Source organism: Carassius auratus, chromosome 3, assembly GCF_003368295.1.
Source record: "Carassius auratus strain Wakin chromosome 3, ASM336829v1, whole genome shotgun sequence".
NCBI lineage: Eukaryota > Metazoa > Chordata > Actinopteri > Cypriniformes > Cyprinidae > Carassius > Carassius auratus.
This window is the reverse complement of record NC_039245.1, coordinates 20,670,670-20,814,848: the sequence shown is the minus strand read 5'-3', so window position 1 is coordinate 20,814,848 and position 144,179 is coordinate 20,670,670. Positions and strand designations below refer to the sequence as shown.

The following is a 144,179-nucleotide window of genomic DNA, read 5'->3' as shown; positions in this document are numbered from 1 at the left end:
AATAAGGGATGCCTTTCACTATAGCATCCCTTCTGGTGACCAAGGTCATCGTGTCATTGTTGAATGTGCTTTCTGCTGCTGCCAGACAGACCGGTTTGATATATTTACTGAAACTGCTTACCAAGAGTGATTGACATTCACAAGAACAAAAACTATATCTCAACATTCAGTCACAGAGTCACACCCTGGACGAAGTGAGACTAGATCATTTTAATAGCCATACCACTTAAGGGACAGTAGGTATCATTCTATGGACACTAAATGAACAGTTTACAGCTTGGTGTGTTTCCATCAACAAAATCATCATAAACATAATATAACATAATAAGATTATTTGACATTATTTATTTATTACACATTTTAAACAACTTGTCAGATAAATCTGTCACTTACATTATCTGTTCCACATTATTTGACTGGATTTTGCAGAAAGAACAAGGCTTAAGCATTGATTGTCATACATTCATTCAGTATGAGATTCTTCCTTTTATTTGGCCTTATTCACATTAATTCATGATCTGATACACACACTATGACAAAAATGCCATCCAACAGGTTCAAACCGTAACTCCTTATATAACTTTATTATTTTATATGACAATGCATCATCTGATAATCAACAAAAAGCACAATGCACCTGTCTCTTAGGAACTTTAGAAAAGTGTGATTACACTGCTAAATTGATTACGTGTAATCTGGATTGTGTAATTAGATTCCAAAAATTTGACCTAAAATATTTACTTGAAGACTTTTAATTCGGATTTCAATGATTTATCAACACATTTGCATATTCACGATTCATGATGTTTATAACAAAGAACAAAATATATTTTCTTTCTTTCTGTTTTTTTTATCCACTGGTGCAGCATAATCCCATTCAAATATATGTGATAAATGAGTTCTGTCAAAAGTAATCTCAAAATGATAAATTATTTGTATAGTAATTTGAATATATACACACATATACACTCACATTAGATAGATAGACAGACAGACAGACAGACAGACAGACAGACAGACAGACAGAAAGATAGATAGATAGATAGATAGATAGATAGATAGATAGATAGATAGATAGATAGATAGATAGATAGATAGATAGATAGATAGATAGACTTGAATGTCTTGACACTAGTCATTGAATGTTTGAGATTTTTGAATTACTTTTCTTTTGCTATAAATAGTTCAGTTAATCCAACCACTATAGAGCAGAGCCTGTTTGAGCTGATAAAAGAAGGTCAGAAACCACTGAGGAGAATGTCATAGGCCACAAAGTATAACAACAAACAACAAACCACCCAATATTCTATTTTTGATACATGATAATGTTTTGTACATTCTCCTCAGGCTCTGATGGTGACCTAGGCAAGATTTTAGATTTCCACCCCCACACACACTTAAAAAATTCTGACAATGCTGATTTTTTTTCTTACTAAAATATAACATAACAAAAAATACTGATAAGTATTAACATACATTGGTAAATAAATTGTGATAATAAATAAATAGTAATGTTGAAGAGCTTTTTAGGAATTTTATGAATAAATCTGTTAAAATAGCCTATTGAAGAGACCAGACATGAGCTATTCCTATAATTATGTGTAACGGGTGCTTCGACTCTGAGTGGATCTCAAACCCAGGTCTCCAGTGTGGGAGGCAACCGAATGAACAAGGAGGCTGAAGTCACTTGTGCTTCATTTGAGATTGTTATATGCCTAAAGTGACAAGTACTTATCACAGCAAAGAAAAATATGAGCAATATGAAATGCCTAAAATACAGACAACAAAGGAAACAAAATAAAGGCAACATTTATTTGTAAAATTACATAAGCAGTTAGCTCAAGCAAAAACGTCCCATGGTGTCAGGATTGCCAGTTGAGATGTTCTAAAAGGCTATTCCAAAATACTATATAAACATCACAGACTAATACACAGTAGTTAACTTGTGATTTTTACCTCTATATTGATATTTTTCCTGCTCCTTTTCTTCGCGTCGCTTACTGGCATGTGCACCTGATAATTTTATTTTTTTCACTCCTTTTTTTTTTAATGATACTTTAAAGAGAACATAAATGGCAAAACTATTTTTACCACGTGCGCCATTTTTCATTGATATCAATTTTATTTTATTCTAACATTATTTTAATCAGTCAGCTGATCGATCAGTACTAAAATCATGTTAACTGTCAGAAGTTATTTTGCTTAATATATGGATGTAGGAGCACACGATGGTCATTTCCGACCAAAAAAAAAAACAACAACAAAAAAATATTTCCTGCGCCCCCCCCCCCCCCCCAGTCATTTTGCGCCCTATGCAACTGCCTACAGTATGTCACATATGCTACGGGCTGGCCCTGTAGGTACATCTTCGTATTTTGTAGCTGTTCTTCTGAATTCCTTCAGACTTAGCAACTGAGCTGACTTACCTCACTGATTCACAAGTTAATATGGAGGAACATTTTAGTCAAAATTCCTATTTATTGTTCCTCAGATGAAAATAGTTCCAAATGCATTTTCAAGCAATGAGTGAATCTGTATGTTTGAACAAACCAGTTGAGTAAATGATTCAATGAATCAATCATTAAGATGCTAACTTGTTGCCACCTACTGGTGTAATGATATAACTTGCAGTAACTCTTGTATGGAACTTAAAATATGACTAAACTATTTACATTTGAATTGTGTAAATTAAAAGTGTCATTAAACAAAACAGAATGTTATGTGGTTTTTAAAAGTTTTGAATTTGATTTTTTTTTTTACTTGAATATTGACCATTTGAAATTTAACACAATAATGTTAACATATTTTTTTTTTCTGAATTCGTAGACTACAAATATCCAGTTTTTAAAAAAAAAAATACAACTTAAAAATGAAGATGAAATTCAGATCATCAAATACAATATTCTAAAATCCAAAATGCAGAAATTCAGATCGCACAGAAAGTAGGTCAGAGATCATTCACAGAGAAGATTAGATGATCTCCGAAAAGTCGAACAAAGTATTTTAGCCAATTACTATGGTGACCAGGAGGAGTCATGTTCGGTTCACTTAGTTTTGTCATAACTACTACATATTAAAGGGGCGGTTCATTGCTATTTCACTTTTTTTAACATAAGTTAGTGTGTAACATATAATGTGTATAGCATAAACAATATTTACAAAGTTACAAAGCTGAAAGTAAACTGCAATGTCTTTGTCTTTTAAAATTCTGAAAGCGTAATGTCTACAAAAACGTCTGGTAAGGACTACAACAAGTTACTTCCTGGGTTTGTGACATCATAAAAGTGAAAAGGCAGCAAAGGGGGCGAGGCTATGCTGCTCTGCTTAAGGGGAAGATACACATATAAAGTTTGCATATATTGTTTGATGTTTCAGGAAACTTTTTTTTTTTTATCTCATAATATGGTATAATATGGTGGACAGCAATGACTATGCAGAATCCAAGCCACATTAATAAATGCCTTTTTGGGATCAATTGAAAAAAATAAGTTTTAAATTAAATTAATTTGTCATTTTAATATGCATTTCAATATACATATTACATTTTTTTACATACATATTTTGCTTTTCACATTCTAACAGTGTGTTGAAAAGAGTTACTTCATTCACAAGAAATCACATGATAACAACTTTTCCATAAACATATGAACATAGAAAAGAGATCAAAGATAGTACAAAATATATATTTATAATAATCTAGAAAATATAGTTTCATATTATGAAACACTCTCCCAAAAATATTGTGGCAACAATATTTTTCCAAGTATTAATAAAATAGTTATATTTTACTCTTTAATTTATTTAACTTACAGTAATGTCCCAAATGTGGTACAGCTTGAAGTACTTGTTAGTTAAGCTACGGTATAGTCAGTATTAGAACTGAACCACTCAAAGGACATTTTCATAAAATGTCAAGCTGCATAATAACTAAATGCTGCATCTGCTACAATCATGTTGTAATGTCCAGTTACAAACATTATCAGCTCTGCACCTGTAAAATCATACAGTGTAATTGTACAGTGTAAGAACAACAGGCAGCAACTTCATGGTCTGAGATAACAATAGAGATTGTAAATTTTCACATTTGTGTAGTAAAAGTGAATTATGTGCCCCACAAACTATTTTTATATTGTATGATTATGTAATCAGTCACATGAGGAAAATTGAAGACATCTATTATGTGTCTGAATACTTACAGTAACATTCATCTCAAAAGTTGAGGCCTAGAAAGATTTTAAGAACTGTCAGAACTGACAAAAGGACTGAAACGGTAAAACAGAAGGAAGAAGATGCTTGTGGTCCACTAGAGGCAGCTGGGATGGCTTGTTGGGATGGCTTGTTGGCCGCTGCACTTGTAGTTGAACTTGTGGAGTTTGTGGTTTTTGCAGGGAAGGAACCCACAACAGATGTCAGGAATGAGGCAAAGTTGGATGTTTTAGTGAAGACCTGGACATCTTGAGCGCGAGCAGAGCGGGATGCTCGAGTGCTGTTGCTGGAGCTTGTGTTAGAGCTGCTGCTGTTTGAAATGCTGCTCTGTAATGTCAAAACTGCAGCATGGATCCATGACTGACCCAGTTTACACATCAGCGGACCACCCTGATCACCCTGAGAGAGAATGAGAGAACTCTTTACTGAATGGTACAATCTTTTTTATTTATTTACTTTTATATTTACTTTTATTAAACTAGGATGCATCAAAAAAAAAGTTTTTTTTTTTCTTACATAATTGCTGTTGAAATCCTTCAAAAAGTACTGTCGTGTAACATAATAAGAAATGTTTATTGAGCAGCAAATCTGCATATTAGAAATTAGAATGATTTCTGGAGGATCATGTGACACTGAAGACTGACTGAAGTAATGATGCTTAAAAATGCAGCTTTACATAATAGGAATAAATTACAATTATTTATTGTAAAAAATATTCCACAATATGACCTGTATTTTCTGTATTTTGATTAAAAAAAGTGAGCATAAGAGACTACTTTCAAAAACATGAAGGAAATAAAAATCTTAAAATCCCTCCAAATTTGTGTTAAGTTCCATTTGTTGAAATTAGTTAATTCAGTAGGTATCATGAACAATTTTAGTTTCAGCATTTATTAATGTTTGTTGTTAATTCATATCTGTTCCTAACTGTTAATACAAACTCAAATGTATTAGTAGTATATGTAGAAATTAACATTAACATAGCTTGATAAATGCTTTCAAAGTATTGCTCATATTAGTTCATGCTACCTAATGCATTAATAATAATGAATTAAACCTTACTGTAAACTGTAAATATACTTCCTTCCAAGAAGCCCCAGTTTACTGGTATTTAACTACTCCTTTTATTATACCTAAGTACTTATATCAAAAAATTATACGAAATGTTGTTCTATTTTTAAACAGACTTAACTTACCTCCTGTAAGTTCAAGGAACTTGTACAAATACTGTTGTTTGAGGATGAGTTTCCACAACTCACAACAGAGGTCTGGTATTCCTGAAGAGTCTGATTCACTACAAAAGGAAGAAAACAAATTAAGGAACATAAAAAAATATTAAAAACTCAGTTTAGCAATGAGCATAGTGTTTCAAAGCATTCACACCTCCTCCTGCTCCTGCGCCCCATCCCGCCGCCCAGCACTGAGTGTCAGCGCTGAAGGTATTGTCTCCCATGTCCACACATATAGGCTGAATGAAATTTGTGAGCTTTGGTGCGACAGCCAACTGCAAGACTGCAACGTTGTCACCCGTACTGTTGCTGAGTGTGATATTCGCCACTTTTATAGAGACCTCATTGGGGTTAGAGCTGTTCTGATTCAGACGGCCCAGGATCACGGTCCAGTCAGAGGCATTGGTGGATCTATAAAAAGGTAACTCTGTTGAACAAAATCACTTTGGTTTCTCATCAAATATTTTTGTTTCAGGTGTTTAAGTGGTATTACCTGGTTAAGCAGCTGGCAGAGCTCATGACAAACCGTTCAGCAATCAGCGTTCCTCCACAAACGTGACTGCCGTTAAACTGCAGGCTGGCCATCCATGGCCAAACACCAGGAGATACGAGGGAGATGTTTCCTCCAACACGGGTGTTCAGTTTGGCACTTCCACACACTACAGCTACAGTAACAAAGAGAAAGGGAATGAATGGCCAATTTAATCAGTGAAACACTTACTTAATTTGTTTTCTTTAATTCTTTCATACACTGACATTTTTTTCAGTCGGAAATTGCTAGTGAATTTCACAACTAATTACAATCTATCTATCTATCTATCCTGATCTATACAACAGTCTCAACTCTTCTTCTTAAGTTAAATTCAATAATTTTGTCTAATTTTTACAGTTTCTTTTGTTACAGTTGATAGCTGAACACAGTTAATAGATCAAAGAGCTAATAAATAAATAAATAAATAAAATGACTGCATTTGGTATACTTAGGCTACACAGTCACGCTCCATTAGTATAGAAAGGAGAGAAAGGTTTGTCGCAGAACAGGCATTCTGGCCATTGATCGAATAAGCACGATTTTCAAGTTCTGTTTCTGCTTTTACTGTAACTCATTAATGATAAGATGACAAATAATGAACTTCAGAACAAGAAGGACTCCATGACTAGGAATAACGAATACAGTTTTCGGGTCCAAACCTCCACTCCACTCCTTTTAAAGTAAGAATAGAATTTCAACAGTTGTTTATGAACACTGTGTTTATGAGTTGTTCATGTACAACTTTAACCTTTTAAAGGTCCTAGGACATGTAACTAAATGGACAATATGTATCCATGGCTTATTGGGAATGTACAGTAATCTGACTTGATAGAATCTTACGTGCAACGGTTGTAGTTGTAGTTGTGGTTGTTGTTGTTGTAGTTGTAGTTGTAGCTTTAGTGGTGGCAGTGGTTGTTGTGATTTCAGGCACACCTTTACAGAATATTGCCAGGTCACCGTCGGTACCATTGGAGGTGAACGTAACAAAGCCTGGCTGGTTGGTGGAGATCTGCTCATTGATCCAGTTCTGGTACTGAGACACTCGGGCATACACACCGGGCAAGTTAGCTAAAGCACAGCTATCGCCGAAGCTCACAACTCCAGACTGGACCCAGACTGAGCCCTGTTTGCTGACCAAAGGACCACCAGAATCACCCTGTATGATGAAGAACAGGTAAGTGACATGTCCTGACTTGTAACATATTCTGCACATTCCAATTTTGTAAACAACATATTGCCTTTATATCATACTGCTTCTCACACACAATATGGATGGGTATTTTATGAAAACATAAAGATATATAACTGCCTTTATATTTTGAGAAGGGGATCTTTCATATTTGGGATCCCGTGTCATTAAAAAGATAGAAAACCCCTGATCTATACAACAGTCTCAACTCTTCTTCTTAAGTTAACTGATGTATACAATATAATAAACTGACTGTGCAGGCAAGATCGCAGATATTTAAGTTTTGCAAAGAACCGGACAGTGTTATGAAAGTGACTCACTAAGTTGAATTCAAAGTTTAAGAGACACCCATTTTTTACTATTCATATTTTCACACTGACGAATGATTTCAACCCATCAAAACTATGAAATAACCAACATGGATAGAAGATGTTACCTGACAGGAGTCTTTCCCTCCTTCTAGTGCTCCGGCACATATCATGTTGTCTGTGATTGTTGAGACTCCATTAAGACACTTACACTGCCTGTTTCCAACAACAGGCACTTCAACTTCCTGTAGAGTTTGCGGTGAGGGCAGGGAAGCTGTGAAAGACATTCAATGATCAAATCTGTAATAATACAGTATGTTGTGTATGATCAAGGTTAGTAAAATTAAAACCTACTGCTTGCCCCTATTCTCCCCCATCCGGTGACCCAGCTTACAGTGCGGCTGAAGAATGTACTGTTTGCTGAAGCCAGACAGACTGGTCTGATATAGTTTGTAAATGTCACCGGTGAAGACAGATGCAGAAGAGTGATGTCGTTGTCATTAGTGTTGCTACTGTAGCCTGGATGTTTTATGATTTGAGAGACACTTCTGGACACTTCGTTTTCATTTGTTCCTTCCTGTGTCTGTCGCCCCAGGTACACAGTTAGGTCACTGGCTGAAGTAATTCTAGAATTTGGTGGGAGAACAAGTGTAAAGCATTCACCACATCCATTGAATGATAAGTATTTTTATTTTTTTATGCAATGGCAAGGGTTTCTCTATGATAGTTACTTTTGAAAGCAGTGGGCTGCAGTCAGAACCCATTCACTGTTGATGAGTGATCCACCACAAAAATGGCTACCGCCCGTGTGAAGACTGGCCTGCCACGGCCAAGCACCAGCTGGTGCATTCTGTCCTCCAACTATCCTTGTGTTGAGAGGTGTTCTGCCACACTCTGAAAGTGACAAAAGCAAATTAAACACAGTTTAGACAAACAATTGGTCACACAAATATTTTGAACATGATTTGGCTATTTAAATTATGTGGTGAAAAACTGGTTACCATTCAGTTGTGCATCACATCCTAGAAAACAAGAAACATGTTCAGTTAACTATGACTTCAGGTCAAAAAACACTGTATATGCAAAATATAATACTATAATATAAAACTTTTTTTTTCTATAAAAGAAAGCAAGTGTGTTAGTCAAACTGAAATTAGCTATATAATAAAGGCTAAAAGTTTGGAAAGATTTTTAACGTTTTTTTTTAAAGAAGTTTTAGCAAGGCTGCATTCATTAGATAAAAAATTCAGTAAAAACAGTAATATTACTAAATCTTATTAAAATGTAAAATAATTGTTTTCTACTTTAATATGATATAAAATATAATTTATTCCTGTGATTGCAAAGCTAAACTTTCAGCTTCATTACTCCAGTCTTCAGTGTCACACGATCCTTCAGAAATCATGCTGATATACCGATTTGCTGCTCAATTAACATTCATCTTCTACTTATTAATGTTCAAAACAATCGTGCTGCTTAATATTTTTGTGGAAACACTACCATTCAAAAGTTGTGGTGTAAAATAAATAAATAAACAAATAAATAATAAGGGACAGTAAAGACATTTAAACTATTATACAATATTTACATTTCAAATAAACACTGTTCCTTTATATTAATAATGGTTCTTATCATTATCACTGTTGAAAACAGTTTTTGCTGCTTGATATAGAAACGGCCATACATTTTTCAGGATTCTTCAGTCTATAGAAAGACATAGACCACAAATATGCCACAAAAATATCAAGCAGAAAAAACTGTGTTTTTAACAGTGATAATAATAAGAACCATTATTAATAATTGATTATAAATAATAACTAAGCAGCAAATCAGTATATCAGAATAATTTCTGAAGGATCAAGTAACACTGAAGACTGGAGTAATGATGCTGTACTTTAAAAAAATATTTTTTTAATGTAGTGCATTTTAAAATACATTCAAATATAAAAATAGTTGTTTAAATTGTAATATTTCATAATATACTGCTATTTTTACTGTTATTTCAAATACTTCAAACATTTGACTTGTAGAGTACATAGTATTATAGTTCATAAAAGTTATACAGTTCTTTATCTTTAAGTAATAATATCTAATAGAAGAGTTTACCTCTCGTTAGGAGAGCGATGGAAAATGCTACACTGAGTATGTCGATCATCTTCATCACTGCAGTCGCAGCACAGCTCTGATATCTGCTCTTAAATATCCCTGTTAACCTGTTTCTACACACCCACATGCTCTCTCATCACATTTAAACAAGGAATGCCTCCGTCACATTCAGTCTGTAAACCCTTTCATTGTTCATGCGTGTTACTCATTAAGCAACCTGTGTCTTAAAGTGAGAAAAGGGACAGGCTGGTGACTCTCAAGCAGAGTTCTCACCTGTGCAAACTCTGAAATCTGAAACTTGTTAAACATGTTAAAATAAGGTTAACATTAAAATGTTCGTTTATTGGTAATAGTTTTTATAACCTTGAGTAGATTGACTAAAGGTGCTCAAGGTGCTTTTCAATCAGATTTTAAAGCATGGTTAAAACATTTTTTTTGGAATTTGTGCAACATCATTCATATGGAAACAAACACTTTTAGGACCAAAAAAGCACGAAGTTCCATCCTTAGCCACTTTTCCTAAATCTAACCATACCAATATCACCAGTTAATCACCAGTTCATCAAAATGTAAACTAGTTCCTAACTGCCAAGAGAATGTGTTGCATTTTCCTGAAAACCTGTAATTGTGTTATTTTTATATAATAGCCTATTTAACTGTATACTGTGAAATTGTAGAGATGAGTTACAGTAGCTTAAAATTAAATTAGTTCATGCAGTGACCTACAAATGTCAGGCATAAAAGATCATTTGACTGTTACAAAAAAAAAAAAAATCATCCCTCATTCTTCCGTGAAGGAATTTGTTTTTTAACTGTGTGATCTAATTACAATAGTATTTTGCCAACAAAAGCGTGAGTCACATACAGCAGAAATCACCTGCTCATAGCCGGAGGAAACAAGTTGCCTCTGGTAAAACGAAATAGCCAAAAGCTAACACTGCTGTAATAAAGTAATACATTTGTTTTTTAATTTTGCATTGTTTGTTTCACATTTTTAATTCAAACTAAATTAAAAACACAGCCTAACGATTCCAGAAAAGAATTACAATAATAGAGTGACAGTATAATGTCAGAGTTCCCACCTAAATCTAAAAAAGTATATTTCCTTGTTTCTACTTATTATAATGACACATTTTCAATAGTCAGTCATGATTAAGTCATTAATGAGTCATTTAGTTGAGATGATTAATGCTCACTATGCCGTTGCAAAAGGTGAGGTTAGATTATGGATGGTAGAATACTGTGAGAGCACAACTGCTGTTCAATATTACAATGCTATTATGCTCAATGGCAGGTTAATTCCAGATGTATAAAAACCCAGCTAGAGGTGTAAACCCAGAATGAGATGTTTTTTAAATTACAATACTTTGCTTATATAATAATTAATTAGGCAATGAATCAGTGCAAGAAGGATGTTTAAATCACGTGCACAGTACACCAAGATCAAACAACTGAATCTGTAAATATCTAGTCAAACTGGATCTTTCTAACCTCAAACTATGTTTGTTTTTAAATGAGTTTAATTGCTTGTTTGCAATGCAATTATGGAATGTAGTGCTTTGCAGAGCTGCTCTTGAGCCTTTTTACGGTAGGTGCTGCGGCCGCCCCATTGAGTTATTGACTAAAGAATGAATAAGGGTGTGTTATCAGGAAGGCTTTCGAAATGTTGGAGGACTGAGAAACACCTTGTATCTTAATTCCAGTCATTAAATAAAAAAAACAACATGTAACGTGTGTGTCATTTCCCAAAAAAACTAAATCCAATTAATAACTACTCTCTCTCTCTCTATCTCTCTCTCTCTCTCTCTCTCTCTCTCTCTCTCTCTCTCTCTCTCTCTCTCCCTGTCTCTCTTGTAACACTCCAAAGAGAAAAAAAAGCTTGAAATTGCATCACATGACCCCTTTAAATCATGCTAAGGGCTAGGGTTGGCTAATGATATGTAGCCAGGCAACAACTAGTTTTGTTCATGTAACGGAGGCCAGCGAGTAGTGCTGTGCAGGTAAACCTCACTCCCCGATCTCAAGAGACGCACTAGCGACAGATGCTAGTGGCTGTAGGCATTTAGCCTCCTTGTTAGTGCGTCCGCCTCCCATGCCGGAGACCGGGGTTCGAGCCCCGCTCGGAGCGAGTGCGAGGAGCATCAAAGAGGACCTGGGTGAGAGGGGTTACATTGGTGCCGTGACCCGGATGGGAGTGAGGTTTAGGGGGGTGAGTGTAACGGAGGCCAGTGAGTAGTGCTGTGCAGGTAAACCTCACTCCACGATCTCAAGAGACGCACTAGCGACAGCCCCGCTTGGAGCGAGTGCGAGGAGCATCAGAGAGGACCCGGGTGAGAGGGGTTACATTCATCTATAAGTATTGTTACTTACCAGTAACAGAAACTAATAAGTGTTGATCAGGCACGTCACACTCGTTAATATCCTGAAACTATGGTTACGTTATATATTGTTTTTTTATCACCGCAGGAGAGATAAACACATTTTTGTTTCATTATTTGTTGGGAATGTGAGGTCATGGTCACAGCTGAGGAAAGTCAGTGCCGCAGGGAGTTAGATGCATACAGGGTTTTTTTCTGGAAAAAAAAAAGAGTTTGGTTCTAATTATTCATACAATTATCTATATCGTAACATTTTCTCAACAAAAGGGCGAGGTATGCACAGCAGGCATCAAATGACTAACAGCTGAGTAAAATTAGTCATAAATTCGGTAGCAAATGTTGAAGATGTGGCTTTATGTAGGCTAACTTTAAAAATAACTTTTGCTCGTAGTATTTTATGATCAAGCAAACAACCAAAAATACCACCAAGCACTGTTTTCCAGGTTTTTTCATCAGATATCTCCTAGGTTAGTCATGCACAACAAATGAAATGCCATTAAGGAAACTGTTCACTATGAATAAAAGAGATCATCTGTGAAAATCCAATGCAAAGAAACAATAACAACCCGAGAGAAAGACTGAGAGGAGGAAGATGACGAAGAAGAAGAAGAGAAAGAAGATGAAGTACAGAAGGTGTTAAAGAAAGAAAGCTCATGTAAGAAGAGAGGAAGAGGACAGCAAGGTGGAGGAGGAGAGAAAGAAGACCCAGGATCTTAAATGAGATAGACAGATTCAGTTCAGTCAAACTGACTGTGTTATGAATCATGATGGGTCTATTACTGCAACCCCAGCCCCGAACAGTTTTTTCTTAGTGTGAAGTATACTTCAATAAAAAAAAGCATTTTCTAAAAATACATTTTAAGCTCCAATTCTTGCTATCAACAGATTTAAATGATAATTACAAAATATTATCATATTTCTATAAGAGTGTCACTAAATTCATTTCAGACATTTTTGAAGACAAAGGAGAGGGAGTGGTCATGGTGAAACATCTCTGAAAAGCCCTGAATGTGCTCTGTACAGGACATCCAGACTGTGGCATGTACAGTCTCAGAGAAATTCACAAAAATATAATTTCCTCATATGAGGCCGCAGGGTCTTAAGAAATTAAGGATTAAGGATACTAAGAAACTAGTTAATAGACAGAATTGGTCCCTATACTAAAGAGTTACCAAAACCTTTTCTATTATAAAGAAGCTTTTGTGGCTCTCTGGTGGTGGATCTTCATGGAACAATCACTGATAATAAAGAAACTGTATTTTTCTTTTTCTTTCAAGGGATCTTATGCTTATTTTAAATCATAGAAAAATATGTTTATGAGTTTCAAAGTTCAGTTTAACATCTTTTGATTGCTAGAAGCTATTTAATTATAAGTCTTAAGGATCATATGTTCAAAAATGTCAAACAACTGTAAAAAATGGTAACTCTAGCTGGAAATACTCTGGTATTTTCTGTTCAGTTTGACATCTGTACCTTTGATAGGTTTCTTTATAAAGTTTTTGCAGCAAAATTACGAAAATCTCGATTGTCTCTTGTTTTAAAATTTTCAAGCTAAAAAGGTGTTTACTTTTTACTTTTGAATACTCATTTTCAATTAAATATGGATAAATTTTTGGCTAGGTACTTAATTTAAATAAAAGCTTATTTTACAGTCCTGTTCCTCATCACATAGTTATTGTAATTACTATAATAAGTACATAGTATATGTATACTATGTACTTATTATAGTAATTACAATAACTATGTGATAACTAGGTACTAACCCTGAACCTACCCCTAAACCTAACCCTACCCTATAGTTACCTTGTATTACAGGAACTTTCTTAGATAAATACACTGTAAGTACACTATAAGTACATGTTAGTACACATACTGTAAAATAAAGTGCAACCAAAAGTTTTGACGTGTACTAAATTATGAAACAATTTCTATGTCTGTGAGCTGTATAGTGACATGACATGAAAAGATTGACAGCTAAATGATTTTAGGTGAACTATGCCATGGGCGACAAGGTTACATACATACAAAAAAACAATCCACAGCTTGATTGCAAACCCGAGTGGGTCAAAGTGTGTTTATTTCATCAGATTGTAAAGCTTTTTAAAACCTAAAACACTGTCTTTTGTTACAATGCAATGTAGATGCACTCGCAGGTAGACACTAAACCTGTTCGTCCTGTCAAACACACATCCACAAAATACTGTATTCAAAACAAACAAATGCCAGTGTTTCTTTGGAATTACGTCATTAGGTCTTGACAGTGACTGCTTGTGTAAAAAACACTCACTCTCTCATCTTTTTTTCTCAGGTAAGTGTTCTAAGTATGTCTGGAAGCAAGTTTTTTTGCCTTGTATATTGGTTGGTAAGTTGTTGTTGTTGTTTTTTTTTTAATCTCAAATCAAAGAACATTTACATATGGTTCATTATCATTATTTTATTATATCAATCCAGTCACATCCCTAAAAGACTTCATGTGAATTATCACTTTTTATTAGAGAGACAGTGACATACAACCTACATTGACAATCCATTACAGTAATGTATTCAGAACATTATTTTTCACATATTTCTCATGATAAAAATTTCTCACTGAAGAAGTCCTCTAGTTGTACAAGTAGAACGAGGAAGAAATATTGTATTTCAAAAGCAATAGAAACAAGAAAATCATGTGGAGAATCAAGTTTGAGTATCATTTGATGAAATTTTGATTATACATACTAGGTAGTTTGTTTAAGGGTGTGAGCGAATCTTTAAAAGAAAAAGTTGTCAGGTCTACTCTACTTCCATCTAGAGGACAAACATTTAATCTGCATCTAGTACAAACTCACTCTCAGTAGTTACATCTACCAAGCATTCCTCTGACACTGAGCTTTTAGATATTTGCATCTCAATGATTCATTTATTTATAAAACAGGTGAGATAAAGAGAGAATTTGTTGAATGTTTCAGAGAACAAAAAAATACAAATATCCAGAAGCAAGGAAGGAAGGAGTGACAACAGATGAGTGAGGCAGAGGGGAAGTGTGACAGATCATGCTTCCCAGACTTGGCTCAGTTCCTGTTGTGGTGGGGTGGATCACGGATTTTCTCCATGTAGGATGAGGGAAATGACCAAGGATTTCTTTTTCCTGATTAAACAAGCATGCCTGCGCCTTCCAAGCCTTTCCTGTCTGTACAAAGGAATTTGTGTGTGTGTGTGTGTGTGTGTGTATGTGTATACATATTTATTTAACTATATGGGAAAAATACTAGCCCCTAAATGTGAACTAAATCTGACAAAACCTTCCGTTGGGAGCATCCAAGTGTGTATTTTTTAAGAAAAGTAAATACTGTTTTGTATCTAATAAAGTTTTTGATATTAGTATTACTGCTTTGTATACTAATATCATATAATATGTTTTGGTGTACTTTACAATTTCAAAGTTGTTTTTAGATTTTTTTTTAGATTTTAAAATGTAATTTGTTTCCTTTTTTTAAAGGCAAAGCTGAATTTTCAGCAGGCGTTACAAGTCTCTCATGATCCTTCAGAAAACATTATAATTCACTGATTTGTTGCTCAAAAAAACATTTATTAATATAAATGCTATTTTATTGTTATTAAGTTACTTATGTACTAATTTTTGTTTATTAAACTGTTGTATAAAAGCAATATCACATTCACGATCATGCTGTTGGTCAGAATATCTATGTGATTGCCTGCAGTCTAGTGTTAACATTATTATTCAGAACATCAGGATATTCAGAGCAGCACTATTGATTGTATGATATTGCTCAATTATATACTGATATGAGATACATAGAGATGCATATAACAAAATATCATTGCTTGTTGACGAAATACAGAGAATAAAAAATGTTTTGCATCCCATTTTATAAATTTTTCACAGACCTATAAATAACATTTAAGACTGATATTTATACTCTTAAAGGGGGGGGGGGGGTGAAATGCTATTTCATGCATAATGAGTTTTTTACACTGTTAAAGAGTTGGATTCCCATGCTAAACATGGACAAAGTAGTATGGCTCTGTGTGACGTTAGATGGAGCGGAATTTCCTTATCCTGAGGCACTTCTGCCGGAAGAGCGCGCGCTCCCATATAACAGAGCACTGAGAGGCTGAGCACACTGATCAGAGCCAGAGCGTCGCGAAATGTCACAAAAGGAGTGTGTTTTTGGTTGCCAGGGCAAGACAACCCTGCACAGATTACCAAAGAAAAAACAGCATTAAGGGACCAGTGGATGGAGTTTATTTTTACAGAGCATCAACGGAGTTGTGCAAGTGTTTGTGTTTGTTCCCTGCATTTCAAAGATGCTTGTTTTACAAACAAGGCCCAGTTTGACGCCGGATTTGCATATCGTTTATTTCTTAAGGATAATGCAGTCCCAACGAAAAAGGGTCACGATCGTGTGTTGGAACCACAGGCAGCGAGTAAAACTGCTTAAAATACCTCTGCCTCCTTGTTAGTGCATCCGCCTCCCATCGGAGACCTGGGTTCGAGCCCCGCTCAGAGCGAGTCGTTGCTGCTGCTGCTCTCGTTCAGTTTCAGCCTCTGGATCTGATTCTGGATCATAAATAAACGGCTGAATCTCACTGTAAGCCATGGTTTGTTTTGGATGATGGGTTTTCCCTCACGGTAATGTCACAGCTTCCACATGCTCTCAACGCAAAAGCCTATTCGCGCTCGTGATTCTTTAGCTCCGCCCACACGTCACGCCTCCAGTCGGTCGTGTTTTTCCAGGAAAAATCGGTACAGATTATCTTTCTCTTATGAATATAATAAAACTAAAGACTTTTTGGAGTTATGAAGGATGCAGTACTACTCTATAGGTACTCATGATTAACAGGATATTGAGTGAAACCGAGCATTTCAGAATTCATACATACAAATGAATTCTGAATAATAAAGGTTTCCCAAGCTTGCACAGTGATGCCAAGATTTATTCTGGTTTCCCAAACGAACCTTTCAATGAACAGACCATTTCTTTCTTAGAACAAATAACACTTTAATAATCTAAAGAACATTATTCTGATATAAAGAATCTTTTTTGCAATGGAAAGGTTCCATGAATGGAACCATCAATGCTAATAAAGAACCTTTATGCTTAAGAGTATACAGGTTTTCCAGGACTGTGGGAATATGACATCTATATCTCATCTCTAAGAATATGAAAAACATGCATGCCTCACAGAGATGAGTATAACTCAAAATCATTCACATTTCTCTCTCTCTCTCTCTCACACACACACACAGACACACACACAGCCAAAGCAGCCATTTCATTTATACACAAACTGCATGTAGCTGCATGTTCTCAGCACAGCATATTGCTGCAGAATCTCACATGAGCATGTCACACTCACATTATGGCTGCTCTGCTCTATGGTTGCCAATGGTGACAGAAGCTTCCTCTCAGGCATGAGCGGGGCTAGGCATCAGGGGGTCATACCATAGAAACAGAATAAGCTTCAGATCATTGGGTCCCATGGCCCAGTGCTGGGAGTCACATGGTACCACTGTGACCAACCCCCTCCTTCCTCTCCCTCAGAATCCATACGAGTGGGGGAAGGGACGGAGAGGAGGGAAGTTGGGAGAGAACGAGGGAGGGTTGAGTTGGAAGCATGAAGGCAAGGTGAAAAGTGTGAAGCAAACAAGCGAGTGAGAGGGAGTCCCATATCCTCCGGAGTAACAGAGAAGAGGAAATCATAGCCATAGCCCTGACCCTGTGCACATAACCTGGAGAAAAGGATCACAGTGTAACTAGAGAGACAGAGACAGAAAGTGACATAGATAATAGGAACAGTCCGGAGCACTGGACTGGATATAAAAGGCTGTCAGAGAGGGAATGTATCTTGGTGGCTCATCTTCAGGAAACCTCCCGGCTATGTAAGGAGGTCTGTGGATTTTTGTAAGGATTGCATAATTAGGGAAGATTCTTTGGGAATATTACACTTGGAAGCCGGGATAGTGTGCCATGAGTGGGAACAGGAGGCGGAAGAGGGATTGCTGAAGCATGGAGCAGGTGAGTAATACAGCATGTGTACAATTAATTACACAGAACAAACATGTTTCCTATTTCATGACGGTGATGCTTCGGGCAAAAGCAAATAGCACAGCTGGATGCTTGCGACAGTTTCTAACAGCTAAAAAATCCTTAACACTACTGTGTGAATTACTTTTTATGTTTTTAGCTTATTCTGTTCATGATTTTTTTCTTTGTGATGATGATGTAATTCAAAGAACATAATTTCATATATAAAGGGTGTTGGTATCAGAATCACTATTTGATTTGAATATAGCCTTTTTTATTTGCCATATCCCTGCTTAAAATCAGATATGAGTAACCTTATACTCTGCTTTGCATGACAACAATGCATCTAAAAAACTAGCATGCAGATACCAGTCCAGACAAGTACATCATATTTGATAACTGCAGATTTAGGGAAGCATTATACTGAAGTTTAGGGGATGGCGCTTGAATAAGATGACAGATTTTTTTTAAAGTTTAGTCAAACTTGATTAATCCCTATGGGGAAATTACTAGTAGGGTTACACAGCTGCTTCTGTAATCACACACACACACACACACACACACAAAACCCTGCTAAAATATTGGGAGACAATAAACAAGTAATATTTCTCAAACTCAAAGAGCTCAAAATATTCATAATGTTTGATTCACATACACAAAAATTTTTTTAGACACCACTAATATATGTTCTTATTTACACAAACTGTATAAATACACAATTGAAATGTATGACAAGCAGCTGCATTTCTTTCCAGCTGTTGCTTTCTATACAGTGACACTAAAGAGAAACAAGGATGCTGATTCTCTGGGCTGAATTTGCTGCCTGAGCATTACGTCACAGTCTCAATAGTCTTGCTCCTTTGGGACAGGGATGGGTGTGAGAGAGACACCGTGACACTGCATTTTGCTTTTGTTTGCATTTCAGCCACGTCTGAATGCCATTTAGCCAAATATTTATTTCCTGAACAATCTTCCCCTCTCTTTAAGCGGGTTGCATGCTGTTTTTCCCGCTCTCCTGAGATGAATTATTCATGCACTCATTCAGAGGGGGACACGGCACGTCCTCAGCCACGTCTTGCACGGGCCTAACGTCACTAACCAGGTGATGTCCTCCCCATGCAATAGCAAGGATGTCACTGAGTAGGACAGTTGTTTTATTACATTGTGTGAATATGTGTGAGAATATAAATACTGTATGAGGACGTGTGAATTCACAACACATCAAAAATAGCAGCACCACTTGAATATAACATGTTTGTCATTATATTCATTTTAAGGCTATTTAAAACAACATTTAATATTAGCTTTATATCGGTGGGGCATTTAATGTATATAAAATCAATCATCCGTTTTTTGAGTTTGAGAAAGCGATTCATGTCTGTTTCAAGACATATTTATTTGTAACATGCCTCCTTAGTTTGATTTGTGCTAATGTTTTGGTGCGGATGTTTCCCATAATATCTCAGATTCCTATTTCCCCTGTAGATTGACAGTGTTTGACATTCAGAAGTGTCTGGATGGCCACTCACATGTAATTGAGTGTTTACGAGAGGAATAGGAAGAGACTTTATGGGCAGAGCAGATCAGTGCTGAACAGGGACCCGATCTTATCTCCAAATGTCTGTTTATTTGTGTAAATGCATTGTCATGGAAAAATGCCAACAGACACTAATGACAAACTAGCCAAACAACAGACCACCACGGACTGAGAGTAGCAGTAAGTCGATACTATAGGGAACAAAAGTCAGTAATAACACATCTTTGCTCTTATTGGTGCAGGGAAGCATAAGGTAAAATATGCTTCAAATACTTAACATTCCCACTATGATACAGTCCAGTGTTTGTGTGTGTGTGTGTGTGTGTGTGTGTGTGAAGGTCGTTTCATCGATCAGGTGTATGGATGGAATGACAGTAAGAGCAGCTGGCTCTTTGAGCACAAGTGCAAACCAACTAAAAATAACAACTGAGTTCAGCCTGATGGTTTACTCTGATCTGTTTGGAGCTCATTCTTCTCTTGTCAAAAAAAACTGTAAGTTATTTTATGGTGTGTATTAAACAGGCCCATGAGCCAAAACACAGCTGCAACTGTAGTCAGTAATGCAGAAGCAAAAAGCTACGCATTTGTAAGAAACAAATACATAAGGTGGTATAACTTTAAACTGTTGCTTCTGGCTAAATCCAAGTCCATAATCCATATTGATTCTTCCTCAGCACCAAAGCTGATATATTTGTTTACAACTATTTTGGACTGTTTTTGCTTGTAAATTGTGCCTGATCTGTGCATATTTCTCTCCTGATTCAGACAAGATGACTTTTTATATAAAGGACTAGATCGAGGACTCACATTTTAGACACAAATAAATAAATAAATAATTGAAGTTAAATAGTAAAAAAAATCCATTACAAATCCATCTTGTTTGAAATCTCATTCTGGTGGCACCCATTCACTGCAGATGATCCATTGGTGAGCAAGTCAAGTAATGCAAATACTTCCCTAAATATTTTCATTCAATATTACATGAATTACACCAACTACTGGTGTTATTGATGTAAGTTGCAAAAGGAGTCACTGTAAAAATCCAAACAGGTTGATAGCCTTGTCTGGAATGAGAGAAACACAGACAAGGGGAGTGATACAAACAGTGACAAGTCCTAGTGCTGTTGGACTGACACATTACCAGTCTAATAAAATAATGGAAATCAGGAGGCCTGTCACATTACAGAAGTGAACGGCTTGTAAAAAGATCCTTTTATATACAAACTAACAAAAAAAAAAAATCTCTACCAGTAAATTTTTTTTATTTCTTCCCTTGCTTTGACTTGGAATCAAGTTTTGGTTTCATCTTACATGAGATTCGTTTTCACCAAACTGTCTACGGGCCATTTTTGATGGGTCTAAGGAATGCCTACAAATGTACACAGAATCTCTGAATTACTGCACTGCAGTGTATTGAAAGAAAAACTGCAGATGCTCCACCAATATCAGCATTCAATCCTTCCAGATCAGCAGTCAGGCAGCAGCTGTGCATTTGATATTCTATATCTAGAAGACACTTTAGAAAACAAGCTTCCATTTGAAGTTGACAATAAATTCACTACAATGTTCTTAAAGGGACAAACTTTAGGCAATAAAGGCTCACCACAAGACAAAAGAGAACACATGTTGTCTGGATGGACCTGTTTTATCTGCTAATGTCTCAGTAGTTGATGTTACAGCTGGAGCTAATGATCTGTTACTTCATCACTGTCCACCATCCCGGAATTACTTATATGGGAGAGAGAAAGAGAGAGAGAGATTGAGAGTTTGTCTTGCACTCGTTTATCTCATTCACCTTTTTTTTTTTATCTTGTCCCTTTCTTCTCATCCCTTTCACATCCAGAAGCTCATCTGTTCTGCCTCTGCCATTTATTTGATCCCTCTCGTGGCCATATTGTGACATTTTAGGTTTCCATATCATGTTGGTTAGATTACATGGATTATGGATTATATTTGGAGGGAGATTCATCCCACTCTTCTGTTAGTGGGCAGATGGCTGAGGGTTTGTGTTCACAGAGAAAATGGCCTCATATAAGCAAACTATCTAAAATCACTGCTAGATTTATAATGTGTTTTTTGTAGTTGCAGTAAATTATAAGGGAGGTTATGGGGCAAAACTATTGCTCTTAAATGGAGCATGGGTTGTCTGGCTTTGAAGAAACTGGCATGTACTTCTGAGATATGCTTTACAGATGATGCTCTTTCCAGATCTTAATGTATTTAACAGAGTCAGCTCACTGTAAAGCAATGCCTGGGACCTTTCTCATTTGCAAATGGCTGAACAGGATATATTTTTGTGAATGTTGGTGATGGCTCGAAGGAGATCATTCAATGAACTTTAACCCAAAAGTAGAGACAATAATGTTTCTTCTAATATTTGATATCTACTTTTGCTGTGCTGAAATAGCACATAATATTTTCAAAAAACACTGTATTCATATGGCTGTGCATGTGTGGATGTTTTTGAACATGTAGAGGTCAGACAGAAGCATCAGCCCTTTGGTGTCTGACCTTTATCCCTGAGGATGCGATGTAAAGAGAAAGGAAACAGTGGTATATATGCTATACCACATGTGAATTATGAGGAAACAGGACGTCAGTGCTCCAAGCACCAAGAAATGGTCTCAGTGACCAAAAACAGTCTCAGTATCCTCATCACAGCTCATAAATAGAGAAAATGATAGTTTGTGTAACACAATACAGTACCATTCAGAGCATTTCCTCTCACTCCAGTTATTTTTACCTTTTAGTGCTTTCTTTTTTCCTCCAGGGATAATTTAGCATAGGTTCACAGATGTTTCTGCTGCATAATCATATACACATACTATATTTAAACACTGCTTTCTAAGGGCCTCCAAATACATTAAATATTTATAGCACATAGTCACTCTTGTATAATTAGGTTTTTATCTTATTTTAGCTAAGTCAGATTTGAGTAAGGTTTAGCATGTTTCTTTCTTTCTTTTGCCTGGTAATTTGTAAAACACAACAAAGCATGGCTTCTCTTCATGATTGAAGAAACTGAACATCGTAGATTTACGACAGGTTGTAGGGACCACAGAAGACATGGGGTCGAGAACCCTGTTACCCCTCCCTCCTTCTGTCCGAGACACATACTATGGGGTTCAAACTATATAGGAGTATATATATATATTAATCTGGGATTTAAAATTGTTTAATTTAAACTTGGAAATACACAAAAGGCATTGGGATGATTTTTAGAAAGTATGAACAAAGAAACATTACATAACATGAAAAGGTCATTTAAATTAAATGAAATTCAATTAAGATCAAGTGACTCTTTGTACAGATGATCAGATGTTCTTCTTAAAAAAAAAAAACTTCAAGATGCTCTTTGGATAATTTCAAATCATGCTGTTTCATATGACCGTTAAATTCAAATTTAAACAATGAACTTGTGGACCTACAGCTCAAGTGCTGCTCTATATCAAAGCAAGTACAGACACATTCACAAACTCATGTAACTGTTATGCGGTTAATATAAATTCCAATGTAATTTTTTTACTTAATTAGAAATATACAACATCTAGGCATTTTCATTATGGGACTCTATTTGAACTCTACTGCACATCTTCATAAAAGAATGGGAAAGAGCTACACAGCTTGAAATTATAGTATAACATTAGATCATTACATAAAAACACACTAGTACACTGAAGTAAGTGTAGCTCCCGGGCTTTTTTACGAGCACTGCTTGGATGATGATGATTATGATGATGAGAGAAGCAGAGGACGAAGGACTCTGCGCAGCACTGGAGCCATATACAAGGTTCATTAAACAAATGTTTTGGTACAATGCATAACAGTGACTTTAACAATGGTACAATGCATAACAGTGACTTTAAGCCACATGAACATTTTGAGGCCAAACGGGCTTAATACGCAAAAGGGCAGCAGAATGGAAATAACCTACATGTGGCTGTGTTTTGGCAGAGAGCTACAGTCTCCCAATCGCTCTATCTCCTCTTATCTTGTGGCTTGCAGGGGTTATTGGGATAATTTAATCTGGTTTGGTGGTAAGAGAGGATAATGAGCACTGGAGGGGATTCTGAGTTAAACACACTCACTCACAAAAGCACGGACACATACACACCACGCATTAAAGTTACAAGTCAGAGGTTGGAAAGATTATTATTATATATTTTTTACAATGTTTTTGAAAGAGGTCTCTTATGCTCACCGAGGCTGCATTTATTTGACCAAAAATACACTAAAAACTGCAATCTTGTATTTTAAAATAACAGCTTAATATTTTATAAATTTTAAAATTGAATTATGTTTCTTAGATGGCAAAGCTGATATTTTTTTGCATCCATTACTCTTCACGGTCATACAATCCTTCAGAAACATTATAATATGCTGATTTGATGCTCAAAAAACATGTATATATATATGCTACATAATTAGTTTTCAGTCTATACCACATATTGTGTCTTTAATAGGACCACTGTGCTCAAAACTTGAAGAAACACACAAAAAAGGAGCTTGCAAAAGCCTGTCTCTTTTTCTTTCTGTCTCTCTAATGACAGCCACATGGGCTGCTGAGGCACTGAGTCAGTGGAAGGGCCCGGTGCCACGTTCTCTGTGATTTCTGCAGCACCAGCAGTGTGTTTCTCAGTGCCCTGAGGACGTGAAACTTTAAGGTGCTGGCTGATGGTCTGCAGCTTTCCAGAGCTCCCAAACTCTTCAATTCAATACAGTTCGGTTTAATCAACAAGACAGCGTACAAAAGAAAGCTTGTTTTGAGTTGCTTAACTTAATCTAAATGAGCAAAGAAGTGAGGTCACTGTTTGCCATGTCTCCAGGCAGCTTTGTCAATGTGCTGCCGGTCGGCCAATAACAATGAGCCAGCTTGAGTCGACTTCCTATATTTACTTGACAGTCAATTCACACCCAAGTCTTCCCGCTAATCAAACAACAAACAAACCAAAAACAGTCAGCTTCAGTTCTTTAGGGAAGTCAAGACTGAGAAACACAAACATGAACGCTTTTGTGAGCTATTTTTATTCACCGTTTCTGAGTAAGACTCCAGCATTGTATTTTTTTTCTGTGGTAAAAGGGCAAGTCTAAAGCAGTTGCCTTTATATCAGTACTACATTTCTGTTTGCTTGCGTCTCGTTGATTGATCTGTTATGACCACAGCGTGACCAGAGCTCTAGAATGAAGCACCGGTGTGTTTATTGGTCATATTCTGCAGGTTGCACTGGCTTTACTTCCCAATCTGTAACATTTAACCGAAGCTCACATTTCCCTCCCTGTTCATGATTCATAACCATCCCGTGAGGTGTCACTTGTTCAGAGAAACTCATTTTTGCCATGATTTCTTCTTTAGTAAACAGTTATTTAGTACCACTGAAACACAGTATGAGTCAGAATATATACGCTAACAAATTTTCCATGCTAATACCATGTTTTTTGTTTCGTTACCATGGTTTTACTGCAAGCCTGTCAATCACTGCACATGTCAACTACTAACTAAAAAAATCACGTTTTCAGTGTTCATGTGTTGTATGTTTTCTGTGCATATCTCGAAATATATCTTTACAATATTTTAATGGCAAACATTAAAAAAATAATTTATATATAAAAATGTACTATTATTACTGAAAAGGGTAATTTTTATCTTTGATATGTAGACCTGATTTTTAGTTATTATAATGTAATACATTTTTGTTTAAGTCATTTACATTTTAAAACATTGTTTTCTAAATTGTGTCTTTGTAGACCAAGGATATCATAGTTCATTGGCTAAAAAACACATGTAAAAACAACTGTAGGTCTAAACGTGTAATACCATGGTATTATCATCTGATTCCATCACTTTACTAAGGATCTACGTCATTTTTGTCAAGGTATCTCGCTACTAGAGCTGTTTTAGTCGTTTCATCTCTCTCTACACACTCATACTTTACTCATCTTCCAGTTTTCTGTTATGTCTTTTTGTTCCCGTCTATCTTTTTATCTGGGTACAAAGAGGGCTTTGTTTTCATGGCCTTGAACGCACCGCGCTCTGGCGCACGTCACGCGTCCTGCTGCTGCTTCATAGTTTCCGAACGCAAACGCAAAGCTGCGTAACACGTAATGACCGCGTGCTGCCGCCAGAGGGAGCGCCGCGCATCTCGCGTTGCAACACACCGATTAATCCAGCGCGTTGTGCTGTAGTGGGACAGGCCGGTGGAAGAACGGAACGGATTTGCATCGGGGCAAGGGAAGAGGCAGGGCATCGCGGGCAGCCCAAACAACGGGAAAGAGGCGAGGGGACGGAAGAAAACTGGATAGGCGAAAGCCACGGTCCAATATAAATCGCGTACAGCAGACTTATTTTACGCACATCTTAATCGCGACCCCCTCGAAACCCCCTGCTACCCCCTTGCAAAACAAGTTAAGCTGTCCAATGAATGGAGTTGCATTCTGCCTTGTTGGAATACCTCCGTATCCAGAAAACGAAGTAAGTGCAAGACTTTTCTTCACTAAAGCACAGCGCGCTGAGCATCGGGTGCTCCGCAAGTGTTTGTGTAAAGTCGAGTTGAACATCAGTGTGTGTTAAACAGTGTAGCATTAGAGAGCATGATTTCCTAAGAGGATTTAGTGGCGTGGCGTGGCTACAGTGTGTACAAACAGATGACACCGCTTTTCCTATTGAAACTCTTCTTAACCGCCCGCTTGGGTCACTTATCGCATTTTACCCTTCAGTAGTTTATGAAGCGTGTATTAACGACTGAAATGGTCGTACTGTAACATAAAAAAGCACATTGTTGTTGTTGTCAACGCTGCTGTGAGCTCGGGATTCGACTGCACAGCCTGTCAATCAATCACTACACGTAATTCACTTATTTATCAATGATTCAACTACAAAATCACAGTCTTGTTTTTCTCTTCATGTGCTGTCATTTTTTAAAATGATTTTAATTTAATTTAATTTAATTTAATTTAATTTTTATGTGTAGCTACTAAGCCTAAACGATAAAGTTTAAGTTATAATGCTCATCAGAATTAGAAACAGGCTGGTTGTTGTCTTTATATTTGATACAGATAATTGTTTATGTCTGATGTGCAGAATCGACTTTTATAATGATTAATAAATGTAACTGTCATAAAATTGGTATTATTAAATTTTTTATTTTTTTTTTGCTTGTAAAACGGCTGTTACATAGAAAGTTGTGTTATTTATACCAACAATACATTATTATAATTATAATTATATATATATATAAAAATCCTTTAGAAACCATATGAATGCATTTACAGATAAATGCATTTAACTGTAGATCTGATATTACAGAACTGATGCTGGCGAAACTGATTACTGATTTAACCCATGATATCACATAATGTATCCTTCTGTTGTTTTTAGTGTAGATATTATATGAATTGAGATTCAGAATTATTTTGCAAACGAGTTCTTTGCAGTTTCATGCTGTTTGATCTGCTTGACTACTGACAGCTTGCTTTAGAAATCAATGGTCTATTTTATTTCGGGAGGTTTCTTTTTCCAAGCAGGCTAGTCTCCTTTTTCATCTGTGTGTCTGTTTTTATTTATGAGGAGGGAAAGAGGAACCGTTTATTTGTAAACCACTGTATATTTGAGTGAGAGAGTGTATGTGTGTGTTGTCCATGAGTGTATGGGTGTGTAACCGCACATTACAACATCACCCAGGGCGATAGCTTTACTTTTTCTCAGATCTTTTCATCATCATAATTCTTGTTTTACAGTCAGAGGTTTTCCTCTGCTCTTTTATTGGAACGTTTGATGTGAAATGAGGAAGGAAAGAGTGTTTATGCGTATAGCAATCAGGACTAAATGGTTTTTCGTGCATCGTTAGCAATAGATTATATTCTATAATTTATTTTATTATGTCTGTTTAGTTATTTGTGTTTTAACTAAAGATTTTACCACACTGTTTAGTGACATACGTAAAGGGATCTTGATTTGCACCAAATTTATTTAGACACTTAAAATGTCTGAATTATCAAATCTGGAAGCTTCTTTTGTCATGAGACAAATTCCAAGTTTGTGTAAACATAATTGCCAATAGGTTCAATTAGATTCTTTTTTGGCCATTTTGGTGTCAAAAGGATTTTTAGTGCATGTTTGATGTCGGTTCTTCTCAAGTTAACCCCAGATGTAGTTCATCTAGCTCTTTGTGCCCTATGATGGAGATGGAAATATGTTTGATATTAGTCCTGAAAACATGAATGATACACAAATTGCTGTTTTATAATATAGACACTACAATGTTATATATCCATAATCTATATTTAGAGTTCAGGGAGCAAAAGGCAAGTCTGTAGTGAATGCTGTGAATTGAATCACTCAAATTTAATGGTTTGCTTTAACAAAAAAAGCTTATTGTCTACCATTTATAAATAAATGATAATGTCTAATTATTTTGAATTTATGTGTAGCTATTCGGGTCAACCGTATAATTCTTTTCTTTTGTTTAGACTACTTCCATGTTATGTTTCTGATTTGAATGCATGGCATGTGTTGATAATGAATGCACATCAGAGGTACAAGCTTTCCATGTGCAGTAGAAAGCACAGTAAGAACACGATTCATTAATGTTTGAGAACCATTCCAGATTTTGATCAGTATATCAACTTTTTAGCATTTGAAATCATAAAATATGATAGACCTCTGTGAAGCAGTTTTTCTTTTAAAAAATCTGTATGTTAATAGACCTATTAGGCCTAAACTCACTTCAGCATCCTTTACATGACAATGTAAAAGGTTTAATATTATTTACAGTGGTGGTGGAATAATAATCTTTTAGAGTGTGACAGTTAAGTAATTTATTTAAGGAATTGAGTCTGTCTGTGAATATGACATAAATCTAGCCCCTGTCCCCAACCCACACAGTGAAAGACAGAGGGAAGTTATTTACAGAGGACAAGAAAAGACCAGGGAGGGAGATTAGAAAGAAAGATGCTATTTTCTCATTAAGGACCCAAATACACTTGATAAATATAGCCTGGTGTTGTTTTCTCAGAGGGTGTGGTACGAGTGAATGTGCTGCTCTCTCTCAGTCATGCCCAACTGAACCCTGATTCAATTATCACGAAGCGGTTAGGCAGAGAGGAGGGGAGGAAAGATGGAGAGAGAAGAGAACACCAGAACACACTTCATTTAAAGAGATCAGCAGACTGCATTTAGTGACTCAAATGAACACATTCAAATTATTTTTTTCAGTCTGTTACTTAATAATTTTATTGCATGATCTATTAATCATTCAAAGATTCTCCACTGCTTTAAAAAAGCCATTGATTGGTGCTTCATTAGAAGACTTCAGCCTAGATCTGACCACATGAGTGGTTTGTGCTTCTCGACCTACAGTGTCTTGGCTTGTATACTGACTGTCCCATCAGGTAGTAAACTACAAACTCAAAGCTTAGGTCTATGAGAGAGGAGAGGGTGAATGTGTGAAAGTAGAGGTTCATTAGCGCACACACAGGCCTCCAGAGCTGCTTTACACACTCAACTCTCTCTTTTTGTTTCATTCTTTATTCACTACTTTTGGTTTAGTATGATTTTTTTTTTTTTTGGTTTGATGCAAATAGAAGGATGGATGGGTAGATGGAAAAACAGACAAGGAAAGATGATAGATGGTTAGATGAATAGATGAAAGGAATGCAAAGATAGCCTGATGGATCTCCTTGAAGATTCCCAAAACCATAATGAGGGATGTTCATTAAGAATGAGGATTTCAAGTGGTCAGACTGACACCGAGGGGAGTGTTTTAGATCCTCTCTCATCTCATATCAGCTCAATGCTTCTGTGAGTTCAGGAAATTGTGCAGTGAATCAGGAATTGATGTACACCGATCCATGATGACACAAACCCTAATTTAGAGAGGCTTCTTTTCTGAGAAGCTTGATTGTCTTGGTGGGGCGACATGACATACACCATTGATTTACAAAAACAAAATTTTACAGTTGATAACTGAATTAATTGAACATTTCTCATCAATAGCATAACAGTGGCTCCCTGTGACATACATTAAGACAGTGCTGAGCTACAGTTATGAATCTGCTTCAGTAATGCTCCACCCTTCAGATATCGTTGACTCACTGTATTGAAATGCAGCGGCACAGTATAAAACATGTGTGAGCAGTATGCTGTTATTCACTGCAGCAGCCTATTATTGGGCCTGTATCTGAAGAATGATCGCTGTAGGGTTTAGATGTTGAATGCAGAGTCCCAGATGGGCGTTGGCCTCCACCGCTGTTCCCAGTGGATGACAGCACTCACATAATGGCTGCTTATTGATCTCTTTTTCTCTCGCGCTCTCCTTCTACCCCTGTGTCTCTCTCTATAACCTAAAGTGAACCTGATGAACCATTCCAGAAGTGCTCTTGTTAGTCATTTGACTGTCTCAGTAGCCTGCAGTCGATCCAGTGACCTGTGTTTGACGGGAATAGCCATGACAGTGACTCTGTGACCCTGACCAACCATCTCTATCAGCAGCTCATCTGACTGATAAACCCATGAGTTTACAAGTTTTATTCATCACAGTTGGTATATTTTAATGAGCTTTGCTACACTGTAAAAACAAGTTGCCAGAAATTCACCCCAAAAAAATACAGTGACATTGTTTCTGGCAATAGGCTACAAAATGGCATATATACTTGAAGTACCAAAATATGCTTTGTGACTTAAAAAGCACTTATAACCTCCGTGATAAATTACTGGTAGTAAAATAAAAAGTTAATCATAAGTGGCCTGTAGAAATGTAAAAAATATACATACAAAGACACAACACTGAAATAATGCAATAAACATTTACTACATAACAGAAAATGCACTGTAGCATTTTTTCCATAAAACTTTATTTTACAGTGCATGGTTTCCACTAGAATACCAGCTTGTTACACTTCTTGGTGCATATATATATATATATATATATATATATATATGTATGTGTGTGTGTGTGTGTGTGTGTGTGTGTGTGTGTGAGTGTGTGTGTTTAAGCTTTCTACAATTTTGAAAATTTCGGTCCATAAAATGTCTGATTGTAACAACAGAGCAAAAGCCAAAACTTTCCATTTCTGTCAGTACAGAGTGGGAAGTAGGGCAATTTTTGCAAGTATGATGAAAATGCCTCTCTTCCCACTGAAGTACATTCCTGTGTGCCCTCCTGAAAGAGAGACTGGGAGGCGAGAGCAGAATTAAAGGAATAGTTGGGCAGGGCACGGGACTGTTGTGCTGTGAAGAGATTCACACAATGACTCTCTCTTTCAGCAGAACACAGCAGCTAATGCAGATCAGCTTGTTGATGGTACACAGCTGGTGTGTGTGGAAGAGAGAGAGGAAGGAAGAGAAGACAGATCAGACTATGTATTTAGCTATCACTCTTTGGGCATGAGGTCACTGTCCACAGTTTATTCATTCTGGTGATTTGAATCTGAAAAAGATTTAAAGATTTAAAAGATTTGTTCAGTAATCCTTTCTGTAGGTCATATCAGTAGATGGCAACCAGTCTGTCTTATAAGGGACTGATTCACTTAACAGATTAGTTCAAACAGATTCATTTGTTAAAAAGTTATTGAAAAAAAAAAAAATATTTCATGACAAAAACAGGTTTTACTACCCTTTATTAAAGGGGTCATATGATGCAATTTCAAATTTTCCTTTCTCTTTGGAGTGTTACAAGCTCTTGGTGCATAATATATATCTGTAAAGTTGCAAAGACTTAAGTCTCAAATTCACAGTAATATTCTTCATCAAAGACTTACTCCTTAAAATGGCTCATTCAGACACGCCCCCACATATCTATGTCACTATGTGGAAATATTTGCGTAATGCCACCCAAATGTTCACGCAATAAAAAGATGTGGTCACATAGATTAATTCACATACTGAGCTTTGATTTAGTCAGTAGGGAAATCCTTGGTCTTCAACAAGGTGCCTCAGTTTGCTTTGTTTATTCACGAATGAGGTACTTTGTTCATTCAGATGGTTCACGAGATTTATTAAGTGTTGCTTTTTGATTCATTCATTAGGTCCAACCAGTGATATTCTTCTTTAAATATGGCACTCAAGTGCTCTTTGCTTGCACCACAGCAGGCATATGCTTGATGTACATAGTTAATGAAAGAATGTCAAAATGAAAACAATTTATTTACATAAACTATCTGTCCAAAAACACATTTTTTTCACGACAGAGATAAAACTAGTGCCATTTTTTTTCTTCCGGAAAGATGGTGGAACAAGGCCTGTTAGTCCCAATCACAGTCCATGTGCTGTCACTATTTTTGGCATGTCTTTGTGTTTGGACATTATGAGATAATTGGTTTTTACAGATTGCGAACTTGTTTATCATTAATTAATAAACAGTTTAACAGGCTCACATTCTGTATATGAGTGAACATGCAACCCTTGCCCTGTAGGAACAAACATCCCTCTCTCTGAGTCTGCTAAAGGATAAGATGTTTTTCCCCAGGGAAACGTGTCCAGGCAGGCCGGGATTGGAGCCTGGGACTTGCCTAGCTGGAGCGGCTGATGAAGAGATAAATCGAGCGTAGGGTAACACAGCAGCAGCCTGAGGGCAGGGAGGACAAGTCTCCTAACACAACTCATTTATCTCATTTTCTCACGTCTACCCACTCCTGTCATATTCTTCAATAGTTATCCATCAGAATTCATGTTTCAGTTTTAAAAGGATTTAATTAAGGGCATAATAACAAACATAGTGTACAAAATTTAGTTGAAATGTTTTTCTACCTTTTCTTGGACTTTTAGAATTTTGTTGTTTTTAAGACATATGTTAATGAACCCTGGTTAGATTTTCCAGTGTCCTGCTTGAAAACATGCAATAATACAGCATTGAAGTTGAACAAAATTGGAAACTCAAGTGGAAGTCAGAGTTCAAGTAGAATTTATTTTTATTATTACTAGTTTTATTAATCAAGAATGCATTCAATTGACTAAAATTGTAACATACTATTTTGCTAAACTCTGTTTTTACTGTATTTTTGATCACATAAATGTAGCCTTGGTGAGCCTCTCTTTTGATAATCTGACCTCTAAAGACAAATGTTAGCATCGGACTGCATCATTTATCCTGCACAGATTGTTCTTCTTTGTTGACCTGCAATGTTAACAGTAGTGTTTCTTTAAACATCTTGTTCCAAGCATTGGGCAGTGGAACTAATTTATGGACGTAAATAGGAAATATATCCCAATTTAAAATCCCTATTTAAACTTAATTTTAAAAGGAGTGCAGGATAACTTCCACATACGTGTTGTTCATCAGTCTGGGCCAAACGTGGGTGGCCATATGTTAAAGTGCTCATGGATTGTGACGTCAATGTCATCATGATTTCTGAATGACCCATTTTTTGCAGCTTAGTTTCTATAAAGACTGAGTGGACTGGTTAAGGAGCTTTGCTTCGTGAACATTAAAATATGTCAATGCACTACAACATCAAACTCTTATTTTTAAAGACCAAAGAAATGTCATCTTTCCGTGATATGGCCCCTTTAGCAAATCTCAGCGATTTGTGACCTTTCTTTATCAGCCTATCATCTCTGTTGTTTGTTATTTCCACCACTAGCATTCCACCATCCCTCTGTCTCTTCTGTCTATCTTTTCAGCTACTTTCTTTCTCAAGATCAGTCGCTTCTTTAAGCTGTTGCCTTATTTGGTTATCTCTCGGCTGAAATCTATGAATACACGTCTCTGCCTCCCTCTTTCTCCTTCCAGTCATCCCTCCTCTCTCTCTCTCTGCTGCTTGTGTGGGTCTGACAGTTTTTTAACACAGGAGTGTAGCTGAGAGGTCACAGGAGGTCCACAACCTAGAGAGCTGCCTACTTAGCACATATTTTTGTTTATAGAGCATAGGTATGATTATGACGCAAAGGTGGATTCAAAAAACATATACAATATTAGCAAAATTAGTTGATTGCATTACATATCTGTCAGACGGTCTAAGTGGGCAGTTTTTGGAAAAAGAATAAACTACAAAGAATATCAGAATGTATTTGTGCCAATGACATTGCTTTTTATCTGTGATAATAATAATAATAATAAAATAAATAAATAAATAATGGAAATTATATTATAGAGAGGCCCTCAGGATTGGGTGCCAAGGTCAGTAAGTCAGATAATTTTACTTTTTATGACAAGGCAAGCTTAGTTCAGGTAATTTATTCCTCTAATGCAAAACTGAATTTTCTGCATAATTACTCCAGCTTTCAGTGTCTCATGATCCTTTAGAAATCATTCAGATATAATTTTGATCTGATTTGATGATGATCTGATTTGCAGGAATTAATCTTTGCTCAATAAAAGTATTAATTTCTTTAAAAAGCTTTTGAACGAGTATGTTCAGTATGGGCCCTCTTCCATGTGATTGACCCTGAGTTGATAGTGAGAAGCATGGTTGTAACAATGTCTGGAGCTTTGTAAGTGTTTATGTGAGACTGTGTGTCATTGGGACAGAAAACCAAAATGATCCTTACGTGAATGTGTGTGTTTAAGAGAGTATGCTCAGTCAGTATCATTGAAAAACCCGCGGAAGGTTGATATCTGTTTCAAATTAGCTGTTATCTGCTCAGTGCCGGGCTGGCTTTCTGTAATGGTTGAGTGCCATCGTCTGGATGTTTTTGGGGGGAACTATTGGAATATTTCCAAGTCCCAGCTTAGTATTTCAATTCAGGGTCCAGAATTAACACTTGGGCGAGTTGCTAATGTGAGAAAATGGACATTGGCAAGTGAATAAAACTTCCTACCAGTTGGCTGAATACTTTATTGGGAACATAACACATGAAAACATCCAGGACACCTAAAGGTTTTTTTTTTTCTCCAAAACTGTATATGCAGAAGATTAATGGAATTACAATCACAGCTACTACAATTAATCACAACATGATTAATATTCATGAACCCAGAAGCTAATCAATCCTTAGTGTGTTTTATATTGTTGGTATATTATTAAAATTAGTAGTAGCAACATAATTTGTTTTTCTTACCTTTCTGGACAGTATACCGTTCACACAGTTTCAATGGAGGGACTGAGAACTCTCAGGCCCCGTCCACACGGAGACGGAGCTTACCCCAATCTGATCTTTTTTTTCCTCGTCTCAAGAAATATCCGCGTCCACACGAAACCACAAAATGATGTAGTATACATGCCAGACCAGTATGTGGCGCTGTAATTCTGCCACAGAGATACACTAAAAACAGAGAAGAAGACTTGGACTATGCTCATAAACCTTGCGCGTGATACACAAACGAACATGAAACAATACATTTATTAATCAGTGTTAATGTTAGTTAATAAAAAGACAATCGTTCAGTGTTTGTTCATGTTTTTGTTGCTGTTACGTGACGTAGAGGTGTCTGACTAGGGGGGAGACGTGGGCTGATGACGTCATCGTTTCAGAAAATATACGGATTACCTGTCCAGACGAAAACGCAAAGACGGCATTTTGGGCACTTTGGGACCCGGTTTCAAAAAATAGCGGTTTCACCTTGCGAAAACGCCAGATCCATGTGGACGAAACGCCTATCCAATAAAAAATGTGTGCTTATTCACAGAAATGCATCTCCGTGTGGACGGGGCCTCAGACTAAATCTAAAATATCTTAAACTGTGTTCTGAAGATGAACGGAGGTCTTATGGGTTTGGAACGACATGAGGATGAGTCATTAATGACATCAATTTCATTTTTGGGTGAACTAACCCTTTAAGCACCACCACAAGTCCTAAGTTCACCTAAAATGATAAATATGCATTCATACAAGTTTTAATTCTAATCACTAAAGTTATATCATTAAATAGCACTAAATTATAATAATATCACAATATAATGCTTGATTGACTGATTAAGAAGCTAAGATTTGAGAAGCTATTTACCATCTTACAAATATAAGCTTTTGTGTAATCATATATATATATATATATATATATATATATATATATATATATATATATATATATATATATATATAGTCTGATGATTTAAAAATAAATAAATAAATTGCTAGCCAGTGGTGATTATATTGCAAAGGTGTGCTTACAGGGTTGGTTGACCACTTCAGCCACATCTTAATCATCTTATGTAAGGCTATCAAAATCTCTCCTCTCCTCATTACTTTCATCCCAGTGGAGGTATGAGTCTCAACTGCTGAGGTCCACACTACAGTTCTACAGATGGGAACCCACACACACACACACACACACACACACAGACAGATGGAAGAAACACGTCATCCTTGCAGTCCAACATTATAATTTACATCTGCTAATTACACAGGGGTTGAGTGAACTGAAGGGGCCCAGCAGATGCAGAGAGTCAGTCCTGTGAGGGAGGGTGCTGGGCCTCTTCTGACCACAACAAGCCCCTCTCTCTGCAGCTCTCCACCAGCCAGAGAGACTCACAGCGTAATGGAGAGCATGAGATGACGAAAGAGAAGTGGAAATTTATTGTAAAGTCAATTGGAAAGAGAGTGAACTTCATATTGGTGTTACTTTTAAAAAATTGGTTTACCTTTTAATAGGGAATATCTCAGAGATCTCTTAATGAGAATTTTTTGTTTTTAATTAATTAATTAATTTATTTATTTATTTATTATTTTGTCTTCAATATAAACACGGCTTTCAAATATATTCAATATTTGAGTGTATTTTTTTGCAAAATATCTTAGTGGGTGTTGGGCACTGATCACTATATAAAAATTCCTATAGAAACCTATGCAAATCTTATGATAATAAGTAATTTGCTGACTGGTTACTAACGTTTAATGAAGCGTTCATGCTGAAACACTCAGATATAGCAGCATAAAAATAAATACCATCATTACACATGATCAAGCAAGCTGCCCAAAGCTTTTCTACAAACGGTTGTCTACTTAAAGGCCAGTTGTCTTTAAATAGGGATGCACTTAATTTTGTCTGACATGGCAAGGCTATAATTAGTTTCATTCATATATTGTACTATGAAATTGTTAGTGTTTTTAATAATTTTAAGTGGGTAACTTTGATTTTTTTTTTTTTTTTTTTTTTTTTATGAATGCAGTCAAACACAAATGAGTAAAGATGAATGATCTCAGCATTAAGAAAAAAGTGTCCGAGAATCTAATTCATAAGTTATGAATCATAACACTCCGACACGGAAATCTATCTAGATATTGTTTTAATAAACAAGAACACAAACTCCACCCCATTGATAAATCATTGGGTTGTGGTTACAGGAACATCCAGTTTAAGATGATTAGCTCCCCATAACCCACTGGACTGTGGAAACATTGATCGCCGCGGTGGTGGGGTGTGGTTGTTAAAGCAGCTGCACTGATGTGGAATTCAGCAATGCAGAAGGTAAACCACACACACTAAAACACACCATCACAGAGACGTTAACCTTCAGAGCCACAGAGGATGTATTTTTAGAGCAGAACAATTTCACAGTTGACTTAAAAGGGGTCAGTGTTGAGCTGACTGCTGGTGAGGAGAATGTCTTCAGGTATCTGACACATACACAACACATCTCAACCCATTCAGCCCCCTCTAAAGCTCCACATGTCAGGTTATGTCCCTTAGTTGTATTAAGTAGTATACTGTTGCAAACATTTGTGAATTTTTTAATTGATGTATTGAAGTTGCATTTCCACTTGTATGAAGATTTAATTCTGTAGAAAATTTTAGGGTTGGAAACATTTTTAAAAAGTTTTTAAAGAAGTCTCTTATGCTCACCAAGACTACCTTTTCAGCATAATTACTCCAGTCTTCAGTGTCACATAATCCTTCAGAAATAATTCTAATATGCTGATTTGCTGCTTAAAGGGGGTGAAATGCTCGTTTTCACTCAATATCCTGTTAATCTTGAGTACCTATAGAGTAGTACTGCATCCTTCATAACTCCAAAAAGTCTTTAGTTTTATTATATTCATAAGAGAAAGATAGTCTGTACCGATTTTTCCCGGAAAAACACGACCGACTGGAGGCGTGACTTGTGGGCGGAGCTAAAGAATCACGAGCGCGAATAGGCTTTTGCGTTGAGAGCGTTTGGAAGCTGTGACATTACCGTGAGGGAAAAACCATCATCCAAAACAAACCATGGCTAACAGTCAGATTCAGCCGTTTATTTATGATCCAGAATCAGATCCAGAGGCTGAAACTGAACGAGAGCAGCAGCAGCAACGACTCGCTCCGAGCGGGGCTCGAACCCGGGTCTCCGATGGGAGGCGGACGCACTAACAAGGAGGCAGAGATATTTTAAGCAGTTTTACTCACCGCCTGCGGTTCCAACACACGATCATGACCCTTTTTCCTTGGGATTGCATCATCCTTAAGAAATAAACGATACGCAAATCCGTCGTCAAACTGGGCCTTATTTGTAAAACAAGCATCTTCGAAATGCAGGGAACAAACACAAACACTAGCACAACTCCGTTGATGCTCTGTAAAAATAAAGTCCATCCACTGGTCCCTTAATGCTGTTTTTTGGTAATCTGTGCAGGGTCGTCTTGCCCTGGCAACCAAGAACGCACTCCTTTTGTGACATTTCGCGACGCTCTCGCTCTGATCAGTGATTGTCTGTGCTCAGCCTCTCAGTGCTCTGCTATAAGGGAGCGCGCGCTCTTCCGGCAGACGTGCCCTCAGGACCCATATAAGGAAATTCCGCTCCATCTAACGTCACACAGAGCCATACTCGAAAAAAACTTTCCGAAACTTGTGACAAACCGGGAAGGAGTATTTTTGGAACAGAAATACTCCTTCAAACGTACAACTTAATTTTTGAAACTTTGTCCATGTTTAGCATGGGAATCCAACTCTTTAACAGTGTAAAAACTCAGTATGCATGAAATAGCATTTCACCCCCCCTTTAAGAAACATTGTGTTTAGGGTTCTATGATGAATACAAAGTTCAAAAGAACTCTAACATTCTAAATGCCTTTACTGACACTTTTTGAACATTTAATGCATCCTTGCTGAATAAGAGTATTAGTTTATTTAATAAAAGAAAAATAATCATGCCTACCCCAAACCTTTGAGTGGTGGTGGTGGTGGTGTGTGTGTGTGTGTGTGTGTGTGTGTGTGTGTGTGTTCGCGTCGGCACATCTGCTCTGTGTTCAGTTGCTGCTCTAATCTCTCTGGTCTTCATGTAGAACAGGTGTGATGGGCCTTACACCCCTTTTTGACTGTACATCAAAAGATGTACATAATTCAGGTCCAGCCATACACATGCATACCAGTTGTGCAGATACTGGACAGTCTTATACTTGATAAATATACCTCGTGTGAATCTCGAGTTTCTTTCTGGCTGTGTCATAAACCTAAAGCAGCTGCCTTTCTGCCAAAACTTTTACAATGAACTGGTTTCAGACTTCCTTCCAAGGAAACCATAATGCCATATCTGGTGACCTTGAACAAATTCAAGTGAGCTTTAGACATAACCTACTAGTGACTATTTCATGACTTTGAAGAACATGAGCATTTTGCATGATTGTTCATGTTCGAACAATTTGCTATTAACTATTAACTGGAAACTGAATTCAGTTGTATCGTAATGAAAGTTGTCAGTGTCAGTGTTTTTTTTTTCATTCAGTGGAAGTCAATAGTAATGACCAAAACTGTTAATTACATTCTTCAAAATCTCTTCTTTAATATTCTTTTAGATATTTTATGAAGAAAGAAAGTTATACATGTTTGAGCTGACATGAGGGTTAGTCAGACTCAGTGATAACAGTATTTTATTTTAATTTATGGCTGAGCTATCCCTATATAAAGGTTTTCTTTTTTCTTTTTTTTCTTGCTGCATTCACCTCTGGCCTGCCCATCAGGTGTTTTTTTTTATTCAATGTATAACTGATTTGAAACAATATGTATTGTGAAGATACAATACAGGTTAATCTGATTTAAGAAATCATCCAGACAAAAACTTGGAGGTATCTTAGTAAATAGGTTTTGATTTAAATGTGCCTCTGTATAGGTTTTAGGCACAGCCTATATGTAAACACTTAAACTCTCAAACACTGTTGTGCTCTAGTGCTGCCATCTGTTGTTAGTTTCATCACACTACAACCCATTGGTTTTACTTCAATTCTGCAGCCTATAGTCTATGGCCTTGCAGATTACAGCTAAAATTAACCATCATAAAGTCGTTTTTTATTCACACACACAAAAACTCGCACACACATAAACACACACTCAGGAAAGTCAGATTAAAGTGGCGTCTAGACTGTGTTCTGCTATCTAATGCTCTTGAGACCAAATGGTGTTGACAGATCTCCTATTATCTCCTGTCTCTGTATCGCCATATGCTCTCTGAGGCCTCATTTAAACAGCTGAAACTCAATTTGAACTGATCTTTGCTCGGCACTTGTTATTGCAGCTCTCATATACTGTAGTTCCAGTGTGTATTCATGTGTTTATTCGCGTGCGACCAGCAGGGGACAGACTACGTCATTTTTTAAGAGTCCACGATTGAGCGTGAGTGTGTACTTTTATGAAGATAAAACCGTGTGTTATATGGTTGTTTTTGCATAAAGCATTTTTTTGTTGTTGAGAGACCCGTGACCCATGAGCTGAGTTCTTCTGGTTTAGAGTATCTGTTCCATCTGTATATGTTGATGAATGAATCAGCCATGTTTGTATGAGGATGAAAGGGATTAGTTCATATCAGAGCACGTGCAAATCAGACATCTGCCGCTCACGTAGCTTTCACTGCTCGATGAGGGCTTTACACTGCTCTCTGTTTTTATAGATAAAGTGGCTGAGAAGATGTACAATATAGGCTATTTCTCAGAAATGACTCTATAGATTTCCATTTTATGGATTCAATAAGTTGCCACCGTATTGGTGTTTTTGTTTATTTGTTTTAGTGCTATCGGACTTCAATGGATATTTATCTGCCAACGTTATATGCTTCTACTTGTTTTAAGACGTAGATCATCACTAATTAAAAGAGATGGTGATGGATTATGACAAAGGTTTAACTCTTTAAGCGCACATATTGGAGGGATGTAGCAACGTACAAATCGGTATGAAATTATATTGTGTGTCATTTATCAGTTATGCTTATTGGTGTTATTAAATGAAATGAAATGGAGATTAAATGTAGGCTACACTTCTACTAGTGTTGTCAACTGTCTGGTTTGTTTCTGTTTTTATTTTTATTTAGGAAAGTTATCCCTCACTTAGGGGTCATACTTGTGATCCTCAGGGTCAAAACAGGCTAAAAACAAGTTTAGTATTCAGAATTCAGAGAATGCACTGATGAATGTATGTTTGTTTCTATTTCTATTTGAAATAATACAGTTATTAAGAAAAAATAAATAAATTATTATCAGTTAATACAGTTTTTAACTTGAAAATGTATTTGAAATCCAGTGCTTGGAAGGCAGATTTGTTAGTGCCAGAAAATCAGATGTCATAACATACCATACAAGTTACCACTAAAAGAGTGTGTTCCCTAGTTGGTTATTTTTAGACATAATTTTATAAATCGACTTCATCTGTAGATTGAACCAAAAAAGGTTGCTCTGTATTTTTTTTACTTATTATTATTTCCCATTAATTTCCTATGGAACTGTATCTTAAGTATACTTTTTATATTATTTTTGTCTGAGTATTTAAATAGCAAGTGCAGCAAAAGTAATCTAGTTTTGTAGCATTTTTATGAAGTAAAAATTAAATAACTAAAACAAAACAAAATCTGTCTAAAATAACTGAAGACCACCAGAGGGTTAAGAGATTTTTTTTGTCTTCTGGGCTTTAAAAAGACCAACCCTCAGAGCAATAAAAATGTTCCTCTGGAATTGCTGACCTTTTATTTTATGTGGATTGCATAGTTCAAAAAAGCTCTTATGGGGGGGAAAATTAATGGAAGTAAGTTCATACTGACTTTAAATGCAGACTTTTGTGTCTTGGCAAATCTGAAAGTGAGATATCTCTCTCTATCTCTCGTGCTCTCTCTCCTTTTTTTTTTTTTTTTTTCTTCTTATTGTTATTGTGCTGTTTAGTTTATACAGGGGTAAGGAATAGGAGGATGTGCTTCAGATTAGACTGCAGGAAGTCTTGACACTCATATTTAATTACTAGAGATTATGTGTCTTCATCCCCAACACGCCTCAAGCATTTTTCTTAAAGAGGAAACAGACACAGGAAGTGCTGTAATACCAAGTTTTAGACATTGTTCAAATAAGTACAAGCTAGAAAGAGAAGAAATAAATAAAGAGAATGTTTTTTGTTTGTTACGATAAAGTGTGTTTGCTCAATTAAAGCTTTCTATTAGAGATTCACCGATTGATCAGCCATGGATTGGAATCGGTTGATTTTCTCATCGGCCCGGATCGGTGACAGGTGTTGTGCTGAATCCTGCATCCTTCCAGATTATGCACCCCCTAGTATTGGTAGGTTTAGGAGTAGGTGTGGGGGAGGGGTTAGGATTGGGGTACAGAATTCGGCACAACACTGGCCGATGAGTCACACTTTTTTCCGATTTCGAGCCAATTCATTTAGTTAGCAACGGCACAGGCAATAATGTCACATTTTACTGTGAAGACTACAGAAATTAAATTTGATAAAAATTTACATTTGATTACTTTCAGTAGTATTTCTTACCTAAATAAAAAATTAATTAACCTGAAAGGATTTATTTGTTGCGGTTGTTACATTTTTTTTACGTTTGTCACATTTTACATGTATTTTGTTTTATAAAATAAAATAAATAATACTTTGCAGTGAAGAAAAGTAGATTTTTTTTTGTTTATGCTGCAATTATAGGTCTTAAAAAAAAATAGGTATCGGCAGATCACACTGACAAAAAAAAATCGGAAATCAGAATCGGCCAAGAAAATTGCAATCGGTGCATCTCTACTTTCTATGCATGCTTTCATAATAACACGAGGATATTTAATGTCATAAGCATCTTTTGTGTGTTTAGGCATATATTGTATGGCATTTATGTGATTGGAAGTCACTTATTGTTCAGTCTATTCATGACACTTTAACCTGGCCTGATGTGTTGTGTTTCATGTATTGTGTACATGTTCTGGCTGTATGTTGTCATGCAGGTACACGTCTAACAGTGCGTTAAGTGAAACCAGTCCATCCTCATTTGTAACGGATCTCAGGTGTGTGTGTTTTGTGCAGTTGAATTAGAGGGAAATGTCTCATTAATGGCCTGCTGCCTTCTCCTCTGACACACACCAGAGACCTGCCTGTTGGGTGAGATTTTCAATGGATGTGTGTGTGTTAGTGTCAGTATGTGACCTGATAAATGATATGTTACTGTGCGTGTCGTGGTGTGATTGTGTGTATGTCTGTTGTTTTATAGCAGCTGTTTTAGTCCAGCCTTAGAGAGCAGCTGCAGTGAGGTGTCTGGCACCCTCTGTTTTTGTCTGGGTTCTGGGGTTTTTCTCTCATTGTGGTCAATCCTCTATTTGTGCAGTTTTTCAATTTTTTTGTACACTTTTTTTTTTTGGGCTCATTGTGTTTGCTAGGGGAGCCATTATTTTGCTCTTTCTCTGAAGGGACTTTTAAAGAGCGGGGGGTTTTACATTGCTCTGTTGATTCCTGTTTTGCACTCAGTAGAGTGGTCTTTCAGAGCCGCTGGGGGCTCCGGCAGGTTTCAGCAAGGCTACAGCATGGACTACATGGACATTTTGTTTGTACTGTCTGATGGTTTTAGATTTTTTCATATCTTTTTCTTGATTGAACAAAAGATTGAGTGAAAAAGATGAAAATGAAATGGAAAGATTAGATAATACAGAAATCGGAGAGCTCCAAGGGGCAAAAGGCAAAACAGACTGAAGAGATGACAGTGATAAAGAAAGAGAAGGAGCCAGAGGGATAGAGATGGCAAAAAGAAAGCGGAGTTTACAGTTTTGGGTTTGAGTAAGTTTAGTTACATATTGAAGGGATTTTTTTAACCATTAGATATAAGCTTTGCAGTCATTTCTGGCTGATTTCATTTAAACTTGGTGACCATTTTAAATATGCAATCTGAAACAACAACAACAAAAAAATGACTCAATGAATTAAAGTCTTAATGAAAAAAGTCATACCTTGTACATTTTTTACAAAAATTTAGGAGGGCTGAAAAATTTGCTTAAAATGAGTTGTAGTTTTTATTATTAGAGGCTTGAGCATTCCCATTCTAAAGAGCGTCTGATTGGATGGAATTCTGTGCAGTGCAGGATGAGTCATCAGGATTAATAGTGAGTGTTCCGGAAGAAAAGACTGGCTTGAAAACTGACTTGAACATGACCTCAAAGCTAACAGACATGGACAAAAAGCAACAAAACACTTATTTTTATTTTGTAGGTCATTAGAAATATTAGATATTGCATGTGGAGTAAAGAATAGTGAGCAGCAAGCAGATACAGATAGGAAAGAGTGATAAACACAAAGATACCTGAATGAATGAGAGAGAGAGAGAGAGAGAGAGAGAGAAGGAAACAGCAAGCAAAAGAAAAGCAGGAGCGCAAACAGTTTAGAGTTCGTCAGGAGATGACAGAGTAGAGAGAGACAGAGAGGGAGCTGAATGGTTTAGAAAGTTAAAGAATAGATGAAAAAAAAGACTGAGAAAGACAAAAGTAAGAGAAGGAAAACTGATGCATAAAAAAACTTGGATTAAATGTATTTTTTTCCATCCTGCAGCCGGCTGCCCTGGATCTACTTCTTGCTAGCACTGCCACGTGCTCGCCACACACACACACACACATTTCTGGGTCTGCCAGACAGGGGTATGTGGCTACATCCCGGATCACTCTCATCTCTGGATATGCCTCTGTGGTCGTAACACTTATCTGGGTGTGTGTGCGTGAGCATGGGAGGTGCAGAGTTCACCGGTGTGATATGGAACTATCAGTTTAACTCTGGAATCCTTGAAAACATTTCACCAGCATGGATTAACGAAATATGAGGAGATTTGGGCATGTTCAACAGAAACCACATCTGGAATTTCTCCTCTCTTTGGGAGAGAACGGGGCACATCTTTAAGTTGACTTGTAGATCTGAACTTTTTCCTATTTCTGGTTGTCAGATTCTTATTTTTTTCCCCCTGTGATTGCGACTCGTCCTTTTGTGAGCCCTTGCACACTCCCGTGCGTGTTGATGTGTGATGTGGTCAGTGGGTCAGGTGCCGTTGGCGATGCCTGCTGTGTGCCCACGTGTAGGGGGTAAGGAGTGGTGTTTTCAGGATGTGGTAGGGGTAGACTGCAGCTCTCCAGAACCTTGCTGTATCTGGGTGGCAGTTTTACACGGGGATGCACCACAAATCAATGCTTTCAACCTCCAAAATGACACTATTGAAAGCACAAATGGCATCAGTGCTGGCAGAGCACTACCGAGACCCTCACAGACCTGCAGGGTAAGCTGTTTCTATATACGTGTGTGTGTGTGTGTGTGTGTGTGTATGGAGGAAAAGAGAGACATAATGTAGAATTATATTTATCCTACTAAGGGTAGAAATGGAACTGGGTCTTGAGCAAAAATGCCACTGAAAGTCTCAAAAATGCGCAAAATATAAAAAAAATATATAAAAGCCCAAAATGGAAAAAAAAAAGAATTATAATTACATGATACTGTTAAGGTTTATATACATATTTACATTTGATATTTCATTATATTAAATTCCTTTCTTATTAAATTTAGTATGGTTATTAAAGTGTTTATATTAAATTAATTGTATATATTATAATATTTTATGTTATATTAAGTGTTTCATAAATATTAAGTATTTGTATTGTGTTTGTCTTTAAAAGTTTTGGGAAAAACGGCCTCATAAAGGTAAAAGGTCAATTTGTGGAACAAATATTTAATGTCGGCGACTGTGCCTTTCATGCATTTACATCCTATCTGAGACTTTTCTGAGAGATAGTTGTGGGAGGTCAGAAACACTAATTAGAAAGTAAAGGTAGCAGATAAGGGGTTATAAAAGCCCTGTGCTTGATATAGTTAGGGAATGTCTAGGTCTGTTGTGTATATAAGAGTCTGTTTGTGTCCGTGATTGTACTGTCATGTGATCACACACTTTAAGATATGCGTAAGACCTATTCCCATGTCAAGATGGAATAGTGTGGAAAGGGATGGCATATTCTTCAAAATTTTACATGCAGACAGCTGTCGGCCAGACACATGCTCATATCAGACTCTAACCCAAACCAAACCCAACCACTTTCAACTATGACTACTCCTTCAGTTGGGTTAACTGCTCCATGCTCTCCTAAAAAAGCATATTGTGCACCACACCATGTTTGTACAACCATCATAATCCATTTAGAAGTGAACCCTTCCATTTTTTTTTCCCATCACAGAAAAGGAAAATGTCTCTAGAATGACAGACTCATGATCGGCCAATGAAGGCAAGAAGCCATGTTGTTTCAGTGATGTTGTTGGGTTATTAGGCTGACAGAAGGTTTCCATGTGGTGTCCTTTAGCAAGGCTGTGTTAAGATATACAAGTGCTGGAGGTGCACTGTATGGTTACAGAACATTTTGTCAGGATGGACTCTACACACCATATTATATGTGAATCAAACCAACGACTGGGGACAAATAATAAAATAGGTTTTTTATTCAAAATGGCACGCAGGAATTTTAATTATATGTTTGTTATCATTTGTGTGAACATACCAATTATAGTACCAACTTGTGGCTAGTAGTCTTACAATTTGGTACATAGCCTTGTTAAGGCTCTCTGCACACATGTACCAAATTTCATAATGATTAACCATTTGCAATTGAAATAATTGAATTCTGGATTTTGATTGGCCGTTGGCTGCCAATTTTTGTTTTTCGATTTAAGAAAATTATGATATTTTAGTTCGAATTTGTTCGAATTTGCAGAAAAGGAACACCAAACTAAATTTTAAATCCTCGATCGAACAGTCGCAGAGCTATAAGCATTTTTCTGTTATAGACACCGCTATTGGTAAAATTTGGCTACATTGAACTAAATAGACTGAATAATAAGAATGTCCGTTCAAATAGATTTGCTGCTTGGGCCCTTAATAAGTAAGCAGTCAATCAGCAGACATGACCCAAAGTGACATTAGTGACAATGTGCCAGATCAGCCTGGGTTTAGATGACTTGCTTGAGGGCACAATAGTGAAAGCTCATGTTCACGTTTGAACCTACAACCTTTCAGTCACCAATTCATATCTTTTACCACTATACCATACCACTCCAATAATATAAAATTAGCTTATTTTAAACAGTAATATCAAAAACTTACAGTAAAGCTGCTATTTTCTGAAACTATTCATTGCCTTGGCAACTGATGGAAATAGATTGAAGTTGAAGTAAGTTTAAGCTGAAATGCTAAAACTGATCCCCACCCCCCAAATCATAAAAACTGTAAGGCTATAAAACTATAAATATTACTAAAATAACTAAAGGTTAATGCTCATGGTAAATGACACAGTGGTCCAATACATCCATTCAGTGCATTAGGCTATATGGTCATCATGCTGACAATTATGTAGAGTGAAAGCAATGTCTATTTAAAATTATAAAGATGTTGGTATTGAAGTCAGTCGTACTTGATACAAGTATATTCATTTATGTTCCCTACAGTTCTGTTTATTTTTTTTTTTACTTCTTAATTCAAAGAATGCTGTAAAGGTGGAAAACCCTGTTTAACAGAGCTTCAGCGGAACTGAAAGAGCTGACAGACAGGTTTATACACACACACACACCTCTTCTCAGTTATGTGTGTGTTGCAGTCATAGTGAAGGGTGTCAGGGATTAAACACTCAACATTAATTACGCTCAACTTTTCAGCAGGATCACATACTCTGTTTGGACTGTATTGTTTCTGGCGACTGTTTGTGAACATGTGTGCATAAGCATAGCCTGCCAGCTTAATAAAACACTCATCAAATGAGGTATTTTGAGGGCATTAAGCTATATACAGTAGATTCATAAGTCAATGTCCATGTTTAGTTTCTAATTCTTTCCCTGATTTATGACCAAATTACTCTGGATCAACACTAGAAACATGTCAACCCCAAAGAAAAATGTGTGTTAACCCATCATCAGCTGGTCATTAACTATGTCATCAACCCAACTGTTTGGCTGAATGAATTTTGGATGTTGAGCAGAAATTATCAGGCTGTATTTCTAGTGTTTGCCAGACAAACGCATATATGAAAAAAAAAATTAAATCACAATATTTTTATTGTTTTTCGGAAAGAAAAAAAAAAATACTTGAATAAATGTTTTTTTTTATTTTTATTTAATTTATTTTAAATGGGAGAAACATTTTTGCATACTGTGTTTCAGCATAAATCTATGAAATATATTTTTTTAAGCATAATGAAAGAAAACAAATAACTGTGGTGCATGAAAATAAATTATTCAAGATGCATTCTCTGAAAAGAAATTTCAATAATATTTTCAATAATTTTGCTTCTCATGTCCATGTTCACCCTTTTTTTTTTTTTTTTTGCTGGAAACTGAGACTCTCTCTCTCTATATAAGATGTGATATTGTTGTGTACCATTAGTTCTTTGGACATCTTCTGGCTTGCTGCATTTCAGCAAATTTCTCCAAAGCTTGGTGACCTAATGGGAATGTACTAAGAGTTCTTGGAGATCATTGGATGAGGTCTCTCTCTCTGATGTCAAACAGATGACTTGTTTGAGCTTAGTGCTTGGTTTCCTTGGAGAGTCACGTTTACAATCCATTCAAATAGTAGTGATGGAGAAAACATAGATGAACAGAACGGAAGGAAAAGTTTAATGCTTTAAATGGATGGACATTGCTGGACCATAAGGAGACTAACATGTGTTTTTGGTGGGTAATAACAGGGTTTGGTATTCTCAGTGCCAGGAGGAGCCTTGTGGTGGAAACCTGCATGTTGGAGCCTGTTGACTGAGCTCTCCCTCTCTATCTCTTTCTAAAGCTAGCCTGTCCGTCTCTGCCTGAACATGTCCTGGCTTAACGGTAAATGTTAAGGAATTCACACATGGCCAGTACATTTGTCCTGTCACTTACACAGTCTTATTATGCGTTTTACTTTTATTTGTCTGTGTAATCCATTGAGCAGGCCCACGCGCGCATGAACTCTGCAGAACTTAAGTGGAGAAAGACAAGAATTTCAATTCAAATACATTCTCTCAAAACGAGCCCTAATATCTTTGCAATATCTATGCAAATTAGCTTCTCAGGAAGTATCTTATTTTAAGAAACCCTTAAAACCTTTTGTGTTTCTTAAATATTTTAGCTTTTTTTTTTCAGCCTCCGATAAGAAATCTCAGCTCTGTTTAATGTGGAGTGTTCAGATACATTCCACAGATTTAAAAAAAAATATATCTTTTAGGGGTGCTCCGATCACAATCGGCCGATCGTTAATGCGCATTTCGTCAGCAAAGCCGTTTTTTCTAAGCAGCAGTTAATTCCATCAGGTGCGTGATTTCACATAGAGCAGCTGTTACTACACAGAGCCGTTGTTAACTGAGAAGATGCGCCAATAAACGCTTAAAATGAAGTGGATTTGCGCATCTTCTCTATTAACAATGGCTCTGTGTAGTAACAGCTGCTCTATGTGAAATCACGCACCTGATGGAATTAACCGCTGATTAGAGAACCGGCTTTACTGAGGAGATACGCATAACGATCGGCCGATCGTGATCGGAGCACCCCTAATATCTTTAATCTGTTTTTTAATCCAAAATACTGGGATAATTCACCCAATAAAATGTTGTTCCAAAACCTGTATAACTTTCTTCCAGACAAGAGCGGCAGAGTGACCATTTTTAGGTGAACTATCCCTTTAACAGAAGAATGGGAAATTAAATAAAACATATTACATCATTCCACACGACATGCAAGGCGGTTTAAAAAGAAGCATTTGTCTATATGTGTGTGATCATGCGTGCAAGTTGGTAGGATTGCAAGCGCAAGAAAGAAGGTTCAGACATAAGCACAGCCAAATGAAAACAGCGTGTGAGACAGAAATAGAGTGAGAAGCAGAGAGGGGGTGAGGCTGCGGTCAGAGTCAGGACCGCTGGATTACAGAGTATGACTTCTGCTGAGTTCAGAGAGATGTGAGGAGAAACGGGGTGAAGAGGAGACATTTGAGAACTAAATGTTTGCTTTATATAAAATGAGTTGGCAAAAATAAAAAAAATAAAAACTTGTTTATGTATATGGCGACTGGCACCATTCTTGGGGAACTTCTTGCCCTCACTAGATACTTCCTGTTATAGTGAAACCACAGGGCTGGTGAGGTTGTTGATTTTAGGTTGGAGAGGAAAGAGGTATTTTAATGCAAAATGAGGGGAATGATGATGTCACCTTTCAAATAAAACGGCACTATACGCCTGTGGCCTTTTTTGGCCCAATACTCTTGATGGGTTACATACTTATTTGGAGAACCAAAGCAAAGAAAATATAGATTAAAGATATATATATATATATATATATATATATATATATATATATATATATATATATATATATATATATATTAATTATTATTCTATATATATTTTTTTTTTAGCAATCCCTGGTCTTTATTCCTACTAATCTAATAAGAAACATTTCTGAGAATTCCTCAGAGAATGTTGGCATCTCAAAAATGGTTTCCCAATGTGTAGAGATGTTTCCCGTTCCCTCCCCTTTCAGTTAATTTTCCTCACATGTCCACGTCTTGTTTGCACAGGTGGCGTAAGTACCCTGACAGATCCAAAACAGTTGGGATGGTTATTTAGAACAACAAGGTGTTATTTCTAGCAATTATCTGGCAAGAACATTCTCCAATTATCACATTAAATGTGACGTGTTCGTCAACACCGATGCATTTCATTTGCATTCGATTCAGTGTTCTCTGTGACATGTTATCCCATTGGAATAATAGTTTTGGACGAAATGACTGAATGAATGAATGTCTAATTACAGTTGTCTCTCTGTGTCTCCCCCGGGCAAAGGGGCGGAGAGATGGGATCTCTTCATCCAGTGAGAACCCTCGGCCGGTGGTCAGGAGTGGAGCAGATGGTTTTGGCGTGTCCTGGCAGGGTCCACGTACACTGGTGCTCTATAAGAACTCTCAGGGATTTGGCTTCACTCTCCGTCACTTCATCGTTTACCCGCCAGAGTCTGCCCTGCACACCAGTCTCAAGGTGAGGATGTCTGCCAGCTATCACAAAATCGAGCTACAAAAGTTTCAGTCAGAATAAGAGATTTCCAAAAAAAAAAATCCTGCCAGTGTATCTTATTCCCATATTTTATTAAGAATGGGTTACAGATGTGTTTGCACATGATGTAAGAGAAACAAAGCCCCATTATGATAAGGCATCTCTTCTCTGAGAAGCTGCTGTTTGCTTTCTTGCTCAAAGGGCCTATTATGTGTTTGACTGGTACCACACATGCTCTGGGCTGGTCAGGGCCGTACCAGGGCTGCTGGGACAGTATGTTCAGGTCCATTCACTGTGCCCAGTGCCCACGTGGTCACATGACTTGTGTGGCACTCTCCATCTGTCACCCCATCAGCTCCATGTTAATGCACACGTGGACATTCATTTTGATCTGTGAGTTGGATGTTGAATACAAATCTTAAAGTTGTGGTCACTGTCCGTCACTCTACCCATCTGTTTCCCCTCTGTCTGTCTTTCTCTCTCCTGGGACGGCAAAGCCTCAGTATTGTGTGAGTCTGTTAGGAATGAGCTCAGTCAGCGCAGACTAAACACTGGGCTGCCCACATTAAACTGCCTGATCAGCGTTGCGTGTGTGTGATTTGAGCCTCTGGTTTGCAGTCTGGTTATTTTGTGAAAGCTGCGCATGTGTTATCTAAACACATGTGTCTGTTGTAAATAAAGATGCAGAGTGAATATTATAAAGACTATGTCATTTCCTGCAGAGATGGAAAAATGAATGTTGTTCTTGCAGAGGTGTGTTTAGATGTACATTCATTGCTAAAGTTCTCCATTTTTCTCAGTGCTGACCTCTATTGCTGGGACAGAGTCAGTGCTGATATCACTGCCATCCATCATGGAGATCAAACCCATTTATTGAGACCTAAAATAATAATAATAATGAAAAGTTATTTCCTGTTTTTGTAACGATTGACTTCTGGTTCATGTTGTGCACCATAGACATAATAGGTATAATTTATCTATTATTATATTGTTCCAAACCTTTCTTCTCAAGCATCCCAAAAGGATCCTTAATTTCTTGGCCACTTTTTTTCAATGTTAATGAATAAAATGACTCAAATATAATAAATTGGCCCATATGACATGTGCAGAATAATAATAAAATATAGTTTTTAAAAGTGACATAATGGTGAGTAAAAATGACATCCCTGAAGTATTTAGTAAATTACTAAATCATTAAGTTTAAGACCATATTGTAATTTTTCTAGGATCTAACTATCTTCTTATTATTTTCTGTTAGGATGAAGAGAACGGGAATGGAAAGGGTGAGTCTATCTTTTATATTTCTTCTATCTTCTCGTCATGTGAATTAGTGTCATTAAAGCAAATTTGGAAAATTTCTTATTAATTGAAAACGCTTCATCGCTCATCTGAGTTGACTGAAAATCTTATGACTTGATGAGCACTGTTTCTTCCTCTTTCTTACTTATATTATCATCCTCTGGACTTCATTTATTTCTCAGTGACTGATGATCCTAGATGAATTAGTAGCATAAGCAATGTCATTGATCAGGGAAGCTGATGTTGGTTGCATGGCGCCCCCTAGAGCAAGTTTCAGTTCATGCACATTCAAGGTGGCCATCTGCATTCAAATCAATCCAAGCAGGATTACTGGAAGGCACATGATTGAAATGAGATATATGCCATGTAATTTGCAAGTTCTGACATATGAAAATGTTTCCTTATATCTATTAAAAAAAAAAAAAAGATATTGCCCCAGTTGAATAATGATTTTTGGGGCAGTCGTGGCCTAATTAAAAGAGAGTCAGATTTGTAACCTGAAGGTTGTGGGTTCGAGTCTCAGGTCTGGCAGGGATTGTTGGTAGGGGGAGTGAATGACCAGTGCTCTCCGGGTGTATGTGTGTGTGTGTTCATTACTGTGTGTGTGCACTTGGATGGGTTAAATGCAAAGCACAAATTCTGAGAATGGGTCCCCATACTTGGCCGTATGTAACTACACTTCTACTTCTTCACTGTATATCATTGTACTTGTAAATGAAAATAGATGTAAATCCAGATGTACAGATCTTAAGTGAGAATTTACTGTTGAGCCCTAATGTCTTATTTTCATAAGTCCATACTAATAAATCCCAGGCAATTAAATCCAGTATGATACAGAGGTGCACTAGAATACACACACATCCACACATCTAAACAAAGCTCTACAGTTCCCAGATCAGTTTGTGCATTACTACCTCAGCCTGTTTGTTGACTATTACAATCTGTCCTCATCTTATCATGCCATCATGAGACACTGGCATCAGTATGAGCAAAACACATTCCACAGTGCCAGCCCAAACAACTGTGAATGTGTGTGTCTCTGTACATTGAGGTCCAAAAGTCCACTAGTGAAATTTTTCTAATTTAATACAGATTATTTTTTTCCATTTGCAAATTATATAAGCAGCATGATGAAATATTAACATGAATGTCAAGACTTTCTTATTATACAATATTCCATGTATGCTTTAATGACAGCTGCACAAGTTTGTAGAACCTGATGATCTTTATGTTTTTTTATTTGTTTGTCTGATGAATAAAATCATATATATGTATATATATATATATATATTAGGGCTGTCAAATAATTACATTTTTTAATCAAATTAATCAGAATTTTCAGTGGATTAATCAGGATTAATCACTATTTGCAATTACACCTGAATCGTAACCATTTTTTTTTACTGAAATGCATACCAAAAGATAAATAACAGGACACAGATACATAATTTTCATGTATTGATTCATCAATATGTGGTTCTTTTTTTCAGAATTTCAAAAGTTTAACATTTACTTAATCAAATTTACCTGAGCACTATATCAAACCATGCCATTTAACTACAGATAGTGTAAGAGTTTTAGGTGTAACAGTGGTTAAATATAGCCACATATCTATGAAATTATGCATAGAGAAACTCGAAAGAATGAACTCAGAAACACAAACATGTGCCCTCTGCACTCTGGGCACTCTTGTTTTTGGGAGGTGTTCATTTGCTCTGCCTCAGTACTTTAGGATCGATATTTTCACGTTCTGAAGGCTGTAAGCGCCAGTAAAACCAAGTAAAAATGCATATGCTTTTCCAAACAGCTGTAATTTTCGCTGCATTGCATGTAGGCGTTCTGCGCATGCGCAGTGTGAAACACAGGACGCTAGAACAGGAAGAAGCTCCAGTGTATCAACTACCAAAGTCGTCTCTGTTTATCGAGCTTGGCATTAATGTATTTGAGAGTAACTGGGCTAAAACCTTAAGCTTCTTCTGTGTTTTCGTCGCGGCGCTCGCTGCTGTTTTTTTACTATCTTGAGAATTCAGAGATCGACGAGACTTTCCTAACCTGAATAATACGTCACACTGCACATGCGTGAAATGCGTTAAAAAATTTGACGTAATTAACGACAAACAACTAATTAACGTCGTTAACGCGCTATTTTTGACGGCCCTAATATATAAATATATATATATATATATATATATATATATATATATATATATATATAGATAGATAGATAGATAGATAGATAGATCTACAGCATGACTTGAGATTATCAAAATAGCATATTGAGCAGAAGTGGAAGAGAAACATAAAATATTTCATATATCATTTTAAAAAAAATCTAGAAAACTTTATTACATGCAAGGTTAAATTGGATTTTGAATTCCAGATTTTCCCCACTGTATTTGCATTCTGTACTAACTATGAAGTATATTGTTTTGTGTGTGTGTGTGTGTGTGTGTTTCATGCAGGGCTCCATGGGAGTTGTCTGGAGCCCATGGACACCATCTTCGTTAAGAATGTGAGGGACAAAGGCCCCGCCCACCAGGCCGGCTTGTGTACAGGTAAAAGAGTTTTTCTGTTCAGACCGATACAAACATTAGTGTGAGGGAAGGATTTCCATCACACTTCAAAGAAAACTGGCCATCTAATAGGTTTAGCATTTTTGGTCACATGCCCAGAGCCGCTGCTATTATATAAATCTACGGCTTGGTGGTGTTCACAGATGGACTCACTGCAATGATAAATAATTGTAATGCAGTAAATATCCATCTCTGTATTTACTGTTGTTTGATAAACGTCATGCAAATCCCAAAATCTGAAGAAAATGTGTGTAGATATGTTCATGCTAAACAATATTACACCCGGACCAGAGCACTCATGTGAATACATATGTGATCTCTTGTTATGACATGCTTACTCAGAGACAGATTTGCAGAAAATGTGTCTCTGTACTAAGACATATTTAAAGTGCAGGTAATGTCCTGCTTCCTGTGACTAGTCATGTCACCTGACTGCCATGGATGGTCCACTGTGCTCTCACTGCATACAGAGTCTTATTCCTGATGATATCTATGAACAGAATAAACTTGAACCAGGGAGAGAAACTGATAAAAACCTGGATCTATTATGGAATATTTTGCTCGTGAATTGTGGTTTGTTATTTACACACTACACTTTCAGCTTGACAGGAGGTGACTCATTATCTCTCACTATACACAAGGCTGCTTCCTGGTCAGGAAAAGGTGCTTGAATTCAATGAGTGCATGTTCTTACTTCCTTTTCTTAAACCGTACTAAACCATATAGGATTACAGGATGTTTACCATATTTTTGTTGCTAGTAACTATGCTACCATACACACATGATCTCTCGCTGACAGATTAAAATAATCTTTTTAATTTAAGCCACATTGAATAAGAATATGACAGACTTTTTTATATTTTATGCGAACATCTTGATGCAAAGTCAATGGAATGTATAAAATTTGTTACGTGGAGCTGAGAGCCAAAATATTTCATAAACAAATATGCAAGGTGACGTGTTGAACTATGATAAGTGATCCAGTTCTGCGGAAATAGTCTGAGTTTTCTTAGGAACCTGGTGCAACAGATCATGAATGTATTTTAATATGATTGGTAATGACTGGATAGGAGTCGCAGCCTTCACTGACTCCTCTGACAAACTGCCGCTGGCTGAGATGATCTGATAATGTAACCCTGAAATGAACCAAAACACAGCAGAGATCTAAGGAAAACAGAGTGAACACATGGAATGAGTCGATTTAAGGCTGGTTCACACGGCAGGATAATTAGGCCGATTTTAGCCCCGATTCACCCCTTCCGACAATCTTAGGATGCTCCGATTATCGTAAAATAATCTGATCAAATATTCCTGCCGTGTGTGGTGTGTTAAGACTGCTCTCCTCTGCTCGGAAGAATGTCGGGACCGCTCCGATCTCAAATCGGGGATATCCAACATGTTGGATTTATTTGGCCCGATTTCTTCTCGTGTGTGGTGTCCCCCGAGGACAAACAATCACGCAGCCTGTGGACTGTGGCGTGTAGCCAATCAGAAAGCGAGGTGACGAGGCAAGTTAGTTAGTACCGGGAAACAAAATCAAAACAGCCGGCGTATATAATATAACAAATACAAATAAAGTCGATGGGCATAACTACATCCACAACTGCAGTCCACCAGAGTACACGGAAACGAATATATGAACGTGTAGTACGTAACAACATTTATATGAGATAAAACAACAACTTATCTCCATATTATGATATAGCAAGTATAGTCCATGCTCGCGTTGTCTCCACCTCTTTGACCATCGCCTTTTCTTGTTTTTCTTATGTTTTTTTTTTTCAGTTAAAAACCAAGAACAAACTATGGCCACTGCATCCTCTTCGTCCGCCATGATTGTTTACTCTAAAGTCACGTTTGATCTCGAGGGATTTTGCGAGATTTCCCGTCTGACCTGGGAATGCTCGGGAGTCAAATCGGTTCGTGTGTGATGTGTTGATATTGCCGTGTGGCTGCACACCACACACGGAACGACCAAAACTGTTAGACCCGTGATTTTTTATCGCTGTGTGTGGGGTCTCTCATATTTGGAAAATCGGCCGACAATTTTAAAATCGTCCCGTGTGAACCAGGCCTTAATCTTTATTATTTGAACAGAATGCACATGCTCGCTCTCTCCCACTATGTAAAGAATGTTAATTGTGAAGACTTCTAATAAATGAAAAAAATACATGTAACTGTAATATTATATTTTAAAGTATATTACAAACCATTATTATATATATATAATAATAAAAGTATATATAAAAAATTTAAATTGCAATTTTTCTGTATTTCTGATCAAATAAATTCATCCTTGATAAGCAGGAGAATCATCTTTAAAAAACATTACAAATCATACTGATCCAAAACTATTGAATTGCAATTTATGATTTTTCTTTTTTTTTGGTATTATTATTTTCAATTATATGTTAAAAACTGTATTAAAAACAGTTTTGTAATAATATATGAACATGAATAACTTTCAATTAACTGCATTCTTGTTTAATAAGGATTCATTTTATTTAAAAAAAAAAATATCTTACTGACCCAAATGTTTAAACAGTAATGAATATGCTAATTTGTGAGTAGTATTGACTTCCATTATAATTAGAGACTTATAATAATATTAATGTTTCTGCAAAATGACTTCCATTATTATATCAGTTATAGGAACACATTTCTGGTTTATAAGTGTAACTTGAGTTTTATTTTGTGTACATTAGACAAAAAAAGCTTGGGAAACCCGGTTCTAAATGTTTGTCAAGTAAGTGTGTTATTTTGTGTGTGTGTGTGTGTCTGCAGGAGACAGACTGGTTAAAGTGAATGGAGAGAGTGTGCTGGGGAAGACATACTCACAGGTCATTGCACTGATTCAGCACAGGTGAGCTTCTGAAGTCAAAAAACTCTTATTCAAAAGATTATTCCACTTAGTAGCATGAGCTGATTCAAACGAGGTCTTCTACAGCCATCCAGACTAACCTTGGAATCAAGATGTCTTGATCTGTAACATTGTTTGGGTTCAAATTTAAAGGAGCAGAACGCAACTAAACGTTTTCACATGAGTGCTGTTCATGTGGAATGTGTTTTACGTAACAGGATGACCTCAGGCAGTGTGCGCTTGGGGAAGTTTGCTGGATGATTATTATGTGCATTACTTAAAAAGGTTACTACTGAACCCAGTGTAAAGGTTGTCTGTGTACTCAACCCAAATCACAACTTTTAAAGGAGAATTTGTTCCATATTCACTACATCCTATAAACAGTAGATACTCCTATTGAATCTCATGCTGTCTGGGTCTCTTTGTCTTCTCCATGTAGTGAGAGTGTACTGGAGCTCTCCATCATGCCAAAGGACGAGGACGTGCTGCAGCTGGTAAGTGTACGTTTGAGCATTTTTGACACACCTTTTCTGTCTTACACACCCACTCATACCTACACATTTACCTGCACAGAATAGCATACACATTTATTTTATCGTATTTTTATTTCATTTTTTATTATTGTTATTTTATTTTATTTGATCATATCTCCAGACTAGTGTTAATAATGTCTGCTTTTTTTATTATTATTAGTCTTACTGCTGTGGCAAGTGTCCTTATTCTGCTTTTGTCGTATTTATTCAACCGGCCTTTTTTTTTTTTTTTTTTTTTTTTTTTTTTTTTTTTTTCACGTTTTAGTTGACTAAAAGTCTGAGAATTTTAGTCTAGTTTTAGTCAAGTCATAAAAAACTGATTATCGTAATTATTTTGCTTAAAGTTTTGTCACTGTTGCTGATCGTGATTGTAGTCATTTGAGATATTTCATCAGAATTCTTGCACTTTTAACCTTAAAGCACAAATCAAGTGTCAACTTATGCACATGGTTTGATTTACCTCATCTGGTTTCCTGATTTTTTTTTATATGATCATACATATAAACAGCATGTATAAATGGTAACCAGGATGCAAAGATCAATTAAAACACAAGGCAGAAAATTTTCCTTTAAGAGAGTAGCTCTGATAGGGGATTTAAACTCTTGACATTTGTCGACCCCAAGCATGAAAGCTAGTTAAGGTCTGTTTTTTTTTTTTTTTTCTGAAGAAAAGTTTGGATATAGTTTTTTTATTTTTTACTACTACATTTAAGTCTTATCTCTCTTTTTTTTTGTCAATTAATTAATCGTTTTTACAGCTAGTTTTAAATGATTTCAATGTCATCTTGTCTTAACCTTGTCTTACTCATGGAAAAAAAGGTTGTCAACCAAAATTCTTTTTTTTTGTCAAAGTTTTTGCTACCAAAATCAACACTACTCCAGACTAACCCAGGCTCTAAAGGAAAAAAAAACAATTGAATAACTTTCCAGTAAGCTTGTGTATGGTAAATACTTACAATAAGATCAGTTCGCTAAATTGTTTAAATTAAGAAAGATTCTTTAATTTAATTTAATTTAATTTAATTTAATTTATTAAATTAAATTTAATTACACTTAAAATATTTGTCTTAATATTTTATTCCATGTTTAATTATATTTTTACTGAAACAAGGCAAAAATACTGATTAATAGAATGTTTTGTAATGTGAGCACTTTGCATTTGTAGAGTATAGAGTTTAGGTAGCTTTGTGGTTTAGTTTTGTTTTCGAAGTACAGCTAGTAAACCCACACACACCCTCAAGAGTTGTGTACACTTCTCTCACACTTTTAAATAGACACAGACACTGAGGTTGGACAACTCTAGATATTTAGTAGTCATTACAAAGCAATGTGTGAGTCAGTAGGTTGCTTCAGCAATATCTTTGAAGCATTTCCAAGCAAGAAATCAAGATTCATTCTTGTAGTAAGCATGCAGACGGTCATATGATTAACACACCAACACATATGCATTCTTTCAGACAGTGCACAGACATTCCCACTTGCATATTTTCCTCAGTGCACAAATTACGCAGTTGCCCACATGATCGGACATGCAACTCGCTAAAGGCGAAGGAAACCCTTCATGCACTTGTGGGGAACATAAAGACACATGCTTTATACACACTTTAATAAATCTTTATAGAAACACTCATACTAAGCAAATTACCCATATAGCCTCCCAAGAGACCCCACTCCTCTATTCTTACCCCATGTCTATCTCTCCTCCTCTCTGTCTCTCTACACACCCCTCCTTAAACCCGCATCAGCCACATTCCAGAGATGACATCATCAGTTATGTGGCCCCTCCCACACTCCCACAGGGTGGAGAGAAAATGAGAGAGAGAGAGAGAGAGAGAGAGGGAGGGAGAAAGAAAGGAGGGAGCTCAAGAGCATTGGGTTGGGTAGGGCTCAACATGGACAGAAAGAGAAAAAGAGATAAAGAGAATAACAGAGGGACGTGACAACGAGACATGAACTCAAAAAAATACGAATCAGGACATAAGAGGTAAATATAAGCTGTTAAAGAGGACACTAAATAGAAAACGAGAGACGTTCAACACTTTAGGGAGTGTTTCTCTCGATTATTGAGTTTCAGTTCTCTGTGTTTGGTTGTATTTGCATGTATTAGCAGACTGCATGTACTATGCTATGTTATTCGATTTGGTTGTCTGGAGCTGGACAGCTTGACATCCTCTGTACAGTCATACAGTAGTCACTGCATGGGTCATACAAGTTGTTGATGTTTTGGAGTCCATGTCTTCTGGTTTGTAACATTGTACTGCAAAATGTATTTTCTTAGTACATAATTAAGTCATATTTTCTATTTAAACATCCTTAAAACAAGATGCATTTAATTTAGAAGGTGATTTTTACCACATGAGTTAAGTTTTAATTTTTTCTTATTCTTATGCTTTTCTTATTTATTTATTTATTTTATATATATATATATATAATTTTTTGCTTTAACCATAAATCTACATATTATATAAATTTTACAACAATTTTGTGTCTTTAAGAATTATTATTATTATTATTATTATTTTATTGAAAAATGTATTACATTGTGGTGTTGTGGTGAATCTCTCAAAGAGTTTTTTTTTTTCTTCTCAGTTTTGTTTTCCGCTGATGATTTTTATTTAATTTTAGAATATTATTAGAAATTATTAGCATTTGTCTTATAGCGAGACATCTTTAGAAGCCTGTTTTGTTTTTTAAGTTATATTTGTTTTGGTGTTTGAAAAATTGAATAAGCTAGTACCACACTGAAACTCAATATTATGACACAATCACATGATCAGTATATAGTGATAGTGTCTCATGGTCAGTAATCGTAATGTCATCCCTCTTACCCCTTTTTTTATATGAACTTTTCACCTCCACTCCTTGACTCCTTTCTTTATATATATATATATATATATATATATATATAACACTTTACATAATTACATGGAAATTTGGCTTCATTGTTTGTGCTTTTGTTTGGCTTTCTTTTTTTCTTTTTTTTTGTCAGACTTGCTTTACATTTACAGCAATATTTTCTTCTATTTTGTACTGTTTTTCTGTATGTCCTATTTTGTCTTGTTAAAAAAAAAAGAAAAAAAAGGAAATTTAGTCACCCAAAATATTTAGTTTATTTTCCTTTAGAATGAAAGTTGTATTTCTCTCTTTCAGGCATATTCCCATGATGCCTACCTAAGAGGGAACAATCCATATACAGGAAAGGCCCAAAATCTTCCTCCACCACCCCCTGTCCTCTACCCTCCACATACAAAATCACAGCCTCCAGCCCTGGCAAGCCCTGCCCCAGCTTCATTACACATGGGGCAAAACCAGCTGGACAACTGGAGCCACTGGCCCAGCTCCTCCTCTGGTCCCTCTCCACCCCTTGACAACCGGACAGTAGCTTCCAATGCTGTCTGGGCAGCCGAGGGCAGGAGCTGTGAGTCAAGAGGTGTTGGTCACAGTAGCCCTGCACACCGAACTGAGGAGATCCAGTATGGAATGACTGACAGGGGACCGCAGGTAACTGGGCAAATGAGAGGTCGCTCATATTCATCGTCTTCCTCCTCAGGAGGGATGATGAGCCCATTGCATCATGCTCATCTTGCCAACCACAACATGGGTACTGCAGTGGGGCACATTGGAGCCCGCAAGGAAAGCCCACCTTGGGCCAGCCCTTCTCAATCAATATCAACAACCCCATCCAGCCGCAGCGAATGCACCCAACAAGCTCTTTCCAACTGGTACTATAGCCAAGTACCAGGTCGGGAACGGGAACGAGAGAGGGAGCGATCTGTTTCTCGCTCCATGCACCCACGCCACAGGAGTATCTCACAGGACCGTCTAGGTGATATTGGGAGGGCCAGGCATTCGCAGCAAGCAGGTTTTCCCCACAGTGCATCACAAGACACATTACTGTTGCTTCAGCAGAGCTCAGCAGCATACACTGATCCCTACTGGAACCATGGAGACTGGCGGGGTGAGCATGTGTATGGACAGCACCCGTCTGCAGTGGCCTATGGGCGCAAGTCCTCTGAAAACCTTCAAGCAAGCCGGTACGGACATTCAGCACGTTCACTGGAAACTCTTGACAGAGCAGTGGGGATACTTTCACCACAACTCGAAAGATCTACTTGGGTCCACCAGCAACCAAACAGGACTGAAAGCTATCTGAGACATGCCAGACATTGTGGCCAACACGCAGAGTCACACCACCAAATCCAGCAACACCAAGTGCAACACCACACACCACAACACCATCAACACACACCTCAGCATCAAAACCTCACACATGCAGTACACCAACACTCGTCTCAGGCTCCGCAACCACAGCAGAAAGCTCCACAGACAAGACATTTGCCTTCTTGCCAGAGTCTAGATGAGGAGCCAATTGGCTATCGTAGCTACAGCCCCTCTTTCAACCGGAAGACTGGCCGTATCTTGCAGCAAGCCCAGTCATTCAGAGACCCCTCTTACACAGGTCCGCATCTCTGGACCCCTACACCCAAAACCAGTCCCCCAGAGGGGCTTCCACACTCGGCCACTCCTTCCCCATCTCCACCAACCACCTCTTCTACAACTGCTATTCCCACAGCTCCTGAAGGACAAGACAGAACTTACCAACCAACTAATCATGACAGAGGGGCAGGGGAAGCAACAGGTGAAGCCCAGACACAGGAAGTGGTTCTGAGGCAAAAACCACCCACTGGCCGCAGGGGTGTGAACGCCCTACGACATCCTCATTATGGCATAGCTCTTGACTCCAGTGACCCTCTACTCTTTACCTCTGATCCTACGGAGCCCCCTACCAAAGCAGAAAATGCCATTTCTCATCGCCGTACAAACGGTAACCTACCACCACTATCCATAGAGGATGATTCCCTCGCGTCAATTCCCTTCATAGGTAAGTCGCTACTTCTCAATGACTCCTTTGCTCTCATGTTCTCCCTTTCTTCTTGGTATATTCTTTGTTGCAGAATACTGTTCCATATAGTTCTCGGTTTCTCCCTCTCTTTTTCACTTCCCATCATTTGCTCACTCTATCCTGCACATGGTTGTTATTTTAACAAGGAAACTGATTTAGTTTCCAGACACCATTAAAATAGACTGATGGGAATGTTAGAGAATGACTGTTCTTGTCTTAATAACTCACAACCCCACTGGTCTTACCCTTCATTTCCTATGTCTGGTGAACCAGTGTGCATGTCTGCGCATTAGGTAATGCTGGAATCTCCCATGATCAGCCTGAGAATATTAGTTGTCTGTGGCTGAATCAGACTTACTGGATTTAAATTAGTCCTATTTTTTTTTCTTCCTCTCATTCTTTTTCCACTCTTCCAGTGCCTCACCCAATTCCATCCTATGTTTCTACAGTTTTAATCTTTTAGTAGAGGATTGTACACAAATTGACTGCATTCTCTGGGAATTGAGCTCACAACCTTTGAATCGCTAGTGCCACGCTCTACTGTTGGAGCAACGGGAACACTGTGAAGCTAAAGGATTTGAAGAGAATTGTCTTGACGTCAAATGTCTCTTCATATTTACATAATGTAGAAATGTTGATTGTCTAAGGCACAGTTGTGTGAATATGTGTGTTTTATAACCTACCCTTATTTTAGATACAAACTAGCTGAAAAATATCTGTAGATGTTAACCAAGTCTGACAAAAAATATATATTAAGGATACTCTTAAATGGGGAAATGGTTTATAAATAAAGTAAATAATGTCTTCTTTAAAGGGAAAGGTTAGGGTTGGGTTGTGGTTAGTTTATAGTAATTATGATTGGTTTTATTTGATTAAAAATTGTGTGTAGTCCGTGTGTATGCTCTGGTCTGTAGCTCAAAATGATCTTGTCTCTGCTTGCCTTTTACTAAACCAGAGTACAAGAGGAAATCTGAAACAAAATGGCTGGCTGAATGCAAAACATTCAAAACAAACTGAGATAGACATAGACACCAAAACTCTTACTAAATGTGCTACAGGGTTATATATGGTTAGCCATAAATCCGTATCCTCTAATTATATGTTTATAGCACAGCTGGATTCAAGTGGAGTGCTATTGATTTTGCAGTTTCATTAAAAGCTTTCCGTTGGTCATTTGCTTTCTTTTAACATTGCAATAGGAGTTGTAATGGCAACATTAAAACAAAACCAATTCATTTCTAGGCCTAATTTCTGATTTTTTTTTCACTGCTGGACATCTTTTTATGCTCTGTTGTGATTGCATAAGCTGTTGTTAGTGCAGTGCTTTCATTCCTGAGGGAGGTTAAGCCTAAAACCACTATGCATAATAGTGCCCCACCTTTAGCAATCAGCACAGATGAGAAGCATAGTTCTGTCTCCGCACACCTGTACAGTGCAACACACCCCTTGAGCTAGACCCATCAGTTTGAATACATGTGTTAAAATGATCTTGTTTACGATATGTGTTTGTGTAAGTTTAGGAGTTGTGGAGTATTGCAAAAATGTAACTACATATTTAGGATGGGAGCAGGTTGGTGTATCCCAGGTCCTGTTTAGAGACTGATGGAGGCAACACAGCAGAAAAGGCAGAGAGGACTAAACTGAAACTAACAGAAATGCTTACAAGCTGGGGCACGTTACACCATACTGATAAAAACAACAGACAGTTTGTTCTTGCTCTACCTGCCATGCCAGTGGAGTCGTTTTTGTACTGGAATTTCTCGTATTGATTTGGGGTGAATGGGTTTCAAACTGCATTATTGTGTTAGTGCAATTGGATCTTTGTTTTATGTAACGATGACATTCAAGTCATATGATGACAACCAGGAAACATCAGTTATTTTCATTGGATTTGGCCATATCTACATCAATCTACAACAAACTAAAAGCTGGTCTGTGTCTTGTTTTAAAATTGAAAAGGTTTTCACACAAATCTTTGGTCTTGAGAGTATAGGATAATTGTGATTGATATTATAGCTTTTATTAATATTTTATTATTTAACTTAATATTTTAATATATAATTTTAGTTGAAGCTAACTATAATAACCCTGTTAATTAAATAAATAAAAAGCCTTTGTGATATCTTTATTCATTCCAGCCCACAGATGAATAATACCCAATCAGGTTTCATTTTTTTTTACTTTTTGAACATATTTTACTATAAATCATGCTGATCAGAAATTTGAGGAACTATAAAACTTGTTTCAGTTAGCAGCAGTTACCAGGGAACGGTCAGTTCATTCAGGTATTCAGGCAAAAGTTTTTCAGAGGAATGAGGAAAGTTAAAATAGTTTTGGAATGTATGTAGTTGTTTCATGTAGTGTAAACTTTTATGTTGTTTAGTTGCAGAAGACTTGCATTTTTTACAGTCGTGAAGTGAACTGAGAATGGCAGAAGGAAGAGGGGCAGGGAGCAGGGGTTTTTGGGGTTAGGGGTGAAAGACACACACATACACACTCTCACACAATCAGATATTACCAGACACAATCGGCACACTCAGCTCTTTCTGCACTCAATGCGGTCATTGTGTCTCCAATAAAAGAGGAGGAGTCTTTACTCCACCAGCCGCCCATTAACACGCTACATGCTAACTCACCAGAGATATTTGCACATCCACATACACACGTTGTCTCCCCTACTCCTTTATGGAGAAATCCCTCTTACCACACTTTTGCTCATACAGTATTACAGTGTTGTCAGGCCTGGTTTCATTTTGATTAGTGACACTATAAGAGGAAACCTCGCCATATTTGTTATATTTGTGTTCTTCACTCTTTGGTTTTGTGGATATATCTGAAGAAAGACTGCATTTCATGGCTAATTAGAGTCCGTTCATGGAAGTACTTCTGATGGGTCAGGTTATTTACAGCATCTCATCTGAACCTCAAAATACGACTGTTACACATGACTGATGTTGAAGTAGAACAGATGGATTTTCTATGTGCATGTGTTGTATGTCCATGATACAGACACTCTGTGTGTGTGTGTGTGTGTGTGTGTGTGTGTGTGTGTGTGTGTGTGTGTGTGTGTGTGTGTGTGTGTGCTCATACTCAGGCTTCAGTAATGAGGGCCTTTGTTAAACCCACAGAACAGCTATTTCTGCCAGTGGCTGGAAAACAAGCTCAGTCCAGATTCCACATCCTAGATTGGGAATGTTTCCGCCCCGCTCCCTTCTAGTATGAGAAAGAGTAGACAACAGAGAATTAAAAGAAAGAGGATTCACTTGATTTAGGATAAACATTTAATTAGAGGTTGGTTGATGTATGTGCATTGAAGACATTTAAATGTGATAAACTGATGAATAAGAAGAAAAGGAGTGGAGTTCATATGAAGTCAGAAGTGATGGATGGCTAAGATAGTCACATGAAAATGTGATGCACAGAGATAATGAGAATAGAGAGCAGGGTATGGATGAGTTTAAACACTGGGCCTATTTCTTAAGCTTTTTAGAAACAAAAGGGTCTGTATATATTACACCCAGAGAAATCCATATGTAAGCATTATTCTTCTCTACTCGGCCAGATTTAATTGGTTCGGTCACCTGAGCCTTATGACATTTGACTAATCAAAGCAAGAAAATTACATGACAACACTGATTGGCTGGTGGCACTATAAGAATACTTTTTCCTTTAACTGTTTTGAATGGCTGTCAATGGTGAAAGATGATCTCTGCCCAGTTGTTCAAAAAGTTAATCTGGCTCAAAATAATGAAATATACTTGTAACAAGGCAAGTAGTTGTTAGAAAGTGTGTTGTGATTGTAATGTAAGTGTAATTAGATAAAATGTAATTGTTATACTATTGACTGGTTAACCTCTAAAATGTCTATGAACCTCTCCCAGCTTCTACTGGAATCAGGATAATCCCCTTTTTTTTGATAAAAGGTTTAAAAATGTGGTTTGAACAACACTTACTGAAGGTTTTATCCAGATAAAAACCAAGAGTGGATTTCATGATTGCATTCTTGGAATCTTTTGTTTGTTTGTTTTCCATTTTCTAGTCTGTTCAGAGTTCTTTTGAACAGCTTGGCCTAGAGCTAACTGGACCATGCTAACAGACAAATCTAGTTTAGAAATCCTCTTGTTCAGGGACGTTTGTGTGCCGCTGCCACCTGCTGGTGTAGATAGATGTTGTTGCAGGTGGTTTCATGTTTGACAGAATCTCCTTAGTCACTGAAATAGCAACATTCTGCCAAATTGTGTTTTGAAGCGATCATGTTACCGCTGCAGGGCAAGAAAGACCCGACAGAAAGTTTTTTGAAGAATTCATTGAAGGTGCCGCTCATCTCACACATAACTAATGTGTGCTTATATATTAGGGATTTGGGGAAAAGAAAGACTTTGAAGGGGTGGATCTTTAATGCATTAGTTTTAACCAGGTGACCACTCCAAAGAGGTAGTAATAAAAGCATACCTGCAGCAACTAACCACTTCCCACTAGAAACACACAACATCAAGCACTTTGCGCTTTAGCAAGAACTGAAACCATGTATTAATACAAAAAGGGCATGTACATCTTAGTTCCACATCGAGCACTTATTTCATGGAGGGCCACGAGTCAGGTACAAAATTATTTATGATTTATTCATTCTCACTCTTTTTTATCTTCTTTTATTTCTCAGCATTTTTTACTTTGTCACGCATCATATTCTTAAACATTTTTCATTTAAAGGTCCCATGACATGGATTATTTCCTTTTCTTTAAATGCTTTTTAATGTTTCCTTAGGTGTATTTATATTGTTAGTATGATTTTTACATTTAAAATTTAGAAATAAAAAGCTTTTTTATATCCTGACATTAGCCCTCTGGCTTGAATGCTCTGTTTGAAGGGGCGTGTCTGCTGTGAGACTCCGAGTAAACCACAACTGTTGTGATTGGCTGACATCTTTGCATACGAAATGCATATTACATGTGAAACCCCTCTCAAATATATATATTTATTTTTCTCACAAAATGCTTTCATCACAGCTAACAGCAAACACATGAATACAGTAAGAGCTCCGTTGTGCAGCATAACAGCGTCATTCATTGTAACGGCAGTTTGGGCAAGTGTGCAGATATACTGGCGATGTGTAACAGCTCCGGAAAAAAAGCGAGCGTTCTTTGATCGCTCTCTGTAGTTAAATCACAGTTTAAATAACAGATTTGTTTCATGCTACTAAGAGAAACAACGTGAAGTTGATCGTTTAGTCACTGGCTTGATTCACTGATGCATAAACAGTATTAAACGATTTAGAAAGAAAGTCTGTGTGAACTTGAATGATTAGCTACCCATAAGAAATCACTGATCACAGATCAGGCATTAATGAACACTGTTACTCACTGTTTGTGCCAGTGCCGTCGAATCCATATCATAAAAGTCTGTTTGTAACGCCTGTCGCCTGTGCTGACATTGCGACTGAATTATATGTAAATGTTTGGGCGGGCAAAGCAGAGAAAGGGGAGGTTACAATTCTCGTTACAATGTCACAACGAGGAGATTCAAGATCAGCCCGTTTCTCAAAGGCAGAGAAAGATAGAAAAATCTCAATTTACACCGATTCAAATTTCTAGAAACTTGGGGAGCATATACAGGCTAGGGGAACTCATATTAATGTTAAAAATAATGTTTTCATGTCATAGGACCTTTAAAACATGAGTGGGTAGTGATAAAGTGTGCACTATAGCTTCTCCTTACTCCTCCTCTCTTTAAGAGGGTTTAAAACTCATTAGGTTTTGCAGTAAATTGAGTGTTTGGAATTTCACTTTTGTATGCACACGTCAGAGAGGAAGAGTCTCTTTTGCTTTGTTGTATTATAATATTTGATCATATTCTATAGATCTTGACATTAACTGTGCAACACCATTTTGCTTTCCCTCTAACCTTTCCCTCCTTCCTTGTTATTCTTTTTGGTTTCCCTTCTTCCAAACCTACTCCTTTTACCAATATAACTTTCTTTTCTTCTTGTCTTCCTTTCTTCCTTCCCCTTTTCCTGTCCTTTCCTCCATTCCACTCCTCCCACAGATGAGCCAACCAGTCCAAGTGCAGATCTGCGGGCACGTCATGTCCCCGCCTGCTCCGTCGTGTCCAGTGGTATAAACTCCGCCCCTCCTGTGGCCACAAGCCCCGCCTCCCCAACCTTCACCTTTCCCCTCAACCGCCTTTTCTCCCGCGACAGCAGTGAGTGATGCAGAGAAAGAGAAACACCGTTACTGCTACTACAGAATGAACCAATCAATGCCTAGAGCTGTACATGAAAACACTGCGATGAGTTTTCAATATTCTGTAAACATTCAGAAGCTGCATGTGATCATTATAAAGCTCCAACTGCATGCGTATTCATACAGCACGAATAAGTCAAATATATATGTGCATGCCATACTGAATTTGTTCACATGATCTTTCGGTAATGCCCATGCACCCTCTTTGGACTTCACTGAGACTGTGATGAAGATCGCCACCTTCCTACCTCCTAATCTCAGATCACTTCCTGTATCCTACCCAACTCCACACTAACTGTCTTTCATCAGCTCTCTCTCTTTTCCTGGACTTTGTCATTTTCACAGTTTTTTAATGAGTGGATCTCTCTCTCTCTCTCTCTCTCTCTCTCTCTATGCGCAGGTGATCCCAAATCTAATCGTCGCTCCTCTTACCTGCTGGCCATCACCACTGAACGCTCCAAGTCATGTGATGAGGGGCTTAATGTGTATAGAGAAGAGGGCCGGATCTTCTCGTGAGTTTGGGGAATTTTACTATTACTATTTTTGAATACTGTTCACATCTCAGTAAGGATGTGTGACCTGATTTTATGTTTGAACATATTCTTATTGTTCTTTTTCAACAGGAGGATTCCAAAAAGAGTCAAGAGCTTCTTTACTGAAGGGGTGAGTTTAATTCTCTATCCTCTCTAAAATTTCGACATGAACAAAAGGACTGTGTTGTTGTTTTAAATCAACACCAGTCAACATAATGTGATATATTTCTTTCTATAGATCAGATTGTTCCATCCTGGATGCTGATTGGTCAATATTAGTGTTATTTTTGCATTATTTACATACTATTGTTTTTATTAATGTTGAATTAAATTTTATATTAGGTCTTCGGTGTTCATTTTAATTGCAGTTTAAGTTTAAAAAATGTGTTATGTGCTTTTAATATATTTCAAATTATAGATCATATTCTGATTGGTCATTATCAGTGTTATTTTATAAAAAAAATTTATATATAATTTTTTTTATTAATATTTAATAGAGGCAACATCTAATCAGTTAATATTTATATTGTTCAAGCTTTATTTACATTTACAAAAACTGCTTTTGAATGTTTTTGTTTTAGTTAACAATGCCATCACTGGTCACTACAGCATTCCAGCCACATTATAATTAATGCTATAATAAAAGTTATCACCTCTCCATTGTCTATTTTCTTATTTCAATTGATAATACATGTTAGCTAAAGCAATGCCTCACTAGTTATTTAACTATTGGTTAACCAAAAGGTCCATTTTGTTTCAAACTGTATTGTATGATATTTTAACACATAACTTTGGAGCGTACAGCTTTAAATATTCTCTTCCTTTATTCTGGCTCTTTTTAAACTGTAGTTCCATGTTGGTGTCACAGTTGTGTATTTTTTGTCCTGTGTCATTGTTTAGTCTCTGGACAGTCTGGCTGCTGCGGAAGAAGCTCGCTCTAAACGACACTCTACCTCTGAGCTGGGCAACATCAGCTACAGTGATGTGAAGAGAGAAGGCTGGCTCCACTTTAAACAGATCCACACGGAGAAGGCAAGGTAATCAGACAGCGAGGGTTGATTTATAATTCAGGGGGAGCAGTTGTTAGTGGCTTAGATAAAGATGTTGGTTTGTAAGAGAAAGGTTTTAGGTACAAACTCGCAGCGCAAGTTGCTTTGAATAGAAGCGTATGTTAAATGACTACCGTAATAAGTTACCTGTATGATGGATGAGATTTGTCTTTTCTCTCTCTCTTGCAGAAGGTGGGTAGTGCCATCTGGCCTTGGAGGCGGGTGTTCTCTGTGCTACGGTCCCATTCTCTGTTCCTGTACAAAGACAAGCGAGAGGCAGTGCTTAAAGGGGCGGCGCTGGGAGGCGGGGCTGAAGAGGAGCAGCCAATCAGCATCCGGGGCTGCCTTGTGGACATTGCGTACAGCGAAACGAAGCGCAAACATGCGCTGAGGTTGACCACACAGGACTTCTGTGAATACCTGCTACAGGCGGAGGACAGAGAGGACATGCTGGAGTGGATCAGAGTCATCAGAGAAAACGGCAAGACTGACAACGAGGTGAGAGTTTGAGAACGATGGGACATAGAGGGCTTCCACCGAACAAATGGCAAGACCCAATTTGTTGAGGTTGTCATTACCTGTACAGGAAGCAGTGCATGTTTACATGGTATTTGTTTCTGAGATCTTCTTACTCTCTCTTACTGTTATTTACTGTCAGCAGGCTTTGCTATCACTCCCAGACATGCTTGTAAATGTGAATATGGTCATAATATATGGGCTCGTGTAATATATGGGATTTTATTTTATTTTATTATATTATTTATTTATGGACATGTTAAAATAACAGTATAATAAAAATAACATACTCGCAAAATCATAACTTGAAATTTAATTTTACTTAAATGCCAATATATTTGGATAAATTAAAATTAAAATAAAGTACATAAATAGCATATTTTATTTTAAAATCAAACTTAACATACTTGAAAGAACTAACATTAAAATGAAGTACATTTTATTTTGTTTTACATTTTTTATTTAATATTATGAGCATGCCAAGTTACAACATACTTATTTAAATTTTTTCCTAGTATGTTTTATTTTAGTGCATGAAAAACCTTTAATTTAACACTTTGTTGTAGTTGTCATTACTGAAACGCAGTTTGTTGATCGATTTCCCCGAAGAGCGAGAACACTATGGCTCTGTGACCTGTGGTTTTCACTGCACAACATGGCAAAATTTGCTCAACTCTTGGTTTTTGGGGTGGGACAATTAATAATATTTCCATTAAATTGAAATACTCTTTGTTCATTTCTGTCTGTAGGAATTGGGTTTCTCACGACAGGCTCTCATCAATAAAAAACTTAATGACTACAGGAAGCAAAGGTGAGATTGGAGCCCACTGTAGCATTTTGTGGTTCTGAATAAATTCATTAAAATAATTCACTTCCTCTTGGTTCCCTATTGTAGTCCAACAGGTAATAAACCAGACTCCTCACCCAGAGTGCATCGAATGACATTTCTGCTCAGTAAGCAAGACAACAGCGCACCTCCACGTTCCCCAAAACACGAGGCCAAAGATGAGAGCAGCCCCCCTAAATCTCCTTGGGGCATAAATATAATGAAGAAGACTAAGAAAGTAAGTCCTAAAGCATTTGGTGTGCGTCTGGAGGACTGCCAGCCTGCTACCAACAACAAGGTGTGTCCTTTAAGCAGTGTGCTGAAAGTTTATGCTTACTGGTAACTTCACGTTAGTATGTTTACATGTGTATGTGTGGCATTGTCTGTGTAGTTCATTCCCTTGATTGTGGAGATCTGCTGTGGCTTGGTGGAGGACATGGGTCTGGAGTATACAGGGATCTACAGAGTGCCAGGGAACAATGCAGTAGTGTCCAGCCTGCAGGAGCATCTCAACAAAGGAGGAGACATCAACATCGCTGAGGAGGTGCGCTGTTTACTCACACACACAATCTCTGTCACTGTCATTGTTAACTTGTCACTGGCTCTTTGAGACTGAGTCAACATGCTGGTTATAATCACTTCCCATGTTTAAGCGGATGCTTCCTCATACTAAAAGCTTGATGATGATTGGGTTCAACAACAACTGCTTTCACTTTTTACTCCTGTACAGAAATGGCAAGACTTGAATGTGGTCAGCAGCCTGCTAAAGTCTTTCTTCCGTAAACTCCCAGAACCCCTCTTCACAGATGGTGAGATCATGAGCATGTGAACTGTGATTTAGTGCTAATATATGCGCATAAAACTGTAAATATACTGGAATGCATCTGAAATATATTTTGAAAGGTATGAGGTATGTCATGTAGTGAGATGTAGTGTTTTACTTCTATTTCTCTTTCTTTTTATCCTCTTGAAGACAAATACAATGACTTTATTGAGGCCAATCGGATGACTGATGCCAGTGACAGGCTAAGGACAATGAAGAAACTGGTATGAACTTGCTGTCAGCATGTTACTTAAAGAAGCCACATTGTGCTGCAAGTCTACACTACCATTTAAAAGTCTGAGATCTGAAAGCTCACCAAAGCCTGCATTTATTGATCAAAAATATAAATGCATATTTTCACTCAGGATTTTGTGACCAATCGAAGATAAAAAAAAAAATTAAAAAAAAATTTCGTTTATTTTATTTTGCTGTACTGTCACTTAAAAAAAAAAAATCTTAAAAAACAATTTGACTGACCTCAAACTTTTGACCAGTAGAAGTCTATAGTATTTATTTTGTATGTTTAGGGCCAAGCACCAAAGGTGCATAGGCACCTATTGTATCCGTTTGGCATTATTCTTCTTCTTCCATTTCTTCCGCCTTTGCGTCTATGGCAGCCCATATAACCGCTTGCAGAAAAGTTGTGAAATTCGGCACACTGACAGAAGACAGTCTCAACATTAACCACAGTGAATTTGGTATTTCTAACGCAAACTCTCTAGCGCCACCACTTGTCAAAAGTTTTGTGTTAATGTTAAAACTTTTGAACCAAAGGCACAGAATGAATATTCTAGGAACACCTATTTTAATTAAAATAGGTGTTCCTAGAATTCCTAGCGTTCCTAGAGTTCCTAGAACTTAGATTCTTACCAAAATTCTAGCATGCTAGTTATACACGAATTCCAAATTGCCAACATTTTTATAGTTATTGCCAAATAAATACAAACAAAGTTGGCTATCAGTCATTTTTTTCTGTTCTCATATATAAAACTCCAAAACTAAATTTTACACGAATATGTATGGGCACACTCTTAAGGACACATACAAAATTTGGTGGGATTGTGCCTCTTGGTGGCATTGAACAAAACATGAAATTGCCATTGACTGCAATGGATTATTATGATATAAAATGCTATATATAAATTGGTGTACCATTACAAAACTTTTTATGTACCATCGAGACAATGACCTGAAAGTACTCCAAATGTTTTGAGAGCGTGCCACCTTGTAGTCAAAAGTTATAATGAAATTTCAAATAAATGCTAATAGCTTCTAAAAGCTGAGATATTCTAATATTTCTGCAATGCTTTGGCATATTGACACCAAACATTGCGTCTGCAATTGTTAACAGAACACACCACATCGTTTTGATAACAGCGCCACCTATTGGTCAAACCTGAAAAGCCAATAAATAATGTTACTAGAAGTTGTATTTATGATTTGTCAGCTGTTTGACTAAAATCATCCTAAAATGGCTTAAATTACAGATTCCTGCAGTTGGTCTGATGCTTGCTTCTATAGTGCTTGGCCCTGAATTAGTAAAGCTATATTCTTCACTTGTTTTTTTATTAACTTTTCCTTTTGTCTCTTGGCTCTAGATACGTGATCTACCAGATTATTACTTCCACACTCTAAAATTTCTAATAGGACACCTAAAGACTGTGGCAGACCACTCTGAGAAGAACAAAGTGAGCAGCACGTGATTTTCTGTGATTCAGATATTTCAGTATTTATAATTACAGTATATTTTACCTTTGGTAAATGACAAAGCATAGTTGTTGCTTTTATATATTGATTTGGGTTTGTGTTGTGAAATAGCTGGGATTAGTCTTTTTTTCCTTGCCAATGCAGACCTTTGCAAATAGTCTAGAGCTCTGTATAAGTAATGTTGATTACATTTTATTACTGAATAGTAGCATCTGAATTTGAAATTTCACATTAAAAAACTGGTTACCTGTTGCATACAGTAGCATGCTAGTTCAAATCAGCTTTATGATGTCTAACTGTGCGCTTATGTATGTGCAGATGGAGCCGCGTAATTTGGCGCTGGTGTTTGGCCCCACTCTTGTCCGGACCTCAGAGGACAACATGACAGATATGGTCACCCACATGCCTGACCGCTACAAGATTGTGGAGACACTCATTCAGCACGTGAGGCACAAAGCCTTCATTTTAATGTTACCACTTGTTTTACAGCTAGTCTCCATTTTAATTATGATTTTAAACAAAGATTGTCTTGCTCTCTGCGCAGCATGCCTGGTTTTTCAGTGATGAACAAGAAAAAGAGGAAAAGGTATCAATTCATTAATATGACTAAACAATTAAATTATAAAGTTTTTCATGGCTTTTATAAAAAATATTTAAATCTCACCCCTCAGACACCAGTGGACACAGAGGATGTTCAGCCCGCCCCAAACATAGATCACCTCCTCTCTAATATTGGTCGGACGGGTCCACTGGGGGAGGCATCAGGTGAGAGTGCTTAACCAGCTACAACCAGCAATGCTCAGGTTAATAACAGCCAGTCAAAGTTGACAGTGGTCTCCATTAGAAGACTTCTGGCTAGCAGTCATATTGCACCTCAGATGTAGGTGGTCTGTCGGTTGAACATGTGAACCTAGTAGACAGCAGGTCCAACATGTTGTTTCTGTGTTACTGCATGTTGAACGCTCTTTACTTCTCTTGAGTTTTCTGTTTTAAATGATCTCTTTCATTATATTCACTTTCTGCTGTCTTTCTCTGTACATTTCTGCATCCCTCTCTTAGCTGAGCCTGTGGAACAGCTACTGCGGTAGGATGGGTTTCCCCTGCCATGCACTCTCTCTCTCTGTGTGTGTGCGTCTGTGTGTGTGCGTGTGTGTGTGTGTGTGTTCATGAGTGTGTGCTTAATGAGTGTGCGCTAGTCATGGAGGTGTTTATGGCCCCGTTTACATGTGCTGCTAACTAAATACTTCTTTATCTTCTCATTCAAAGCAACCATATTCAAACAGGATAGGTCATGGCAGGGTTGTATCTAATATTTTGACATTTTTGAGCACGATAATGTAGGTCTAAATGAAAAGATAAATAACCCAACTCATTGGGTTATTTAAACTGATTTTTACATGATTTTTGACAAATGTTATAGTTTTCATTTTAGTTTTGACGTTTTGATAAGCAGGTATTGCTGAGTATATACACAAAAAATACAGGAAAAACATTAATATTATGAGCTATTGTTACAAAGAAAGTTCAATAATATTTTCTATTTGGATTACATTGCTTATTATCATCAATGCAGTCTTTTACTGTCACTTTACATGTAAATTAAACTTTATGTCCACTCTTTTAAAATGTTTTGAACGGTAGTGGTATGTATCAAAATTAAATGTCATGTAAAATTACTTGTGCAAAATCTAAATAATATTGAAGAGCTAAGCTTGACAATTCGTAACCTTTGAAAACTTCTGAAGTCACAGCCAAGCCAGGTAAATGGGGCCTGTGTGTGCTGGCGAATTGTGTTTGTTTCTACTTTCTCCCCCTGTGACAAATGCAGTTTCTGCCCTTGCCTTCTCTTAGCTTCTTTCATGGGTCGATGTCATCAGTATGTGATGTGATGTCATCAGTGTGCGCTTTATCTTTACCACTGCATATATGGGCTCCTTCACTTCTTCTTCTAAGACCCTGTTCACATTGGAAAATTAACTGACAATCGACGGCTGGTTGTTTATTACACAGATGCTGTTTATATTGGATCTTGTGTGAACACTGTCTCACAATCACTGTTTATGGGGTGATGCTTAATGACTGACACAGAGGCTGCTACAGGTCTTGTTTATTAATGTATAAAGTTCATTTTCTGACAATCACAAGGTTGATCCTCCTCTGTGCCTCTCATTAATACATCAAATATTTAACAAGGTACCAAAATTGTTAATTCCACTAACTTCCTCTTAAAATCTCTCTCCCTGTCTCTCCCTGTTTTTAACTGGCCAGACTCAACCAACAGTGATTCTGCAAAATTTAAGGTCAGTATTAACCAAAAACTATGTAATATGTTTGTTGTGTATTGAAGGTTAAAGAGAGTACTGTAAGGATCTGGATGCTTTTGATCACTTTAAATTAGTAATACTTTTCTGTAAAACAATCTAACAAATATTTGATAAAACGGTTTTCATAATAATTAATTTTAATGTATTTGTTTTAATTAAATTTTTTTAATATTTGATACTTAGGGGTCGTGGGGATCAAAACGTGACTTTACTGCCAAGGATATCCTGACGTTCTCGATTATGTCGGCTGTGACCCGCAAACGGCGGAAACGGCATAACGGCCGTCTCCTCGGAAGCAGCACGGACGACGATTCTGAGCATGAACCCCTTAAATCCTGCATCTCTGAAAAAGACGACTTGCAAGAGATGGGGCAGGTCGCATCTTTCTGTGCCCCTCGAGCAGAGGGAGAAGAGGATGAAGAAGAAGAAGAAGAAGAGGAGGAAGAGGAGGAGGATGAGAAACAGAAGGCACAAGAGCAAAAAGAAGAAGTAGTTCCCAGCATTTCCTTCACAGAGGAAGCGGCGCCAGCAGTGCTGCTGAGCGAGGAGGAAGAGCAAAGGTGTGAAGTGAAAGGTCGCAGCTGGCGAGGAGATGATGCACGCTCTATTGTGTCAGGTTATTCTACTCTGTCCACTCTGGGGCGGAGTTTAGCATCAGAGGGGCGTGGTGAAGATGCAGATGACGAGCACAGCGAACTGGTGAGTGAAACTGATAATGAAAGCGGATTTGCTTCACGCTCGCTCACCCAAGAGAGGCCAGAAAAACCAAGCCGTTCAAGCCAGAACTCCCACAGCTCACCCGAACCAACGGCACCGCGCAGTTTCCTCTATGCACACTGCAAATCGCAGACACCTTCTGCTGCTCCGCCTCCACCTTCCCTCACAACCAGTCCTGAAGATGGTACAGCACGTTCATCTACTCCCTCAACCTCCTCTTACTCATCATCCTCTTCCCAGCGCCTCCACAGCAGCCACTCTTTTAACTCCCACCGCCTCATACAGTGCGACACCCTCGCACGCCGTCGGCTAAAGGCAGACAAAGCCAAAGCATCCTCGGTGGACCTTTCAGAACTGTCCAGCTCCTCCACCACGGAGGGTAAACGGCAGTCAGGTGCAAATCAAATGCTTGATTCCTCTCCACCTCGTTCCCCAAAAGCCAAATCCTCCTCCAAAGGAGTTAGCGTGCAAAATGAGTGCACGGCAACATCCGCAGCCAGTTCTGGGAGCTACTTGTTGTCTACTGGGCAGGGTTCCCTGGCGGATCAGGTCCGGGCTCGTCTGATTGGCTCGGCGGATGATCTACGCACCGTTGGCCTGAGGAAGAAGCTCTCGCCGGAGACACGCCGAAAGAGACGTGCGTGGAGGAGGCACACAGTGGTGGTCTCCCCTACAGACAGTTCAGACAAAAAAACACCTACGCCACCCCCCAAACCGCTAGCTTCACCCTCCCCTGTTGAGAAGCAGAACATTGTAGACTCCCACCCAGATTCCTCAAAGACTGAAGAACCCACTGCACATCGGGTCCTGCCTACCTCGCGCTTTCGTGATTTCTTGTAGCAGTGATGGTGTGCACAGGCTATTGTGTTGTAGCTGTGCCCTCAGTATGTTCACACTGACACGATTCTGCAGTGTCCAACTGTATCTGGTGGCGGATAATGTGAGTGTCATTGTGCACCAGTCAAAACTGAATTGAGAATGATTTTAAATTCCAGTTCATTTTTGGAAGTTGAACAGAATTTCAGTTGAGGTAGCAAAATAGAATTGAAATTTGAATATAATTAAGTGGAACTAAAATGGACTGAAATTCTAATAAAACTACAACAAGGGCATTTTCAGACCTGTAGACTGTTTGCTTTGTTCCAGGAACAGGGTCTTGAATTGTTGCAATGTTGCACTTTTTCCTTGGTTAAGTTCCCTTTCACAAGGCTACATTTCACTTACCAAAATGTGTTTATGCTAGTCACACGTGTGTAAAACTGTCCTCTCATTGGTCCGATTGCACCTGTTTAACTTCCTGGAATCCGCTCATCGTGTCATCCATCAGAATGGATTGTTACACACACTCATATGCTTGAATGTACAGCGGGGAAACTATTTATTTGACTCCCTGCTGATTTTTCCCCACTTATAAAAAAATGAATGGTTTGTAATTTTTATGGTAGGTTTATTCTAACGTTTAGAGAAAAAAAAAACATTATATAAAGGGTAGAAATTAATTTCCATATCAGTGAGTGATATGAGTATTTGATCCCCAAGCAAAACATGATTTAGGACTTGGTAGAATTTAGGACTTAGAAACCCTTGTTGGCAATCACAGAGGTAAGACGTTTTTTTTTTGTCGTAGTGTGTTACCAATGTTTTGCTCAGTGACTGTGGTCCCAACTGCCTAAAGATCATTAACAAGCTCCTCCTGTGTAGTTCGGGGCTGATCCCTCACCTTTCTCATGATCATCCTTACCCCATGAGGCAAGATGTTGCGAGGAGCTCCAGACCAAGGCTGACTGATGGTTGTTTTGTATTTCTTTCATTTCTGAATAATCACACAAACAGTTGTCTCCTTCACACGAGCTTCTTGCTGATGCTCTTGTAGCCCATTCAAGCCTTGTGAAGATCCGCCATCTTGTCTCTGACATCCTTTGACAGCTCTTTGGTCTTGCCCATGGTGATGGGAGATGTTGGAATGGAAGATAAGGTTGTGGGGACAGGCGTCTTATACACCTAGCGAGCTGACATTAGGAGTAACTTCTTAAAGTGACAGGACTAATCTATGTTCCACATGTGCACATAACCAATCTGTGGGAGCCGGGACTCCTGATGGTTGGTAGGGATCAAATACTTATTTCACTTACTGAAATGCAAATCAATTTCTAACCTTTATTTAAAGTGTTTTTTCTTTTCTGGATTTTTGGTTGATATTCCGGCCCTATCAGTTTAAATAAACTTACCATAAAAATTACAGCCCCTTCACTTCACATCTGAGTGTCATTGTCATTTCTAAAATAACTCAAATAAGTTAGAAAATGTGTCCGGTTCTGAAAAAAACGTTTCAAGCCAGCCAGGTGTGTAAACACCCTAAGCGTCATTTTTAACGAGAAATCAAAGATTTGTCAACACAGACTTCTGCCTCATTTGATAATTTTTTTGTAATTTGTCATTTTCACTTTTTAGTAATTGTTTCACTTTATTGACCAAGGTGGAAAAACTTCTAATTTCCCAGAATATCCTTACCTGTTGCAATTTCTTTGAATTGTAATTTCCTTGAATTGTAAGTTCCACTTCAGTTCCTTTAGTAGTGTGTGACCAAATTTGATTGTATGGGAGTTCCTTGAATTGAAAGGGAGCTGAAACTATAATTTTCCTAGCCCTGGTCTATACTTCTATTGTTGCTGCATCACATTGCTGTTCATATGCATAAACATGATCTCTTCTTCATGCAATTGAGTGTCTAATGTTGCTTTTAGTATGTTCCCCTCAAACCATTCTCAATGAAAACGAAACCAGTCTCTTTGTCACTGCAGATCACTGTCGGTGTGAACGACCCTTTAGGTTGCCATGTGAATACTAAATAAAAACTGTTTAAAGCCCTCAGTTTAGTCAAATTTACATTACTTTTACTCAGATTTACTTCACCTGCAAGGCAAAGGAGCTTTTCAGTGTTGCCAAAGTTTTCTTCTTCCTTTTCTTGGCCAGTTACATTGCAAGATTCTGCCAAGACCCTGACAACTCGCATGCCAAGAAGTGATTTTGTGTTTTCAAGTCCCAGATGAACCAATTCTTCAAACATGCCAGTACAGTATTGGCTAAATAGTGTTAGCAAACAGGAACAGTGTTGATAGTGACCATTTTAACATAGGCCATTGAGCTCCGAGCAGGTGCATGGTTCCACCAGTAACTCATTACATTAAGATCCATTAGAAGCCGTGTGTTGTGTTCACCTTCCCACAAGTTCATCTACATTGAGTAACAGCTCATTGGTGAAATCACTTCATATGAGTGTGTATGTGTGTCTGAAATTGCCTGTGTATACATTATGTGTTCGAGGATCTGTGAGTCAAACGATTTTGTAACATTTGTACAAAGCCTTGCTTAAGTTAACCTTGTAAATAAACACATTATCCTTTTTTATTTTAGTTTATATATGGTTTACAAAGTGCACTTAGGTGCACAGTCATTTCTTTCAAGATGTTACTTGAAATGTTTTTCCTTAATATTTTTTGTTTGTTTGTTTTATACACAGTATATATTATACATATATTTTGTATGAATATAATAAGTACTTGGGGTGTACCTGTTTTAACTCCACAAGACTGTTTTCCCTGTTAATGGCCTTTTCTCTGTGACTTACAAATACTATGCAGAAATCTATTCACCTCAATGCAAAGAACCGAGATATAACCTGCAAAGTGTGTCTGTCACAAGCTATAATAAATTCTTGTTGCAGAACATATTTCATTTGTGTTTTGTGTTTTTGTCTTGTTCTGCAGGTATTTTAGCACAGAGCAAGATTTCTGAGAAAAGGTATAAAGAAATGCCACTGTTTCCGCCTCAATTGAGGTATTGTGTGTAATGTATGTGTGTGTCCATGTTTTGGATGAAATATCAAAACGGTGTATGACTCAGTGCCGGGAAGTGTAGTCTCTGAGAACAACCTTGGGATGGCAATTATAGTATGTGTAACTCTTAGAGACTTGACACTTCAGATTTACAGCATGCAGCAGGTATGTTGGACAGAATGGGACACATTAGAAAAAACAGGAGGTGCTTTTTTTATTACTGTTTCAGAAACAGTGGTCTAGATAGATGACGGAGCTTACTCCTGTGTGTATGTATGTATACCTAACCTATATTTTCTTAATATTTTGGTGACAAAGTTGTAACCAGAAGTGAGCTAAAACTGACAAAACATGTTTATGAGCATACCATCATGGTATACAGTATAAACACACAAAGTTTTATTATAAATTGTATGCAGAAAGTTTTCTGTTAGGGTATGGGTTAAGTTATAGTACTTATAACAAACTTAAACTCTATATAAAAGACAACAAGTGTATGGAATGTCCCCATTTAGATAGCCAAGTAAACATTTGTGTGCGTGTTAAAATTTATAGAGGGACCTGAAAATCCTGTATACAGGTCAGTCTTTAAAATGAAACCATTTAACAGGTTTAAACTTTAAACAATGGTCTCCATAGTTACATATTTTGTCTTTGCTTTCAGTGTTTAATTTATATTTCCTCTATATAAAATCACTTCTTTAGTTTATTTACAGGGTGAGTAATATATTATCTTTAAGTATCAGTATAACTCATTAAAACAGACTCCGGCTGATTAAAACAGATTCTTAGATTCTAACTTGCATGAAACTTTTGTCACTTATGTCACATATTTGAAAAATACGTGTATTCCAATAACAAAAAGATTACTGCTCACTCTCTCTCTCTCTGTGTGTGTGTGTGTATGTGTTTGTGTGTGTGTGTATTATGTAGCTACACCAACACCAAATTACTTTCCCGTAGTGTTACATTTTCTTCCAATGTTTGCTTTTATTTATAATTTTACTTCATTTAATTTCGCGTCATTTAATTGCTATGGCAGCAGATGGCAGCATATACCGTGAAGAGTGAGTTGTGGGTAAATCTCACACGCAGCTCAAATCAAGTTTTTAATAATATGATACTATGAATAAACCCAGTAGGTGGAGTCCAGAGGAAAGTCTGTCTGAAGTTCATGTTCTACAGTCAGTCAGACAACTTCATTTATTTGTGTGCAACAGTTTATCTGTTTATCTACACCTGTTCATAAGCAAATATATGTATATACCTAGGCTGAAAATAAAAGCAACCCGATCAAACAATCGTCTTCTAAGTTCAGAAAGTGAGTAGGTGTGTCATCTAGTGTGAGTGAGTGACTCGTGTTCATGAGAGGAATACTTACCGCTCCTCGCCGGACTCGAGTTACGAGTCTACGACAGCCGACAGAGAAGAAGCTGTGATTGTACTTCTGGACGTTTTTCCTATTGATTATTCACATTTACCTCAGGACGGTTATTCAACATGCTGGGGAGGAAAAAGAAACCAGAGACAGTTCAGACTGAACCCAAAGCGTACGAGGCGAAAACCCACGATCCGCTTCGGAGGCTTGGTAAGATCATAATACGCGATTGTTACTTTAAGTATGCATGCTTTCTTTAGTTTCACAGAAAGTAAACTTAATCTCAGCCATTACACTAATGTTTTCAACTCTCATGTTGTGAAAGGGGTTAAATAAACAGATTCACAGTAAATTCCACACTAAATCAATAAAGACCTTTACTCTTTGACTTGTTTTGCTTGACATTTGGGTGTTGGGAGACATCTAGTTAGTGTGAACTCATGAGATTTTCTGTTTTATTACCCCTTTTATTGTTTAGGTGTCGTTTTTGTCCAGCTTTGGTAAAGAAAACGCTAATGCACATTATTTATTGCATTTGTACCCGACTTTGTGATCATTTATATAATAATTCAATAATACAACAACAATTAGATCTGGTTTGAGTGGCCGGTGCTTGACAGCAATGGGTCATTTCACTTGTTTTTATGACTTTGTTATGTGAGCTGAAACTGAGCAGGAGAATTAGTGATGGTTGTGATTTTTTCCTCGAGTGACCAAGCTATCAGACAAGAACGATTGTCAAAGTAGACTACTACCCATTATTTTATGAGCAAAATCATATTCGAAAAGCTCCATGAAAAATGTATAGGCTTAATAACATTTCAAGAATTTATTTAAAGAACAGATAGCTTTGGAAGACAATGCAGCCAACATTACTGGAATAACTTTAGTTCTGGAATAACTGTATTTTTTCATGATCAGCATAACCCACACGTAACCACATTCCACACTCATAACCACTGACTGTTCTCGCACAATTATTATTTTCCCACTCATGTTTACCTCTCATCTCCACCCTTCAACAGCATGACTCCAGAACACCTAGGCCCTTGCTTATGCTATCCACATAAAAAACAATTTAGGTGTTTTTCTTTTAATATTGACATTTATTTACCAATCATGTGCTTTCTTATTACACAGCAATCTGATGTCTGAAACTAACACATCATGTTAATATCAGCCTAGCTCTTAAACCAAACCAAAATAACTGCTAGTGCTAATCTACGCTTCATGCTTTTGGAAGGAACCGCATGCAAGATGGTGGAAAATAAAGATACTTGAACATACTGTACAGTATGTAAAACGGACGTCATTGCATGACTGATATATCATGTGATTCAGGAATGCATTTATTGTAGTATAACAATTATGAAAGGTATAATATGCAGAATTATTCATGAACCATGGCTGATTTCCAAGAAAAGTAACTAAGGCGTATTTATGTCATTGTTAATGCATGCTTTTATTGACCTCGGAAGATGTATACCACACCTCTGCCTATGTTAGCTGGGTTTCTTCAGCATTTGATCATGAATGAGTTGAATGTTGTCGCTATATTAAGTACAAGATCCTCTGAGGATTCATCTTGCAGGACATTCCCTGGCTTCTTCCGATAACTACAGTACAGATCTGTGACCGCAGATACATGAGTTAGAGTTCAGCATAAAGTATTGTAAATGGGGGTTAACCACTGATATATATATATATATATATATATATATAGATATATAGATATATATATATATATATATATATATATCTATATATATATATATATATATATATATATGACTATTTCAATGTATATGTTCTCTATTATAGATCAGTAAAGATAACTCTGCTTTGGTTTAATTCATTCTATTTAATGTTTTGCTCATCTGTATGATTTTTTCATAGCAATCTATGCAGAATTTATTAATTTTACCAATGGCAGAGTTTTTCTCTGCCATAGCCACTGGCGTCAATAGATATGCAATGCTAAGTGTTGTTCAGATTTATTACACTTGTAAAATGATGTTGGGTGGCTTGTATGAAGAGGCTGTGCAAGTTGGTGCTCTTCAGTAGTGTGATTTAATGTTACTGTGGCAGTACTCCAAAATAAAGCACTGCAGTGGAAATAATCAAGAGGTTCTTGAACGAGAAAACAGTCGTTGTTTTAGGAGTGAGATTTGCATATAAACCCAATGTGTTGGGTTTATTTTTAAGTTAAGTTGCTCCCAGGTTGCTCTAGTTGGTTTACTGTTCCTGTGCTTTTGCTAAATGACAAAGTAATGAGAGAGAATAAGTCATCCGAGTAATGGCGCCCACATTTATTCTAAATATAGATGCACCTCAGGTGAACTATTAGGTAACTCTAGTCATCTAAATGTTGCGTGCAGAAAAGTAAAGTCATCTCTTCAGCAATAATAAAAAAATTGAAAATAACAATCTTATTTTTTCAAGTCTACACTACTGTTAAAAAAGAACAGTAAGAACAGTTTTGAAAGAAGTCTCTTATTTTGACCAAGGCAACATATATTTGACCACAAATGCAGTAAAAACAGTTATATTGTGAAATGTGATTAAAATTTAAAGTAGCTGTTTTAATATGTTTTAAAATATTATATCATATTTCTGTGATGGCAAAGCTGAATTTTCAGCATCATTACTCCAGTCTTGTGTCACATGATCCTTCAGAAATCATTCTAATACGCTGGTTTGCTGCTCAAGAAACATTTCTTGTTATTACCAATGTTTAAAACAGTTGTGCTGCTTAATATTCTTGTGGAAACAGTGATACATTATTTCAACACTTTTTGATTAATATAAAGTTCAATAGAACAGCATTTACTGTTTTTGAAATAGAAACCTTTTGTAGCATATGTATTTCTAAAGATAAATTGAATGCATTCTTACTGAGGAAAGGTATTCATTTCTAAAAAATAAAATCCTGCTGGTCCCAAACTTTTGAGCAGTAGTTAATTAAGGTTTCTTGAACCGAAAATGACCCTAAGTGGTAATTTTCATTTTGCATGACCAGTTTCCTCCCTCTCACTAACCCATAAAATAAATGTCCCTTTTCACTGCTATATATATATATATATATATATATATATATATATATATATATATATATATATATATATATATATATATATATATATGTATATTAAAAGTACCATTCATTTGTAGTTTTGAGAATGAGGGAAAATACTGAGTGCTTCATTTTTTCACCTCAAATCATATATTTTTCAAACTCCATCTTCATCACGCATTGTTTAGTTTAGTTTAGTTTAGTTTAGTTTAGTTTAGTTTAGTTTAGTTTAGTTTAGTTTAGTTTAGATAGTCTAGTCCAGTCCAGACCAGTCCAGACCAGTCCAGACCAATCCAGTCTAGTTAAGTTTGTGTTGGCATTTCATTGGCATGTTTCCGGTAGCTTTGTCTCTTTACTCTGGCAATATACCACAAACTCTCTCCCTTCCTCCCTCTATCAGCTTTTCCCCCTGACCCTCTGTGCTGTCTTTCACTTATCCACACACATTTGCCAGAGACACTTTATCATGGTCTTTACATTCTGGCTGCTGTGGTGAGGGTCTCTTTGCTGCAAACACTCTTGTCTGTTCTGTTCAGCAGGAGCAGTTGAGGGAGTTTGCTTTGCCTCTCACTCTTTTGCTGGTTGCCAAATATATATATATATTATTTACTTCTAGGCCCATTACTGTCACTCCACTTTTTATTTTACTCGGAAGTAACTTGAAAATTATTGAAAAAGAAAGAAAGCAATGTTTTATTACATTTCAGAGAGTTGATGAAGAGAAGAGGAGAGGATTTGAAGTAGTGTTGCCTAGGGCAAATCTCCATGCTGTGAAAAAATGCAGAGCAGCTATTTCACTGTGAGCACAATCTCTGTCTTTCTTCAGGTCTTTTTGAGTCCAGTTAAAGCTCTGGCAGAGAATCAGGTTGAATTCACCAGACACACAACATTTGCATGCAGTATTTCAGTGCAAAAACTTCTTATTCGTTGCAATCCAGTTAAATCAGGTGCTGAATGCACTCAAATAGCACTGCACTTTATTTAAATTCAGTCATGGTTTAACATGGCTTATAGGTTATTTTGATTATTCATATGAAATAATGCTATTTGCCTGGCACAATTAATGCTGAATATTTGAAAAAACAAGGTTTTTATTAAAATTAAATAAATTAATACTTTTATTCAGCAAGGACACATCAAACAGATTAAAAGTAACAATAAATACATTTATAATGTTATAAAAGATTTCTATTTCAAATTAAAATTGCTGTTCTTTGATCATCAAATGAGCCCCCCCCACCCTGCAAAAACATTAAACAGCACAACAGTTTTAAATATTGATAATAATCTGAAATGTTTCAAGGATGATGTGACACTTTACAATCACTTAAATTAACTGCATTTTAAAATAGCTACTTTGAATAGGCATTATAAATTGTTTTACTGTATTTTTAATCAAATACGTTTAGCCTTTAACCAAGCATTTGAATCTTAGAATATTTTTGTGTATGTTTTCTGTCGTTCGTGGTGGTAGTAATCCATCTTGTTTTAGCTAATCAAAACACTATACTAAGCCGTTAGATTGCTGACTATAGATTTGACCTTGATTTGCATGAACTGGCCCTAAATTGGTGCTAAAATCAACTGCACAGTTAATTTTTACAGAATTCCTCCCTAGTCCTGTTTTTCTTTTTTTTTTTCAGCTCAGCCTATTGTAACAACGCACCGCTCTGCAAAGCCAGGCTTAACTTAGCTTTGAAAAGTCTATTAAGAGCTCAAAGTGCACTACTAGCAGTTTTGCAATCTTTGTTCTTAGTGAATAGTCTTTTTCCAAGCTTGTACAAGCCTATGAAAGAGAGCAAGCCACTTACATCTGGAAAACAAACATATGTTGATTATTAAGAACGAAAACATGCCAATAAATAAATAAATGAAATAAACCAAGAAATAATTTCCCTTTATTGTCATTTGATATCCTGTTGTATAGTATGTGCAGTCATTGCTGCTGACACTGACCCACAGTTATTACTGTACATCACCGTGGGATGACATCTTCTCTCATGTTTGTGACTGAAGCTTCTAAAACCTCCCAGTGCCCTCACGTCTCGAGTATGTGTGAGTGTGCACATATATATTTATTCTGGAAAATGTTTGAGCAATGAATTGATTTTGGTCCATGTTTTGGATGAAATATCAAAACGGTGTATGACTCAGTGCCGGGAAGTGTAGTCTCTGAGAACAACCTTGGGATGGCAATTATAGTATGTGTAACTCTTAGAGACTTGACACTTCAGATTTACAGCATGCAGCAGGTATGTTGGACAGAATGGGACACATTAGAAAGAACAGGAGGTGCTCTTTTTTTATTATGTGTGTGTGTGTGTGTGTGTGTCATAGGTGTGTTGGATGATGAAGATGTGCGCCTGATGCTGCAGGGGTCAAAGATGATGAAGGTTCGATCTCAGCGTTGGCGGAAGGACAGAAACCTGAAGCTTCTGGAGGACTGTGTGACAGTTTGGTGTGAGTCCAGCAAAACCTCCCGCAAAGGCAAAAGACAGCAAACCTGTGAGTGTATCTTTTGTGACTGAACTACATCCAAAAACTAAATTCAGCTTTCAGCACAGTATTTGTGAGTTCAGAAATTATGTGGCATGATGAGCAAGAATCAATTCTGTAAGCGCTCTCAGTTTAGCTCCTGAGGCCTTTTTAGCAAGATATTTTAGCAAGATTAGTCTTAGTCTAATGAATTTGTTCTCACCAGTGCGCAGGCTATTTTCGTGCTGACAGAGAGGGTGGTCAATTTTTAAAGAACTAATATATATAAAGTATCATTTCCGATTTTTTTTATTATTCTGAATAAATTTAGATTTTATTTCTCCACTTTTGAGATAAAGAAACTTTAATCTTTTTATTACTGTTTTGAAAATACTAAAAATATTAAGCTGCACTGTTGTTTTTAACATTGATCATGATAAGAAATGTTTCTTACCAAATCAGTATATAAGAATGATTTCTAAAGGATTGTGTGACACTGTAGGTGTAATGATGCTGAAAATTCAGCTTTGCCATTACAGGAAAAAATTACATTTTAAAATATAGCCTGTTCATTTTTTTAATTTTTTTTTTTTTTTTTTTACTGTAAATTTGATCAGCCATGGTGAGCATAATAGACGTGTTATAATTTGTTTTTTTTAAACTTACAGACTCCAAACTATGGAAACATTTTTTACAAGTAATCAAATCAAGGGAACATAGTCACTCTCTGGAGAACGAATAATGTTCAGAGACCATTACTTTCACTTCTTACTTCACTAAATCTGAGCTATAACTTGTTTTTAAGTCAAAGCAAGTCGTTATTAATGTTTTGTCTGCTGTGCTTTATTTTTGAATGGCCATTGTTAACCTCATCCCAAAGGTCCCAGCAGGTATTAAATCTTATGATGTTCAGTTTTTAGTAAATGAATGGCACTGAATTGAACAGGACGGATGGATTTGGCTTAGTGTGTTGAACTGTAGCAGTGACCCAATTAATCACAGGTCAAACAAGGGAACGGTTTTCATTTGATGTTATAGAAACATCTGAATCCTGCACTAGTTATGATCCAGAAAGGTTATGCAATGATGAGTCATTACAGTTGTCATCACAATATATTATGTATGGGCCTCATTCTTTTTTGTGAGACTGCATTTTTACCATTTTAGTTTATGTTATCATTAGAGCTGACATTTGATTGAAATGATGAATTAATTGCATGATTCATTTAAATTAATCACATCGATACTCAAGATAATTCAAAGATATCACATTCTTTTGGTCAACAGGTAAATCATTGGATAGACATTATAAAATTGCATTAGAAGTGAGTAGAAGGTTTATTTTATCTAGATTGAAATATTAGAATTTGAATTCTTCAGAATAACATAACATAATAGTACCTTTTTTTTTTGGTTGAATAGAACAGTACAATGTGGATCCATTTCTTCCATTGCATGCTTTTTTCCATAATAAACCTTTGACCATCTATGATATATTGCTTGATAGGGACGGGACTTTCCAATCAATGCAACAGCAAACAGAAAACCCATAAGGTTTTGTTTGCATATCATGTCTGAACTCATTAATGCATATGTGGTTGTGTGTGTGTGTCTATATATACTAGCTCAGAACCTCAGTTTCTCTCAGGTTTAATTTCCTACTTTTGTTTGGCTTGTTTCACAACACCAAATAAAGCCAGGAAATTAAACTAGAAATATATCCATTTATAAACGGTGATTATTAACCAGCACAGTCTGAAACTTGAAATCATTTCAGACCAGCAGATTTTATACTTAACTTGAATAGAGGCATTGTGGGACATGTGCTTATTAATTGTCCCAATCTGTTATTTTCACCTGCTTTTCAGGTGATTGGTAATCCCTTTTTTAATCACATAAATTCAACCTTTGCTCCTAGCATAATGGAAACACACCTGTGACAGGAGACATTATGTGATATGAGCTGCTCTATCATCTCTAATCTCTAGCTGTTCAGATGATTGTTAATCTGTTTTTCATCTCACTTATGCTCTTCAGATGGATGGATAATCCGTTGTGAGAGTGAAGAGAATCAGACTTCCTGCTATAATCCCATTCCAGGCACTTCACTGGAGCATGGGATGTTATTTCTCTTATTGGACCACAGGTGTTGGTGGACCCTATTTAGGGAGCCTTCAGCCCCTCTGTCCTTTATCTCAGTGATTATCTCCACTGTCATCACCCTCAAAAACCTGTAACTATGTGATCTCGCTTCACTTTTGCTGAAAATATTGGCTGCATTCAGATATCTGAGGCTACTCAACTTGAAATGCAACAAAATATTTGATTAAAAGTCAGTTAATCAAAATTTGAGCTCGCGACCACTTCCTCTTAAAGCAGGAGAAGTCTGTCCCACAAGACAAGGGGTTTAACAACCCTAAGACTTAAATCCTAAAATCATTCCTAAATCAGACTCATTCTCACACATGGACTGTGAACGACAACAACAACTGTGTCTTTTGTATAGTGATATAGAAATGTGAATGGATGCATGTTTGGATTTTGAAACTTGAAACTTGAAACGTTTCCATATACACATGCAGCTGCACAGTAGGTTTAAACCCAGGTCATGTGTTTATGAATAATCCCTGCTCTTGTGAAGGATTTATGGGTCAATCTGAGGAGACCCTGAGGACTAAAGTGAACTTGTAACTAAACATGTGACTCATTGTGATTTAAAAATGTGTGCTGTCTGACACATGCACAATAACACAGTGGTGTTAGTAATCACTTTTGTAATATCGTTATGTAATAATTAGTGTTTTCATTTTAATTGGAACACATTTGTGCTTGGTTTCTTTTGACTCCCTGCAAAATGTTGTTTTTGTAATGTGTACATAGACGTATCTTGATACACCCTAGACAACATCAAAATAATCAACATCACCTGTCAATCATCATCATCCCATTTAGTAAAGGCTAAGGCTAAGTAGAGAAGGAGGCTGGGAGGGAAAACAGAAGGCTCAAGATAATACATGAGATTTTCCATATTTATAAAAAAATATATATATATTATGCTGGCTCTTCAGTCATGCTGGGCTCTGGCAGACAGTCTACATCCAGCATATTGATGGTTGGCAATAACAATACCAGACAAATCAAGAGTGAGACAGAGCAACATAAATACAAGGCAAATGAGGGAACTAATACATAACATCTGTGATGATTAAATTAATTTCCATGATATCTAGAGAGTGACAGGATACCTAAGGAAGCTAGTAAACTAGAGAAAACAAACTAAAAGTCCAGGATGATGAAACTAAAAGAATATAATTGTGACAACCTTCACTCGAACTGAGATTTGCATTGTTTCTGTGTAAAGAACTAAATAAAATAACTTGTTGTAGCATTGCAAAGCATCGTACAGTACATGATACACACAACCACTACCATCTTGATCAGCAAATCAGCATATTAAAATGATTTCTGAAGGATTTCATGTAAACTGAAGACTGAAGAATATTGAATTCAAAAATCTAAATATATTTAATTAGAAAACAGTTCTTTCAAATTGTTGTAATACAACACAGTATTATTGTTTATACAGTATTTTGTAGGTGAAAATAGAGATTTATTTGTAAAATATCATCAATCTTTCTCTGTTTCTGTCTTGTTCTTTGTCACACTGGCTATTTATTAAGGTAGATAAAGACATGGTTATGGCATAAGTGTCAGATATCTTGCACTAAATGATGCCGGTCTGCGTAGGAGATGAGTTCACGCAGGTGTCATTGTGCTCATTGGGCAGCAGATGCAGGGCTCAACCTCTTGAGAGTTCAAGCTCCTGTGCATCTATGCAGCAGGCATTAGTGAGGAATGCCAGTTGCGTATTAAACACCCATTCACTCCACATGTCCCAGCACACGCGCGCTGTTAAAATTAACACCCTTCTTCTCCATACACACAAGAATTATGATTGCATGTTTGTCAGTGTTTGGAAGTGGGTAGAGAGTCTTTGCCATTTAAAAGAGCTCGTGTTTGTCTGGCCTTGTGTCTCTGCGTGTCTCTTTGTGTATTTGCCGTGTAGGAGTTTCCACACCTCAAAGACGTTATTGTTGCAGCTGCTGTCTGTGATTCCTCATTATAGCTGACTTGAAGTGTACACTAACATGATGGAGGAGAAGGGAAGTCCATGTAATACATAAAGCTTTAATATACGTATTTGAGTGTGACTGTATTAGCAATAGCATTTCTTAATTGTTAAAGTGGTTGTCTGTCAAAAGCCTTTGCTCTCAAGTGGGTTTATATTGGTGTGCTTGTGTGAGCTGTGTGTTTTCGAAAAGAAGAAAATAAAGAAAGACAGCTTTATTGCCAAGTATGTTTGCATATACAAGGAATTTATTTATTTATTTATTTTTTCTGGTGAAGCTTTCAGTACACCGTGACAACTAGGGATGCACGATAATATCGGCACAACATCGGTATCGGCCGATAAAAGCTTAAAATGACCACCATCGGTATCGGCCGATATGAATATTTCTGCCGATGAGCCAAACTGATATTCTCCAAGTGAAATAATTGACCTGTTTTTCAGATGTGAATGTCTGTCTACATTTGTAAAATAATACATTTATGGTAGAATCAGTACAGAAGAGATACATGGATTTCTCTTCAGTAAAATTAAAGTTTAAATATATCAGGCGAAAAATGTGTATATATATCGATATCGGTATCGGCCAAAATTATTTTGAAAATATCGGCATATTGAATATCGGCCAAAATCCAATATCGTGCATCCCTAGTGACAACAACAACAACATGTACAGTATATACAGTTCTTAAGGGGCAGGGGAGCAACAATAATCCTTTCAGCAGTCTGAGAAGTACATTGTGAAAATTTTTAGCACTGGTCATGTTTTACGAAAGCCAAATGAATCCTCACACTCATGTCCATCATCACAGATTGTGAAGACACTTTAATAACTTTAAATCTAATCTAAGTGTCCTTGTTACTTGTTTATCATTCATCTACTTGTTTCTCATTCGTCTAAATGTTTATCATCAGACTTTAGAGCATTTAGTTTGGTTTTGTTTTCATTTTTAATTATGTTTATTATTGTTTAGTTGTTTTGAAGTCTTAAGCTAAGACTTGCTTTTAGTTTGTTTAATTAGTTGTTTTTTATTTAGCTTCGTTTGGATAAATCTTTTAGTTGTGTTATTTCAGTTAGCCTAATTTAGTTGTTTTGAAGGCTTCTTTTTTATGTAATAAAAGCTTTTCATTTTAGTTTGTTTTGAAGGCTTCTTTTTATGTAATAAAAGCTTTAATTTTAGTTTGTTTAAATATATCTTGTTTTGTGTTCATTAAGGTAGCTTATCTTAGCTTAGTTAAGTAAAGTGTTATTTGGAATGATACAGCAAAAAATTTATTTTAGTTTGTTTATTTTAATATATTTTTTTGAATTCCGCTAGTTTAATTAAATTAATTAATTTATTAATTTATTTATTTTTTAAGTTTTCTTTTAGCTAAGACTTGCGTTTAGTTTGTTTAGGTGTAATTTTTTTATTTATGTGTTCGTTTTGTGTTAATTCACTCAGTGTAGTTTAATTTAATTTAACTTTTGATGTAAATACATTTTTGTTCTTTTTAAATTTTGTTCAATTTTGTTTTGTGTATACAAATATTTTATTTTGGTTTTAAGGTTGTTTAATGTACTTTTAATGTTTTCTTTTTTGTGCGACTCTCTTAATTTTGCATTGATTAATTCAGGTTGTTCATTTCTTTTTTGCATTCTTTTTGGTGCCACTAGTAGCACATAGATTTCACAATTCACCTTTAAGTAATAAATTATTTAATCTTATGTAAATCATTATTAGTAGTAATGGTCCAATCATCCATTAGTGTGTGTGTGTTTGTTTCTTTCTGTCAGTCTCTGTGACAGAGGTGGAGTGTGTGCGGGAAGGCTGTCAGTCGGAGTGTCTGCGACGAATGGCAGATCTGGTTCAAGAGACCCACTGCTTCACTGTGGTCTTCCGCGGAGGAAGGAAAAGCCTGGATCTGTGCTGCTCCACACAAGACGAAGCGGAGCATTGGGTTCGAGGCCTCCGAACACTCAAAGACCGCATCTCCAACATGAGCCAGAAAGAAAAACTGGACCAATATCCATATTGCCATTCTTGCAGAGAGAACACACTAATACTGAGCACTAGTATCAATCTTTCCTAACTGCAAGTCGCGCAAGTCTGCTGCACATTTACAGCATTTAATGCACATTTAATCAAAGTGTTTAAATGGAAGGCTTAAGTTTCACCTTCCTTGCCCACCATATGCCAATAAATGCACATGTAAACACACTTTCCATTACTGCACAGAATTACTCAGTGAGAGAGCTGACTAAATATAGAGCAGATCTAGAACAGCTATCTGAACGCCACTCCACCGCACATGTGAACCACAGAATGTATCATGTTCAGATGCCTTTGTCCTGTTTCTGTTTCCTTCATCGTGGTTTTCACTTTATTGCCTTTTTTTTAACCTGTAACCCATTTATTCTCATAATTCTAACATTTTTGTTTTGGCTGCTATGTTTATTTTTTTACTACATGCAGCTTCTAATTTTAATTGAATGTTAAAGAATATTAACTCGCTTATCACAATGGTAGACTGGGAAGTGTTTGGGAAACTAAATTATTATTATATATTTTTTATTATTAAAAAGATATATAAATAAATACAAATGAAGGCACTTAAATTGTATCCGGAACTTTGATCAGATGCTAGAACAAAAATTTTGAGACCAAACACTAGAATAGTTCATCTACAGTGTATATACAATATATTTTATATATTGTATAATATTTTCATAAATTTGTCTTTAATTTAATATGTTATATTTCTAATTATAATTATGTTCTTTTTATTTAATTTCATACTTAAATACATACATACTTGAAAAGCTTGGCCCAAACTGTCAGGATCTTGGTAAGGGAGGAACTCAGGTGCAGACAGGGATTCTCAAACAAAGGGTTTATTACAAAAAGGGGAAACAAAAACCCACGAGGGGGAAAACACGGAGCAAGGTAAAGACTAAATAACTAAAACAGGACTGGACTGACAAGATAAACAAGGACTCTAAATACTAACTATAAACAAACACTCACGGTAATACAAACACTTCTTAAGGAACAATCACAGAGTGGAACAATCACAGGTACAATGAACCGACGCAAGACAGAGCACACTAGGAGATCTAAATAGGGGTACTAATCAAGACGCGACAGGTGTTACAGATAGGACAATCAAGACACGACTAGGTTAACAAGGGGGGCGGGGCAAGGGAACGAGACAACACAAGCACATGGCCCAAAGACAAGGCCATGCGCTTGTACACAAAACATGGGTCTGTCATGATCCTGCCTCAAGACTAGGAAAAATCAAGGACACGAGGGCAGAATCATGACACAAACCTGGCCTCGAGTTCCTTTGGTAGCAGAGAGATTTCTTTTTTCATACTATATGGCTTTCAGCATGTTGTGTATGCATATTATTGTTACGAGCTGCTGGTGTGTGAATGAAGGCGCACGAGGAAGAAGATATATAACTGGATCTTTTAATGATCGCAGGAGAATAAGGGCACATCCAACATAACCATACAATACATTACTACATTAACTTAATCACAGACAAGTAGGAACTCAGAAGACAGGGTATTTAAACACGAGGGAAGTAATCAGGGGAATGGAGACAGGTGGGGATTAATCAAATCAACCAAACATGAAAAGGAAGATGACCAAATAAGGAAACTGAAAGTCACTGAATGTAGCAATTATAGGTTTGTCAAATTTTTCCCTAACTGTGCACACTTGGATCCGAAGCTATCTAAGACGTGCAGATCAGAACCAGGATGGGAAGATGAGCTACGACGAGGTGAAACATCTGCTCCAGCTGATCAACATTGACCTGAACGAACAGTATGCACGCACCCTCTTTAAGGTTTGTGTGAGAGATCAATGTGCATTTGGCAACAGCTGTCATAAAAATTGAAAGCGTTTAATTTAAGTGAATTCTCAAACAATCTCTTACTCCTTTATTGCTCCTCTTGTGTGTAGAAGTGTGATCGCTCATGTGACGGGCGGCTGGATCACGTGGAGATTGAGGAGTTCTGTCGTGAGCTGATGCGCAGGCCGGAGCTGGATGCAGTGTTCAGGCATTATTCTGGTAACGGATGTGTGCTCACATCATTGGAGCTGCGCGATTTTCTCGGGGACCAAGGTGAAGATGCATCACTGGCCCATGCGAAGACTCTCATCCACACCTATGAGCTCAACAACTGGGGTACACAGCCATCAGCACCATACATTATTTGGTATTGAATGTTTATGGACACACTGGGATTTCATGAATACGTATACATGGATTTATAAATACATACATAAACTACTGTTTAACTTAAATATTGATAATTTCCTTCAATTCTTTAGTTGAGAGTAGACATCTCACAAAATATGCACAATATTTATATTCTTACTTGGATAAACAACACACAGAGAAACTCATGCTTCATACACATACCCCCAGGTCCTCTTATTCTTCTTGAACATTATTTTAATTTCTCATGCAATTCTTAATCAGATATATATGCTTATGTATTCGCAGTCTTGTGAAATATAATTAATTATGATCTACATAAAAGTATATAATAAAGTAAGATTTGTAGTAAGTAAGTCTCTCACCCATGTTCACCAAGGCCGCATTTATTTGATCAAAAATACAGTAAAAACAGTAATATTGTGAAATATTATTACAATTTAAAACAACCGGTGTCTATTTGAATATATTTTAAAATGTAATTTATTCCTGTGATGGCAAAGCTGAATTTTCAGCATCATTACTCCAGTCTTCAGTGTCACGTGAGCCTTACCGTCTTTACTGTCACTTTTGTTTTAATGTATTCTGGCAAAATAAAATTATTAATTTCTTTGATCAAAATAATAATAAAACATGAAAGTCTTTTAAATCTATAATTATTACTGCTAGATCTTTTATTATTGTTATTTTTAATAAATTAAAAAATATATTTTATGTGATGAAACTATCAGCAGAGCAAGTACAAATCTGATCCAGCATAAAAATAATAATAATTTTATTCATTTGAGAAATGACCAACAACTGTTAATCTAGCTCACCTTATCCTTGCTGTTCTCCATTATTTCCTGCCTGCACTCTACTGTTTATACTGTCAGTAAAAATGGCACAAAGGCCAACTCAAAACTGGTTTCGGTTTATCATTGTGTGAGCTAATGATGAAAAAATGTCCAAGCTACCTGTTGAAAACTGGAATGCAGTCCTAACAGTAAACTGAAAAACCACACCCGTCCACTTCCACAAACTAGTGCGAGTGCATAGCTCAGTATTGGGTCACTGGTTATTGTGCCAAACAACTGACAAAGCTTGGTTATCCCTTTCGGCTCTTAATAGAACTGAGAGTAATACATTAGTAATACAGAACAGGAAAAGGTCTGTGTTAAACATTTCCTTGACTAGCTCTACTGAAGCATGTGTTTAAGAGTGTCAAGTTTCAACTTATACATTTTCTTTATGACCCTCAGCACGGAAGAATCTTTTCATGACCCAGAACGGTTTCACCATGTACATGCTCTCGCAAGAGAACGATGTGTTTAACCCGGATCACACTCACGTGTATCAGGACATGAGCAGACCACTGGCACACTATTACATCTCTTCCTCTCATAATACATACCTCACCAAAGACCAGGTGACCAGCGACAGCAGCACAGAGCCTTATATCAGGTACAACACCCACCCAACGCCACCTTATAATCTGCCTCCAACACCACAGAGCTACTGCTAGTAGACGAAAACACACTTCTACTTTGTTCTTTAAAATCCCAATGATTACTTGTGTCTGCATCCCAGCCTTCACTGAGCTAAGTTTATTTAGTAACCATTTGTGTTATGTACTATTGCACTGGGAGAAAAAAATGATGCCCAAGTTCACAGTACACTTTTAATTAACACGACTGGGATGCAAGATCCTTCAGAAACCATTCTAATATATTCTGATTTGGAGCTTAAGAAACTTTTCTTATAATTATTAATGTTGAAAACAGTTCTTGTGCTTAATGTTTTTAGGATTATTTGATAAATAGGAGGCTCGGTGTTTAAAAAGAACCCCAAACCTTTGAATTGAATGATAATGTAACTGTTACGTGATATCCCACAATGCAATGCTTTTTTCAGGACTGTTGTATTGGGAAAGAAAATGACCTAGAATTAGCATGTTGTCATTGTACTCTAAAAATGGGCTTGTGTGGTAACATCCAAAATTGATTAATTACAAAATATCAATTGCCTAAATAAATGTCCTCTCTTTTAGGTAATTTATAGGGTTATTTTGAGTAGAAAAACATCCTTATCAACTGCATAATTTTGTGGAATGGGTTTATTTAGCAAAATAGAGCTAAAGGAAACTAATACTGTATGTGTGTTAGGTGCACACACAAGGAATACAGTATGTAGAACTTTATGTATGACAGATAATACAATTCTGCAGAAATCTCCCAGGCTCATATTCAATCCCGGCCTTACCTCGTGAAATATTTGATCAACAGCGGCAGCTATACAAGACATATCCACTGTGTTATGAGATACAACACACATCGTTTATGCACATACACAGTCTTTGTTTGTGGGTAAACTCCTGAGTTTTGTGTGTGTTTAGAGCTCTGCATCAGGGGTGTCGCTGTGTTGAGCTGGACTGCTGGGACGGTGATAAAGGAGAACCCATGATCTACCATGGGCACACGCTCACCTCCAAAGTGCTCTTTAAAGAAGTCATTGAGACCATCGCTCAGTACGCCTTCAAGGTGCAGACGCATGAAATCATTGTATAATGCCACAATACGGGTTTGCATGTTTGATAATTGACACTTAAATAATGGATTATCTTGAACAACCATGTCTCTGTCTCCATAGACATCTCCGTATCCTCTGATCTTGTCCCTGGAGAATCACTGCTCAGTGGAGCAGCAGGCGGTCATGGCACAGCACCTGCGCTCCTTTCTGGGAAAGAAGCTCCTGAGAAAGCCGCTCAATGACCTGCCCCTCAAAGAGCTGCCCTCACCTGAGGTCACACACACTTCTAGTTTTGCTCTGTCATAAAATCAAACTACTGTTTCAAGCATTTAGTTTTGCATATTGTGTAGTTTCACATTTACATTTATATTTAATCATTTTAGCAGATGCTTTTATCCAAAGCGACTGTTGCTATATTATATAAGCAGTATGTATTATGTACAGTACTGTCCAGTAAGTATGCTGAATTTCTGTGTTAATCGTAATACAGTGGGAAGACATTATAATTACTGTAACTATTTATAACCTCATGTTTTACATAACTATAGAGTGATGTAACTCACAGTTACATTTACCTTTATATTACACTCAAAATGTACACTGCTGTACAAAAGTTTGGGGTCGCTGGCTTGTGCTCACTAAGAGCATTTATTTGATGGAAAATACGGTAAAAACAGTAATATTGTGAAATATTTATACAATTTAAAATGACTATATATATATATATATATATATATATATATATATATATATATATATATATATATATATATATATATATATATATATATATATATATATATATATTCATATTTTTCAAGATTCTTTGGTGAATAGTAAGTTTCAAAAGAACAGCATTTATTTGAAATAAATCTTTTTTAAACAATATAAAAGTCTTTACTGTCACTTTTAATCAGTTTAATGCATCTTTACTGAATAAAAGTATTGTCTTTGAAAAACCTTTTAGTTAATGTATATAATTTGGCAGAAGCTGTCCAAAGTTATTTCCATATATTCTGTGCAAATCAGACCCAAGATCTTGGTGTTGCTAACCCTTCCTTCCTGGCTCTTGGAAACTTATTGTTTACTTTCTTAGCATAATCAGCAAAAACTTCTTACCCTTGTTATCTACAAAAAAAGGGTAAATGTGCAATCACATAGTACTAGGAATGAATGAATGAAGTAAATAGTCACGTACTGTAGTGTACACTCTTATATACCAACTCAAGCACACTTGCTTGAATTTTCATATTTATTTTCACTTTCTGCATTTTCTGTCATGACACAATTTTCCGTCTAATGTAAGGCTTGTTCCAGCCTCTGAAATAAACCATTATTTGTGTTCCGGTTATTGGTGAACATTTCTATTACTCACATCATGTGCCTTGTTTACTGAAGGAGTTGATGGGGCGCATCCTGCTGAAGGGGAAGAAGTTAGGTGGTCTGCTGGGAAAGACTGACAGCTGGACTAGCTTCTCATGTAGCTCAGATGAAGAGTCTGTGGCTGGAGGAGGTGGGAACAAAAAGGAATCCAAAAATGATCCTGGGAGGGTGAGTATTAAATCCTGTTCTCAATTTAGTAAATTATTGAAATATTGTGTGGTTTGATTGTCCATTTATGAGTATTATTACAGCTCAGGTAAATGCATTAGCTACAGTACAGTATATACTGTCTGATATGTGTGTGTTTATAATACATACTATGCCTAACTGTTCACTAAAAATATCTGCTTGTGTGTGTACATTTACTTTTACAAATATAAATTCCATCCCCAGTCTATGAGCACTAAAATGAGCCCAGAGCTGTCCGATCTGGTGGTGTATTGTCAGAGTGTGCCTTTCAGTGGTTTCGAGACAGCCGGTCAAAGACCTCCCAGCATGATGTCCTCTTTCTCTGAGAATGAGGCGCTCAAACTCATCAAAGACTCAGGTGAGAGGAACAGGACAAAACTTGAGCTGCATTTTCACCCAAGTCTCAACATATTCATTCCACAGAGCCACTGTAAATGTGATAAGTGATGGATGGATAGATAGATTCATGTTGCTGCCTTCGTAGAAAGATCTTATCCTTTTGAGATTCGCTGTTTCTGTGATGCAAATGTGCTTTAAACAGCAGGCACAACGATGACTCTGCGTTTCTGAGCATTTTTTTACAAGCTGTTCAACATTTATATTAATACTGGTATGTCTTTGATAAAATATGTGTCACATGACTTCCCAGCAATACACTACCATATGAATATATTTCACATATTACTGTGAACTGTAGTGTTTTTAATATTCGCTGCTTTTATTTGGACCGGCTTGTTGCTTGGGGCCCCGCCAGATGGTTCATAACAAATGAGCAGATCACTTCCAAAGCAAAGACACTGCTCTTCCAGCAAACGCTGACAGCCAGCGGCATGACAAATTTACATCAAACTCGTGTCATTTCATAATTAGGTCGTGTCACCACTTTCTAGAGCTCAACATCTACCACACAAACTAAAATAACCATATCAAATATGGTTAACCATGTAAATATAAAAAACCAAAAAAAAAAGGAGAAAAAGTCTAAGATCAGTCACGCTATACTTTCTAGAAAAAACTAGTCTCATTGTTGCATATCAGATTATATGTTGTATTTAGTAAATCAAAGCAGTATTTATACTATTATGATAATTAAGTTTCCAATGGTCACCATAAAATAAAAACAGTGATATTGTGATTATTATTCCTGTGATGAAAAGCTGAATTTTCATTTTTAAGGCTTTAAATAATTTTAATGATCATTTGGAATGTTTTTTGAATAGAAAGTTCAATAGCATATCTTTAAATGAAACCAATAAGAATAGGTTATAAATAATATATAAACAACAATTTGTATATACTGTAAAAAAAAAAAAAAAAAAAAAGTAATGTAGCATTTTGTTTTAAAATCTGTATTTGTATGTACAGTATGTCTCCTTGCATGTGTATCTGTGTCTGTTCACTTGTTTTATGTGCATATTTTTGTCCCCTGTAGGGAAGTTGTTTGTTCGACACAATAGTTGGCAGCTGAGCAGGGTTTACCCATCAGGCCAGAGGTTGCAGTCCTCCAACTACGACCCTCAGGATATGTGGAACGGAGGCTGCCAGATGGGTGAGCGACTGAACACTGACATTCCTGTGTGTCTGCAAGTACAGCAGCCAATGCTTGAATGCTTCTTTCTCTCTGTTCTCCAGTGGCTCTGAACTTCCAGACACCAGGAGAGCAGATGGACCTGAACCAGGGCCGATTTCTTCCCAACGGCCGCTGCGGATATGTGCTTAAACCTGACTTCCTGTGTGACCCAAAGTCCAACTTTGACCCTGAGAACACAGGTGGAGGACCAGGACATATACCCACACAACTTACCATACGGGTTAGTAACAGCTCCTCTTCTCTCACAGCTGACAGGAAATATTGCTCGGGATCCCATGTGCTCTGTTAATATTGTGATAAATCTCTATCTTTTTTTTTTTTTACTGTACTTCTGGGCCATTTTGTTTCTGCCACAGGTGATCTCAGCCCAGCAACTTCCTAAAATAAACCCAGACAATCCCAACTCCATTGTGGACCCGCAGGTCTGGGTGGAGATCCATGGCGTTTCCATCGATAAGGCTCGTGCAAAAACCCAACGCATTGACAACAATGGTGAGGACTCTTAGATTTTTAGTTATCCAAAGGAAATAATGTTGTGTTGTATGATTGGTTAATCTATATAAATACATTAAAATTATGTGTGTTAGAAACTTGTGATGTTTTAATAGTTTGTATATTGATTACAGTGTTTATTCTGGCTTTTTATGGCCATTATTTTGCATGTGGCGAACATTCTAGAAGTAAAATGAGAGGTGTTCCTCTCAGGATTGAATATTGAGTGTGTGTGTGTGTGTGTGTGTGTTTGTCTCCCCCTGCAGGTTTCAATCCCCGCTGGGACTGTACTGTGAGCTTTCAGCTGCAGGTGCCTGAACTGGCCTTGGTGCGTTTCATGGTGGAAGATCATGACTATAAATCCAACAATGATTTCATTGGCCAGTTCACACTCCCATTCATCAGCCTACGAACAGGTGTGTGTATGTGTCCTGGTTTGGGTGGTTTATGAGGACACAAATTTGTATAATGGCATGGGTTTAATATACTTTAGGCATTACTTTGTGAAGATGGTTTAAGAGGACACTGCCTGTGTCCCCTTAATTCAAAAGATTGAAAAAGCATACTAAATGGTTTCTAAAAATGCATAAAGATTTTTGTGAGGGATAGGTTTAGGTATAAGGTTGGGGAAGGCTGATAGAAAATACAGTTTCGACAGTATCAAAAACATCACGCCTATGGAGAATCTCTGTAAACCACCAGTACCAACATGTGTGAGTGTGTTCAGTTCACACTGTATGATGTTTTTATAAAACATAAACTATATTTTAACATAAACATGGTTTGTGGCGAAAGTACTGTGTGTATTTCAAATTTTACAACACTTACTGCCGTAGGGAAGTTTGGGGTCAGTAAAAAGTTTCATGTAAATTATTATTCAACAAGGATTCATTCAATTAATCAAAATCAATGACTGCAAATAAATAAATAAATGTTACAAAAGATTTATATTTCAAATAAATAATTTTTTTTTTTTTTTTACTTTTGATTTAATAAAGAATCATGCAAAACTGTATCATGGTGTTGTCAACATTGATAATAATAAGAAATTTTACTTGAGCAGCAAATCAGCATATTAGAATGATTTCTGAAGGATCATGTGACTCTGAAGACTGGAGTAATGATGCTGAAAATTCAGCTTTGCATCATAGGAATAAAGTAAATTTTTAAATATATTAAAGCAGAAAATAATTATTTTAAATTGTAATAATATTTCACAATATTACTCAAATAATTGCAACCCTGGTGAGCATAAAGAGACTTCTTTCAAAAACAGGAAAACATCTACCAACCCCAAGCTTTTCAGTGTTGTTGAAAATCATATAAATTAATGTTTTTAAATTAATTATTACATAAAATTTTTGAGAAATCTCCTTCTCAGTCAGAGGCCTAGAGCACTTAATGGTTAAAAAAATACCTAGATCTGAAGTTCAAAAAGGACATTAATCGCATTTGAATTCATTTCTTTTTTTTTTTTTTTTTTATAAAACACTGCGACAAAGAAAAACTAAATGTAAACAAAATTTGAATTGTTCTGACATCTTCAAAAGTATAATCTGTGGTGTATGTGGTACCTATTAAGTACACTTGTTTTAACTATATTTGTCATATATATTTATTCAAGCATTTGTGTTGTCCTCCAGGTTATCGTCATGTCCACCTGCTAAAAGCTGACGGCTCTAGTCTGTCTCCTGCCACACTCTTCATCCATGTAAAGGTGGTACGGCGAGGAGTTCCTATTAAAACCGTTTCGGAGCGGAAAGGCAAGGCCTGAGGCTTCTGTCATGATTCCTGGAAATGTATATTTCTGGAAGTACCTTACTGAAGGAAAATCCCCTGAGCCGGGCTCTTGAGGTGCTAGGACTCTTCAGAAGGAGAGCACCTATAAAAGCACTGGACGAACAAGCACAAACACTGTGCACAACAACCTGCAGAAAGTTAATGTAGTTTGTCAGTTTGTGATTCAAAGTGCATTTTTTTATCTTTATTGTTCTTTTATGCTATCGTCTGCAGAGCAGAACGTCAAAAGTTTTATAGAAGTGTTATGGTTGAAGCTTAAAGGGTTACTCCACTCCAAAATGAAAATGTTGTCATTAATCACTTACCCCCATGTTGTTCCAAACCCGTAGAAGTTTTGTTCATCCTTTGAGCACAATTTAAGATATTTTGGATGAAAACTGGGAGGCTTGAGACTGTACCATAGTGTAATAGTCTCAAGACTCCTGGAATTTTGTTTAATTGTGTTTTAAAGATGAACAAATCTTTTACGGGTTTGGAACGACATGGGGGTAGGTGATTAATGACAACATTTTCATTTTGGAAGTATCCCTTTAAGATGTTATGAAGTCAGTATTATTAAAAGTTACAAGTCAGTGTTGTTTATAGAGCCATTTTCCATTAAGACTGAATATTTTAATTGAACTTAAACTAGTCTTTAAATGCTGGGCAGGAATTATGTTTACATGTAGACAGAAATGAACTGTCTTTAATTTTGTTATAGTTTGAATCTTGTCGTTTTGTTGGTGGTTCTGATATGCTGAACACTGATAGCAAGGTAAAGAAAGTGTAGATTTTTTTTTTTTAAAGATTACAAGAGTCATGACTATTTTTTTGCAAGTTTTTTTTTAATTATTGTTTTAAACAACAAAAGTGATTCAGCAGTTTATAAGTAATAAGAAATCAGTAGTTATCAGTAATTAAGCAATCCGAGTAATAAGATATTTCTGAAAAATAATAATATATAATAATGTAATTAATATAATAAATTAATGAATATAATAAATATTACATATTTTTTAAACAGCTACCAATAATGATGAATACTGTTTAACAGTGTCAGTCAATGTGAGACATAATATTTGATCATTAAAGCTAAAAGCAAGCACTGAAAATGTCCTAAGATGGTCAAAATATGGTTAAATGTTATAAAATTACATGACTTGACCAGTGTTCCTGCCTGAAGATGCAGCCAACTATATCACTTGCCGCTTGATGCTTAGTTTAACATCCAAGTTTGTTGAATCGTGAAAATATGTGGTTATTAATATACTAGGCTGTTTAGCATGATATTATATAGTAATATGTGCTGCTTCTGTAAAGACGTGTAAAATGTAGATGTTCTGTTTCACAGTAGAAAACAGAACATGTCTTGATTGTAATGTCTTACTTGTTTATACAGTACTGTATGTGTAAGATAGTGTATACATGCTCAAATTTGAGAAATAATACATTATTTTTTAAGTTTTACTGAAAAAGAAAATCATTAATTAAATTAATATTAACTAAAGATTAGGCTATGTTTCACATTCTCATTAGCAGACATCAGTTGCAAATCTTCACTTAGTTAAGCACAGATACTAATTAGTTTCAGAATTTTTGCATGTGTAGCTTATTTTTGAATCCATGAAAATATGTGAATCAATCTCCATTGTGCAGTAGTGCTCTTTGTTTATTGATATTTGGATAGATGTAGTGCCTTTGAAAGTATACCTATATTTTATACATGTAAAAATCGAACTGTACCTAATTATTGTGTGGATTAATGACTTCTGAAGGCCTGTATGTGCTTGTTGCATCTTTATCTATTTATAATTTCAATTTAATTTTTTGGGTGACTCTGACTGACCTTCTGTCCATGGACTACAGAAAAAAAATTATAATTAAAAGCCCTTTAGCCGTTACCTCTGGTGCAGTAATGTTTATTAATTTGCACTGTCCCAAATAAACAAATAAATAAATCTCACAACATGGGATAATGATAATCCTGCACAGAACTGAAGTACAGTAACCGTCGGGCTTTGCGGCAGTCCACCAATAGTTTCGCGGGTTGTGAGGGCGCAGGGCGAGAATCTCACTTCCTGGTTAAAGATGGCGGATGAGAATGAGACAGCACCGCAGCCGGAGAAAGAAACGGAGGTAGAAGTGGATCACGGACACTGCAGCAACTGTGAAAATGAAGAGCATCACTCTGATGACGGGTGAGCGTGCATGCACTTTATTGTTAGCTCTTAAATATAAAATACTCTTCCACAAGGCCCGAAAAGACGGGGCCCTTGTTCAACTAGGCTGTGGCACGCTTACAGCATATGAGCCCGCCCCCTGGTACTACCCTATTGGTTCACTTGCCTTGATTGACGGACGGATCTCTAAAACGATTGGCTCAGACGCCGTCAATCAAACACAAGGATTGTTCCAAATGTCCAGTTCTATGCGATCATTGGCATTTGTGTGAGAGATTTAACAGCCTCACTAAAATTCTTGGTTTGGTAGAAAACAAATAAGCAATTACTTTTAAAGTCGCTATTCCATGTCCCGTTCAACAATAAACGGACCGATATTAATAAATAAACTGCTAAATCGCTTTCAGACCTGGTATGCAGGCCTTTATTATCACTAGGTTGTTAGTAATATGGATTTACTGTCGCTGACCGATGGCTTGACGTTATCTAGTTAGCTTGACCGCTGCTAGTCCATCCTTAAACGTTTGTATCACCCTGCCCTCGCTCTCAGGTGTCTTCTCTTTACCGATGCTAACCCTTAACGTTATATGAGTGTTACTTTCAGTATTATATAGCTCCGTGGTTTCACCAAAGTCCATCTGCTGCCTCTGGTTTACTGATACTGAAAGAGACTCATTAACCAGCTTCTTGTCCTGCTACATGTCCTTCAAGGTCATTACTCGCACCTGCTAGAGAGAATTAGGGAGTAGATTGTGAAATATTAAGTTTAATTATTATAATGAAGTCATGGCAGTATGCCGAAGATCCGGTAACATGAATATACAGTATTTGCCTCATAAGACTTGTGTGGTTTTCATCTGGTCATAACTGGGTCTCTCAACCTAACCATCTTTTCAAAGGACTTTCCAAAACTACCCCAACCAGACTAGGACATTTTCAATCAAATTAGACATACATCATTTAAATCTTATATACTATTGTCCATTATGTTAAAGCGGTAGTTGGTTATGATTTCACTTTTTTTTTTTTTTTCTTTTCTTTTTTTTTTTAGTTAGTGTCTAATGTTGCTGGTTAGAACATAAACACCCTCAGCAAAGCTAAGACACTCAAAGTTCAATGCAAAGGGAGATATTTTCTTTTAAAGAAATGGCTTTTTAAGGGCTACGAAAAAAAGGTTGGTTACAACGGGCTCTGAAGACATTTTTTAGGGAGGGGCTTCATAGAACCAGGAACTTAACAGGCCTTTTTTTTGACAAGAACAGAAACCGCCTTGTAGAATAAAGATTACATATGTGAAAATAACACGTAATATAACGAAGCATGAACACGTTACGCTGCACCCCATAAACAATCCAGCCTTTGACAAAAGCTGATGAGCCACCCCTTTAAGAGGAAATCCTCCATTTCAGCTTCTGTTTATTGAAGCAGGCTAGAGAGAAATAAGAGGAGCCCCTCTTACAGGGATAGACGGCTGTCAAAGCAGTAGTCACAGGGGTGCTTGTTTATCTGTCAGTCTTTGTCATATAGCCCACCTCCCCTCACACACACAAAGCATGCTTTTTTTGCAGGTCATGTGATAGACCATCTGTCCCCCGTTAACAAATGTAGCTCCGCTCTGTCACCTCTCTCCCTTCGTGGACATTAATAGGATTAGCTGTGCATCTCTGTAAGTCGTCCCATTTCAGCTCGACCACTGGTGCGGAGCTCGGCTCTTGTGTCTGTGTAGTTAAAGAATGAGTTGAATTGCATGCTGGGATGGAGAGACATTAGTGCTATATGATAGGTTTGCCTTCTTTTTTATTATTATTGTTTCCTTTTAAGTTCAGATTCCACTTCATTAAAATCTCTAAATATTTTCTCCCAAATATCTATCAAAATTAATTTTTCTTGACATTTTTAAAACGGCATGTAAAAGATTCACTGCAGCTGCAGTTAGTTCTGAGTGGACATAACCGCTCACTATATCTGCCCATGGATACTGAGTTCATGTGTCCCGCAGGGAGAAGGGGGACACAGGTGCCAAGAAGAAGAAAAAGAAACAGAAGAAAAAGAACAAAGACAAGTCTGGAGGAAAAGATGCAGCACAGGATCCGCTGGCCAAAGTGAGTATGTTTGTATGGCTTTATGTGAATAGCACCAGATTGTTTACATCTAGATTACCTTTGCCGCCTTGTATTCCAGCTTTAGCAGTATCAGCCTGAAATGTATGGATACATGACTACTTAAAGCTGATTTATACATAAACATTATTATAGCTCGTCAAATCTACGCGGACTGCAAGCGCTGTGATTGGTCTGTTAGTACCCCTCCCTCCGTATGTATTTGAGTTTTGTGTATGTTTAGCACTTTAATATATTTTAAGTTTTACAAAATAAAACAAAGCAAAGAACAAGTGTCTTATTTATTATAAAATGTAGCACTACATCACTTCGTTGTTCGTGACAAACAGTTGTTCTGCCAAGTCCTTGTGGAGACTGAAAGAATGCCGCCATCTGCTGTTCCGTTGTCATCTTTTTTTTTTTTTTTTTTTTTGTAGTTTTTAATAAATTATCTGTTCTTTGATATTTATTTGCCACATGGCTGATGCTTCTCCAACAAGCTCTTCTTCAGTTTTGCCGTGGTCTGCTGGTTACACACGCAGCATGCCCGTGGACACTGCAGACTAGCGGTTTGCATGTGTACCAGATGTGATGGGGACAACGACGCAGAAGTATTAATAAAAACAGACGTACATCTTACGGTGTAGAGACTACAGTGTATGTCTGACACAGAGTATAAATCAGCCTTTAAGTGTAAGGGGGAAACAATTCTTTACAAGGATTGTCCCAAATTCGTGGTGTACTCGTACACAGTTAAAATATTTGTAATTATACTTATATTTTATTGCAGGAAATAATTTAAATGCAATGGTATACTTTACTTTTAATTATTACCTGATAATATGGCATCATGGCATGGTGTTTTAATAATTTTTTTCTACATTTTCACTTGTTTTAGTCTCTTCCTCAGGTAAACTCCCTCCCTGCGGATAAGTTACAGGAGATCCAGAAGGCAATTGAGCTGTTTTCAGTGGGACAGGGTCCAGCTAAAACCATGGAGGAGGCCACACGGCGCAGTTATCAGTTCTGGGACACTCAGCCTGTTCCGAAACTTGGTATTGATCACTTGTGCCACTATACTCGCAGATTTTTTTGATTTTTTTATCCAATATTAAAATAAATGTACTTTAATTTTTATATTTATTGCTTGGTTTGAGATCACTAATTTCTTTTAAGTAATGCCGATTTTTAGCATTATAACATCTGTTTTCTTGAGACTCATGACTTGTGGTAAAGTTTAGACTGCAGATTGAAGTTTTTTGTGAATTGCCTGATGACAGAAGTGTGATTCTGCTGTTTGTTTGTTTGTTTGTAGGAGAGACTGTGATGTCACATGGCTGCATTGAGCCGGATAAAGATAGTATACGAGAGGAGCCCTACAGCCTCCCGCAGGGCTTCAGCTGGGACACTCTTGATCTGGGAAACCCTGCAGTGGTGTGTAATACAAACCACTAAACTTCCCATTCAATATCTTCTACCGGACACAACTCAGTCTTGAAGAAGTTTTCTGTTTCCTCTCTTTCTCTCTGTGAAGCTGAAAGAGTTGTACACTCTCCTGAACGAGAACTATGTGGAGGACGATGACAACATGTTTCGGTTTGATTACTCTCCTGAATTTCTGCTCTGGTAAGAACGTTGGCTTAAAGTCAACTGGGTGTTGTAGTTTTTTTGGTCTTGTATTTGAATGGCTTTCTGTATTTATTTTTTTATCTAAAAGTTAACTGAACTGTGTCCTCGTCTCTCAGTTTAACGGTTCTCTGTTTTTTTCTCAGGGCTCTGCGTCCTCCAGGCTGGTTGCCTCAGTGGCATTGTGGAGTGAGAGTGGACTCTAATCATAAGCTAGTTGGCTTCATCAGTGCCATTCCAGCCAACATCCGCATCTATGAAATGTAAGTGTTTCTTTATAATGGTTTAAAGGGGTACTATTATGCTCTTTCACCAAGTCTTGATTTTGTTTTGGGGCATAGTTAGAACATGCTCTCATGATTGGTGGTACAAAAAATTCATTATTTTTCACATCATTTACATTATTAAAGTACCCTTCTCCCCAGTTTGGCACAAGAGGCTTGATTAGTTTGGGTCTGATGAAGGCCCGCCTTCCGAAAAATAAAATATGTTGTGATTGGTTAGCTGTCCCAGTGCGTTGTCATTAGCGAAATGCTCAGACTGTTTCAGTTCTGCCCACCCCTTCCAGTTACTGTACTCTGTCATGTTATGGAGGCTGTCCTCAGTAAAATGTAGGGCTGTGTATTTCCAAAAATTTGGCATTAAAAAACATATAACGATACAGGGGTTGTGATACGTTATTTTGCGATAGATAGCGATACTGTCAGCAAAGCGATATATTGGGATATTTCTTATTTTAGGAATAGGACATATTGTGACATCACAAAACTCCTGAAAACAATGCTGTAGTCCAAACGAGCCGTTCACTGTAGTTCTTGAGAAGGGATTTTTTTTTAAATATCTCCCTTGGACTTTGAGATTTGTTACTTTGTAGATCTTTTTTTATGCCTAAACATACACACTACACACTGACTGAAATTCAAAAAGAAAAAAAGCATAATAGGACCCTTTTAAACGCACTTAAACCGGAAATACCTCAACCGTCCCTCTAGTGGCAGTAGCGCTGAACTTTCAAATTGGTCATGAAGCAGCTATTACCTTCTGATTATTCAACATGGGTAAAATGAATGATTAAAGGTATAGTTCTACCAAAAAATGAAAATTCTGTCTGTTTACTCACATTTAAGTTGTTCCAAATCAGTATGCATTTTTTTTTCCGTTGAGCACAAAGTAATTTTTTTTAAGAATGTTGCTAATCAAGCATTTGACGGAAGCAGTTGAACCCACAATTCTCAGTATAATATTGAACCATCCATGGTTCAATATGCCTGGAGCTTCATAAGTTCTATTAATTCTGTGATGCATATGTGGCGTCTCTGTGCGAGGGCACCCTTGTATGATAATCTATGTTTTTCTCCAGTGTACAGAAGTGTGCAGGAGTCGGTTATTTATACATTTTATTTTTTTCCCCCAAAATTTTGCCATCAGAACCAAAGCAAACTGAAAACCATGATTAAAAACTGAGGTATGTATGGAACCGTGGGTTAACTATATTGTTGCATCCCTAGTAGATATTGACTTGAATATTATAAACAAAAAATATTGTTTTACCATTTTTTTTTTTCTTTAGTTTACAACACTTTTTAAAATGTCTTGTTCAACAGAAGGAAGAAACTTCTACACGTTTGGAACAACTTGAGGGTGTTTATATATATATATTATATATATATATATATATATATGACTTTTTTTTAATGCGGTGGTGGTCAATTAATAACTACCAATATATCTGGGGGAAAAGGAAAAAATAGGTCTTTGCAGGGCTGAATTAAATTATTTAATAATAAGAAATATATTTTGAAGATTATTTGTAACTGACCATTTAAAAAAAAAAAGACACCAGATTAGTGACCATTGTTGCCAATCAGAGAATGAATGTAATGGTGAATCTCAGGCTTTTAAATTATTCTTATGTAAATTAGAATGACTAAATCTAGCCACATTTTTGACACATTGTGCAGACTGAGACTACTTGTTGATCACTCAGTTCCCTTGTTGACCCATCATCTGCTCTTCGATCCTCCCAGAGAGAAGATGATGGTGGAGATTAACTTCCTGTGTGTGCATAAGAAACTTCGCTCGAAACGAGTGGCTCCGGTACTCATCAGGGAGATCACGAGACGGGTCAACCTGGAGGGTATCTTTCAGGCTGTGTACACCGCTGGTGTGGTGCTGCCCAAACCAGTGGGCACCTGCAGGTAAGACACACATCTGCCCTCTTTTAACATGTACAGCTGCCTCTGTAGAGTTAAAGGTAGCATTAGATGGGCTATTTGGTGAAGATGTTGATCTACCTCCCTATTAAAACAAAATGACCCTACTCCAGTGGGTGGTTCTTAAATATGCCTTATTATGCCACATTCAAATGTCATAAGGGTGTTTTATTTTTTTCTTCTTTCCTTTTTTTTTCTTCCTTCTCTTTCTTGTCACTGGAGCGGTTTGGCCACACTGTTTTCAAGGATTTAATTTAAATTAGGGATGCACCGGTTGACCGGCCATAAATCGGAACGGCTGTTTTTTGGCTTAAAATACGCGATCGGTGTATTTTAATAATATTATAATATTATTACAATAATACAATAATATTTCAATTCAAATATGGGATGTTTTAAATAGATTAAAAAGTGACAGTAAAGATATTCATTGTTACAGAAGGTTTCGATTTGAAATAAATGCTATTTTAACTTTATTTTCCCTATTTATCAGGAATAGGTTAAAATATATTCAGATGGAAAACCAGTTATTTTATATTGTAATAATATTTCCTATTTTAAATGTATCTTTGCTCAAGTAACTGTAGCCTTGGTGAGCATAAAAGACTTCTTACAAAAACAAAACAATTGTACCAACCCCAAACGATTTAATATCCTGAATTTTCCATAACAATTAAAATCATTCATAATAAAACGCTACAGTGCTTTATTTTTTAATAATTAATGACTTATTAATCCAGTCTGATGTCGTGAAGTAAAAATTGCCACTTGATTTTGCTGTTTGTTTGCTACTGTTACTTTAAAATAGGGCTAAAATAATTATGAGTTGAGTGTTAACACATTGTTATGCTGTTTTTAACTTTTTTTTTTTTTTTTTATGTGGAAATCCCTTTTTCACACTAATTGCCTTGCTTTTTTGTATTGTAGATACTGGCACCGGTCCTTGAACCCACGAAAGCTGATTGAGGTGAAGTTCTCTCACCTGAGTCGAAACATGACTATGCAGCGCACCATGAAACTCTACCGACTGCCAGAGGTGTGTGCCAGCCTGCTTCTCTGGGTAACATCTGGGAAGTATCCTCTTTTCCTTGTTTTCTTATGGCATGTTTCTCTCCTGTAGGCTCCTAAGACTTCAGGCTTAAGGCCGATGACTGTAAAGGATGTGCCAGCAGTTCACCGCCTGCTGAATGAATACCTGAGTCTGTTTAACCTGGTTCCCGTCATGAGCCCTGAGGAGGTCCAACACTGGCTGCTTCCTCAGGAGAACATCATTGACACATATGTAGTGGAGGTATTACACTCACTGAACCCTAAGAAGACACAGCATATATCATTCTATTGATATCAAACATGAAGGCTTTTCAAAAATAAGAATAGACAATCGGGTTATTTCTGTAAAATACATTTAACGTGAATTATATTTCCTTTCTGTAGAATTCAGACGGGAAGTTGACTGACTTCCTGAGTTTCTACACTCTGCCATCCACCATCATGAACCATCCTGTGCATCACAGTCTGAAGGCAGCATACTCCTTCTATAACGTACACACCACCACCACCCTGCTGGACCTGATGGGAGACGCTCTTATCCTTGCCAAGTCGGTCAGTCACTGAAAGATATTGATTTTCATTATTTAATTGATTATTTAGCCATAATATGAGTTTACTTGGCTATAGTTTTGGTGTAAATTTATCCCTTGAAGTGAACTACAGTTTTCCACATTTGGAAAAACTTTGCAAAAATGAATTAATGTTAAAGCACCATAGGCAAACCTGCATTTATTTAGACGAACATCAGTTTGTAAATGGCAGGAGTTGGAACATTTAAACTAAGAGCAGATTAATTAAAGCTTTTCTTGTGACATTCCCCCTTCAGAAAGGATTTGATGTCTTTAATGCACTGGACCTAATGGAGAACAAAACATTTCTGGAGAAGCTCAAGTTTGGCATTGGGGATGGAAACCTGCAGTATTACCTCTACAATTGGAAATGTCCCAGCATGGGGTCAGAAAAGGTACAGGTTTTCAGATGTCATACACATGATTGAATTTTCCTGAAAGATTCAAATCAGAGGTTTTCAGTCAGAGTCAAGTGAAGTTCATTGGCTTGTAATCAAAAATTAGCATTGGCATTGCTAAGTTCATACACTAGATGGCCATAGTGCTTCATAATTTGGCTCCAAAAGCACATACAGTCATGGCCAAAAGTGCTGGCAGTGACTTCAATTTGTGTTTTGCAAAATTTGTGTCATGGCAATTTTCCATTTAAGTTAAAAAAAAAGGTATGAGACAAATGACTTTTGAATATTTATTTTCCTACAGGAAAATTTCTGCATTCATACTGTCATTCAGTGTTGGCTGTACATTACAGCCAAGAGAAAACACCCAAACTCAACATTTAACCCTCTCAAGGCAGGCGTTGCAGATTTGCAACAGTAAAGTAACTAAAAACCTTGTTACTCCAGATACATATTTTATGAATCTGGAGTACTAAAAACTTTACTATAGGTTACTAAATTTACTAAGTTACTAAAACTTAATTTGAGCCTGAGAGGGTTAAACCTTCATCAAATCCAGATTCTTGGATCTCATCCAGATATAATGCATATATGTCAATTTAAGGTGTCTAACTATGCCCTACATATTTTTACTGTATGTGTTCCGGTACGTTAAAATTACCATTCCGGCAGCAAGAATGATCCTGAACTAAATGAAGATCAATGTCTTGGTGTTTGATGTGTTAAAGGGTACATAACATACATAGTTTCACCTAATCTCATGTTAATCTTGAGTACCTATAGAGTAGTACGGCATCCTTCATATATCCAAAAAGTCTTCAGTTTTATCATATTTATAAAAGAAAAATACAGCTTTCTATGTTTTATATTTATTTTAAAAAAAATTTACACATACAGATTGTTTCTGTGCAGCCAATCTGTTTTGCAGTTTTTTTTTAAACGGTTGTTTTCTCTTGCAAATCACTGTTTATAGGCTTGCAGTGCTTTTGAACGTTTTTTGGTAAAAAAAAAAAAAAAGATGTGCCAAAAGTAAAAGTGCAGGAAAGTGGAAGTCAGAAGTCTGCAGATCATATTTATTTTGCCTTAGCATGAAGCTGCAGTTTCCCAATACATGAATTACACTTACAAGTAACAGTAAAATGCAAATTTTTTTTTTTCTTATGCTTGAAATGTGACTTACACCATTACAAAGCTTCTCTTGCGCATGCAAATTTAATTTATGCTTGCAGTCTTATGTAGACTCCCAAAAATATTACCCTGTGTAAATCTTTTTGATGTTATTTTACCTTCATATAAGGTGCATTTCTAAGAATTTAATGCAAATCTTTTTCTAAGTAGCCAGGGCATCTAAGAAAATAAAATAAAATTTCCTGCATCACACAGTGATGATCACTCAGCACACATACACAAATAGATTTCCTGTTATCTCAGCTCATCCAAAAACATAAGAAGAGTTTATTGATGTAGCACATTTGTTACAGCTGACCAAAGTGCTGAAAAAAAGTCAAAGATAAACATAAATAAACAAAACTGATGAAACCGTAAAACAATGGAACATAGATATGCTTTCGACGTCATTTTAAATGTTTTAATAGAAGGTGAAAGGCGAATGTCGAGTGGAAGTTGATTCCAGAGATGGGGGGGCGCAATAGGAAAAAGCCCCGTCACCCTTCTATTTTAAGTGTGAATGAGGGACAACTAAAAGAGCTCTATCAGAAGATCTGGAGGATGAAACAGGAATAAGCTGATCTCAGAGATAAGATGGGGCTTGACCATTAAGAGCTTTAAAAACTAACAACAATATTCTAAAATAGACAGGGAGCCAATTGAGAGAGGCTAAATTTGGTGTAATGTGATCTGTTTTCTTTGCCCCGGTCAACAGCCTTGCAGCAGCATTGTGTACCGTCTGTGAGTGTGCAATGGATAACTGAGGAAGACCCAAATATAATGAATTACAGTAGTCAAGGCGGGAGGTAATAAAAGCATGAATGACTTTCTCTAGGTCATTAAAAGTAAAAAATTATTTCAGTCTCAAGATGATCCGTAACTGATCAAAACTGCTCTTGACAATTGTATTAATTTGCTTAGTTAAGTGAAGTTCAGAGTCCAGAATGACACCAAGGTTCCTGACCTGGGAGGAGACTGAGGGGAAATGCTTGCCAAGCTCAATTATGAGACCACTTCTCAACTTAGGGGGACCAAAGATGATTACCTCCATTTTATTTTCATTTGGTCGTAGAAAGCTATTGGACAGCCATTTCTTGATGTCCCCAAGGCAGGCCAAATGGGTTAAATGGTATCGCCAGCTTTCAATTGTATGTACAACTGGGTATCATCAGCATAAACATTAAATGAAACATTGTGTCTCCTAATAATGTCTCCCAAAGGTGGCATATATAAATTAAAATGTAGACTTAAAATGGATCCTTGAGGCACTACACAGATAATAGGAGCAACAGATGAAGAAAACTTTCCTAACTCAACAGAAAAAAACCTGTCTCTTAAGATATGAATTAAACCACTGCAAAGCAATGCTCCCAATACCAAAAAAATTATCTTACTGGCAGAGAAGAATATAATGATCAACTGTATCAAAGGCAGCTGTAAGATCAAGAAGCAGCAGAACTGAACTTTTACCACTATTCACTGCAAGCAAAATGCTATTGAATACTTTAAGCAAAGCATACTCAGTGCTATGATGGGCAGATAAACCAGATTGAAGAGGTTCTGTTAATTTAGCTGCATTCAAAAAGGAAATCAATTGTGAATATACAACTTTTTCTAAAAATTTTAGAAAAAAACGAAAGCTTAGAAACATCATCAAGACAGTTTCCCTCCAAACCCTGTTTCTTAAGCAAAGGTTGAACTACAGCATGCTTAAACCATTTCGGGACTACCCCAGCACTCAGAGACGAGTTAATCAATGACTGAGTGGAAGTACCGATTTCAGAAAAAGAGGCCTTACTAATTTGAGAAGGAACGACATCAAGTGAAGAGGCAGTTTTCTTCATCTTATTGACCAAATAATGACTCAAAGAAACATTTTGAAAACAAGAAAAGGAATCCAGACTTGCCAACGAAAACAGTGACAGGTCTGATGACTGCAAGGTAAAAGAGGAGTGAATAGCTAACACTTAATCTGAAAACAAAACTGTAAAAAAATTTCACAAAGTTCAGTTGAGGGTTCCACATGAAACCGACAACCTGGATTATTATTGAATTAATCGTGGAAAAGGTCTAGGTCTATGAGAGTGTGTATTAATCAAATCTGAAAAATACTTCGACCTAGCTGATTTTGCAGCTTTCTGAAAGTTAAACAATCAAAAAACAGTTAAAGAATCCGGTTTCCATTTCCTCTCCACTTGATGACATGCTAAGAGAGAGCGCATTTTTGTCGAGCCAGTAATAAGATTTCTGCCTGGGTGACTTTAACTTAAAAGGTGCAATTGCATCTAAAATATTAGAACAAGATGTATAAAGACAAAAAGTCAGTTCATCAGGCCCAATGGAAGACTCAAGAACATTCAAAATAGATCCTTAAACATTGTTAGCATGATATATTTCACTAAACTGAGGAGGAATAGATTAATTTATAAAACGAGAGTAATGGCCCAGATGTTTTTCCATAACTGCAGAGTTCTCTGCATGGACAGTAAAAACAATAGGGCTGTGATCAGAGGAGGAGACATATGCTATGTTTACATCATCTAAAGCGACAGCATTTGACAAAATAAGGACTAGAGTGAGACCATGGACATGAGTTGCTCCATTTATATGTTGCATAAAACCAAAAGATTCCAAAATATTACAAAATTCACTGACCAAGGGTCAACCTGGGTAGCACACATGTATATTAAAATCTCCCAATAATAACAGCTGATCACATGATGGCATGATATGAATTACAAATTCACAAACTCTCGTATAAAAGCACTGTCAAAATTAGGTGGCCTATAAATAAGCACACAGAACACTGCAGTGGAGACAAACTCTAGCACAATACATCGTAACTCAAATTATGCATAGCTCCCGACAGAAGCGGGACGTATGTTAAGGGCTTGTTTAAAAACCATGGCAACCCCAACGCCCTTGCCAGTACAAATACTGAAGCAACAAACTTTGCAAAACAGAAATTTTCCACTGCCAAAACGTTTTCCATTGTAATTATTTTATATTGTATTTTTTATTAAGAATTTGAGCATTTTATTTAATTCAATGTGTACAAATCCTAGAACTTAAGTATATAGTTTACTGAGCTGCTATAATTATTATAATTTTTTTTTTTTTTTTTAGGTGGGTTTGGTTCTACAGTGATCTATTCCACCATCCATAATCTGTGTCTCGCATGACAGTGAGACTGATTTATGACATCACACACTGACCACCTTGCCAGATGTAACCGATGGATTCAGGAAGGAGAATTCACCGCCCATTTTTAAGTTTGAACTTTGAACTCTTGGACCTGCACTACTCCTCTGTCTCTCTCTCTTATTCTTTCTCTGCTCATGGACTTAAAGCCCTTGTAATTACCATCAATCAGAGATGAGGAACCTTAATCTGTTATGATTGTTAACAACGGTGCGTGCACACACACACACACACACACACTCATAGGTAACACCAGACAAGCTCATGATGAACCCTGATGCATAAGTGTTGCGCTGTTCACATCAGTAGGTTCAACTCATTTAGTGTAAGAAGATTTTACTCTCCCTATCCAATGGGAGGTGCTTTTTGCAACAAAAATGGATGAAAATGTTTATTTCATAAGTGTTTTAGAAAAGACCAGACAATAATCAAAGACATGTCAATTCCTAAAGAGAAAAAAAAAAAACAGCTAATGAGATAATAAAAACCCCAAGTGGACATGACAAGGGCTGCTGTCAATGATTTTCCTGTGGTCATTCTCTTCTTCACACATCTTAAACTTTTGCCATGGAAACAATGTCTCTACTTTCTTTTGACAAACTTTGACCAACTAATGGGTGCGGTACCTAGTAAAAGAGATGGTTTTATCTGTCCGCTAATCAGTTTATTGCTAATTTGTCTCTAACTGCCTGTGATCCCCTTTCACTGTATTGCCAACAGAGAGCACCATGCTTTCTATAAACAAGAAAAAAACTACATTAGATCCACAAGTTGACAGTTGTTGAAACTACAATGTATACCTGGCAGATTTGGCAGGGGGGGTCATCATAAATTAGCAATAATGTTGGAAATGGTTTTGATTGAGGTGGGTTGGGGAACTGAAAAAGAGTTGCGAATGAAATGTGGTGATTTTTGTCTTGGATGATATTGCCTGCTCAAAGTTTTAGAGCTCTATAAGGATTGGAGAAGGTCCTGATTGTATTGTAACTTATTTATCGAGTGACTTCATCTGTCCAACAAATAGAAGAGGATTTTCACTCCAAATCAGTACAGTTTTATGAGTAACTGGCAGTATCTATTTAAAGTTGGGGTTTTCTTGAACGTAATTTGAGGAAACAGGCTGTGGAAAATACAATGAAAACAACTGAAAACGGGTCTTTAGGTTTTTATGATGGAGGGAAAGATGTCAACGTGTATTAATTTTTTTTCTTCTTTTGTGCTAAATAAAAAGTAGCAGCTGCTGTGAACTGTTGGGTTTTGGTTTGTCATTTGGGTTTTGGTAGATTATTAACTCAAATTTAATCCAGATTTAATCTGCACTTGCTGTTAGTTCTTGGTGTGGGAAATTTTAAGTTTAGCCACCACCAAGATTAATTTAACCTCAATGAGGTTAATACCATGCTTTGTTCTGTTAATCCCCATGACTAGAGCAATCAGCTTAGTCTTGTGGATGTGTTGATTATAGACCCTAGAAATTTGCAACATACACTACAGTTCAAAAGTTAGAACTTTGTTTTGACCACTTCTTTGAGGCTGTGTATGTAATTTATTCCATTGGCAAAGCATCATTACTCCAGTCTTCAGTGTCACGTGATCCTTCTGAAATCATTCAAATATGCTGATTTGCTGCTCAAGAAACATTTCTTACTAATGTTATAGTGCTTAATATTTTGTGGAAATGGTACTTATTTTATGCTTCCTTGATGAAAAGAAAGCTCAAAAGAATAGCTCTTATGTGAAATATCTCTTGGAGGATTATAAATGTCACATTACTAAACATGCCTTATGATGTGCAAACATGTTACAATATTTATTTACTATTACTTTTGGATTCTTATAAATTTGCTTATTAACTGCATGTGAATGGTAAATGTATTTTTGACTGTCTCTGCTCAGTTCTGCAGGTGAAGCTCGTGTAAGTGACTGTTGAATGAAAGGGTTTGCACTCTGTCCTACAAATTCAGACCCGGAGCTGTAAATGATGATACTTGAAAGCATGAAAGCGGGGTCTTCGCTGAATCAAATTGACAGATTTAGACAAGAAGTTAAATGTGCATATGTGTTTATAGATGATAGTAAAATATTGTTATTTTCAAGACAGATTAACATCTAACCACTGACAAAAGCTGTGAATAGTCCCACTGTCATCTGTTCACTGGTTTCTAACAGGAAGTGAGACATGTTAAAGTGGTCATATAATGCAATTAAAAATTTTCCTTTCTCTTTTTAGTGTTACAAGCTCTTGGTGCATAAAGAAGATCTTTAAAGTTCCAAATACTAAAGTCTCAAATCCAAAGATTTTCTTTATGAAAGTTAAAGGAATAGTTCACCCAAAAATGGAAATTTTATTTTTATCTGCTTACTCCCCAGGGCATCCAAGATGTAGGTGACTTTGTTTCTTCAGAAGAGTGCAAACAGAGATTTTTAACACAAACCGTTGCAATATGTCAGTCTTATAATGGATGTGAATGGAAATCACAGCTAAAACATACAATAGAACAAAACAAAAATACACAACAAAACCAAATTAAACCCTATGGATTGAGAAGATACACTGATGTGTAAAGACACAAATCGATCAGTCTGATCCATAAACTGAACAGTATATAGTTTTTTCCTCTGATTAATGCAATGTCTGAACTGTTAGAACTCTCCTGAGCACGTTCTCAGCAGCAGGTTCGTGATGTGTCATCTTGGTTTATAGCAAATCGCAGACTTAAGTGCATTAATGTCACCTATCTCTCAAATAGACATTTATTGATTTGGACCATCCTAATTGAGAGAGATAGGTGGCGTTAATGCACTTTTAAACACCCCCAAATGTCTACATACTGATTTTGGAAAATGTGCATAATGACGCCCATAAGTTCACGCAAGAAAGAAGCTGTACCTTTTATTCTTGCTGTTGCCGCTTTTATAGTAAAAACTAAGCTACTTCCAAAAGAAGACACAACTAAAAATCAGTGGTTAAGTTGCATTTACAACACTGTTCCAGAACAGTTCAACCCAAATATTTAGATGTGTGCAGTGCATTTTATGGAGGACTGTTTCCTGTGAGAGAAGCCTACAGTGCCAGTGTCAAGTCAAGTCTTCTTTATTTATATAGCACTTTTAACAATATAGATTGTATCAAAGCAGCTAAACAGCATTAAATAGGAAAATATTGTGTCAATAATGCAAAAGCATCATTGAATCCAGCTCAGTTCAGTTTAAAATGGCATCTTTGCAATCAAGTCGACGTTATCGCTGGAAATTAAGTGTCCCCAACGAAGCAAGCCAGAGGAACCAAAACTCCACAAAATGGTCTTGTCCCGGTGGCCATTTAGGAGACAAGGTCTTGACTGTGGCTCTGTCTCTGGGGCTCATCTAGTTGTCCAGATCTCCGCTGACATTCAGGGCTGTAGAGGTCCTCTCTAGGTACTGATCCACCAACTGGACTGGATATGTACTGGATCCGGGTGACTGCAGCGACTATATGAACTGGATACAGACTGGATCTGCTGGCTACAGTGACCCCGGAATAAGAGAGAAACTGACTAATATTAGCGTAGATGCCATTCTTCTAACGATGTAGCAAGTACGTCTTGTGTTATGGGAAGTGTTCCCTGTTACGGTTTTCCTAATTAATGCAGCGTAAAAATCCTTTAATGGATTTGAATATTAGAAATGTGTTAGTGTATTATGTCTAAGCCAGGTTAAAGAGATCTGTTTTTAATCTAGATTTAAACTGACAGAGTGTGTCTGCCTCCCAAACAATGTTAGGTTGGTTATTCCTGAGTTTAGGTGCTAAATAGGAAATGGATCTGCTGCCCAGTTGATTATGATATTATCCACCTTTTTCCTCAAAGCAGAAGTAAGCCTATGGGTGAGACTTCAGTTTCATTAGCCGCTATAGGTAAATAACGAGGAGAATAACAACGTACAGCAAACGGTAAAACTGTTTGCAGTACAAAACAGTGTGTTCTTAATTAAGATGACAGATAAAAAAAAATATGATAGGACACAGCAATTGTCAATATCAAGCAGCAAAACAAACTGTTTTGTACAGCTAAAAATAGCTGGATGCAAATGAGACCAGAAGCTAGACCCATAAAATGTACAAATGGCGGCGCCCATTTTTACGTCAGGAAAAAGGTGCATAGGTAAAATCAAATTGCCAGAGTTTTGGGAATGCAGCAGACATGGAGGACTATAGTGCAATAAGAGCTTGTTCAAATACTGAAGTGCTAAACCATTCAGGGCTTTATAAGTAATAAGCAAGATTTTAAAATCTATAAGATGTTTAATAGGGAGCCAGTGCAGTGTTGACAGCACTGGGCAAATATTGACATACGTCCTGGTTCTAGTAAGTAAACTCTAGCTGCTGCATTTTGGACTAGCTGGACAACCACCCAATAAAGTATTTCAAAAATCTAACCTTGAGATCATGAAAGGATTAACGTTTCTGCATTTGACATTGAGAGCATAGGTCATAATTTTCATATATTTTTGAGCTGAAAAAATGAAGTTTCACAAGTGCCAGAAATGTGGCTTTCAAAGGAAAGATTGTGATCAAGTAGTACACATAGGTTCTTAACTGATGATGAAGAATTGACAGAGCTGCCATCAATTCTTAGGAAGTGTTCTAGGTTATTACATGCAGAGTTTTTAGGTCCTATAAGTAACACCTCTGTTTTTTTTTTCCTTCAGAATTTAGCAGTAAGAAATTACTCCTCATCCTGGTTTTTATATCAACTGTGCATTCCGTTAGTTTTTCAAATTGCTATGTTCCTCCGGGCCACGAAGAAAAGAGAGTGGAGTATCACCAGCATAACAGTGAAAGCTAACACCGTGTTTCCTGATGATTTCTCCCAAGGGTAATATGTAAAGCGTGAAGAGTAATGGCCCTTAGTACAGAGCCTTGAGGTACTCCAAACTGCACTTGTGATCTGTCATGAGTCCGGACCCGGTGGCCCTCCCTCTCACCACCAGAGGGAACCACTTCCATTCTCCCAGACTCATCACCTTCACTCCGCACAGCTGTGTCACCCACTCACACATTCACTCTACACACCTGGTTCACTCTGCACACCTGTACTCACACACACAGCCGTTCCCCATTTGTTCACGAGTATACAGTTTTGTCTCACACACCACTCTGTCTGGCTGCATTAATCGTTGTTTGTATATGCTGTGGTTCCTGATACTTAGGGGGTGGGGACATAGCACAACTCGTTTTGTTAGGATTTTTTTTAGGGTTTAGAGTTTGAATAACTTAAATTGCGCTTTTTTAAAAATACATAAATGGACCAGGGATGGTGCCATGTAATTTTTTAACAGGTGCTGATGCACTGTAAAATGTAACTGATGATCTTACTAATAAAATTAAGTGAATCTAACTTATTTTGAATAAGTTTGTTGACCTTACTAAGTTTAATAAAGTAAGGACAACTTTTTAGCGCGGAAAGTTAATAAACTCAAAATATTCAATTACCCTCTACTTAAAATAATAAGTATTTTGAAAATGTTCGAGTGGTCATGCGCAGTGCTACCAGTAGGTGGAGCCGATTTGAAACGGAAACGGAATACCATTATTTCTGGTGAAGAGCACATGGAAAGGTAAGGCAGTGCTTGATTGACTTATTTTTAATGTCTGAATTGCTTTGTATACATAATTAATCGTGTAATAATCATATTAAACTAACTAGTGTTACACATGAACATTGGATGCGTTTTTATTTTAATCAAATTCTTGGATTGTGTTGGATTGTGTTAATCGAAATGAGGAGTCTAGCATTGCAAGTCTCTAATTGTTAGGTACATCCTTTCAATCAAGGAACATTTTTATGTTTTTTTTTTTTTTTTTTGTCAGTAGGTTCTCAGTGAAGAACTTAAATAGAGTAACTTTAATAAGAGTAAAGTTATAATGTATACACTCAAGCCAATGTAGTATTTTATTTAATTTGCATATTATGTAATGTGTATCTTTGTTCCTATTTTTTTTTATTAACAATGATAAAATAATGGTTAAGTTTTTTCCACTTTTACATTCCACTTTTTCCTTGAGGAGAAAGGAAATTGTTGAGATTGAGTCTCCAGTAAAAGAGACGCCAAAGATGGCCATCACTATTCACAGAACGACAAGTAAGTAACAATTAAATCACACAACCTAACAACATTTACTTACCCCCATGCCATTCCAGATTTATATGAATTTATTCAGATACAAATTCTTAAAGTCGTCCATCTCAGAGTGTGAAAAATGTGAAAGCTCTTAAAAGCATATATACATTGATCGTGACATCAATCCATATGACCATATATTAACTCTCTTTTTCTAAAGAATATCTGTTACATTTGGGACACCATGAGGGTAATTGTGGCAATTTTCAAATATCTCTTTAACAGAGTAACCAAAAGCCTAATAGATAAAGCATTGTTCTTTTTCCTTTTACAGATCAATGCAGTTTGTTCGCATCACAAGCAAAAACCTCAAGCAAGATTTTTTCACAGCACTTGATCAACATACAGCTCGATTTCTGAACATTTTTGAAACCAAAAAAAGGGGCAGCTGGAAAAAGGCTTTGAGAGTTTCTTGATCAAATTAAGTTGAAGGTAAGCTTGTCATTGCTTCTTTCTTAAACTAAATTCTGTAAAACTTAATTCTATGTAAGTTTTTTTTTTTTCAGGGCACTGTCACTTCATTTTTAAAATGGGTTTCTTTCTGACTAATTTTAACTTCTTTTTCCAGGGCACTGACATCACTGCTAATCACACAGCAGTTCTTCGTGGACTTCCTCTCCTTCTTGGAGAAGAAACCTCTGACTTTTTCAAAGCAACATTGGCAAGTACCATTCTTTGTATATTTCATTCTAAACTCTAATCCCCGACACATACATCACTAATAGGCATTCAGTCCCAGAAACAACCAGACACAAAACTTTTTAAATGTAATTGTACATTTTCTTGTGTATGTTCTGCCGTCATTGTACTGTTCATTCTGTTTTACAATGTCTAATTTTCACACAATATTTTAACCGTTGTTTATCTCTGTTAGTTGTATGTCGAACAGAAAGTGATGGTCCTGATTCTTTAAGATACTTTTACATTTGTGAGATTTACTATTTCTAATGTAACCAGAATTTTAATATTGCTGTTCTTTTTTTTTTATTATTAGGACTGTGATTGTGACATACCCCAGATTTCCATCAGGATTCTGACTGTGATAACAGAAGGCAGCCAGGATTCTTCAAAAGCACTGCATTTAGAGGATTCACACACCGCAATTATCCTTGAAGGAGCCATTGTGATGGACAATATTGAAAACCTCCCGGATGCCATGTGGCTACTTTTTGGGCTGATATATGCGCTCAATTTGGAGTACCCTCCACAGCTCAAGAACACTTTTGATTTTATACAAAGAGTGTTTCTTTCTCTGGGACACAAATCCCTGAAACCAAAACTACAGTCCCTTAAAAACATGCTGCTCATGTAAGTGAAGGCTTTTTCAGATTGTTTTAAAGTGATGGTCCACCCAAATCTTAACGTTCTGTCATTATTTACACTCCCTCATCTCTTTCCGAAACTGTAAGTGAAAGGGTCTAGTCTTACAACAAGTCACAAAGACATCTTGATAATCTTTTTGGATCTTTTTTAGTTTTGGTTACCTGGACTTTTAATAGAGGGACATAAACTGCTCAGGGTTAATTTAAAATATTTTCATGTGTGTTTCAAAGACTACTTACAGGTTTGATATGAGATGTGGGAGAGTAAATTATGACAGAATTTTCAGTTTTGGGCTATCCCTTTACTATACCTTTAAGCTTAATGCACAGACTTTCTAAAATACACAAAAAAGTTTTGAATCGTATATTGGTTTTATTGTTAAATGTTTTTGTTTAAAATATTTTTACACTGCAAGGTTATTTATTTTTTTTATTCATTTTTTTTTTTTTTTTGGAAGTGTTATAAATTGTCCTGCATTAAGCTAACGTTGATGCTTTTAAAAGGTCAACTGTTCTCAGTTTATTTCAGGTCACAGATTGTCAAATCCGAAATTCATTCATCAGTCATATTTTTTTTATGTTGGTTGCACTTGCGCTGCACATTTTTTTAAAGTAAAAACTGTTTACATTTAGGAGTGTCTAAATGATTGCTTGGTACACTGTATTTTACAATTGATAATAAATAATGTTTTACCTGAGATCAGGTGTTGTTTTTTGTCTTTACTTAATTTTTTTAGTTCAGCTTACTTAAATTTTTTAAGGCAATCAGTTTCCAAAGTTTTTCCTAGTAATGTGGACTCTAATAAGAAGTTAACACAACTAATGATTTTGAGTCAGCTTTACTCAAGTATACTTGATTTAAAAGTTTGGTATACAAATGTTATTAAGTTGTACCAACTAAAAATTTATAAAATACTTTAAGTTTTAAGGCAATCGGAAATTTTAAGGCAATCGGTTTCCTCAATTTTTCTAAGTAAAGTCAACTAATTACATTTTACAGTGTGGGGTACTAGATCATTTACAGGGGGAGCTGGGCAACTCAGGGCTCCAGACTCCGTCCCATTAGTCGCTCTTTTGCGACTAATGCTGGGTACACACTAATAGATAATCAGGCTGATTTTGGGCCGATTTCGGGCCGATTTCGCCCCTTCCGACAATCCTAGCTATGTCCCGATTATCTTGATGGTTCTACAGATTATTTTATCAGATTTTCCCTTGGTGTGCTTAAAGTGTCCATCATGCTTATTCTGAAGGCTCGCGAGATTTCCTGCGTTCACACTCGAGACTCTGGTTGAAAATCTGTTTGTGTGTGGTGTGCTGTCTTTGTCACATCATTGCACACCACACACTATAGGAGCAAAGAGGTTAAATCTAGGATTTTTATACTCATGTTTGTGGTCTATCATATTTTGAAAATCTTACAAGATGTAAAAAATCTTTTGGTGTGTACCCACCCATCCGGCACATGACTGACCTTCAACATTGAAATATGGTTGAAATAAGGTTAGTTGTGGTTTCAACGTTGAAACAACGTTGACTCAACATTTAAAGCTGAACGGTTGAAAAACGTACAGCACATGACCAACTTTCAATGTTGAAATATGGTTGGTAAGGTAAATTGTTTTAACTAAACAACGTTTAAAATGTTTATTGCTAAAAGGTTGGAAAAGTTTAAAACACTTTTAAATTATTTATATTAAATTTTTAAAATATTTTAGTCATGATACCTATTCTAAAAGCTAACGGTATATGTTAAATATTATCATCAACAACAATAAAACTAAATACATTTCGCTGCTTTATCACACTAAAACAATTTGATAATGATTGTTTAATCTGGATGTCATTCAGGAAACTGGAAAATGAATCGGTTCGCGCCTTTCTACATTTAAAAATATGACCGTTATTATTGCCTTTTTTTGATTGAGGCGACTGACTGTTCTGTCCAGAATTTTTTTTTTTTTAGTTGTTCCAACCCGCCACCCCATCCCCCCCCCCCAACAAATGTTGATTAACTTTTAAATACTGTTAAAGCAAAAAAATTTCAAAAAAAAAATTTAACCTCTACAAAGTGCATGTTGGTTAAAAAATTGTGATTACAAGAATTATGCAAAAGAGTAGTGAGTGTGGAAGTATCGTTCACTGGCCATTGTGCTGAATGTCTTGTATTTGCTTTAAAATCTGTTGTTTCAGCACAAATGTTTCTAAATGTTCCTCATTTCATACACAAAAGAATAATTTTTGGCATTGAGTTCCCTTGGTACTAGACACACGTGGTTTTTGAAAAATACCACAAAGAGAAATGAAACTTGAAAAATAATGGACAAAACAGACTTTTGCATCACAGTGGTATTGTAGTGGTAGCAGACTGGTAAATTATAATAACTTTATAATTTATTATATGATATATTATATTACATCATATATTATATTACATCAGATGTTATCATTGATAATGAGTTAAGAATTAAACTACAGATGAAAACTCATCCCAAATAGACATGTATACCCCAAACATCTAATAACCTGACAGGAAATGATAACAGGAAATGACAAAAGGAAAGTGTGGCATGGAACCCCTCATATTAATTTCAGTCAGAGCATTCTCTATTTGAAAATCAGATGTAGCCACAAAATGCATGAAAACATTTATATGAATCCCATGCAGCATAATCCAGGGTCAGAAGCGAGAGATCAAAGTAAGTAATTTTTATTTTTTATTTAATTAGAGTGAACAGATTGAATGTGCATAGAAAATCAGATTCATGTTTCAGAAACATTGCTACAGAAGGCAAGGCAAGTTTATTTATATAGCACATTTCTTACACAATGGTAATTCAAAGTGCTTAACATAAAAGAAAGTAAAATAGTCATGAAGAAATAATAAAACAAAAGTAAAAACATGCAAATTTAAAACTTTGGAAATTATTTAAAAATTGACTTATTTAACATGAATTTAAACTAAACAGATGGGTTTTGAGTCTAGATGACTAGTGTTTTAACACTTCTGGTCTCTTCTGGAAGCTGATTCCAGCTGCGGGCGGCATAGTAACTAAAGGCGCACTCCCCTTGTTTTGTGTGAACCCTTGGTATTTCTAACTGACTCGATCCTAATGATCTGAGTGCTCTTTTAGGTTTATATTCAGTGAACATAGCTGCAATTTATTTCGGTCCTAGGTCACTGAGCGATTTATAGTAAAAGTACAGTATTTTAAAATCAATCCTAAATGTAACTGGAAAGTTCTTTCTCATTATTTGACTTTGTGGGAGCATAAACAGTGGGAGCATATATAAGACACATTTTATATGCTATCTATTTTTCTTTCCCTTCATATGTAACATTAAACAACATTACTCACATTTTGAAACTGAGTTCATAAAACATTTCCACTTCAAAGGTCTTCTTTTTTAAGAATAAATTAAAATTTTATCTAATGATTGTTACCTCAGCGGACTCATGACATGACCCTGTGGAACCCCACACTGTTGACAGTTTTAGGTCAACCACAATAAGCTGTGATCTCCATTAAAAAAAATGCTTTAAATATTTATGACCTTAAACTGTGTTGATTTTTTTTGAAGGATATTCATTTATGTAATTATAGTTAGTGTGTTTTCAGATAAGAAGTTTGTCGGCAATAAGAGGGATGGTGTCTATTTGGTGGTTCTTCTCTCTATTCTCCTCTTCCTGTCTCTGCTGGCTACAGCAGTGTTGGCTTGCCTGTGTGAGTGTTCTAACATTTAAATTGTGTTTGTATATGTTGTGTTTGCACTGTGTATTGGTTTCTCTATTTTATGCTTCACAGATTACACCAGTAACTCAAATCAGTTGATAGAATGTGAGCCAGTTAAAAACAACTCAAATCTAGGTTTGTAAACCACATTTTCTTATTTTATTATAAATATTTCATTTCTAATTTATTTATCATATAAATTAATTGATAAAATTGGTTGACTCTTTAAACATTTCTTCTACTATAACAAAACCGCAGAAGACAACAAGCCACTACTTTCCTGTTCTTATAAAGGTATGTCACTGCCTATCTACATAATTGGCATGTACAAGGTTTTCTCTATGTTTCAGTTAATACAGTACAGTATATGCCGTTCTACAGATCTGATCAGAGTTGGAGAGCTTTTGGCAACACTTTACAATAAGGTTCCATTAGTTAAAGTTAGTTAATGATGTATTAAAGAGTTATGGTGTATTTAAAGGGGTCATATGATGCAATTTCAATTTTTCCTTACTCTTTGGAGCGTTACAAGCTCTTGGTGTATAAAGAAGATCTGTAAAGTTGCAAAGATTAAAGTCTCAAATCCAAAGAGATATTCTTTATGAAAGTTAAGACTTGTCCACATCCTCCTAAAACACCTTTCTTAAATGCCCCCATGTCTACGTCACTGTGTGGTAAGATTCGTATAGCGCTGCCCAAATTTTCATGCAAAGAAAGAAGGCGTAACTTTAATTCTTGATGTTGTCGTCACTGCCATGTTGTGCAGATGCTGTGTGTTTCCTTGTGTCAGTGAAACTACTTTGTTTAGCCTTCCAAAAGAGGGCACAACTAGAAATCAGTCTCTAGTTCAACAAACACATACAACCACAGCAGGCATAACCTAGGCCTATCTGAAGGCAAAATATACAACCACAGTTGAGGCTTTAGGTTAAGTTAAGTTTAACTTTAGGCTAGATCAACCCTAATTCAGAATTCATAAATGTGCAGTGAACTGCTGTTAAAAATATTTAAGACCAATTTGTCTAATGCTTTCTATTTTACTAAACAAGCACATACAATAGTCTTTTTGAAAACCTCTAGCTGCCTGCACAAACCTTGATAACTACCTGAGTTTAACTCATTACATCTCTGAAAAGCAATCCTTTGCATGTCACCTTTATCATCTATAATCCCATCTGCAGTAACAGCATTCTTTTATTGCATAACAACCCTAAAACCCTGAAAAGAAAAATTGGCTGCATTAAAGGCTTGAGAAAAGCATTTCAAAGCATAAGACCAAGAGTCTGGTGATGTCTATGGGTTGCAGACTCACTGCTCTGATTGCATGCAAGGGATTTGCAATTAAATTTTAGCTTTTAATCTTTTACATTCAACTGTTCCAATACTTGTGCTCACATCAAGTAGTGGTTTAGTGGTAAGAACACAAAAAGTACTGTCCTTTTTATTTGGAGAAACATGTATGTGTCGAAAGAACTAATAATAAAATGTGACATTCTGTAGTTTTGTCGCATATTTATCTTTTAATCATATTTATATATGTCTTGACTCCACAGCAGAGAATATATATGAAGTTTTTTAGAATATATATTGAATGCATTATTCATTCTGCCATTTAATGAGAAAGCATACACGTACAGTATAATTACATTAACCCTCAATTAACAAAGAATCCTCTTTCACTTCAGGTTTGCCAGAGAAGTGGGTCCAGGACAAGGGCAGATTCTATGTTTTCTCCAATGATACAAAGGAATGGAACAGCAGCAGACAACGCTGTCAGGATCTGGGTGGAGACCTGGTCATCATCAACAGCAGTGAGGAGCAGGTGCATATAGGTGCTTTTAGTTTTAGGATTTTATTTATTTATTTTTACTGCAAATGTACTGCAACTAGAATTTACCCACTCCAGAAAGGACCTGACTCATATGTAGGCACCAAAATATCATAGAAACCTTTTTGTTGGTTTGTTTTAAATGCAAGGTTGCAAAGGTCTAAAAACTATGCAAACACTTTATCAGTCACACTGCACCACTCAGTTGCCCATTATACCAAACCTTGGGTTGCATTGTGCATAATCAATTATTAAAGTCATATTTCTGCCTTGTGTCTTTTCAGGAATTTCTTGCTCAGCAAATAGTCGATTTTAATGCATTGGTGCTACACTGGATCGGTCTGACTGACCACCAGACCGAGGGAGTATGGCTTTGGGTGGACAACAGCCTCCTAAACAACAACATCTCGTAAGTACCATTTATTTCAACATCTGATGTGCTTAGCATTGCCTCTTTGTACGATGGCAAAAGTTATATAAGGACCATATGGATTTTTGATACAGGTTATTGCCCTGACACTTGTTTTGTCCTGTCAGATGGTGGATCTACCCCCCTGACAATTATGATATGCGTGATCCCATGGGTGAAGACTGTGCTGTAATAAATGGATACCTAAAAGGAGAAAAAAGGGGAGATATTTCTTGCTTGGAAATGCAAAGAAGTATTTGTGAGGTTCCGTGTTCTTGATCAGTAGTACTACAGTTTTTACAGTGATGTCATTGATGAACAAAAGTTGGTCCCCAAAGAACCTTTCAGGAAATCTTTTTTTTAAAAGAACCATTTTTAGTGTGAAGAATATTATAATGTATTAATCTAAACAATGTATTTCCACTGTAAAGAACCTTTTGTGGAATGGAAAGTTTTGGATGTCAAAGGTTCTTTTGACACTTCATGACTTTCAATACCATTGTTATATATAATAATGTATTATATACAATACACTTAAGAAAGATTTACGTTCTTTATTTTGTAATTATTGTTAGCAGCATTGGCCACAGCACCTCCATCCCCATTATTTTGCATTGTGGAAGTAAGCTTCTGATTCATCAGCCACTATAGGTAAATAATTAGAAGAATAGCAAAGTGCTACAAACCAGTGTGTTAATAATTATGACACATAATAATTATGAAAGAATATATCAACATCAATAGCAACATCAAACATCATAACTAGTGAATGAAAGCCTCACGCATGTAGAGGCCAGTCTCCAGTTATGACTCTCAGGGTGGTTGAGATAATTGAGGAGGTGGATGTTGCATGCTTGCCAGGGTGGGCAAATGTTCATTATTGGGTGGCCCAGGACCCCTGTAAATCTTGGTCTTATAATTGATACTTACCTGATTGTATAATTTATGTCTTCTTCAGAACAGATTGGAGAAATTTACATTATGTCATTTGCTCACTAAAGAATACACTGTAGTGAATGGGCGCCATTAGATTGAGAGTCCATACAGCTGATAAAAGCATCACAATAATCCACATGTAATCCACACAACTCCAGTCCATTGGTTATGTTTTGTGAAGTGAAAAAATGTGTGTTTGCAATATGCAAACCTCTGCTCTTGGATTGTTATTTTGACAGCACCCATTTACTGTAGAGGATTCATTAGTGAGCAAGAGATGTGATGCCAAATTTCTACAAATCCATTCTGATGAAGAAACAAACCCATCTACATCTTGGGTGACCTTTAAGAAGCAGTAGGACTTTTATTTCTAATACATGTCCATGTGACGCGTCTTTGCAGGGAAATCATTGCTGATTTTGAGAAAGTAACAGCAAGAAGAAACACATTGAAATTGATATTTTAAATTAATATTTACTGAACTAGAATATGGCAATTTTATATATACTACATAATTTTTTAGAAAACAGAGTTATTTGAGGAAGACCTATGTTTACTGTAATAATCACTGATTGATTGATTGATTGATTGATTGATTGATCAGTCGTTTTAAATTTCAACTCACACTAACAGGTACCAACAGGGTAAGATAAAAGTGCAAACACATTTAAGTACAGTCTGTTTTTTTCCAGTCCTCATTAACATAAGAATGACTTGATCCAGTCTGACTTTTTTATTAATATTATTATTTTTTTATAACCGAGCAGTAGACTTGTGCCGGTATTCAATAATGCGATAAATTACGGTGATGAATATGCACGATATTGTTATTGTAGGCAGTTCTATATACCGTGAATAATTATATACTACAAATTATTCGGAATTTGGAATGCATTTTAAGACTACTTTTCCCATCAACTGTTCAAAATGAACAATGCCGCTGTATGCTGCTTGAAAGATGCATGTACGCTCTCATGTAAAAAAGCACGCATGAGAAGCACATGAGGCAACACGTGAGAGGCACGCTGTATGAAAGCAAAGACTATAATTTTTGAATGGGAAAGAATGCAACACTCAATATGGCCGCTCAATCTCAGGAAGCCCTGCCTTCTGAATGAAAGAGCCAATCGCTAATCGGTAAAGTAATTGCATCACTGCAGCTGCTGTTAGAAATCCTGGTTGCTATAGAAACAGTGAGTGTTTGGAGACTGCTCTTGGGACTGTGCATGTGGCATATCTAGCCTGATTAATAAGATTTTCATAATGCTATTTGAGCAAAAATAACAACATTTATGACACAGTTGTTGTCAGATTTCTTCTGTGATTTCAAATGTGAAATATAATCATAAGCATACTGAACAGTTTTGGAGATTGCACTTGAATGCCCGAGAAGCGTTTCGAAGATGGCCGCCGAGTGACATGAATTGTCTTGAAGGACTTTGAAGAAAGCACATTCACTCTCTGACTGCAGATGGTGCTAAACTGCAGAAAATGCAGCCATTAACCTGGAAACCCATAAATAAAGCAGCTGTGTCACTTTCTAAAACGTATTTAAATAGTGATTCAGATTTGTGGATTTGCTATGGTGGTCATTAAAGCCCAAATACTTAAATATTTAGGCTTAATAGGCTATTATTTTCAAACTTTTTTTTACATTTTAATCTGGACTACAACGTCCTCCAACCCTGCTCCTGGCGATCAACTGTCCTGCAAAGTTTAGCTCCATCCCTAATCAAACACACCCTTAATTTTTAAGTGGGCCTGAAGACCTTAAATAGTTGCTTCAGGTGTGTTTTATTAGGACTGGAGCTGAACTTTGCAGGACATTCAATCTCCAGAAGAAGTGATACCTATTGGTCTTCCTTGTGCACTTTAATCTGTGTAAAACATTTAACTTTATTTATTTTTCTGTATTGCTTTATTGTATTTAAATATTCAATTATTTTGTTTATAAGACAAAAGTTATTAAACCTGTTTGTAACAACGTACAAACTTCATAATCATCGGGAAGAAGGAGGCGGGAACCGGCAGACAATTAAATGACATTTTAATGACAAAATAAAGATAAAACAGCGCGTCAGCCCCCCACGGATGACTGACGCGCACAAATAAAAACCAAACACAACTAAAACCCAGGCCTGGTCCTCTCTCGTCCTTCACTGTCGTCACTCCTCTTTTATATCCTTCCATCTCCTCCGTGGGACAAGCAGGTGTCGCTCATTTCCAATCACTCCACTGGCCTCGCTCCTGTTCCCACGGCTCTTGGCCCCGCCCCACTCGTCACACTGTTATAATGTACTATGACCACTTTTTGGAAAATAAACTTTAATATTGTGATAATACCATATAGCATTAGCAATTAATCGCAACATGAACAATTGATACCGACATTATGTCGGCGACATATCCCCACAGAGCAGTCAAAACAAGCACAAGGCAGTAATACCTATTATCTATTTTAAAAATCTATAAAAAAATATATTAATCCCAATCACTGGCTCAATTTACCCCAAAGTATCTGGTTATAACTTTCTGAAGAAGAAGAAAAAAAAAGTCCCTCATACATATTTTGTGTTTAACTGGTATGTACAGTATACAGTGCAAAAGTCTTAGGCCACTAGTATTTTCACCAACAAAAAATGGTGAAGTCGGTCTCAGTTTGTTCTGTTTTTCTTCATGTTATTCCAGACAGACTGATGATGATGAGATCATATCAGATCAGATCTCTGTGTGGAGCACTGGCTGCAGTCAGACTCATTGTGCAAGCAAAAATCTCACTGGATTATTACAATTAAAGACAAAAATAATGTTTGGAAATGTAAACTGATATTTACTAATGACACACTACAGCAAAACATGGAAATAACTGCCTTAAAATAATTTTTGTTGGTGAAAATAGTAGTGGCCAAAGACTTTTGCACAGTACTGTATGTCTAAAGGTATTTGTGGTCTGTGAGGGCTGCTGCCTTATCACCTTCATTTCTGTATGTGTGAAATGTGAACAGCAAGAAGCTCCCCTTCAGTTCAGTAAGAGAAGGACGATAAAGTAAGCCATGTTTCTTTCCATTGTAATTGATTGCATCATTATTAAATTAGAGTGAGATCAGAGTTCAATTTCTTTAACATTTCATCAATTAGGTAAAAACATAAATAGCAAGTGTAAAAAAAAAAAAAAAAAAAAAAAAGAAATATGTATAATTTGTGTTTGAGATGATGCCCCTAACAACTAATGACCAACTGACAGGAAATGATGACAGGAAATATAACTGCTTAAGTAGTTAAACCCAGCCTCTAAGAATACTTCACCAGATCCTCTCTTAATTTCTCACATATTTGCAAAAGATGGCTGAACCTATTTATTCCAACACCATTCCAAGATCCATCTCAAAATCAGCACATAAAGCTGAAGGTAAGTGCTATTTGTTATTTATTTATTTTTTGGTAAATTGTTTCAACAGTTTCATTTCGGTTTTGAAATGTTCTTTTTTTTTTTTTTTTTTTTTTTTTTTTTTTTTTTTTTTTTAGATAGAAATTGTTTGGTCGATCATATCTGTATGGTGGTTTTTCTCTCTGTTCTCTTCCTGTCCCTGCTGGCGAATGCGGTGTTGGCTCACCTGTGTGAGTATCCTCATGTCTTATATTTACACTTTGTGGAAGTCTGTTAAATATTCAACACATTGTAATAATAATTATTATTATTATCATCATTATTGACAAACAAAATGTACATTTCTTTTCCCTCATATGCCACATAATTTAGTTTGAGGGTCAGTTATAATTAGAATACAATTGTAATATAATCATGTCCACATAACATTCACTCTAGAATCTTGAAATTATTTGTGTTTATTCCACTGTTTGTTTAATTTACCATGGATTTTATTTATTTATTCTTATTATTATTTTCTGATGAACGTTTTTCTGAAATTTATGTTCATATGGTGTCTTAATTGGAGGGAAACTCTCTAATCTGGTCTCAACTTTTCATCTCTCGTTTATTTTTTATACAGTGTTTACTACATATACAAAACGTAAGTTCAAAACAGAAGTCTTTTTAATTTGTATTTCAGATTTTAGCAATGCCATGGACTGGCAAATAAGTTGTGAACCAGTAAGGAACTGTTCAGATCAAGGTAGACAATCTCCTCATCTTCTCCATTTACGTGACAATACAGCTAGTAATACTCAATATTCATTTAGAATTTCATTTATTATTGTGTTTATTTCTATGCTAGATGTTGACCATGGTGCACAAATCAAGCCGTTCCTTCACAAGGATTTGGAAAACAGGTCCCAAGCACGCCACTGTCCTCAAAAAAGCAAGTCAATTTATTTTTAATGTCAGTATATTGAAGAGCATATATTAGAAATATTACAAACTAAGTCTCACTGCTTGTGCGCCAAACCACAGTGACATTAAACATTAAGACATTTTCATGTAAGATTTACCAGAAAAGTGGGTCCAGGACAAAGGCAGATTCTATGTTTTTTCCACTGAGGTCAAAGACTGGAACAGCAGCAGACAACGCTGTCAAGATCTGGGTGGAGACCTGGTCATCATCAACAGCATTGAGGAGCAGGTTTAGAAATACTATGTATATATATTATAAATAATATGATTATTAGAAAAATCTCATATGTGCATTGGATATAATAAATGAAGCATATTAAATTAATCTCTATTTCCTAGAAATTTCTAGCACAAAAAATCCAAGATATTGGCCCAAATACATTATATTGGATTGGTCTGACTGATAGCCACACGGAAGGTGTTTGGCTGTGGGTGGATGACACCAAGAATCATCTTAAGCAAGTATTCCTTTAAATATCTGTTGATACATGTATCAGAAGATTCTATTTGGAAGCCATTTAGATAAACTAAACATCTCGTCAATTATTGCTTCACTTATTAATTATTTAATTTTTTTTATTTGACAGTTTGTGGGCAATGCCTCCTGATGATCACAAATCAGCTGACAATCTTCTGGGTGAAGATTGTGTTGTACTGAATGGACGAATGCTTGATGCAAACTGGGGAGATGTTTTTTGCTTGAGGAAGGAGAGATGCATTTGTGAAATTCCATGTTCTTAATAAATATTTACTTGATTAAAAGTTTTTATTTGTCATTTATACATCCTTATGTAGTGAAAAGTGCTTTCTGCAAGCCCCCATATAGTAATGTACAATAAAGATTATTAGGGATAGTTCACCCAAAAATGAAAATTCTGTCTTTAATTTCTCAACCTCACCTTTGTTCATCTTCGGAACACAAATGAAGATATTTCTGATGAAATCCAGGAGCTTGATAGCCCGTTCAACCTTAATTTTATCTGTAAATGTATTTCTACGGTGCCCGGGAGATGACATGGTGGGTTCATTTAGTTTTGTCATGGCCATGACTTCATTACTCTCATGAACGTGATATGTCATGGCCACGAAATATTAATTTGTGGTAATGTCATAATGTTTTGTTTCAACAAGATCATTTTGTCGAAGGAACAACATCCTTCTGCCTTTCCATTGATGTATGGTTTATTAGGATCAGACAATATTTGGCTGAGATACAACTATTTGAAATCTGGAATCTGAGAGTGCAAAAAAGAGAGAAAATCGCCTTTTAAATTGTAAAATGAATTCTTAGCAATGTATATTATAAACAAAAATTACGTTTTGATATATTAACAGTAGGAAATGTACTAAATATCTTCATGATCTTTCCTTAATATCCTAATGATTTTTGGCATAAAATAAAAATCTAGAATTTTGAGCCATACAATGTTTTTTTTTGCCTATTGCTAAAATTGGTCTCATATTATTATGTTCCCATGAGTTATTATTTTGTGGCAACAAAACTAAGTGAACTGACCATGCCATCTCCTGGGAACCGTATATTTCAACATATCACATTTGTTATTTCTGATATCTCAAATTGGCCTTACTACGATCACATTCATGATATCAGAAATGGACATTGTCACTAGTAACAATAAAAACAAACAAAAGTTATTGCTATCGAAAATTTTTATTATCAGATCAGTTGTTGATATCAAACATAGCCATTTGCACAAGTAACAATGCAATTACTGATATAAAAAAATCAAGGATTTTACTAGTAAGAATTGTATTTCTGTACAATTAGAATTTCAACTAGAAGAAATCAATACTTGATATCAACAATTGAATTTGAATTGCAGCATATGGTTATTGAATTAGTGAAAATACTATTACAGATATAAAGAATTATAGTTTTTACTAGTTGCAATGTAATTGTTGATATCAAGAATTTGTATTTCTGCAAGTGATGATGTCTGAAAAATTGGGCAGCATCATGACTAATAATGCTGACAGGAAATGACATTCGGCTTGCATGAGCGTGTCTGTTCAGTGTGTCTTCACAGACAGTGTGACACCTGTTTAGTGTCACACTCACAGTTCAGAGCACTTCACCCCCTTTCTGCTGCACACTTAATAATGGCCAAACGTGACATGTCTGATCATGTTTATGACAACACCAACTGGATGAAAAAGGATTCATTTGGAAGTAAGTGCTTGATTATTGATCTCCTTGATAATAATTAATTACACATTTAGGTTTAAAAATGTTTACAAGTGTGTAGCACATTCTTGACCTCCAACTGAGGTTAAAGATAAAGCTACGACTGTGGCTGCTAAACGTTTGTATTGGTTTTAGATATACAACCTATATATGTTAACTTTTTATCAGCATTTTTTCTTTTCTTTATACAACCGTTTAAAACCCACACAAAAAAAAGTTGGAGAACTGTGTAGGAGTTTTGTTGGTGCAAAGTTCACGTACATTTTTAATCTAATAAATTAAAGTAATTTAGAATTTTCTTAAGTATTCGTTTTAAACTGTAGTTTTCTTCTGTAGTTAGGAAACCTGTCAAAGAGAAGCAATGTAGATCTCTCTGTGCCAAGGTTCTTGCTGTTCTCCTCATCCTGTCTCTGCTGATTAATGGAGTGCTGGCATACTTGTGTGAGTATACTCGCCAACCAGCTGCATACTGTGGTATATTTACATTTGCTTTTCCATTTTTTTGTTTCATTTTGTTTCACCTGCCTTTTGCAGGTGTCACTAAATACAACAATGTGCTGTTGCATTGCGAGCCAGGAACAAACTGCTCAAATTCAGGTAAATCATTTACATCTATTTGCTCAAATTTGATGTGGAAAATAAACTGACAGTATCTTTGTTTTTCTCAATTCCTCACACCTTTGTTCAGACCATGATCAAAGTAGTCCAGGCTGCACATATGATGAGAACTGGAGGTCAATAAACTACTGCCCAGGTTAAACTATGTTTGGTTTTTTCAGTCTTGAGTGCTTGAGTCTGTGGTTTTGCAGACATTTTGTCTGAGCCTTTGCCATATTTCTGTTCTTGTGTTTTTAACAGTGAGTCATAACAAAATATCTTAGAAACACATTTATGCATGTAAGAGTGCAAGCACAACAGGGTTTCAGCTTTTTTTCCCTCCAGCCTATAAATATGTTTCTAGCTAAACCACAAACCTGAAACAGACACACAAGAGTGTTTCCTCTTTATAAACATTAAAAAAACTTTCTCTGTAGATTTGCCAGAGCAGTGGTATAAGGGCAATGGCATATTTTACGTTTTCTCCAATCACAACAAGACCTGGAACTCCAGCAGAAGGTATTGTCAGGATCTGGGTGGAGATCTGGTCATTATCAACAACACAGAGGAGAAGGTGTGTAACTTTGTGTTCTGCAATGATTTAAAAGAGAAAGGACTGTAAGAGAAGTGGGTCCAGGTGTGAAAACCCACAGGGTGTGTTCACAAATACAGTGTTGAGACCAGGGTACATATATTTATGTTAGTAAAGCCATGCGCAAATGATTTTTGTAATACAGATTTCAAACCATAAATAGCATTATGAATAAAACTAATGTTTCTAAAAGAGGAGCAAACATGAGAGAAGTGGGTTTCACATTTTGTTCTTATAGATGTTCTCAATAAGCCGTACATAAAAGCTTGCATATTAAAGACTTCACTGAAGATTACGAATTAAAACATGCTTTTAAAAGAGGAACAAACATGAGAGAAGTGGGTCCAGGGGTGAAAACCCACAGGGTGTGTTCACAAATACAGTGTTGAGAGCAGGGTACATATTCTTAGAATAGATATTTCTGTTAGTAAAGCCATGCCCAAATCATTTTTGTAATACAGATTTCAAATTATAAATCGTCCCCTTGGAATTATAAGGTTCTATCTGCGTTCTGAGTAGTTTTGAGATATTGAGCTTTAAAGTTTTTGTGTTCCATAGACTTCTGCAGATAGAACCTTTTTGTTTTTTCAATAAAAAATCCCAAAATGTACACAACTTAAAATAAAACATCAGATAATATAAATTAATTGTCACAGAATAAGAATATGTGAATAACTCAATTTTGTAAAAAATGTCAGATAGAACCTTATAATTCCAAGGGGACAAAATAGCATTATGAATAAAACTAATGTTTCTTAAATAGGAGCAAACATGAAAGAAGTGGGTTTCACATTTTGTTCTTATAATAGATGTTTTCAATAAGCCGTACATAAAAGCTTGCATATTAAAGATTTCACTGAACTGAAATATGAGAGAAGTGTCTGAAGAATAGTCTGATTAGATTTTAGATTTGTTCTTATAATAAACTTTTTAATTGATAAAGCCATGCAGAAATAATCATGAATTAATACAGAAGAGAATAAATGCAATTTATGGTGTTTGTGATGCAGGAATTTCTTGCTCAGAGACTATGTGTCGCTGGTGAATCTGATCTCTACTGGGCTGGGAACTGGCCAGACCTGAATACCAAAGCCAACTGTGCTGTTCTTAAAGGAAATACACAAGAACACATTCAATGCTCAAGAAAAGAGAAGAGCATTTGTGAGATCCCATGCATGTAGATTACTTCTTTTTTAACAGTTGACTTTTTGTTTTATTTCACTGTGCACTCGTGTAAATATAAGAGGTTGCTATATTTTATACATTTCTTGTTTACCTGTTTCATATTTCTGTACTATGCCATGTTTGATATAGGAATTTTCCGAAATATCATACTTTTTATAGTTTTCCATATGTTTTTCATATTATCATATTTTAAAAATGTGTTAAGAACTATGAAGTCCCAATAAATGCAGTGTGTGTATATAAATAAATAAATATATATATAGATGTATCTTATTAATGAATTTTGTAGATAAAAGATCTAGCAGAGGAAGTGCATCTGGACACTTGACCATGTATGAATGTCTTTGCAGCACGGTTTGTGAACATTAAGGTTCATTAAACAATATATTAGCATTAGTAAGTCAAGTGAATAGATTCTCTTTTTTAATTTGTAATTGTAATTAACCACATGTAAAGCCTATCTCATTACAGTAAGTCTTTTATCATGTTGTTACATATCTGTGCACAGTTAATACACTAGTTCACAATAAATCATTGCCAAAGGATTTTGTAGCCAATGCAAACTATTAACAAACAACAACTTATGAAAATAAAAGGCATGTAAACTATCACAAAATGTTTGAAAATATACCCCACACCACTAAAAACCAGCTGACTGGAAATTTTGCAGATGCTGTTATTTGGTCAGTGTGGTTAAACGAACCCCACAGAAACGTGTCTTTCTTCATGAGTATTTTGTTACAAGGCTTCAGTTCTCTCTTATTACTGCGATAAAACAATCTCTCTTCAGAAAAAAGATGGCTGAAAATATTTATTTAAACTATTTATCAGACACCAATCTGACATCAGCGGATAAAGATGAGAGTAAGTGTGTTTCTTGCCCTTACTAACGGATTTTATAGAATATTGCCTTAACATAATCTTGCCCAAAGATGCTCACAGCATTAAAACACTTAAATCAAGTTTTCAGTGTTTAATGTTTTGATTTTCCTTACTTTCTCCTGCAATTATACTGCATTTCAGTGCCTCTAATTTTCCTTTGTCAATTATTTGTTACAAAGCCAAATTAAGGTTTGGACTAAAACTGTTTAAATTCTGCATTATCTTTGCACAATTTAGAAGAAATATAAAATGTAATTCTGAATCGTATATATATTATTACATACATATTAAATATATTGCATGTGTAAAAGTGCTTATATTTGTTTATGCAGGGCACTGTTGTGAACCAATGCTGAGGAAATTCTCTGTTCTCCTCTTCCTGTCTCTGTTAGTGAATGCAGTGTTGGCATACCTGTGTGAGTGCTATTTGCTGATGTAAAATTCCTAACTTCACTTGCTTCGCGTTGTTCACTCGCTTGAAGGGGTGAAACGGATCGTAGAATTCATTTTTGTTTAGACATGATTTTAAAAGCAATCCCAGATTTTTCTAAAGGGGTCTTAGACATTTGGACCCATTGTACATGTATTAAATATCAGCATTTGCATATTAGATTTTTTTTTTTTCACTATACTTTAATACTTAACGCATCACACCAAAAATGCAAATCAGTATTGTGAACCAAGAAGGAATTGCTTAAATTCAGGTAAATAATAATTTCTCCTCATCCAAAGCTGTACACCTTAATTGCCTTACCAGTTTTGCTCTTTCCACAGGCTTGCGTTTAGATTCTCAACCAATAAAGAAAATACATTCCATGATTATTAAAAACCACAGTCTACCAAACTACTGCTCAGGTACAGTCATGTGTTCATAAATAAGAAAAGCATCTCCATATGAA

The 144,179-nt window shown here is 36.5% G+C and overlaps 7 protein-coding genes and 1 long non-coding RNA gene across 19 annotated transcripts in view; 7 read left to right on the top strand and 1 right to left on the bottom strand.

Annotated features, from left to right (window-relative positions):
• Positions 1 to 4,050: 4,050 nt before the first annotated feature.
• Positions 4,051 to 9,667, bottom strand: LOC113050449 (transmembrane protease serine 9-like). The gene is made up of 10 exons (XM_026213417.1): positions 9,571 to 9,667; positions 8,466 to 8,486; positions 8,196 to 8,358; positions 7,819 to 8,090; positions 7,593 to 7,738; positions 6,808 to 7,123; positions 5,929 to 6,100; positions 5,590 to 5,846; positions 5,403 to 5,500; positions 4,051 to 4,605 (listed from the first exon to the last, which is right to left on the bottom strand). Exons 1-10 carry the CDS (start codon positions 9,623 to 9,625, stop codon positions 4,210 to 4,212), a joined length of 1,896 nt encoding a protein of 631 aa, XP_026069202.1. The 5' UTR covers positions 9,626 to 9,667; the 3' UTR covers positions 4,051 to 4,209.
• Positions 9,668 to 44,345: 34,678 nt separating this feature from the next.
• On the top strand, positions 44,346 to 81,028 carry LOC113050433 (rho GTPase-activating protein 23-like). The gene is made up of 24 exons (XM_026213377.1): positions 44,346 to 44,852; positions 50,416 to 50,607; positions 51,881 to 51,905; positions 54,384 to 54,476; positions 57,279 to 57,357; positions 57,794 to 57,848; positions 61,038 to 62,769; positions 68,834 to 68,989; positions 69,431 to 69,542; positions 69,654 to 69,693; positions 70,464 to 70,600; positions 70,682 to 70,685; positions 70,805 to 71,110; positions 71,878 to 71,939; positions 72,024 to 72,252; positions 72,346 to 72,498; positions 72,685 to 72,763; positions 72,928 to 73,001; positions 74,376 to 74,465; positions 74,803 to 74,928; positions 75,029 to 75,070; positions 75,156 to 75,249; positions 76,753 to 76,784; positions 76,992 to 81,028. Exons 1-24 carry the CDS (start codon positions 44,604 to 44,606, stop codon positions 78,363 to 78,365), a joined length of 5,535 nt encoding a protein of 1,844 aa, XP_026069162.1. The 5' UTR covers positions 44,346 to 44,603; the 3' UTR covers positions 78,366 to 81,028.
• Positions 81,029 to 82,582: 1,554 nt separating this feature from the next.
• On the top strand, positions 82,583 to 106,037 carry plcd3a (phospholipase C, delta 3a). Its single transcript, XM_026212924.1, has 15 exons — positions 82,583 to 82,949; positions 88,150 to 88,317; positions 94,194 to 94,422; positions 96,127 to 96,256; positions 96,373 to 96,598; positions 97,873 to 98,074; positions 99,006 to 99,150; positions 99,260 to 99,412; positions 100,538 to 100,690; positions 100,916 to 101,069; positions 102,144 to 102,260; positions 102,344 to 102,522; positions 102,659 to 102,794; positions 103,061 to 103,210; positions 104,438 to 106,037. Exons 1-15 carry the CDS (start codon positions 82,862 to 82,864, stop codon positions 104,566 to 104,568), a joined length of 2,361 nt encoding a protein of 786 aa, XP_026068709.1. The 5' UTR covers positions 82,583 to 82,861; the 3' UTR covers positions 104,569 to 106,037.
• A 580-nt stretch (positions 106,038 to 106,617) lies between these two features.
• LOC113050230 (glycylpeptide N-tetradecanoyltransferase 1-like) lies at positions 106,618 to 120,323 on the top strand. Of its 2 annotated transcripts, none has more exons than XM_026213025.1 (12): positions 106,618 to 106,771; positions 108,753 to 108,855; positions 109,763 to 109,907; positions 110,168 to 110,286; positions 110,387 to 110,478; positions 110,625 to 110,741; positions 112,506 to 112,676; positions 113,619 to 113,727; positions 113,812 to 113,982; positions 114,126 to 114,293; positions 114,568 to 114,705; positions 119,002 to 120,323. In XM_026213025.1, the coding sequence occupies exons 1-12, from the start codon at positions 106,662 to 106,664 to the stop codon at positions 119,020 to 119,022; spliced, it is 1,464 nt and encodes a 487-aa protein (XP_026068810.1). In that variant the 5' UTR covers positions 106,618 to 106,661; the 3' UTR covers positions 119,023 to 120,323. The 2 variants fall into 2 exon arrangements, with proteins under 2 accessions (XP_026068810.1, XP_026068803.1); XM_026213018.1 differs by having other exon boundaries at positions 109,751 to 109,907.
• Positions 120,324 to 124,714: 4,391 nt separating this feature from the next.
• LOC113050475 (uncharacterized) lies at positions 124,715 to 125,900 on the top strand. Its single transcript, XR_003276771.1, has 3 exons — positions 124,715 to 125,199; positions 125,513 to 125,670; positions 125,807 to 125,900. It is a non-coding gene; the product is annotated as an uncharacterized LOC113050475 (long non-coding RNA).
• Positions 125,901 to 129,119: 3,219 nt separating this feature from the next.
• LOC113050337 (C-type lectin domain family 17, member A-like) lies at positions 129,120 to 138,654 on the top strand. 11 transcript variants are annotated; one of them, XM_026213214.1, is made up of 12 exons: positions 129,120 to 129,259; positions 130,166 to 130,285; positions 130,367 to 130,429; positions 130,553 to 130,588; positions 131,980 to 132,116; positions 132,407 to 132,531; positions 136,810 to 136,876; positions 136,993 to 137,085; positions 137,538 to 137,600; positions 137,703 to 137,786; positions 137,911 to 138,047; positions 138,158 to 138,169. In XM_026213214.1, exons 1-9 carry the CDS (start codon positions 129,196 to 129,198, stop codon positions 137,565 to 137,567), a joined length of 735 nt encoding a protein of 244 aa, XP_026068999.1. In that variant the 5' UTR covers positions 129,120 to 129,195; the 3' UTR covers positions 137,568 to 137,600; positions 137,703 to 137,786; positions 137,911 to 138,047; positions 138,158 to 138,169. The 11 variants fall into 11 exon arrangements, with proteins under 11 accessions (XP_026068999.1, XP_026069008.1, XP_026069016.1 ...); XM_026213223.1 differs by having other exon boundaries at positions 137,703 to 138,062; positions 138,158 to 138,273; XM_026213231.1 differs by having other exon boundaries at positions 130,181 to 130,285; positions 137,703 to 138,047.
• Positions 138,655 to 139,826: 1,172 nt separating this feature from the next.
• On the top strand, positions 139,827 to 142,794 carry LOC113050385 (killer cell lectin-like receptor subfamily G member 1). Its single transcript, XM_026213308.1, has 6 exons — positions 139,827 to 140,009; positions 140,361 to 140,465; positions 140,559 to 140,621; positions 140,713 to 140,778; positions 141,059 to 141,195; positions 142,224 to 142,794. Exons 1-6 carry the CDS (start codon positions 139,940 to 139,942, stop codon positions 142,392 to 142,394), a joined length of 612 nt encoding a protein of 203 aa, XP_026069093.1. The 5' UTR covers positions 139,827 to 139,939; the 3' UTR covers positions 142,395 to 142,794.
• Positions 142,795 to 142,935: 141 nt separating this feature from the next.
• LOC113050416 (C-type lectin domain family 4 member E) overlaps positions 142,936 to 144,179 on the top strand; it is a 2,728-nt gene continuing 1,484 nt past the window's right edge. The window contains exons 1-3 of the mRNA XM_026213353.1: positions 142,936 to 143,262; positions 143,613 to 143,696; positions 144,055 to 144,135. Coding sequence (XP_026069138.1) covers positions 143,196 to 143,262; positions 143,613 to 143,696; positions 144,055 to 144,135 — 232 coding nt within the window. The 5' untranslated portion in view covers positions 142,936 to 143,195. The remainder of the gene's footprint in view (positions 143,263 to 143,612; positions 143,697 to 144,054; positions 144,136 to 144,179) is intronic.

Excerpts from the sequence above, each read along its gene's own strand:
- LOC113050449 (XM_026213417.1), bottom strand. The coding sequence starts at position 9,625 with ATGAAGATGATCGACATACTCAGTGTAGCATTTTCCATCGCTCTCCTA. Across the intron at positions 8,091-8,195 it reads GCAGCCCACTGCTTTCAAAA|AATTACTTCAGCCAGTGACC; the intron begins GTAACTATCATA and ends ACCAAATTCTAG. Across the intron at positions 7,739-7,818 it reads GGGGAGAATAGGGGCAAGCA|CTTCCCTGCCCTCACCGCAA; the intron begins GTAGGTTTTAAT and ends TGTCTTTCACAG.
- LOC113050433 (XM_026213377.1), top strand. The coding sequence starts at position 44,604 with ATGTGGTCAGTGGGTCAGGTGCCGTTGGCGATGCCTGCTGTGTGCCCA. Across the intron at positions 51,906-54,383 it reads AGAGAACGGGAATGGAAAGG|GGCTCCATGGGAGTTGTCTG; the intron begins GTGAGTCTATCT and ends TGTTTCATGCAG. Across the intron at positions 68,990-69,430 it reads CCTTTTCTCCCGCGACAGCA|GTGATCCCAAATCTAATCGT; the intron begins GTGAGTGATGCA and ends CTCTATGCGCAG.
- plcd3a (XM_026212924.1), top strand. The coding sequence starts at position 82,862 with ATGCTGGGGAGGAAAAAGAAACCAGAGACAGTTCAGACTGAACCCAAA. Across the intron at positions 96,599-97,872 it reads CTATGAGCTCAACAACTGGG|CACGGAAGAATCTTTTCATG; the intron begins GTACACAGCCAT and ends TATGACCCTCAG. Across the intron at positions 102,795-103,060 it reads CCAACGCATTGACAACAATG|GTTTCAATCCCCGCTGGGAC; the intron begins GTGAGGACTCTT and ends CTCCCCCTGCAG.
- LOC113050230 (XM_026213018.1), top strand. The coding sequence starts at position 106,662 with ATGGCGGATGAGAATGAGACAGCACCGCAGCCGGAGAAAGAAACGGAG. Across the intron at positions 108,856-109,750 it reads CACAGGATCCGCTGGCCAAA|TCTCTTCCTCAGGTAAACTC; the intron begins GTGAGTATGTTT and ends CACTTGTTTTAG. Across the intron at positions 110,742-112,505 it reads AACATCCGCATCTATGAAAT|AGAGAAGATGATGGTGGAGA; the intron begins GTAAGTGTTTCT and ends CGATCCTCCCAG.
- LOC113050337 (XM_026213223.1), top strand. The coding sequence starts at position 129,196 with ATGCATGAAAACATTTATATGAATCCCATGCAGCATAATCCAGGGTCA. Across the intron at positions 130,589-131,979 it reads ACTTTCCTGTTCTTATAAAG|GTTTGCCAGAGAAGTGGGTC; the intron begins GTATGTCACTGC and ends CTTTCACTTCAG. Across the intron at positions 136,877-136,992 it reads ATCAGCACATAAAGCTGAAG|ATAGAAATTGTTTGGTCGAT; the intron begins GTAAGTGCTATT and ends TTTTTTTTTTAG.
- LOC113050385 (XM_026213308.1), top strand. The coding sequence starts at position 139,940 with ATGGCCAAACGTGACATGTCTGATCATGTTTATGACAACACCAACTGG. Across the intron at positions 140,466-140,558 it reads TGGAGTGCTGGCATACTTGT|GTGTCACTAAATACAACAAT; the intron begins GTGAGTATACTC and ends TGCCTTTTGCAG. Across the intron at positions 141,196-142,223 it reads TCAACAACACAGAGGAGAAG|GAATTTCTTGCTCAGAGACT; the intron begins GTGTGTAACTTT and ends TTTGTGATGCAG.